Source organism: Megalobrama amblycephala, linkage group LG12 (genome assembly GCF_018812025.1).
Source record: "Megalobrama amblycephala isolate DHTTF-2021 linkage group LG12, ASM1881202v1, whole genome shotgun sequence".
Taxonomy (NCBI): domain Eukaryota; kingdom Metazoa; phylum Chordata; class Actinopteri; order Cypriniformes; family Xenocyprididae; genus Megalobrama; species Megalobrama amblycephala.
Window position 1 is genome coordinate 18622616 of NC_063055.1, and position 124900 is coordinate 18747515.

Here is a 124900-nt window from a genome sequence, read left to right on the forward strand (position 1 = left end):
CTCCCATAAATTTTGTGTCTGAAAGGGAAACTTCTACAAATGCATATGCAACAAGGTCAGCTGCAAAAATAACTGTGTCCCACGCCTTTTCAGCGTTAATTTTTCACTGCGTGTCTTTAGTAAATCATGACAGTAGTTTTTTAACGGCAAAAGAGGTTTTGCGCTAGTAAATAAGCTGTTAGATAGATAGATAGATTTACTATCTATCTATCTATCTATCTATCTATCGCAGTGGGACCTATTTTCTAAAGAAACGCACTGGCCCTTTAAGCTGCACTTGACGTCTAGCGACTATCACTTTGCCAGCAGCAGCAGCAGTCAGTCAGTCAGTCAGTCAGTCAGTCACACGGACTCAAGTCATCTCTGATCCGCAGAGATTCTCGTTCAGTCCCTTCGTGTATTTACAGCCACTACTGCGAAAAACAACTACACAAAATGGATACGAACTGCTCTTCTCGAATAACAGCCGTTTGGAGATAAGAGGGCGGAAACGCGAGTAAAACAGACGGCGGAGAAAGAAAAACAGACGAGGAGCGCGAGAAGGCCGAACCATTGAGGGAGCGCGAGAGCAGCTTAGTTTCTCACGCGACAGAAGCGCGGCGCTCAAGTGGTTTTTGGGCTCAAAGCAACGAGGACGAAAACACGCCCGTAGCAACCAGTACATGTGGATTAACGTTATTCGTGGAAATTTCTTTATTTCTTTCTCCACAGAAACTACATAAACGTCCGGTAGCGACAGACCTTCACCTTCCGCGGAGTGGTAAGTTACTACAAGGCGTTTTGCCCACGAGTCTGTCAGCAGTTGATCAGTTTTTAGGGTGCCGAGAGTTCTCAGATCCGTTTGACGGAGAAACGGGGTCTGTCGGCGGCAAACGGCCGTTATTCCTTCACTGAACATCTACTGGATTGAATGAGTGTCCCTGCGCAAGGCGGAAATCAACCCCTCCGTGAAGACTGGCCGGCTAGTTAGCATAGCTAGCAGTGTTTATGATTTAACGTTAGACGGAATGTCGTTAATATTCACTCGGCAGGTTACGTTATGTATTCAGTTAGCATTCTAGCATTATATACAATGTTTTGAAAAGCACACTGTCGCCGTTGAGCGGTTATTTGGTTTAAGCTAGTGGAGTTAGCTCGGTTTATGTGGTCTTGTATTGAATGCTTAGCTAGTTCTGTGGTAACGCCGCCGGGTGCAAGCAGAGAATGAGGCGTATATTTTCAGTCTGGGAATGTTTCTTCGGTGTTTATCAGATTAAATGAGTGGTATTTAGGATTTCTTGTCAACAGCTGATTATTGAACGTGTCTAGGTGCTGCAACATGGTCCTGGTTTAGAAAGAATAGCGCCATAATGTTGTTTCTTAAAGAGCGAAATCATTTTGTTAGTTGAATCTTCTACTGGTGTAGTAAATAATTCTAGGTTAGATCGACACTTATCTTATGAAATATAAATAATGAACATACGATTAATGGCAGTAAATATATTTATGCTTTTCATGGGACTGGCCTTCGTAGACTTAAGCAATATGTGGTTTATTGAGCCCATATTTAGAGCTGGAGCTCGTGCAGTGACGTACTGAACTGCGACTTATTTGTGTAGCACTTCACAAATCTACACTGCCTCTCTGTTCCATTGTTTTCATGCGAAGCGGAGACTTTGGTTTCCTTCATTGTACTGTAAATATTACTCAAAGTGTTGAAGACTTGCATAAACAAGGTGGGATAACATCCCCGCCCCCTTCACAAAGCTCTCTAACACCTTCATAGCCCGCTGATGATGAGGCTGGAGCTACACTCGCTCACTTTCCATGTCTCGGATGTTGTGATTAAGGGTCAATAAATCATAGTGGATACCAAATGCTTGTCAACAGCTGTTGATTTGCACATGAAAGGCAGTGGAATGTGAAAAATGGAGGCCACACAGCTTAAGTGTATTAGTGTAATTGGACATGGGCCAGCGGAGGGCTTTTTTTCTCTTGAGCAGCACTCTTTCCCACTGTACATTAGAAGAGAACAAAGCACAGTGTCATAAGTGGACCAGCGAGATGCCTGAACCCAAAACATAACTGGCCTCAGACAACCTCTTTGCTCTGCAGGGCCGCCAGAACTCATGGCCAGAAAACAACAGATTTGTTTTGGACTCACATCAACTCCAGTTCCACCCCTCTGCGTTGAGTATTGAGTAATGATATTCTTCCTCCCTCTCCTCACTGCTCCATGCAGATTAGTGATAAGCATTGAAAAGAAATGAGTTTGCCTTTTAACCATTGTCTGGTGAAATGTGGAGCTAGTTTACCACTTTATCTCTGTCTGTTTTTGAAATGCTTTGCACAAACTCTAATACATGGTGCACAGCAGTTTTGCAGCTGCAAGCTTTATTAAAGCAGGCCTTTTTGTTAATTCATTTCAGATGCCTTGTTTCTCCTTATATGAACTGTGGAACATGCTCAAGTAGTATTCAGGGACAAGATAAGGAGTTGATATGACCGTTCTTCATTTTTATAAATGAGAAGCTAGAGTAGAACATCGGAAGAAATTAACCATATGCAAAATGCTTTCTGTGTAAGCAGACTTCTTGGCTTCCCATTAAGCCGTTACTCTTTGTATCGACTGTGGTGGACCACTTTGCTGAGTTGGCTGTGTTGTAAAGGGTGGGTTTTGACCCTGTTGCAGTGCTGCTTCTATAAGTCTCCAGAAGATCTGCTCCTGCAATCACTGTGCATTGAAAAAACACACTGTTTGTCTTATTCATTAAAGGTGTTCATCATCATCAGCCATGTCCGTGTAGACTATATTTTAGGGATGCACCGTTATGAAAATTTTGGCAGATAAATCTAAAAAGCCTGATTACAAAAACAAAAGTCTAACCATTAAAAGCCTTGGCCCAAGCACACAATTATAATGTTCTCATTACAATTTTATGTAGTCTATATGACAGACTTGCGCTGTATGTTGCTCTTAACTGTATTTTCCTTTTTGAAGTGATTTTAATCACATTTCATGCAATTCAAAACCATACTGGTGGACAGTGTGCATCTGAAGCGTCTCAGCTGAAGGAAATAATCCATTATTTATCAGCTTTAATATATTTGCCAAATTTTCTTATTAGGCTGAAAACGATAACATTCAGTGCTGCCCACAGGTTTGAAATATACTTGCGGTGGTAGCCGGGCGAAAAATCCTCCTATTACCCACGGCACAAAAATGGTCTACTACATGTGACAAACAAATAATGTGTGATTGTTTTTTTTTTTTAACAGTATTTTTATTTATTGAAATTAATTTTAGGCCATTAAGTAGACATTGTAATAATTCATCAACTTGAGTTCATTAGCAATCGCTTGGCATAAATCTGCGCTTTTCATTGATTGAGAATCACTTTGAAGCAGACTGAAGCGCTGTTGCGCGAGCTTGTAGAACAGTAAACAGTTCTGACGCACACGTAACGAGCAGGTATGAAATGACTAGTTTATCGATCGCGGATGGTTTCATTATCTTGCACGGATATAAAAGTATAAGTGGATAAAAATAATAAAAACAAAAATGCGTCTCCAAATATACTTGGGCGGCCAACCGGCCGTTATTATACGTGGGCGGCACGCCCAAGTAAAGTCTATGTGTGGGAAGCACTGACATTAAAAATTAACATATATTGGCCAATAACGATATATATTGTGCATCCCTACTATATTTACACATTATTAATGTTTATATATTAAACACTAACATTCAAAAGTTTGGGGTCATTAAGTTTTTTTTATAATATATATATATATATATATATATATATATATATATATATATATATATATGCATGCATGCATATGCTCGCTAAGGCTGCATTTATTTGATTCAAAATACAGTAAAACAGTAATATTGTAAAACATTATTACTATTACTGTTACTAAATATACAGTAAAGGCATTGTTGAATTTTCAGCATCATTACTCCAGTCTTTAGTGTCACACGATCCTTTAGAAATCATTTTAATATGCTGATTTGGTGCTCAAGAAACATTTCTTATTATTATCAATGTTAAAAATGGTTGTGTGCTGCTTAATATTTTTGTGGAAAGTTGAAACAGTGATATATTTTTCAAGAGTCTTTGTTGAATAGAAAGAAGAGCATTTGGTTGAATTAGAAATCTTTTGTAACAAAAATTTGTCACTTTTTATAAATTGCAGAATAAAACTATTGATTTCACATTTTAGTTAATTAGCATCAGTTTGATGCTTTAAAGAGCACTTTACTATGATTATCCTCTAAATATTGTTTTCACTACTTTCATGGAGCATTTTTACAGGTCTTTTGGGTCCATGAAATGCCCTGTTAGAAGAAAAAGCATTCTCCTATCGCCCACCTTTGTGTTCAGTTCTGTTGCCTGCTATCAGCATCAGTTGTGTCATATCAGGCACAGTTAGATAAGACAGAATTGCTGGAGTTCCCCCAGTGGTGGAGTGATAGCAGCATGACGTAACCACTAGTGTGCTGTATGTGTAATGTTGACACTGCTGTGTTTGTTAGCTCAGTGAGGCAACAATACCCCATATCTGCTGTTGATGGCACCAAATCTGGAGAGACGTTTATGGAGATCAGTCATATATATATAGGGTCAAAATATTTTTAGATTTAACCTTTTGACTTACATTGAGTGAGATAAAGTCATTGTTCTGCTATTTGGAGTCATAAAAGTAAAAAAATGGTTAAATAAAAATTATAGTTTTTAGGGGTGTAACGATACACAAAACCGACGGTTTTATATTAGTGAATATATTTAGTGAAAGAGTTAATTTCTCACCTGAGGTAAATGCTATGTGACAGTGTTTACAGGCTGTTTTATTGACGTCTTTCTGCAGTTGAAACACTGAGCGATTACACAAGATATTATACTTTTCAGTAAGTTGTACTGTATCTTTCAACATACATTCTGTAACTAGTATTAAAGAGGAAGAGATGATCGCGTTCACTCGTGCTCTGCGCTGCAGCTTGAACTTAGGCGCCTGTACATTGTTCTGTCATGGCACATTAAATTGTTTGTTTGTTTTTAGACAAAATGTACTATTGCAGAATAATGTCTTAATGTATGACTTGATTCGATCAGAATTGAGCCTGACTGATCCCATTAGCTAAGGCCGAGTTTTGGACTAACTCCCATGGCATCTGTCCTGCACTAGTGCTGGTCAGTGTGAGTGTTGTAAACATGTGCCCATGGCCAAGTGTTTGATTGCTAAAAAAAGACCAGAGTAAATAGGCTGCAAATACCATTAAGACTATTTGACTAATGGCTACATGCCAAAGGTCGGGGAGCCTTTGTTTTTACTGCAAGGAATGTGAATGTTAGCGTTGTTGTTAGTGGGTGGTGTTTTGAACCATTTGAATGCATTATAACAAGGCCATTTGAACTTAAGTGTCTGGTGGAGCATGGAGTGGAGAGCACAGAGGCCTTCTGGGTGTTTTAGAAGAAGTCCTTGATCTGACATCAGTTTTGTATTTGGTCAGAATGGAGTACTAGTGCTGAGTGCCCTATTAAAGTTCGGTAAATGCACTGTCTGGAGGCCCTAACTGTCAACCACTCCCTGCAGCCCTTCACAGGGATTGGGCAAACAGCCACTGCTCACCTCTCCTCTACTCTCAGACGCCTCCCGTTTTATCTCTACAATCAGTTCCTCTTTCATTGTTACACAATGGTGACTTGCTACACAGAACCACAACTTAAAATAACAGCAAAGTCTTTTAGATTTTTTTACCACTGATTATGACCCGCACATACTTGAATATAAGCAAATGTATGCATGCTTCTTCCGTCGATCAGATAATTTTATTCAAGCACTGCTGACAGATTTACCCTGTTTAATTTGACTGTAGAAGGTGATTATCACACGAAACCATCATATTCATATCAGCACAGCAGCATTTTGTGAGTATTTCCTGCTTAGCAAAATAGAACAGTTACAACTTCCTTTTTTTCCCTACTGCTTTATTTGCTTGTGCTGTTTGAGTAGCGAGCAATCTTAGAATACATTCCGATCACTTCTCACCTCAAATGTTTAATCAGTCTATTTAAACAGATTCTTTAAGGAAGTGAATGTACTTGGTGCAGCTGTAGCATTAAACTAGCTGCATGCACTCGTGTTTGGGTGCACATTCAGCGTTTGTGCTCTTTGTAAGAGTTCTGTAGTTGTCAGCAGTGGTGTCAAGTGCAAGTGGTCTCACAGTGGTGGCGGTCTGTGGAGAAAGTCAGTGTCTGTCTACACAACCACATCAATAGCAGCTGCTACTTCTCTGACATTTTTAGTAATCTGGAGAGCAGCCAGCAAGAGGGACTAAAAATGTAGGTGTGCGTGTCTGTATGCGTTCATGTGACACTGGGTGTCAAGTACAGCATGTATTCAGATAGTGATTGTGGTGTCGAGTGCTGGGGATGGACTGTATTGAGTGATAGAATGTATTCGTGTGTTCTCCTGAGCCACATGAGCCCTGCGCGTTCCTGGCATTGAGTTGACTGCAGGCATTGTATGAATGCAGGCTCTTTCTGTTGGAGAATAACAGGATTGTTGATGGCAAAATTGAAGGAGCAGTTGAAGGTTCTGCTGAAAGTATCTATTTTGTAATGTTTTGTGACAGAAGTCACATTATGTTGGAGATCCGTCCTGTACTGAAGGTTCTTATCACTAAATGTTAGCAATCCAACAAGAGATTTGACAAATAAAGCCCTTGAATCATGAAGTACAATGCCAAAAATGTTTGTTTGCAGAAATGTTTTTAGTGGCTGATATTTAATTGATATACATAGAAACGTTACGCTGATATTAAACATTTTTACACAAGTTTTCTCAATAATATTTAAAAACAAAGTTGTGCATTATCCATTTGTCAAGGCTGTTGGTTGAGGTTGAAACTGAAAGTCACTATGAAACCAAAAATTAACAGTTCTTATTTTTTTTATGGAATATTGCAGAATTTGTTATAAATGATTTATCTGTGCATGTCATTATTTTTTTAAAACTTCATGCACCCTCATAATCTTTAATCAAAATAATTTGCCCTTCCTCTTGAAGTGATATCTCTTGACAGTTTACTGGCGTGAGGGCGGGACAACCTGTCAAACATTAATAATCCAATCAATTCTCTGTGGACAAAATTAGAAATGCACGGAAATTTCGGCCGCCGAAAATTATCGACCTGAAAGAGAAAACTGACTGAAAATATGAGCCGAAAATATAAGCCTCCCCTCTACGCTGTGCTCGTGCATATATATATATATATATATATATATATATATATATATATATATATATATATATATATATATATATATATATATATATATATATATATATATATATATATATATATATATATATATATATATATATTGGATAATTGATCAAAAAATAAATCTGTTAAATCTGATTCTGTTGCATAGAAATGAATAATATATTGATATTTAATATTAATATATTTCCTGTCAAATGTTAGTGTTACTTTCAGTAAAAGTGTGGTTGTTTTATTTGATTGGCTTTTATTTTTAAAATTCAGTATCATAAAAATGATTGAATTTCATTAAAACGTATAATATAAATACAATTATACAAAAAAGGCAAATTTAAAATAATAAATAATTAAGAAGTATTTTCGGTTTTGGATTTCGGCCAAGTGCATCCAGAAGTTTCGGTTTCGGCCCAGAGTTTATTTCGCTGCATCCCTAGACAAAATTAATCAATCATAATTTTTTTTTTTTTTTTTTGAAATGCCATTTTACTCAGATATAGTTCACAATAGGGAAAAGACTATCACAATCTCTTTTTCCTTTATGACTCGAAACAAGAGATGCTTCAGTTAATCAGCCAAGTGAGACCAATTATGCTAATAATTTCAAAATTACACAATTTTGGCTAATATATGTTTAGGCCCATCACTAATTATGTACACTTTTGGTAAAAGTAATCAGCAAATGCCCTGATGGCTGTGATAGGAAGTTATCATTGAAGACAGAAAAAATCAGTGAATAAAATCTATGGAATGCTTTCTGAAGTTTGCAAGCAAGGCTTTATCACCCGGTCTGTTTGAGTGGATCTTTTTACCAGTCTCTGTGTATCTAATGTCTGTGTTTTGAGTTTAGCTCAGCTGCTCTCTGGATTCTCATCCGACCTGCACTTCGAACTGAATATCAGGGTAGAGTAAAGGCTGTGTGTGGGCTGACTGTCATGCATCTGATGTGTTTTCTTCATTACCTTACATTATCCTCAGCAGCAGTTGTGAGGGTGTAGTGTATTGGTGGTGACTCTCTCTGCCTCAGGGTTTTGTACTCACTGGCCCATTATGAAACAAGCAACTGCTTATGAAACAGGATGCGAGGGCTGGACAGATTTTGCGTAGCAGAGCATATAGCAGCTGTGTGTGTAAGAACTGGCGAAATTGACAGATGTGTGTGAAGATGGAATGGAAACAGACTGCACCTTCCTGCTATCAACCACTTACTGCTGACTTCAAGGATCTTCTTTCTCCATGCAAGTCACTCCTCTGAATATGAATGCCAGCTTTAGGATTTCTTTGCATAAGATGAGCTAGGGAATATTGAGTGTGTTGAATGAGCCCAGTGATGTAAAATTGTATCCATGAACAAAAAGCTTGTTTACCTGATATAAACAAAAACTACTGTTTCTAATACCGTAAGTAGCTTATGCTATTCAAATGAACAAAATCATGGGGGTCAGTTAAAAATCAAGAGAGGTAGGAAAATAATCAAGTTGAGATGGAGAAGGATAGCCAAAGGCAAGAAAGTGGAAATTGCCTGTTGGAAAAATCCCTCTGACACATCCTATGTCCCATTGTTTTCTTTGCAAGCCTGTAGGATGTCCAGAGTGGCCTGTTTAGAGCTATGAGCTGGACACAGCTCTGCATTTGAGATTTAAATATGTCTTTACCAGCATCCCTTTAAATCTCCAAGTGCTTGTTCTTAAGCTGTAATAAATTCTTTAGCCCTCATGTCATTTAGCTTGAATACTCCTCAGGTCTCTGTTCTTTACCTGATGTCTTTATATGAGGGCTGTATCTTGTGGATTTTGTATGGTAGTTGGATCCACTATGAGTTTGCTATGTGTGTGAGTGAGTTTCTGGCAACATAATAAAGTATTGACTCATGTGGAAGAGTGCCCAAGACTTTACTGGAAGAGAAGCTGTGCTTTCTATCAGTGTCTGTTGATCTAATAACAGTAACAGTCTACGGTGAGCAGAGGTTGACTGATTTATCTATGTTAATCAGCACCGACAATGGCATTCAGTTATCTGAGAATATGAACACTGATAATAGATGTTATCCCCCCCCCCCCCCCCCCCCCCCCAGTGTAACGTGTGACTACATTCTGCAAGGTATGTTTGGATTTCTATCCATCTGGTCAGGTTGATGCATTTAGCAAGATTTGTTTCATTACCTGTTTGTGAGGAGCACAGACTTTTCAAAAATAAGTATTTGGTGTATGTCAAGCTAAATAGTCATTAGTGTAAATATTTTCTTTTTGGGTTGCGTTTTGTTTATTTATTTGATTTATGATGTTTTAAAATTTCAGTTTAGTTTTTTTTTGTTATAAAGATATTTCAATTTCACAAAAGAAATAATAAAAAGACATACTCTCATTTATAATTTGTCTTAAATCTCATTTTGTTAAAAAAAATAAATAAATAAAATTTGTGAGAAAATCGTATTGCGAAACCAGTATTGTGAATCGTATCAAATCGTGAGTTGAGTGAATCGTTACATCCCTACTTGGTAGTGTTATTTTCGTTAACGAAATCTATGACACAAAATGTTTGTTAATGAGCTTTTTACCCATGACTAAGGTGAGACGACAATAAGTTCATTAAACGATAACTGACTATATCAACATGCAGTATCATTGGTGAAAAAAGACGAGACTAAAATGTAAAAAAGGAGACATAATATTACAGACTGCAGGACAAGCCTCTACTACGAGCTTTCATGTTTGTTTTTCTGTTAAACGGATTCATTTTCTGCCCAGTTTTACTTAATCTTTGCAATCTGGAAACCATGTGCATGCGCTCTCTCTATACTGTGGAAGAAGGGCTGATGATCTGAAAACATTGACAAACAAGCAAGCTGGAGTTCAGCGATCTCCATTGAGATATTCTGCTTAAATGAAAGTGTCATTCAGTCAGTCCCTGTTCTGTCACGACTCACGAGCCGCTTGGGCTGTTTGCTGCGGCTAAATCTGCGATCAAAGCTTCTCCGTGATGAACTGTAATAAATCCAAATATGGATTTTGACTGTATTGTTTGCGATTGTGGTTTCGGATTTAGGGCCCTATAATTTCCGCGATCAAGGAATCGCGGACGGAATCGCGGAATCCATTCTTAAAAACGGAATTTAGCTACTATATAACGCGGAATGTCACGGAATTTGTCAAATTTTTGATGAATGAATTAAAAGCAGGTCAGTACACTTAAATTAAATTACGATATAGACTAGTGTCTGTGAATATTAAACCGCAAAAAGACCATTTAAGCACGAATCCTGCATGCCTGTGTAACTCTAAAATGAATGATGCGGAAGCGCAGTTTCATTTACCTCACACCACCTCACACACACTCGCGCGGGGGGCGCACGCACGCTGAAGCACATGCGACGCTCGCGGTGTTTTCGTCCTCTGTCGCCTCACTATATGAACGCACGAATTCAGAGCTGCTCAAAGCTCTAGGCAAACCGTCAAAATAAAAGTTCGATTTAACTTGACAGAAACATATTACTGTTGTACAGTAGAATTTAGATAAATTAATTTAACAATAAATTATTAAAATATATTTTTAAACAATAATCTCAGTGTGTCTTCCATGTTTTAATTTTAACAGTAAAGCTCTGTTGTGCAGCACATTGTGTTTGACAAAAAAGTTTAATTTCATGATTGAAAGATAAATTAAATGGTGTTCGTTCATTTGATTGCCAGAAAAATTTAAATACACAACAGAACTTCTGAAGAAAAAAAAATTCATAAAAATATATTTTTTAATTAATAAATATTGTTGTTTTTAAGAATTCAATTAATTAGACATGCTTTTTGATTATTAAAATGGAATTAAACCATTAAAATGGAATCCATATAAAAATATGATTTGAGGGGAAAGAACAAAACGTTTATCATAGGGCCCTAAAAAAATTACATTTTTTTTTTTGTTAAACTTTTATTAAATTGTTGGTAAATTGGACAAGATTCATTATTTCAATTAATTTTTGATTACTAAAATGTAATTTAACCATTAAAATGGAGTCAAAAAATAAATAAAACGGAAAAAAACAGAATCCAGAAAAATTAAAACAGAAAAAACGGAATTTGGGAAAAATAAAACGGATTTCATAGGGCCCTATGGATTAAATTCTTTTATGCAACCTCTGTGTGAAAATACAAAGTCTTTTTTGCTGTTTTAATAATATTGTATTGTTGCAACATATTTTCTATTTTAATATATTGTAAAATGTAATTTACTCCCATGATGTAAAGCTGAAATTTCAGCTCATTTTTTTGCTCAAGAAACATTTCTTATTATCATCAATGTTGAAAACAGTTGTGAAATCTTGTGTAACTGTAACATAATAAACATCTTTACTGTCACTTTCAGTCAATTGTATGCATCTTTGCTGAATATAAGTATCAATTTCTTGCCAAACTTTTGAATGTAATATATAATATATTCAATAATATTTTTAAAAATGCTAAACAGCCGATTAGTTGGAATTTGGACATTTGGGAAATGTGCAGGGCTCGACATTAAGGACTGCCCGATGGCCCGGGGCCAGTGTGAACGATGCTCGGGACAGTTGACAACTGTCACTTGCCCGATCGGGCCATTGTTGTAGGGGTGTGCGTTATATTCAATTTAATTCAATTCAAATTTATTTGTATAGCGCTTTTCACGATACATATCATTTCAAAGCAGCTTTACAGAAAATGGATGTCAACATTACAATTTAAAGAATGTAGTTAGCAAATAATATACTTTAGGTAATTAATTACAATCACTGTTAGCAGTTTAACTGAAGGTAGAAGCAAAGAGCTCCTGGAAAATGAATTACATTAACAATAAATTAGGATATAGAGATTGTGCAATGTGAATGTTGATCCAGATGATTGCGTCTTCTGAAGTCCTCGCAGGAACTGGCGCCGTCTCTTCACAGGTGATGGTTGTCTGAGGTCTTCTTAAGAGGCTGGATCCAAACTGAAGCTGAAGTCCTCTCTAGTCACCTCAGGGCGGGTGTCCCGAGGTAAAACAGAAAAGCAAAAGGAGAATAATTAGCGTAGCTGCTGTTCATAACTTTAAGCAAAGATAGTCATGTGCAGTTGATCTGGTATGAGATGCATTATGTGAATGCTTGGCTAAAGAGATGAGTCTTTAATCTAGATTTAAACTGGGTGAGCGAGTCTGAGCTCCTAACATTATCAGGAAGGCTATTCCAGAGTTTCGGAGCCAAATGTGAAAACGCTCTCCCTCCTTTAGTGGACTTAGCTATCCTAGGTACAACCAGAAGTCCAGAGTTTTGTGACCTTAGAGAGCGTGAAGGATTGTAGGGCGATAGAAGATCGGTTAAGTACATATATCGTCTATGATATCGTAATTGTTGATTTAACAATCTGACATAATCGAGTATGTCCCCTACTTTACAAAAACCAACCAAACAAACACACACATTGAGTGCACACATGCACTACATGACGCAGTCTAGTAGGTTAGACTTGTGCGTGTGATTTAGTCTATTAAAATGCATTTAGAATAACCCCAAAATTAAAGATAAAAATGCCCCTGTATGTCTTTTATATGTGTATAATTTAATATAGTTAACCAATATTACACGAAGAGCACCATTTTTCTCCAAATATCAGCATGATTACAAATGTGATATTGATTTTATACAATATACAGTTTAATAAACAAGCAGTTTATATTAATTGACTTACATTTTAGACACCAAATCGCCCGTTTCGCTCAATGTATCAGCTGTTTGAATGAATCGAATCTCAATGACTCGCTTATTAACAGTGATTCGCTGCCCCCTACTGGCGGGTTTAATTTCACATTTTAAAGTATCTTTTCATTTTATAAATAATTTCAAATAATAGTATTTAATGTTTTATATTTTCTACATTGCAAAACTATATTTATGCATCTGTAACTACTCTTGACTGAATAACTTTAATAAAGTTTAATCTATAGTTAATTATATAGTTATACATTAGATTACAATTTCTGTACCTGAAAATCTCCTGTTTAAGCCTACATAAAAATCTGAAAAGCACTGTTTATTTCATTTGTTTATTCTGTTGTATTTATTTGTGCTATTACTTGTAATTAGATTATTTGTTCCTATTTAATTACTTACTGTTTACTTGTTTAAAAATATTTAAAATTTAAGTGAATTAACCTAATAACTTTTGGTGTCGTTACATGTATCAAAAACAATAACTAGGCTTATTTTATAGGCCTTTGTTCTTTTCTTTTACTTTATTATTATTTTTTTATTTTTTTATTTTGGGGCCAGCAAAAATTTTGGCAGGGCAAGTAAAAATTTGAACCACTGGGCCGACCGGGCCAGCAGAAAAAATCCTTAGCGTTGAGCCCTGATGTGTAAGGGTTTACGTTTGAAAGGGCTTCACGGAGTATCATATGAAGTGTGTTAGATTGTAGACGGATGTTATCGGTCTTCAGATCATTGTTATGTTAAGCACTGATGATGTCATGCTAACAGAATGCCAAAGGGTTGTTTGGGTGCACCTGTATAAACAGCACAAGAGCAAAGCAACTATCACTGAGCATCTCTCACTATGTGTGTTACAGATCTCTCTCTATCTTCATCTCTTTTCAAATTTCTTCACCATGCATTAACTAACTAATGTACAACTTTCGATACACTTTGAAAAGCACAGGTTGTATTAGTAAATGTTGAAATTAGCATTTAAGATTAGTAAATCCTATAGAAGTTGTATTAATTGTTAGCTCATGTTCACTAATGTTAACAAATGAAACCTTTAGTTTGAAGCATTAATAAAAGCTGTTTTTGATTTATGCCTGAAAGAGGAAATCTTTGCAGAAAATGTGATCACATAAGCATTAATTTAGCTGACTGCAACAAACTTGCATTTCAGCACACATTTTTAGATAGCCCAGGATACGATGAACGGCGAAGAGAGAAGAAGAAATAGGGGTCAGTGAGTTCAGACACACACATGCACTCAGCAAGTGTCAAGCAGAGGTGTAAGAAAAGAAGAGGGGGAGTGGAGAGATTGTGAGCTCTTGAGTTACCCTCAGCAACCATGACCCTTGGTTTCGTTTCTGCACAAAAGAAGACGGCCTTAGAGACAAAGGCACTTAGAGAATTGAGACTTTCCCAGTTCCAAAAGCCCCTCTCCCTAGCCTCTCTCTAATATCCATTCATAGCTTTACTGTAAAGTCTTCGTCTGTGACGTCTCTCTCTCCAGACTGTGGAGGATGTGAGCCTTGGCTCAGGGGGAAATTCCAGACTGCTAAGAAGAGGCTTGCAGGTTATTGATGGTGGAATCTCATTTTCTGCTCGGCCGCTGCTGAAAAATGGTTGTCTGAAGCAGCTTTGGCAGACAAAAGGGTAGCTCTGCCGACAGCCAGCGGGAGTGTGTTTGGGGTTTGGAGTGCTAGAAGAGAGGCTACTGGTGTTCCCCTGCTAACTGTGTGTGTTTTGTTTTGATGAGAGGAAACGGGTGGAGATGTTTATCAACCGCATACACGCGCGCACACACACGCACACCTGATGCAACTCTCATTCATCCTGTGGGAGGTTTTGAGATGTGTGCATGGTTGTTTGTTTTGTGTTCAGTGACTTTTAATCTGCACCTGAGACTATTTATGTACGTATTGTATTTATGTGGTTTTTGAGGGCAGTGTGAACACTCATCCACACATTCTTACTTAGGATGTTTATTTTTTTTTATTTTATTTTTTTTTTCCTGACCATTAACTAACGCTTGTTAACCGACAAGATTGTTAAATTAGAATTAAATTCGAATAGATCAGTCTGTGACCCATTTAAAATGTCAACATTTGTTTCCATTGGTTTAGTTTTACATGTGCAAATAGCAACATAAAGAACAGAACATAATTCACACATCACACACATTCAGCACTTCTATGAATGGAGAAAAACAGAAAAAAAATAAAAAATTATATATAATTAATAGAATAGGCCCAATCCATATATATATATATATATATATATATATATATATATATATATATATATATATATATATATATATATATATATATATATATATATATATATATATATATAAAACTGCTACTACTAGTATATGCTGAGTTTCAGTTCATTTATATGACACGTTTCGCAAACCAGTTCAGGGAAAGAAACTGAGACGGCAGAAAGTGGCATCTATTTATTTATTTATTTATTTATTTAACATAAACAAATTTTACAAAAGCACAATGTTTTGTTTTAATCATGTTAAAAGAAAAATTAAAAGTAAACCCTTTACAGTTTTGTCTTATTCTTATCTGTATGACCATAATTAGAGTATTTTAAGTCATTTCCACTGTTATAAGGATAAAAAATCAAGTGATTGCACAGGCGCCTTGCACACAACATACAAATTCTAACATTGCTAACTTGACATCGCAGCCTGTTATCAAAATAAAAACCAAACAAACATAAAAATTTACATTGCCAGGGCTCGACAAAAAGGACTGCCCAAACTGTCACTTGCCCGATCGGGCCAGTGCTGTGTCGTCATGAAAGTTTGTCATTTGCATGTATGTTTAAGCCTTGCCAATTTAAATATTCACTATTTTGAAAATAAAAATATTAAATGCAATTAGTTAAGTATTAATGCTATTAATATTAGTATTGCATTTACACTGCAAGACTTAATGCACAGATCTATTTTGACATTTTTTTTTTTTTGTCCCTTCTATTGCTATGGTAACAATTTCAGTATTTTCAGATTTAGTCTCACATTTTAATTAAGGGGTGGGAACCTTTTTGGAATCTCACAATTTGATTCAAATCGGTTCTTGGGGTCATGATTCGCTTAATTTCGATTCTCGATTATTTATTAATAAATTATTACTTTTTTGTTGCTTTGTGTTTATTTTATGAAATCTTGCCAAGGCCTGTCGTGTTCCAAAAAGTTTGAATAAATTGCTGGAAAAAGCCAAGCTACCATCACATTATCTAGGTCAACTTCAGTAAAAATGGACTGGTGCATTTAAATAATTCATTTTTGTTTTAGTGTGACTGATCTCTATTTTTAAAGTGCATGCGAACATAAGTTAGATGGACTTGTTTGGCCACTGCATCATGTCTTGCTATTTTTGTATTTCAGTGTCTTGGTTTAAAGCAGTTTAGTTTCTTGACACCCTCTCTATAATAGTGTTGAATGAGCACGTGATTAACTGTTTAATGTTTTATTTTTGTGGTGCGAATGAAGCGTTCTCAGTTACTGCCATTTGTACAACATTCCTAGTCATGAGACTGTGTTTCGTGTTTCACACTGTGACAAGTGTTTGTGTGTGTGCATGCATACACAAGATTCTAGCATCACTTTGTTTTCAGGCTGTCTACATCCTGTGTTACCTCTATAGTTGTGAAGTTGTGTACGCTCTACCCTGCCATCACAGACACGTGGAAGCACCTTGTGGTTCATTATGTGACCTTGATCAAAACAGTCATGGTTTTGCTCTCTCACACAGAAAGACACTGATCGTGAATGATGCAGGCAGAAAGGATTAGCGTAGATTATCCTGCACATTATTAGGAAGTCATTCACTCTGCCGTTATGCAACACAAATTCTTCTCTCTTTGTGTGTGCTTGTTAAAGGGACCAGGTTGTATGCATGCTTATGAGCGTATAGTAACTGTGGTTGTTCCTTGTAGGTCTGTTATAGATTATTTGTTTATATGATTATTTGTATATCATTAGTTCATACGTGCTGTTTGGGGATCTTCTGTGTGGTTCTTCATGTTGCTTTTTGTCAAAACACGAGTGCTGAAAATGGTCTAGGCGTTGATGTACAGGTGGGTGGGGGTTGTGTCCGTGCTCGTGTGTTTTGAGAGGTGGGGGATGGGTGAGATGTCTATGTATTTGAGAGCAGAGTGGAAATACTGTCAGGATGTCGGGTTGCAATGTAAACCAATGTGCCGTAAATGTGTGTAGTTAGTGTTACTGGACACTGAAACAGTAGGAAATGATGGTACTTCCCGGTTTGGACTTCAAAAATCAGGACTCACTGTTAGCATGCCATTTTTTTTTTTTATTATCTTTTATTTATTTTTGGTCAAACTTGACAACCTCTGCATACAGTTCATTGGCCTTTTCCCATTTGGCATCCATTCAGAAACTCCTTAAATATGAATTATGGTAGTGTGGTTTATCAGCAGTGTTGGAAGGCAGATGGCTGATGAAGGTGAATATGATTAGCATTCATCGCTCTGAATGTAATTTTGCACAGAGCTGTAAGCATTTGACTCGAGTCCAGATCTGTAAATATGGGTGCGAGAATGCGGACAGTAGTAGACAGTTTTAACTGTGTTAAGAGGGGGAGGGTGTTTTTATTCACAGCCCGTCACAGAGGTCAGACAGCTGCCCTGCACTGTGACCCGAAATAAGCTACAGGGGCCACTGGCTGAAAGAACAATGGAAAGGTCAGATGAGAGGGGAAAGAGGGAGGAAAGGAGAGAGAGGGGGTGGTACAGAGGAGAGAACAGAAAGAGGCACTGAAAGGGGAAATACAGTCTGTCTTGTCTGTCTGTCACACACACACACACACACACACACACACACACACACACACACACACACACACACACACACACACACACACACACACACACACACACACACACACACACACACAGGACAGGTCTTTACCAGCAGGCCCACTGTAGACACAATAACCTCATCTGCTCGCAGTCACTGAGTGCATGTAAGCAGTAGTGATATTAAAAGCTTTGCTGGATGCAGGTGAAGGTGCATCCTAACAGCTGTCATGTCATTCATCCTGCTTGACGAGTGTGTATGTGTTTGAGCACCAAAAATACTGCTCCTGTTTAAAGGCTTGTTCCACAAAATTCACACACCAAAGGCTTGTTAATGCAAAAGCTTGCATCTTACTAGTTAATGTGTAATGTAAATAAAACATCAACCTGCATGAGGAATAAAAATGCTTTGTCAATTGCATTTTTGATTTTAACATCTTGTAAATAGGTCTTTAGAACAGGAAGGAGGCTGTTTGTTTTCCTCTGTCAAAAATGGTCTTCAGTGGTGGTGGACGAATGCAGTCATCCACACACAGTGCAAACTACCCTACCCATGTAGGGTAATAATATTAACTTATCCTATTTATTCATGAAATAAAAAATAATAACTGTCAGGACAGATCATAAAACAAAGTGCTTAGAACTATTTTATATTTAAAAATCTGTACATTTATATGGAAAAGACACTGAGTAACTGATTTGAAAAGTTAGTAATAAAAATGGTCCACGAGAAATATTAATTTTCTCATAGATTCTCATTCCCAGTAATAATAATATGAAGTAAATAAATGAGTAAATAAACAAGTACATAAACAAATTAATGATCAAATAATTAATTGCATTAACTAATGATAATATTGTGTATCGGCAATCTCACAGGCTGATGATAGGGTAATATGACTATGGAGCATATCAACCAACACCAGTCCCTTGCTATGGTTATCACTGTCATTCAGATTCAGTTGCGCATTTAAAGGTGCCCTAGAATTAAAAATTTAATTTATCTTGGCATAGTTGAATAACAAGAGTTCAGTACATGGAAAAGACATACAGTGAGTCTCAAACTCCATTGTTTCCTCCTCCTTATATAAATCTCATTTGTTTAAAAGACCTCCGAAGAACAGGCAAATCTCAACATAACACGACTGTTACGTAACAGTCGGGATCATTAATATGTACGCCCCCAATATTTGCATATGCCAGCTCATGTTCAAAGCATTACACAAGGGCAGCCAGAATTAACGTCTGGATGTGTACAGCTGAATCATCAGACTAGGTAAGCAAGCAAGAACAATAGCGAAAAATGGCAGATGGAGCAATAATAACTGACATGATCCATGATATCATGATATTTTTAGTGATATTTGTAAACTGTCTTTCTAAATGTTTCGTTAGCATGTTGCTAATGTACTGTTAAATGTGGTTGAAGTTACCATCGTTTCTTACTGTATTCACAGAGACAAGAGCCGTCGTTATTTTCATTTTTAAACACTTGCAGTCTGTATAATTCATAAACACAACTTCATTCTTTATAAATCTCTCCAACAGTGTAGCATTAGCCGTTAGCCATGGAGCACAGCCTCAAACTCATTCAGAATCAAATGTAAACATCCAAATAAATACAATACTCACATAATCCAATGTATGCATGCAGCATGCATGACGAACACTTTGTAAAGATCCATTTTGAGGGTTATATTAGCTGTGTGAACTTTTTTTTATGCTGTTAAAGGCAAGCGTGAGCTCCGTGGGTGGGGGAGCTCACGTGGGTGAATCGGCTCATATTTAATGATGCCCCAAAATAGGCAGTTAAAAAAATTAATTAAAAAAAATCTATGGGGTATTTTGAGCTGAAACTTCACAGACACATTCAGGTAGGGCTGCACGATTAATCGCATGCTTTTGTCATGCGTGTCTCGTCAGTAAAGCCGGTTCTGTGATTAGCAGTAAATGTCCATCACCTGCTTTCAAATGGAGTGGCACTTAATATACAGAGCCGTAGTTCGCGGACAAGCTACGCAATATCGCGTTCGTAATCGAAAGCGATTCATCTGCGATTATGAACACGATATTGCGTAGCTTGTCCGCGAACTACGGCTCTGTATATTAAGTGCCGCTCCATTTGAAAGCAGGTGATGGACATTTACCGCTAATCACAGAACCGGCTTTACTGATGAGACACGCATGACAATCTCGTGCAATTAATCGTGCAGCCCTACATTCAGGGGACACCTTAGACTTATATTGCATCTTGTAAAAAAAAATGATGGCACCTTTAAATATGGTTGTCAATCCAGAAACTTTGCAATGTGTAGTCAGCAGCTTGAAAAATATATATTTGTATACAGAAAGCGAGCAAAGATCGCTGCTATCACTGAAGCTGTCAATTACAACGCAAAGTACACAAAGCAGCTCTTTTGCGAAAACTCCAATTATAACCAATGAAGCTGTCTACGCTGTGCTTTGAACAAACAATAATGGGAGTTTTTTATTTGCAGAATGGCAAAATATTTTCTATGCTGGAAAAACCCTGAAAAAACATTAAAAATGTTCAAAGTTTTGGGTTAGAAATGAATACTTTTATTATGCATCAAATTGATCAAAAGGGAGAGTAAAATGTCATGTCATGTCATGTCTGGGGCTCCGTATCAAAGAATTCTGAAAAATGTATAACTTTTTCCACAAAAATACTGGGCAGCACAACTGTTTTTGTGAAAGTTGTAATTGATGATAACAATAAATCTTTCCTGAACACAAAATCATAGAGGTGTGATAAAATATCAGTATACTTGAATATCGCGATATGTTTGCCGATACTGTATCAATTCTCAAAAAAACTGTATTGATATTTAATTATTTGTTTACATCCAAGATTTTTGGCCGTGGCTTTGTGTTGGATACAAACCTGACTGCTAGATAGCTGTTTTTGTTCTGAAAGCTTTACTTGGTGCGGACATTATTCCACCAACCAACCTCTAATGTTACTTGTTCCTGATTCAGTTTTTCCATCCCAGAACTGGAAAGGTCCATTCGGCAGAAAGGCTAAATGAGAAAAATCCAGATAATCTGTGAAGAGTTGCTTTATTTGGAAGGAGATTGATCCGTACTGACAGAATGAGAAGTAAGAGCTTTGTCTCAGTATAAGACATTCCTTTTCCACCAGAGGATGATATACAGCCTGTCTTCAGAGGACAGAAATTAGATTGACAACATTTCTACAGTCTAAATGTGGTGCACTAATTAATACACAACATGCTTCACAGAGAGTGTCAGATTCAAACTAAAAGCCAGACTGAACATTCGAGCTTAAACACTGAAGGTGGGAAATTAGAGGTGATAATGACAGTGCTGATTGAAGTGGCATTTTGTGCTGTGGGATTATGGGAGATGTTGTGGCGTAGACATCGGTGATGCAGATGGATGGGAACATGCACACTGCCATCCCATCTCACGCTGTCTCTGACATTACGGGGCCAGCAGGAGGGACCTGATCCCAGCTCATCAGCTGATGCCTTTCTTCCAGCACTTACACCTCACATTTATTACGTCCATCATGACACAGAAGAACTGGGCTCGGCTTTTGTGAGTCAATAAAATGCAAGGTGTCAACCTAAAATGTGTGTTTGAATGATAGAAATACACAGTGGTTAGTGGTAAGGCAGTTAGCACTGGTTCTTTCCAGTTCTTTCAAGCTGAGTGTTTATCAGCAGAACGAGAGGCGGAAAAAGGTAGGAAGAGAGATGTAACACGAGCGAGGTGGAGAGAAAATAAGGGAGAGCGATCATACAAAAGCCAGCCACTCCTAGAAAGGGAGAATAAAGAGTTGGGAATGAGTGAGTGCTGTGATTGAAAGAGGGAGAACGAGAGAAAAGAGAGAGAGAGAGGGGTAAGTGAGTTCATTCGTGCTGTTGGCAGGCGGCCATGAGTTTGCCTGTGGGTGTCTGTATCCGTGCCAGGGCATGTGTTTCCCCTTCTGTCTGAGGGCCTAGTCTCTGTTTCTCATACAGATATCTCCTCTTTTCTTTCTCATTCCACAGGAATACTTTCCAGGTCTTTTGCTGTTCCTCACTCTTTTTTTCACTCTTCCTCTTTCTTGTTATCTTTCACTTTCTCTCCCAGTCTCTCTCTCTCCCCCTCTCTTTATTTTTGTTGTAGCAGTTGTGGTTTTTTCCTTCACAAAGCTAGATGATGCCAGAGAACAGTGGTAAGTTTGTTTCCAGATTTCCACAGTTCATACTGTGCCAGTAGATCAGCCAAACCGGACACATGTGCACTTCACACCCAGTGTCTTCCTTTTTAAATAAATCTTTTAAATCTTTGGGAGGCTGGTTTTTGAAGCCTGTCAACAGACACATGATTAAGCCCATAATGCAAAACTGATGCTGATTGTAAATAATTACAAAAACAAAGCTAATTGTACCACCTCAGTGTGATTTTATTGAACGTTTGTTCTGATATGAGAATTGACCGTTCACAAAGACCCGTCCCCTTTAGTTACCGTTGTTACATCCGACAAGCCATGCCGATCTCACACCACACATCATGTTCTCACGCAGTGAAAAGTACATCACGGAGCAAGGAGGACACTGACAACACATCGACAGACAAGATAGAGCAGGTTACTTTTGATTTGAAATAGTCTCAAATTTCAAATTTTGTCTTTTTTTTTTTTTTTTTTTTAAGAAATTTAAAAAACAAATACCATTTTGTGGCTCTTTAATGTGTCGTGACAGATCGCTGTATTGCCTCAGTTCAAGTGGCTCGTGAACTGGTCATCTCTTCCTACTAGTTAATTTATAGCATCAAATAAACATGAATGAACATCAAAAGCAATGTTGTTTCAACCGCGGAAAGATGTCGGTACACACCATTTTTCAAGTTCAAGTCCACCTTCGTTAATCTGCTAACTCCCCTTATGATTGGTTAGATCGCCTGTCAATCAAACACCCAGCAAAGGTCAATTAGCATCTTCTGTCATGACCTTCTGTCATTACATGTTTATATATATTTAAAAAAATTAACATTTCACTACTGCATTGTTTTTACTGTATTTTTGATCAAATAAATGCAGCCTGGTTGAACTTAAAAGCCGTCTTTTAAAAACGTTAAAAAATATTTCTGATCTCCAAAATTTGAACAGTAGTGTATCTCTTTTGTTTGGATACAGTAAATGACAAGTTGAAATTGTTATATGTGGTTATCTTCAGCATCACAACTCGTGCAAAACAGATTTAACCCCGAGTTTTCATTTAAGAAGTGGTCTTATGGCAAAAACAAGGAACACATATCAGACTTGTGTTTTTTATGTGTGATTGATTTGACACTGCATGTGGCTTCATGTGTTAGTCTACAATGTGCCTTCAGGATGACAAAGACTTTTTGTTTCTCCTCAGAGCTCCAAACATTCCTGGACTATTGAATCTCCTCCCCCAGCACACATACACCCAGCACAGTAAAGCACGGCCAAGCGTTCTGCTCTTTCCATGTAAATCATTCAGTGACAGACAGGAAGGAAGAGGGACGATAGTGTGCCTCGCTTTGCGTAGTAAAAGAGCCACAGGGGTTTAGAGTAGAGGACCTGACTTTGTTTTAATGTCAAAGAATTTGACAACACTTGAGGACCTTGTTTTAAGTTTTAATGTACAGAGTAGACAAGGGCTGCATGATATATCGAAATTGCGATGTGCACATCCACGATAGTCACATGGCAGGATGTAAAAGCAAGTATAGAGATCATTAATCTGTACGGACCAGACACCACGTTTCAAAACACACATGATTCTCGGATTAATTGCAAAGTTTGACCATCATACAATGAAAGGTTATCATTTGAATGTGTTTTAGGTCCTGTCAGTTTAAACATCCAAGCGATTTTATACCATTTGAGCTGTTTTCTGTGCTCACACGCACATAGAGCAATGCAAATGCACGTGAACACCGAATGCTGTTCTCTTCAACGTCTATTTGTGCCTGAACAGACATGCAAAAAAAATAAAAAATCGTCAAAATGCACGTAAACATTGAGTGTTCTCCTAAACACAGTTGCTTATGGCTTAGGTGAACAACTAAGAAAGAAAAAACTAAAGTGTGTAACAACATTTTGGATCCACGCATTTGGTCTTAAAGTGACAGCAGCCTATTATTCCTGCTGCGTTTTGCATCATGAATGTTTATCAAACAAAAGACAAAGAGAAATATAACATTTGTAGCTTTAACACAGATTAATTATATTTAATTTATACAGTGAAGACTATGCAGTGTTATTTTTACATTTGGTTATTTAATTTGTACCTGAATACTGTTAGACTTACCTGAAAAATATAAAGCACAACTTATTTACTTATTTCTTTTGTGTCTTTATTCTATTATATTCATAAATGCTTCTAATTTGTTCATTATTTTCTATTTGGGCTGGGCGATATATCGCATGAGATTGTCACGCGCATTTCGTCAGTAAAGCCGGTTCCCTGATTACCGCTAAATCGCCATCACCTGCTTTCAAATGGAGCGGCATTTAACAGACAGAGCCGTAGATCACTGAAAAGCCACGCAATATCGCGTTCATTATCAAAGGCGATTCATCTGCGATATGAATGCGATATTGCGTGGCTTTTCAGTGATCTACGGTTCTGTCTATTAAATGCCGCTCCATTTGAAAGCAGGTGATGGCGATTTAGCGGTAATCAGGGAACCGGCTTTTCTGACGAAATGCGCGTGACAATCTCATGCGATATATTGTGCATCTGGTGAATCTTTTTCATATCGCAATATATGTATATCAAAGAAAAACAAAATATTGCAATATTGTGCAGCCTTAGAGTAGACACACAACTGTTCTGTCTATAGAGATGGACTTCTCTCACATGGTAATTTGTGTGTCTATGAGAGAGAGGTCATGGGGCCCCTTGAGATGGCAGTGGGTTTTGTATGTCTATTGAGCAGGAGGGCTAATGACACACAGCAATCACAGGGGGAAAAGCCCATTCAGAGAAGTGTGTCTGTTTGCATTTGTTTAATAGTGTGATAGCACTACCTCCAGTTTTTCTGAAGCCACAGAGAGTGAAGGGCTGTTCTTTAACTTTTAACTGGAACAGCCTGGGTTTGTAAATGTCATTCTATTGGACGCCCAGTGGTAAAATAGGTTGGAGGTAACTGCATGGCTGATCTACCAACTTTTTACCCACAACTGATCACCACAGATCTGTATGTCACCACGGTTCCCAAGATACTTGTCTTCACGTGGGCTGTCTCTTTCTTTTACTTCAGAGGAGACATCAAGTAATCAGTTTATTATTTTTGCGATTAATCGAGTAATCAGATCATTTAATTTATTTTTATTATTTTTTTGTGGTAATAAAAATATACCTAAGCTAACATAGAGTTTAAAATGACTTGTATAGTTGTTTTGTTCAAATAAAGTATCAAAAGCAAGTAATCATATGGTTTTTTTTTTTTAGAACAACAGTTAAAATACATAATATTAGGGGTGTAACAATATATCGCAGTACGATATTTCACGATGCAAAAATGTTACGATATGTATCGCAGAGTGATGGCGATACTTTTACGATATGACAGCAGTGTAATCTTATTGGTTGAGCTGCCGACGTGACCTACTCTGCAACATGGAGGTGGCAGTAGGGCTGGGCGATATATCGCATGCGATTGTCATCACAAGCTACGCAATATCGCGTTCATATCGAAGGCGATTCATCTGCGAAAATGAATGCGATATTGCGTGGCTTGTCAGTGAACTACGGCTCTGTCTATTAAATGCCGCTCCATTTGAAAGCAGGTGATGGCGATTTCGCGGTAATCAGGGAACCGGCTTTACTGACGAAATGCGCGTGACAATCGCATGCGATATATCGCCCAGCCCTAGGTGGCAGTGAGAGAAGCCGGGTTGTCACCACATATTAAGGGTGTGTCTCAATCAGCTCTCTAGTTCAGTAAGTGTTTCGCGCACTTTTTCAAAATATCGTGATACGTATCGTATCTTGTACTCAGTATCGAGATACGTACCGTATCGTGACCTGAGCCTATCGTTACACCCCTACATAATATAATATAAAAATCAACTTATGTACATTAAGTATTATAACAAATGCTTGCAGTGTGCGCCAATGGCATGGTGATTGTTGTTGTCCCACTTTGCAGCAGATCAAATCCTTGTTTAATATTGGCCAAACAACTTTTAATTTAATTCAGATGTTCACTTAATCTTTAATATTTGGCCACTTTACGATAGAAATGCTACAGCCACTGTAATTTCTTGAACAAAAATATGTGGACATCAAAACGTGCAATAATATTAAAATGTTTACATTATAATCTCTTTTTTTAATAGATACAATTTAGAATTACACTTTATATATTAATGTTGTTAGGTTGTTAGGTTAATGTTGTTAATGTTGTTAATACCATCTCTATTCTTGTGTTACCTGTTGAAGACATCTTTAGTGAAACCCAAATGAAAGGGGCAATGGTCTACTATTTTACTTCAGCTTTCTGAGCTGTAGGAACACCATCATACCACAAGTGGGCCTGTATTTGAACAAAACAAGCCACACTACTTGGCTTCTTGTTACAAAGCAACCCTGCGGGTAACATCTGTTTGCGATGGTCCTTGTAAGGTCACTGCTTTAACATTATGTGAACCCATCCTTTAGGTCTCACTTGCTTGTGACGTTTTTGCATGAGCATTGTATTCATGTCCGTTGAATTCATGGGCATTGCATGGTTTGTTTGGGATTCATCCATGCTGGGTTGGCACTCTCAACACCTGGTGCTTTGCTTTTCTTGTCTCCAGTTCACGCTGTGGTGAAAAGTGTTGATGAGCTCCTTTTGGAAACTGGGCTTGTGAAAACACCACCTCTGATTGACACTGTCAGACTTTTAAGACTTCAGTGTGTTCTTGGCTCTCCACTCTCTCCTGTCTGACAGTTAAGTGATGCTTTGAGAACACAAAGAAACTGGTAGATTAAATGGATTTTAATGGAAACATAGAGGTAAATGTAAAGTTCTTTGCTGCAGTTTTATTCTAGTTCAGCTGATATTTTCTCAGCCATCGCAATAGATGTTGTAAAACTGCTCATGGTCTTGTGAGTTAAGCATATATTTTACAGTAAGCCCTTTTGCCTGATTTCACAAAGTAGATGAATATTAAATGATCCAGGCATTGTTTAATTTGATTTGTCTTTCCTCATTCAAGTAGGCTGTAGAGCTGTATAGAAAATAGCCAGTCAGGGATGTTACCAAGATAGTCGCTAAACTGACTTGCCTTAAAGGGACTTCGAATATTAACTTAGTTTAGCCATACTGTGTATTTTTGTTGTACCTGTGAAAAAGGGAGTTTCAGCATGCAGCACAGCACACCATCTGCCCTAATGAGGATAAAAAGAGATGAGAGGGGGGTACAGAGTGATCCATTCATTCACACAGTTTGCCTACTTGTATCCGGCCAGCAGCAGGTGTTGCTCTCTCTCTTGTGATCAGACTCGCAGTTGTTCTCTCTGGGCTTTCTTAAATTAGGTCCAATTAGATATTTTGTGATTTTTAGATTGTGTTAATAAATTTTATTATTATTATTATTATTATTATTATTATTATTATTAACAATTAATCTACAATGTTTTCTCTCTTGTTCCTTCCAGGTCGGTGACTGCCAGGACTCAACACCCCATGATGCACAGCGTTTGTGACAAGACCACACCCACTTTTAGAGTGTAGAGGAAGTTGCATCGTCAGCATGTCCTCGCACCCTCAGTCAGTGCCTCAGGGTCGGAGGGCAGTGGATGCTCGTCACCTTCCTAGTCCTGCCACCCTTCCTCTGCAGCTGAGAGCCCATACGGTACTGCACTTACTGGCTACAAAAACCGAATTATTTATCATTAACAAGTCACCTGTTACTTTGACCAATGAGCTAAAAAGTGTTACACTAACTGTTATACAGTATGTAATAGTAATCTGTGTCTGTGGCTGTTATACACACTACTAAGCATTCACACACTCTTACGACATACAGATAGATCTGAACATTGACTTGACTGGTTTGGTTTATCTTGAGAAAGGTAAGAATTATCTCGCATAGGATGTGTCCTGTTAATCATGTGAGATTTGACCCTCAGCCATCATCTTCATCCAGCAGAGATTACCATTTGCTCTTATTAAACACACCTGAAGATCTAGATCAGTGGGACTCAGCCCTAGCCAGCCAAGTGAAACACTTCCTCATCCAAACCTTTGTTCATGTTGGAATATATCTGACATAAAGCAGATGTTGTTTTCTTATACCATTTGACTCCAAAAAATGGGTCATTCTTAATATTAGTCATAATAAAATTTAGCCTAAACTAGCAATATAACTAGTAACTGTGTAACACTTCAGAGTTTGAGACTCTTAATTAGTTAATAAATTTATTCAAATTGATGGATTAGTTTTCTGAGTAGGTGCATGACTGATATGACGTGAGCAATTTCACGCAAAAAGTAAGACTTTAAGCTGCAACTAAAGGGCTGTATGATATCTGTAAGCTTTGGGTTGAGTGTCAGGGACTTAGTATAATTGTTCTCAGAATTTAGCACTGATCTGGGATTTTTTTTCCATTTTTTTCATGTCGTAAGGAGCATGATTTAATCTGGAAACATTGCATTTAATATAGAATAGAATCATCTAACTGGTAACACTTTACAATACGGTTCATTAGTTGAACATTAGTTAATGTATTAACTAACATGAACAACATGAGCAATACATTTGTTACTGTATTTTCTAATCTTCGTTAATGTTAGTTAATGAAAATACAGTTGTTCATTGTTTGTTCATGTTAGTTCACAGTGCATTAACTAATGTTAACAAGATTTGAATAATGTATTAGGAAATGTTGAAATTAACATTAACAAAGATTAATAAATGCTGCATAAGTGGTTCATTATTAGTTCATGTTAACTTATGTTAACTAATGAACCTTATTGTAAAGTGTTAACATATAACTTATACTTCAGCCAGCACATTCTTCATACAATTTCATTTTCTGAGTATTTGAAATGTGTCATGTTTATTTTAGGATGTCGGTGGACTGGTGGACTACCACCCTCATGCTCGGGACTACGGTTCCCATCTGCCCCATGGATCCCTGTCCCAGCCTCACCGCCGCAGACCATCCCTTTTGTCTGAATTTCAGCCAGGCAGTGAAAGGTACACACAAACAAACAAACACTTTGTGGCAGCCACAGTTGCCTTGCACTGAGATTTTATCTATTCAGTCTTGTCCATTTATGTCCTTCTGGCTAGTTGCACATTCTGGCCACAATCTATTTTTAGAGCCCTTCAAAATTGTGGCCGAAGACTGTGACCACAATGACCAACATAGAGGGGACTTTCACTTTTGTTCAAGATGCTGCTTTAGGGAAGCATTTATTAGTCCTGGACATAAAGTCCTGTTTTGTCACTGTCCATGTCAGTTTTACTCTGCTTCCTTGGCTCAAGGAGGTGACTGAAGCAGTCTACTGCTCTTATGTAATGCTTATGCAATGACACTGTAGAATGTCACCTTCGATATGAGGGGGATGAATTTTCTTCTAGCGTGGTCTCTGAAGTGGTACTCCAGTGGGAATGTCTGTGCAATCCTTTAGTGTCTTTACCAGTACCTATCTATCAAAGGAAAGAGCCATATTAGTTGTTTGTTTATTTAGTCTACATCTGTGTTGCCATAAAGATTCTAAAATCAATCGTTTTTTAACCTTTCACTTACTGAAAGGCAACATGAAATGAAAATGTACCCTATTTTCTAAATGGACAGTGCTGGGGAAAGTTACTTTTAAAAGTAATGCGTTACAGTATTACATTACTCCCTAAAAAAAGTAACTAAAATAACGTTTTAATAACTCCCTAATAAATAACTCCCTAATAAAAGTAACAACAAAAAAGTTCTATTTTTGGCAAATGTAAAGGCCCTTTCACACCAAAAGTGAAATGAATAAGCCTCAGGCTGAAAGAAGTAATGCGTTACTTTACTATAGGCATGTGACGGTATCAAAGCTTTTATCACAGTATACAGTATTATCACAATATTGAAATAAGTTTCCAAAGAAGTGTTGTCATAGTATAACAGGTTTAAGAACTCTTTTTCTTATAACAAAAAGAACTCTGAATATTTAAATACAATAAAGCAAAACACAAAAAATGTATAAAGTAAAATGTTTCAAACAGATTAAACTGCAAAAGAATTATAAAGAACAACAGGTAGCACTTTACAATAAGGTCTCATTATTTAACGTTAGTTAATGCATTAACTAAGATTAAGAATGAGCAATAGCTACATTTGTTACAGAAGGTATTATTTTTTGTTAATGTTAGTTAAGAAACACAACTGATCATTGTTAGTTTTATCTCAGGTCCATTGAATAAGTTCTTTATGATTTTAGTAGTGTTATTAAACATGAACTTAGAAATGAACATTAACTAAGATTAATAAATGCTTTATACATATTTTTCATTGTCAGTTTTGTAATAATGAATTAACATGTTAACTAATGAAGCCTAATGTAACTAAGTTTTACTGAACAGTAACAAATAGCCTAATCAGATCTTTTTTAATCATTATAGGGCATGTTGTAGTCCACATTAAAATATAAAAATGTTTAAGTTTGAAAATAAATAACCTATTAAGTCTTTAAGTATTAGGTATTTGGTGCTGTGATGAACAACATTGCGAATTCAAAAAAACTGAATGGCTATTTGAAGCATTTAAAGTAGCGCAGCAGCTTTGTTTCTGGGGTAACCGCTGCATTTCTGCTGTCAGAAAGTTAAGGTGCACTTTCATTCAGCGCGTCTCCTTCACTCATTCCGGCATGTGCTTCTCATGCACGTTGGGCTTGTTTACATCTGAGTGCGTGTGTCCTTTTGACGCAGCATACAGCGGTGTTGTGCATTTTATACAGTTGATGGGAAACGTATTCTTAAAACATATTTTATAAAAATGTGAATATTTCATAATAAATAATTATTCACGGTATTTTGAAGTGCCCACGATAACAATATCGTGCATATTCACTATCGTGATATATCGTATTACCAAATATTGGCACGTCTACTTTACTAGTTACTTGAAAAAGTAATCTGATTACGGAACTCAAGTTATTTGTAATGCGTTACCCCCAACACTGTAAATTGATGTTACTGATCGACAGCCTTCCATCTGGTGATGTATGCTGGGCTTCTCCAATCATTTAATCCAAGTTGGCAATCAGATCTTTCTCCATCCAATCAACAGCTGATGCATAAAAACAAATCCCCGCCCTACTATTTTTTTTTTTTTCTCTCTTTTGATATTCTGTTTCACTCAGATGTATGTCACAATATGGAAGAGAAGATCTCCCGCTAATTCTGTAATATTGCAACTACGGTCAGCAAGAGTGTAAATGGCCAGGAGATCACAACCTCTTTGTTTAAGTGCTGTTATTGTGTGGTTCATACTGTCCTTACTATAATGCAGTGATATCAGTGTGTGCGCTCTAGGTTAAAAATATCATGTTTTTCCTGTCCTGCATATTGTGATTCTTTTTTGCCATATAAGAAGCACAGTGTTGAATATGTATGTGGGTGTATTGGGAATAGCGGTGTTTCTTCTCAGTCTGAATGCTGAATATGGTGTGGGGGGGGGGTGTGTGTGTCTGTGTGTGTGTGTGAGAGCTGAGCTGAGCTGTATAATCAGAGCCTGGTACCGTGTTCTCACAGGAGATGGACTAATACCCCCTGAGATACCGGGAGCTGCTTGTAGGATGGATTAACTTGAATGCTAAAGTGTTTGTGTGTGGGTAAGATGTGTATGTCTGCACTTTAGGCTGCACAATATGAAGCAAAGGATCGAATGCATCTGGATCAATTGTATGCTTGTTTTTTTTTTGGTCTAGTTTTGGCTGTGTAAATTCTGGTCTGCCTTTGGTGTTTTAAAGATGTAAGCCTTTTGTGTTGTTGTGTGATGACATGAGTGATAGGGGTTGAAAAGGTGTTTTGTGGTCTAATCACCTTTTATCCTCTGCAGAGTAAGAGATAATAAGGGATAGAGGGAGATCAAAGCAAGATGGATGGAAAGGAAAAGGGTTAGGAAGTGTGTGAGTGAAAGACTGAGAGTTAGATGGAATGATGGCAGTAGAGGGAGAAGAGGAGAGACAGAGAGCATGGCAGCAGTACAAGGGCAAAGGTCCTCTACAATAGCTCAAACACTCAGCACGCATGAACTGTCCTCAATTCAGAATGAGGTCAGGGGCCAGTTAAACCTCTCTCTGTTGCTCTCTCTCTCTCGTTGTGTGTGTGTGTGTGACTGTGTATGACAAATCCTGCCTGCAGATCAGATTATCTTGCCCACTCACAGAAAGAGAGTGAGTGCATGGATGAAAGCTGCAGTATGATGTGATTATGTAAGTGCCAAGCACCTATTGAAATTGGGCTTTGATGTGATTCTGTCAATTTTTTTTTCTTCTGTTTCCCTGGAATTATGATATTTTAATTCAAAATCTATTTGTGATTTGTGAAAGACACTAAAACAGTTCTCTTGTGTGTCTGCATCAGTCATTTCATGTGATCTGTTGATTCAATAAATCACCTAGATCAAAATCTAAAATTCTTTAATTTGGCTGCAAAAACAGCACATGTCTCTTAAATGTTTTATTTTGAGATCTAGTGGTTCCCAAATGCTTTTTAGGTACAGTCACATTAGTGAAATTCCGCAGGAGAAAAGGTCCATTATCCATAATTGTCTTAGTATGAATAATGTATGAAGCACAGCTCATAAAGAAGTCACTTTCAAACCAAGCAACTTTCTGTTAGTCATTGCAATGAATCCACAAGACCAACTTGAATCCTTCGCAAAATTTGCATGGGGAAATCTTTTGCCCTTATGCAAAGTTCCCGATTGTATGGATTCCTAATGAAAAGACTGGAATTTGCTAATGAAAATTTGTCAAACAATGGTAAATGTTTACCTTTAGTCTGTTAAACAGGTAGGATAATAAATGTTGGCAGGATATTAAATGTTAGGATTTTGCATGATGTAAATGTATGATTTTAATTTAAAGGGTTAGTTCACCCAAAAATGAAATTTGCCATTAATTACTCACCCTCATATCGTTCCACACCAGTAAGACCTTTGTCCATCTTTGGAACACAAATTAAGATATTTTGATGAAATCTGAGAGGTTTTTTTATCCTTTATTGAAAGCAATGAAATTACTACATTCAATGTCCAGAAAAATAGTAAAAACATTGTTAAAATAGTCAACGTGACTTTAGTGGTTCAACCTTAATGTTATGAAACGACGAGAATACTTTTTTGTGTGCAGAAACAAAATAAAAATAACGACTTTATTCAACAATTTTTCCTCTTCTCTGTCAGTCTCTTACGCATTTGTCGCAGGGCTGCATTTCCGTGTTTACATGGTGCCATCTCATTATTGGCTGGCTCCTGTGTCAGCATCACACGCATGCCTCATGCTGCTCACGTGAACAGGCATCGGCCAATACTTAGCCGCCGTTCGGACGTAGAACCTGGAAGTGTTTCAACGAAAATAGCATAGCAGAAATGACAGGGGAGAGACTAATTTGTTGAATAAAGTCTTTTTTTTTTTTTTTTGACCACAAAAAGTATTCTCGTTGCTTCATAACCATAGACTGTAAAAAAATATAAAAAAATATGGACGTAGTGTCCGTGACGTCACCCATAGAGTTCTGAACAGCAGTTTTGACACGCAAATGAGGCCGCTGCCATCTTAGCAGCGCGTCACTCCCGGATAACTGAAAATGGGCAAAGAGGCGGGACAAAGTTGGAGCCCATGCGGCTTGTTGCTGAAACCACGCCCGCCCTAGCTATCTATCTTAGATACTATCTAAAATATTAATAAAGATAACAATATCATTAGAAAGTACTAAAGGTTTACTGTCAATCTACGGTGTTTTGTAAGATAACGTTATAGAATTAATTTGTGTGGGGTGTGCAAATAACACAAAAAATCAACTGGGACTTCATACCTTTAATGAAATGGAGATCGCGAGATGAATCCAATCCGTTGCACTTGGGTAAAATGTCCATTTCAAAACATAAAAAACTACTTTTTGTTCATGAAAGCGTTAAATCCATGAAATCTTTATATGTTATCCATCGTTTGCATTACATATCTCAAGAAAGGATGCAATCTGAGCATCGTTTATAATGTAAAACTCTATACGTACATATATAGGTACCAGATATCTGTATAACTCTCAAATGTTCTCTCAAACTAATAAGCACGTGTCCAAAGTATAATTTTTCAAAATAGTGCAGCAGTTTTAGTTGTATCCAAGCAGTGCTGTCGGAGTTGTACCTGTATATCCTCCTGGTATTGTCACTGTAGTAAATCTCAGGAACAAAACTTTTAGCCAGTGCTTTTAGACGATCCAACAACGTGTGTTCCGCATGCGAGCACATGTACACAGACTGACATCTGTCTCGAGTATGCAGCAAGCCATATATTGTATAAAATAATCCAGAAAAAAAAGCACAAATACGACTGAGATGCCAAATTCAGTGGCTGAAATTAGCTGCTGAGGTGACATGACGGCTCACAGACAGCAGCGCAATCTACCTGTCACTCAAGTGACCACGCCCTTAATTATGCAGAACTTTAAGGCTTAATATAATTTAAACGGATGAGTTATAAAAAAATTCACCCCCCTCAGAGTTGTCATGGAGGGCAAATTTAGCAGTATAGACCAAAACACAATTTGAACCAGAGTGTAAACATGTTTTTTTCTGCTGTAAACTTGGCTGTTTTAACATTATGGTCAATGAGATTCTGCTCCCTTTTGCATCCTGTCCCTAGCGGCCAGTCGATGAATCGCAGTTTAAGTTACTTCCGTATTGGCTTCATGAGAAACTGGGGGAGGTTGCCGCTTGTTCATAACATTAAGGTTGACCACAATAGTCACCTTGACTATTTTAACAATGTTTTTACGTGCAAAACACTAGATTTAAATAACAAACTTCTTTTGGTTGATTTATAAGCCTTTTAAAATAGTGAGGACAATGTCTTCACTAGTGGGTTGTGAAAGTATTTCACAATATAAGTGAGGACATTTGGTCCTCACAAGTATAGTCAAAACAAGTATACACACACACACACACACACACACATACACAAGGTCGCACAGTCACTTGGCTGGAGCTGAATTTACGAATGACACACACACACACAAACAGTTTAGTCTAGGGCTGCACGATATACCAACATTAAATAGAAATCACGATTTTCAAATCGCAAAGGCTGCGATTTAATTATATAAATATATGCGCTGCGTGTTTTAAAATGAAGCAGGTCTCGGAGTGACTCATTATAAAGTGGCTCAGTGTACATTATTAATGAGAAGAAACTCATTCACTCCAATTACTGCGCTGATTTTTTGCATGATATTGCATGACACTGGAGAATTCAAATGTCATGAAAAGCTGTTTTTGGTGTGTTCATTCATCTCTGTCGTCTGTTCAACTTAGCACTGTTGTCTTTCAGAGACATAGTCGTAAGAGTGTGTTGTTTGCATTTGGCTACCTAACAACACATAAAGAAAATATGTCTATAAAAAGCATTTCACATGTACACACACATGGAACAGGTTTAATAAGTTTAACAACACTTGCAGTGTGGATTTGGAGGGTCTTGAGATTATACTTGTCTAGGTGGGTCCTAGAATGGAAAAGTTTGGGAACCCTAACCCTAGACCAATGTTAATATTGAAAATGGTCAAATATCATCTGAGAACAGGCCTTGCTTGGTTAGTTACATCTTATGCAGAAATTTTAGAAATTTAAATTTTTAGAAATTTTAAGCAAACAATTTTAAGTTTGCTTGTTGTTTATTTACTCATTTATTTAACAATTCACTTAATCAGTGTCCATCATTTTGCGAGCAACTGGTGATAAAGAAAAATGCCACGTCAACGAGCCAGTGGATATCACTCAAACAATGTGCAAACTTTGTGTGAGAGTTATGCGGGTGAAGAAGTCTCAAACTCCAGTCAGTTAGGCCTATTCGCTACAGAAACTGAAAGTAAAAACGGACTGAGCATCCGACGCGGCGGGTATTCTCTTTGAGACGATGAGAGATGAATCTAGTTTATTTTCTTAATATTTCACTTGTGGCCCACAGTGGGGAAAAAATAGTATTTTTCATGAATCGAGAAGTATTTTGTGTTAAACAAGTTGTTCTTTAAATGAGTAAGCTATCTAACTAATATTTTATTGTCCTCGCAGCACATCGGTTATGTTGTGATGCGCTATGAAATCGTGGGGCAAATTAATTGCTATATTAATTTAATAATAAAAGTAGCATGATAATAAGAAAAATAATTTAATAGCCCTGCATGCCCGTCCGCTATATGCCACTGTGAAGGGATAAACGGCGTTTGGGCATGGCATCAAATCGATTAACTGTTTTATCCAAATCCACATGCATGGACTGTTCAGTGTTCAGTACTGCAATGTCCGAGTCTCTCCTGTCTCATGATGTTTCTCATGTGTTTTCAGTCGGCGCAAGAAGAAACGTTTACTAGACTGTGGACGAGCTTTGACTCTCTGTGCAGCCACATTTTTATGACCATGGATGGTGCGCGTATGCATGCGCCGAACGCTTCTTTCCACACTCATCTTTGAAAGGCTTGTGTGCTCATGGGCAAAGGAGTATCTTTGAAAGGCTCGTGCGCTCGGGGCAAAGGAGTATCTTTGAATGTAGCGATGTGCACAAATAGTCAAATATTCGAATATTCGTTCTGTAATTAATATTCGAAAAATAAAAATATTATTCGAATTTTACTATGTTGCTTTGCTGGCCATAAATGCAGTGAATCCATGATAAATCCTAAGCACTAAAACTCGCAGTTATAATTAAATGCACCGGGTGGCGCTGTGGAGCGTGTTTAACAAGTTTATTTTATTTGATAGTCACATAATGTTGTCATCTACCTCGCGCGGTTTGGAATTACTTAGATGAAAATGATCTTACAAAATGGAATTACTTTTGATCAAATTAATTAATGAAACCGAGTTATCATAATATCAACACCATAATGAGAAAGCACATGAAATCTAAATACCCATCGAGTGAGGAAAGACAGCTGTCCATCACTGCATTCATGACAGGTAAGCGCAGCTGTAAGTTATCCCCGAGTGAGCCAAGATGATCACTTATCTGATAGCAAAATGATTTTGAGACACATGCTTCCTTTAAGTTTCGTCGAGGGAGATATATTTACGAACAGAAAACAACGTGCTGCTGTTAGAAACTTAGCTTAGCACACAGTTATGTAGGTTATTATTATCTTTGTGTCTCTGCAACGTCTGTCAGCACGGCTCGTTTTCTCACCCGAGCATGTGGATATTATTGTTTTTCTCAACATGAACATGTGAAACAATATAAACGCGATAACCATATACTGACTCGAGTGTATTATGTACGTTTTGTACGATAACTGGCGCTGTCTGATTTATTAGTATTTTTCCCGCTCGTGCTGCTTGAGCTTAAATGCTTTTGTTCTTAATATTTTCTGTTTACACGTATTGTTTAATGCTTTGAACTAAAAGAAAACCTTAAGATATAATGTAAGCTTGTTGTGTATATTGCCTAATCGTAAGCTTGTTCAGAAATGGTTACAAAATATTGATGAATATAAAACAATAACGTCTTTCTCCTTTAACCTCATTTAAATACATGAATATTCGAATATTCGTTTTTTACGAGCCCAAATATTCGAATACAATATTTTGGAAAAATGCCCATCCCTATTTGAAAGGCTCGCGCACACAGGGGGCAAAGGAGTATCTTTTGAAAAATATTGGAATTGAAGTATACCCGGAATTGGAATTGATATAATCATTATTACATCAAATTGTTGAATTTATATATATAAATTCAACAATTTGATGTAATAATGATTATTCACACGCCAGTGCAAGTTCAATCAAAACCAATTCCAATGTGACTGATTGCAGGCGTAGATTGAGCAGTTGTGTGTGATTACATAATAAGGAACATTGTCTGATGTCTTTTCCTATCCTGAATTCAAATGCTCTGAAAGCGTTTTGATTTGCCTGTATTATTCACATATCATTATAATGTTCCTGCTCTCTGTTTCATTGTCTGTGTGGTGGTACCAGCACACATGCATTTACGTCAGCTTTTGTTTGCATTAATCACTCTCTGTGCTGGAGTCTGTGTGTACTGTTTATTTAAGCTGGGTAGACCATGTAATTGATACGAGGGATACACCCATTCTTGTTCTCAGTGGTGTACAATCCACTCATTTAGACACACCCATTTATACACAAGCGCTAAATTTTTAAACCTCAGCGATGTCGTCTAGTTTGTCTTAAGAATCTTAATGACCTGATTTCACCTCTAATTGTTTTTTACTGTATTTAAATGCAAAGTATGTGCTGTATATTGTTTATATGACATGTTTTACAAATGTAAAACAGACACAGCGTGCAGTATGTGTGATCTGTGGGGAAACTAATGGGGATGTGTAGATGTGGGGTATTGAGTGCATATGTGTGTATTTAGTGTGCTCATATGTGTCTGATCTCTGGCTTTGGCACAAGAACGGAAAGTCTTTTGAAACGGTGTGTGTGTACATGTGGTTTCAGTGTGATGTATGCTATTGCCGTTCAGGGTTATTGAGTTCATGTGTGTATATGTGTTGCTCTTGATCAGTCTGAGCTACAGGAAGGCCTGTGAACCACCTGATCACACAAAGTACAGCAGCTCACCCCATTCGGGCCTCAATCAAAACACGTACATGTAGGGCTGCATGATTAATCAAAATAAAACATAATAAAAAGTTTGGCTCAATTATAATGTGCATTTGGGAATGCAAGATCTTTCAAAACAATGAGACAAAAGCTCTGCTCCCTGCAGTCCCCTGCCCAAATATAATGCTTGATGGTTTAAAAAAAAAGAAATTAAGATATCCATAAATTACATTAATGTAATTTTACAGTTGTACTGTTCTCTCAGTGGGGTTCTGGTCAATTATTACTTTTTTTTTCTTTTTTTTTTTGAGGGTGAAATATTACATTACTAATGCCTTGTTTTATTTGAATAATAATTATAATAATATTCTTTTTATAATCAAATTATATAATCACACAATTTTGGGCCAAATTGTGCAACCCTAAAAATAAGCATAGTAAACCTATGAAAGAAACCTAAAAAGAAAATGCTCAATTATTATTTTGTCCCCAGATAGTGCAGACACAGACAAAATTTAATCTGTGATGAAGCATTGGCATCAAATCACACTCAAATAAGTTGCTGCATTTTAGAATCGCATATAACACAGGAAGGACAGATGTTTGGTTGACATTGAGAACAAGAAACATAGTGTATGTGTGATTGATGTGAATAATGTATTTGTGTGAGGGTCAAGCACCTCTCTTTTCCTCTTATATTGCACACTTAGTCCACTACCATCAAGGTCAGTTCACTCCTCGCACTCACGTGTGAAAAGGCTCACTCCTGTACCAAGCACCACAAGGCACTGTTGCTTCCAGCACTCAAACATTGCCATGGTTATGATCATCTTTGGTCTGGGCGGCCTGTACTTAGCCGATGATTTGTGAAATAATTGCAAAGATCATGACCTGTTCTGACTGCTCTTGTATTACTTGTTGTTTCATTGGACCCATCCCTAATGGATGTGTAGCGCTGGTGTTATGCTAGCATGTCTATGGGTCATACAGTACATTTATATTGTTTTTTTTTTATTTTATTGTTTTTTTATATATTTTATTGAAGAATGTTTATTTTCCCACAATTGATCCTTCGCCGGGAATTTGATTGACAAGTGATCTAACCAATCATAACGTAGAATCCGCCATTTTGTCTAACAAAGCAGTCAGGAGATAGAAGATTAACCTCGGTGGACTTGAACTTGAAAAATGGTGTTTACTGACGTCTTTCCACGTTTGAAACAACATTCCTTCTCATCTTAATTCATGTTTATTTGATGCTATAAATTAACTAGTAGGAAGAGATGATTGGTTCACGAGCCGCTTAAGCTGAGGCTCTACAACAATCTGTCACGACACATTAAATGATCAGTCCGCTTTCAGATACAATTTTCCTGATAATTTACTCAAACCAATGTCATCCAAGATGTTCATGTCTTTCTTTCTTCAGTTGAAAAGAAATTAAGGTTTTTGATGAAAACATTCCAGGATTATTCACCTTATCGTGGACTTCAGTGGCCTCCAAACGGTTGAAAAATTAGTTTCAGTGCAGCTTCAAAGGGCTTTAAATGATACCAGACAAGGAATAAGGGTCTTATCTAGCGAAACGATCGGTCATTTTAAAAAAAAAATACAACTGTATATGCTTTATAAACACAAATGATCGCCTTGCACATGCTTCCACTTTCCGTATTCTTCAAAAAGCTTACAGTGTGTTTCCTACACCTTCCCTATTCTTAAGGGAAAAAACGGAACTGGCGCCACGTTCGTTCTGTAAGTAGAATATAGATTAATTTCTTTTCGACTGAAGAAAGAAAGACATGAACATCTTGGATGACGTGGCGGTGAGTAAATTATCAGGAAGATTTTATTTGAAAGTGAACTAATCCTTTAAAGATCCACAAAACGGTATTTATTGTTCGAATTTGTTAAAAACCCGACACACCCGAAGCACGCGCACAGAAAGCTGCCTCTCTCAGATAGCATGTGGAATATTCACGTAAACATAATTATGGCTTAAATTAACATAAACATTTGGGTTAAAACAGGTTGTTTGTCAGTATATTGGATCTGTGCATTCGGTCTTAAAGGGACAGCAGCATAATAAACTGCTGTGTCTGTCTCATTAATGTTAATCAAACAACAGAAGACCAAGAGAAAATCACTTACTTTTCACTGAATCATTGTATCCTTAATAAGAATATTTTATTCATACAGTGAAGACTATGCAGTGTTTTAGTTATACACTCGAAAAACGTGTTTTAAAAAAAAGTTTATTTAATTTGTCAATTTGTTAGTTTTGTAATTTGCATCTTTGTTCTTATTTGTAATAACAAAATTAATTAATTATTGAGATATCGGCATCGTGAAATAAAATTTCTCGTACCGTGAAATAAGATTTTGGTCATATCAAGTCTTGCCCTCCTTATGAATATGAAGTGGAAGTGTCTTGTATTACTGGAATCATATTCACCCATCTGAGGTCTGCTGTGTTCTGATGATGTTAAATGTCAACTTTAGTGTATGTGAAAAGATCTGCTTCGTTAACCTTTTCATCCTGACATTCTTTTGGAATAAGGCTAATGTGTATATCACCCATAATTCACTTCTCCTCCTGCTCTTTTCTCCATCTACAGAGGTCAAGAGCCCCACATCCGATATGAACACATTTACCTGCAGGATCCTAACAGCCAATCAGAAGTGGAGTACTCTGAGATGAAGCGCCCTCGCTTGGAAATCGGGACGGAGTCTCTTATTCGTCACTCGGCCCATCGTCAGCCCCTCACTGTGGGTGCAGCTGAGGAAATGGCAAAGGTCAGCAAATCTAATTTCCAGATTGATGTTAATACCCACATACATGCCATATTAGTAACTATTGCTAATTACTGGATACGGCAACCTTTTTCTTGGAATCAAGATGCCAGTGAATTGCCAGTTACAGTCTGCAACAACTAAAAAGTTTTAAAGGTGAAAATCAAGTTTTTAATGTTGTTTATATGTCTATGTGGTGTTTTTAATATGTTTTAAGACAAACCATGTGCAAATTCATGTCAACACCATTGCTGAGTATTTTCTCCTTAAAACTGCAGTGGAAAAAAAAGACGGTCTCAACCCGCAGTTTGAAATTGCTGGTGTCTGTGATGTCACAAACTACCTTGTAACCAATCACGTCAACATGCTGGTGGGCGTTATAGCATATCATTAATGGCAAACTAGCAGGGGAGTCTCGAGAGAAGGCAGGTTATCCCGGTATATTTTTCTGTTGATACGAAAAATCGTGTAGATTTAGCAATATGGCGGGTGTATGATGTATATTACGATGTTATAATGAACTATATGTCTTTCTCCACCGACGTTCTGAGTTGTTCAAAGTGTTTGTAAAGATACTGATTGTTAGAAGGCAGCTGTCCGACTCATATTAATCATATTAATTATCGTTATGTGTCCAATGTTGTAAAGAGTGATACCATTGTGCAGTGTTTACCTTAGTAAGTTGACCAAGTGGATCTCTGAGCTGGCGTGAGTGAGTGGAGGCGGGGCTACTTTGCATATTCTTTGATCTGCGTATATTAAATGAGGCAAGGGTGTAGAGTTACATTCAAGCTATTTTAAGGTATGAAGATTTTTTTTTTTCACAGGAAAAAAAACTTTTAAATGTGTCATTTTGGTGATCAAAGATGATTTTTAAGGGATAAAATTTTCGACTACAGGGTGACTAACTTTTTGTCTCAAATCCACACTACTATTACTACACTACTACAAAAGTTTGGGGTCAGTAAGATATTTTTCTTTAAAAAAACAAAACTTCAATGATGCATTAAATTGATCAAAGGGGACAGTAAAGACATTGTCTTTGTATTAACCTGATTGCCTTTGTATTTCGCTTCAACAATGAAACCATATGCAAATGTATATACTTATGCAGTGGTTTTGTGTTCGTTTGTGTGATTGGCAGCAAGCAGAATCTGTCCGTCTCTAGCACACGTGTCATCACACACGCGATAAAAAACAAAAAAACAAAACTAAATTTAGAATCACGATGCATACGAGAATTTTTATGTACTCCTAATAAGAAGCTTTAAAGTTAATATTCTGGCTCTGAATCCTCAGGCTTGTGCATTGTGATTTATTGTGGGATTAGGCTAGAAAGGATTCTGCATGCTGTACATAGATTAATTTGACTGTAGATAATAGTGATAACAAGTCTGTTCAGCAGATTATCACCCTACTCCATATTTATTGGCCTCGTAAATCAGCCTGTCCTTTTCCGTTGGCCCGAGTTTTTATCACCCGGTCAGCACTGCCATTTACCACCACATAAGCCTGCTAAAACAGGCATGTGTGTCTAGATGCTGTTTTGGTTGTGTGTGTCTAAAAGACTGCATCTTAGAAAGTTATGTCAGTAATAGCAGAACCTCTGACTTTGCAGCTGTGGCTTTATTTGTTAGGTTGTGAGGGAATGAATGTATATGCGGTGTAACGGTAAACAGCACAGGCAGATGTTTGGAATAACTCTGCAACTTCTTAGGAACTCTTTTTTTTCTAGGTCAGGGGCTCTGTGAAGGGTGTGTGTGTAGGTGGGGTATATGCAGCCTCTCTATAACAACGCACTGCTGCCTCACACCACGTGAGATTCATATTTGGTGCTTTACAACTGTAGGTTTCACCAGACTGTATCAGGTTTTGTCAAGTGTGCATCACATAGCCAATACTGAGAGTGTTTACTGACTGCTTGAGAGACTCGCACTGTTCTCTTCCTCACAGGAACAACAAGACCCAGGAGATGAGTCAAATTGTGCGGGAAGAGACATGATGCTGTTGGCAAAAGTTTTAAAGCATTTGCGGTATAATCTTGGCTATAGGAACAGTCTCATCTTGTGGATAGTATAGCTGATTGTCAGTATATTCTTGACAGAAGAACACAAAAATATCTCTGTATTCTATTGGTAAGCTCTGTGCTTAATAGACCACAACAGTAGTTGAGCACCAGAAGTGAAAATAATTAAAATCTCCAAAGAGAAATTGATTTTTGCAAGTCTTACAAATCTTAAATGATAAAATATGCTTTTGTAGAAGCTGTAAGGAAGGGTGATTTCAACTAAAAAGTGGAAAGACAGTCTTTCTCTTCTGGGAAAATGGACCAAAAATGTGTTGTTGTTTTTTTTTTTTTTTTTTTCTCAATTGTTGACTTATTCTCCATGAAGAAGCATTTGTATACATATTTTTTGTTTGTTTGCATACAAATGGTTCAACTTTTAAAAACAAAACATTTGGAGAACCCATGCTTTCTCTTCCATTCCATTATGCTCAATCCAGGGTCTGGATTCCTGAAAATCTTATTTAAAAAAAAAAAAAAAAAGTGAAAGAAGTTAAGAAGTGTCTTAGTATAAATTCTAAGAAGTGTGTAACAATGTTCCTTTGTGAATTCATAATTTTTTTTTTTTTTTTTTTGGTACATGTTTTCTTAAGAACATCTTTTTTTTTTTTTTTTTCTTGAGAGGAAAATGACAGGTTTTTTTTGTGCTGCTTGCAGTACGGATGTGCACGAATAGTCAAATATTCGATCTAATTATTATTGGAAAAATAAAAATACTATTTAAATTTTACCACATTGCTTTGCTGGCCGTAAATGCAGTGAATCCATGATAAATCCCAAGCTCAAACTAAAACTCTTTTATAATTGAATGTACTTGGTGGCGCTGTGGAGCGTGTTAACAAGATGATTGTGTTTGATCACATAATGTCATCATCTGCCTCACGAACTTTGGAATTACTTAAATGAAAATTATCTCATTAAATGATCATACAAAATGGAATTACTTTTGATCAAATGAATTAATGAAATTGAGTTATAATATCACCACTACTATGAGAAATCACATGAAATTTAGACACCAATCAAATGAGGAAAGACAGCTGTCCATCACTACATTCACGAATGCAGGTAAGCGCAGCTGTACCCCGAGGCCCAGAGGAAATGATCTTGAGGAATATGCTAAGTTTCGTCGAGGGAGACAGGTTTAAGAACAAAAAAACGCAAAGCGCTGTATAAAACTTTGCTTAGCACATCGTTATCTTTGTGTCTCTACAAACGTCTGTCAGCGGAGTGCGTTTTCTCACCCGAGCATGGATATTATTGTTTTTCTCAACATGGATATGTGAAACAATATAAAAACGATAACCATATGCTGACTCGAGTGTATGTACATTCTGGACGATCTTTGGCGCAGTCTGTTTTATTAGCGTTTTTTTTGTTGTTCCCCATTCACGCTTAAATGCTTTTGTTCTCTTTTGTTTTTAACTAAAAGAAAACCTTAAGATATAATGTAAGCTTTTTGTATATATTGCCTAATTGTAAGCTTATTCAGGAATGGTGAAAACTTGATGAATAATAAAAAAAATACTTCTTTCTCATTAAACATCATTTAAATAAAAAAAAAAAAAATGATTATGAGCCCAAATATTCGAATACAATATTTTTGAAAGATGCAGATTACCATAATAGTTAAGCACACAGCCTCACACACTATTTGTTTGTGACAGTAATCAAATGTAAAACATTGCATATAATCTTCACTGTATAAATTAAATAAAGATTAATCATTATTAAAGTTACAAAAGCTATTCAGTTAAGAGCAGTGAGTGACTTCCTTGACTTTTGTTGTTTGATTAACATTAAAAACACAGACAGGAGGAATATTAGGCTGCTGTCACTTTAAGACATAATGCACTGATACGTTACACATGCATTCTTTCTCGGCTGTTACATTCACTCAAGACATAACCAGCTGGGTTTATGATGAGGATACTTACCAAAATGGCATTTTGACATTTTTGTATGTAGACTATTTGACCGTTTAGGCGCGAATCCGAAGCCCACAGTATACTTTGCTTTTATGTGCGTTCCGCTCCGTCTCTGACTGTGCAGACAGAAAGCCGCCTAGGGAACAGTGTCTCTTTTGCGGCTTAATGCTCTTTTAATTACACTGTTTAATATCAGGCACATCCCGCAGTTTAGCAACAGTAGACTGCATTTTACAACACATTTTGGCTGATTTGGATGTTAAGTTTGGCTTAAGGAGGAACGAAAGCGCACCGCAATGTGGCAGCGGCACAATAATCGGTTTAGCTCGATAATTCTGTTTTCATAATCGTTGGAAGCCCAAAATCGAAAATCAATTATGATTAATCTCACAGACCTACCCCTTAATGTGCATCTGAGTTTGTGTTTGTGTGTGTGCAGCAGGATTAAGGTCACTGTGATCATACCTCCTGCTTGTGGCATGATGTAAAGGGCAGAATGATTACACCCTCAGAGCAAGCCTGTGTGAGTTGTGCTCTAAGGTCAGTGTGATCACGCTCCCCATCCAGAGTTGTTATGACTTCCCCCTAAAGCTTTTGTGTATTTTTAGCAGCCATGACAATATGGGGCTTGCAGGCAGAACTCTCTCTCTCTGTGTGTGTGTGTGTGTGTGTGTGTGTAGGTGGAAGCCATTGTGCAACAGTGATTAATTAGTAATGGAGCTGACCTAGATGTGACGGTTGAGCGATTGAGGATATTTACATGAGGATTTGAAGCATATTTGGGTGAGACAGAAGCAGTGGGAGTTTTGAAAGGACACTCAAGTCAAAGTGGACAGAGGAGATCTCTCCCTCTCTTTATGTAAGAGCTGTCATACTGAATGACACTCATGAAACCGAGCGAGTGGAACTGAAAGCTCAGGGAGGGGAAGAGTCTCTCTCACATACACTATTGTGGGCCGTATTTGCCATTTACAGCATACCTGCAGCAGTCTGACAGGTGTGAACCAGCACATCTGTGTCTAATGGCTTGTTACAGCTCAGGGTGTCAGATGACTCGTGTTATCCTGACAGCCCATGATTCATAAATGTGTTATTGAGTCAGAGCTCAGAACTGGATTTTACATGTTCTTCACATCTCTTTAGAGTGACTAATGCTGATCTGTGCTGGGATGAACAATCGATTCTGAAGTGCCACATGATCCTAGGGTATTCTGGGTGGTTGCTTGGTAGTTGCCTTCTGGGCCAAGCCAAGTGCCCACCTTCAAGTCTTTAAATATGGCTTAAATCCAGTGTAAATCTATGGGGTATTGCATTGTTGTAGTGTCTTCCTGATCACTAAAACCACATGGATACTGCCAGTGGCTTTGCTGCATGTTACCAGTTGCTGTACTGCTTAGTCGTTAGTAGGGTTGTCACGATACCATAAAAATGTCTTACGATACTATACCAGCTGAAGTATCACGAATATAGAAATTTGAATATAGAAATAAAAATGTTGGCGGAAAAAAATGATAGAATAGACCTACTTTTAGATGGGAGACTAAAGTCGCCAGTAGGTGGCAGCAAGTGTTAATGATTAAGTCAATGAATCATTCAACCGATTCGTTCAAAACGGCTGATTCATTCAGGAACGAAGCAAATGACTGTCTTAATGAATGGATTAGTGAGTCAGTGACTCACCCAATTTGTTCAAAAACAGATTCATTTAGAAACGAAACAAAAACAGCGCTCTTGCTCGTGTCACGAACTATCAGGAGCATTTTTGCCAGCCTATCTTGAAATATCTAACCCTGACTGGAGAGCAGTATGTATATTAAAACATATAATACATTTATAATTATAAAATCACGATTGATATGATTGATAAGAACCGAGTGCAAACCCGCTATAGCTTATTGATGAATGGAATTGCATTTGTCTGAATCGTGTTTGCAAAGATGTTTCTATAAACAAACAATTTCATCTTTTCCAGAAGTGGTCAAATGAGCAATGGAAAAACTGTGAGAATTCATTCTTATATAAAGATTTTATGATGTTAATTGAGTGAATTTCAGACCCTTTCTCCAGATAAAATGCACTGCGAACAACAACGTGCAAGTGCAGCTTTATCTCATTGCAAAATTAACTGAAGCATCAGGAAACAATAAAGCGCTGATTCTACAGAGCATTTACTACACAGGGCACAGCAGACAGTCAATGACAGTCTCTTGTAATGTTTTTGCAGGCACACGTTCAATTAAAGTGTACCTGCCGCACATACAACATTCCTTATGGTACTGAAGATACTACTGTTTAAAAAATACAATGGCATCGCCAGTATTTTGAAGCTTTAGTATCGCGATACTACCGTAGTACCGGTACACCGTGCAACCCTAGTTATTAGTAGTCATTCCTAGTCCTGGTTGCCCTAGTAATGCCTTTTAATTTTCAAGCTGTGCGATTTGAGATATCATTCATGTCTGTAACGTGAAACGTTGCATGAAATGGGTCTGGAACAGAATGAAATGCGAATACACACACGTACGTGCTGGTATGTCCACAGTGGTGGGTTGTTTTGCCACAGCTGTTGTCATGGCAGCTGAGAGCTTTCATGTTGAAAGATCAAGTGGAAATGTCACCACAACACACTGTCCAGTCATCCCATAATCAGACACGCAGTCAAAACATCACTGCTTTCGATATTAGTTCAGCAAGAGTCATATCGTGATTGAGATTTTTAAAAAATATCAAAAACATTATTTTGTATTTTGAAAAAGAGTTCTTTGAATACACACTACCATTCAAAATTGAAGTCAATAATTATTTTTTGAGTCTCCCGTTCACCTAGAGCCCTATAAAATCTTCTTTTTTTTTTCTTTCCAAAATTGAGTTTTCCAATTGAATTTTGTCATTCCATTCAATAATAACATGTTAATAATAAGCAAAAGGACTATCTAATCAATTGAATCAATAAAAGTCTTTTTGAATCAATAAAAGTCTTTGAATCAATAAAAGTTTTTTTTTTTTTTTCCAGGAATTCTGTTGTCTGTTTTAAAACCTAATACTCACAATCCAGAAATAGTAGTAATCAGATAAATGTATAAAACTTTAACAATTTAATTCATCTTTTTAAAAAATTTAATCAAATTAAATTTGGAAGAAATATTTGACATTCTGTGATATTCCTTAAATTTTTTAATAAACTGTATTATTATTACTTTGAGAAGTACATTTTAAAAAATAAGTAAAATTTACTTAATTTTTCTTTTGCAAGTTACATGCATATTTCTAAAGTAAATTTCAAATATGGAATTAAGTAACTCTACTTAACTAAGTTAAGTAAAATTAACAAAGAAAATAAGTAATTTTAACTTGGCCTGTAAAAGATTGAGTAGTTTCTACTTGGTTAAAGTTTCTTTTGCAATACATTTTACTCAAACAATATAACACTGAATTAAACTATGCTTTTAAAGTGAATGCTTTACTTAGAAACATCTAAGTAAATAATTCAATAGATATCGTGTAGACACCATATCTACATATTAGAAGTAACATGGCACCTGAACACAGAGACCTCAATACTTGGTGCACAATACACAATGACGGTAACATTCAATGGATCATTTTTGAGGGTGAATGTGGCATTTTGAGTAGAAAATTAACTCCAAATGTCACAAAATGGAAATTTACTAAATATAACCACAAAAGCAATGATAAAAGTGTAAAAATAGCTGGAAAACACCAGGATCAGAAAAGTTGATTTAAAAAAAAGTTTTATAAAAGTTAATTTTATAATGTTGATATTTACACTTTAATTTCTACAAGCTTAAATTGAGTACTACTATAGAATTTACTTTTTTTTTTTTTATTCTTTTAAATTCTACTTTTTCATGAAAAAATTACATGTTTTTTCTGTAGTATTTACTTCACCATAAAATCATTTTTTACAGTGTTTTACAATAGTGAGATATTTTTATTTCTGTAAGAACTTTAAAATGTAAAAATGTAATTTATTCCTGTGATGGTAAAGCTGAATTTTCAGCATCGTTACTCCAGTCTCCGTGTCACATGATCCTTCAGAAATGATTCTAATATACTGATTTGGAGCTCAAGAAACAGTTGTGCTGCTTAATATTTTTGTGAAAACTGTGATAGATTTTTTTTTTTTTTTCAGGATTCTTTGAATAGAAAGTTTAAAAGAACAGCATTTTTTTGAAATAAAAATCTTTTGTAACATTATTAATATCTTTGCTGTTACTTTTGATCAATTTAATACATCCTTGCTGAATTAAAAAACACTTTCAGTATCAGTTAAAATCTTCTAAGTGGTAATTAAATGTAACAAATCATGTAAAAGTTTAAAAAGATGTAAAAATGGTCTTTTATTGGAAAATTCAACTTTTAATTAAACTTTAATAATTGCCACAATCTTTTAAACAAATTGAAACTACTTTTTATAAAAATCACCTGTCACGTTTATAATAAATATTATATCAGCATATGAGAGTCAAATTGGATGACTACAGGGACTCATCTCAAGATCTCTCATTTAGCATTCTACTGCCAAAATTACATCTATATCCAAAATTATGGTGAAAAAAAGATCAGTCAGAAATAGAAAATTATTGAAAATATTCAAATCTAAAATGTCAGAATAAGAATGCGTAGTTCATGCATAAAAAAATTCACTAACCTGGTGAAGTTTTTCAATTGGATTGGCGCTTATTCTCTTTAGAAGGCAGTGTGAAGTATATCACTCAGTTCTGTGATTGAATTATAGTGAGTGAAGAACAAATTTATACTCTCGTATTCAGATATCGATGTTTTGAAATTCAAATGTGGATTTGAAAACAGATGGATCGTAAGGTAATAAATATTTATTTCTTAGCCAATAAGTATTCAGTAAAGTGATTGATGTGTTATGTCGATTGTTTTTAATTTTAATATTTCAGCTGACAGCCAGCCTAAGTTTTTGACGGACGTGATAACGTGCGCAAGAGGTGAACTATGTTTGATTTTTAGGCATTTATAAAACGTGCTGAAGATGTTTGAAATGATTTTTGTGTAGTTCATTATACTTATTTTATGGAATTATTTATGGAAGTTTATTTTGTGGCTTAAATAAATTACATATTACTCAGAGACTGACATGTTGAAGATATTTTTATTGTCTCTTGTAACAAAAATGCAGATCCTGTTGTAAATAATAGTGAAAAATCACTTTTTTAAACTGTTGTTCCGTTATTTACCCCTTAGCAAAGTTTTGACTCTTATACATGCTCTAAGGACTGTGATGTCTCTTTCCTTCCGCCTGTATGACAGATTGGATGATTGATAAATGAATCAGGCTCACTGCACAGCACTTCAAAGAGAAATAAATCGGGATAAAACGCTTTACACATCCTTGTCCCACATTAACTCTGCAAAAGGAGTTTCACTCAGTCTGTTTCTCTGTGTTTGTTTGTGTGTGTGTACTTGTACAACTGTCTTTGAGAACCGGTTTGAGTTTTAGGCCATCTGAGTACAAAGAGAAAAAAGTGAAGACATTTTGTCTGGGTCTCACTTTCTGAGACTCCTTTAAAGGCTTATCCTTTTAGGGATAAGGTTATAATTGGGGTGCGTGTTGAGCACTTAGTTGTGATGGGTAGGGCTAGGGTAAGGAGCTAGAGATTAGGGCTGGACGATTAATCGAAAAGTAATCAAAAAACGAAATTCAGAACCTCTAACCGACGTAATTTTCCCATGTCGGTTATTTCGTTTTTTTAATCCCGTTAATACTTCCCTCCTTAAAAACATATTACAGCGCATATTACAGAGCTTTCTGTCCATCCATTGAAAATGTTTGTACGGTAGACTGTCCATGTCCATAAAGGTAATAAAAGCATCATCAAAGTAGTCCATGTGACATCAGTGGGTTAGTTAGAAGTTTTTGAAGCATCTAAAATACATTTTGGTCCAAAAATAACAAAAACTACGACTTTATTCAGCATTGTATTCTCTTCCGGGTCTGTTGTTCATCCGGGTTCATGACTCGGGTTCAGTGAACCGCAGCGCACTGCTGACGTAAGACGCTGCTGACGTGTTATCTGGTGCGCCAGAGTTTCGTTTACAGTCTGAGGGAGACGCACGCTGTATTCAAGCTATTTTTTTAAAATGGTGCGTAAGTGTGCATGTCGCGGATGTCCTAATCGGCAAAAACAACGACGTAAAAGTGCATTACCAACGCCGACAGATGATATATATATATATATATATATATATATATATATATATATATATATATATATATATATATATATATATATATATTCAGTGGAATCAATTCAATGGAAAGGATTCCAGAAGAGAATACAATGCTGAATAAAGTCGCATTTTTTATTATTTTTGGACCAAAATCTATATAAGATGCTTCAAAAACTTCTAACTAACCCACTGATGTCACATGGACTACTTTGATGATGTTTTTATTACCTTTATGGACATGGACAGTATACTGCACATACATTTTCAATGGAGGGACAGAAAGCTCTCTGACTAAATCTAAAATATCTTAAACTGTGTTCCGAAGATGAACCGAGGTCTTACGGGTTTGGAACGACATGAGGGTGAGTCATTAATGACATAATTTTCATTTTTGGGTGAACTAACCCTTTAAGGTTTGCCAGTTTGGACATTCAAGTGATTTTAGACGATTGGATATGTATTATTATATCGAGCTACCATGCTCGCACAGCTGCATTGTGGCACGAACACTCATTCAAACAGTAGCAGTACAAAACGTGAATATTTCGCACACTGAGAGGAGCAGAAACTAGTTGTCAGCGCTGTTCTGTGATTTATCACTAAAGTAGCTTAGAAACTCAAAAGTTATTATAGCATATATTTTTCTACTTTTGAAGTAACTATTTGCAACCCACAGCTTCACAATTAATAGACACGGTATGACTAATTCACACACGCAATCACTCTCATTACGTACTGGTACTGTGCTAATTTATATTTATCTGATTTACAACAAGCTAAGATCTGTAAGAAATGTTACGAACAATAGATAAAATATCTGCTGAAACTGAGCTATGTCATGTCAGATCACTCTTTCAATAGGAAAAAATATCCCACCTTTAATAGTCAAGCATATTTACAGTACAAACCGTGTAAGTGAACTTTGAGGGCAAAAAATGAAAACAGAAACAAAATTAATCATAATTGAGGTAAAATGTTCAGTTAATTGAGGTTTTGATTTTAGGCCATAATCGTCCAGCCCTACTAGAGATTGCATTATGTCAAATCAATGAATGTCCTCAAAAAGATAGATGTACAAGTGTGTGTGTGTGTGTGTGTGTGTGTTGGTACCTGTTTGTGTGAAGGTTACTGCAGTGCATATCCATTTCTGAGCACTCAGGTTTATGTTTATATAAAGCAGCTTGGGGTTTTTAATTCTTATACACACATTTCACTTTTCATTCTACACTCTGTGTGTGTGTGTGTGTGTGTGTGTGTGTGTGTGTGTGTGTGTGTGTGTGTGTGTGTGTGTGTGTGTGAGAGAGAGAGTATACAGCTTTGAATCCTAAAGTGACTCTGTCAAATCTTCTTTCAAGTGTTAAATCCTGCCTGAAGTTTGGAATGCCCCTAGGAATGTGTTTTGAACATTAGCAAGGCTCTCAGGGTGTCCTTGGGCATTTGGGCTTTCTCTCTCTTTCCATGGACATCCTGGAATTAGATATTTTAGCCACACATTTAAATGTTGAGGGGTTTCATAAAGATGAGATTAATTATGGAACATGGCAATTGCATTGTCTATTGTCTCGTAAATAATAAAACCATTTAATTATTTGTTTGTTTGTTTAAATAAATCTTATTTTCTTATTTTAAAACACATGGGGTGTTCATAATCTTTCATGTGAGCCAGATGTCAACAAAGTCTTGTTAAAAAATGTTGTTTGTTATTTTTTGTTATTGTATTTTTTTAGTCTCATTTTTGTTTGGTGATTCTGTCCACGCAGTCCAGGCATTTGCCTTGAGGGCTGCTCTGCCTGTGTGATCTTTAAAGGGTGGTGAGAGAGAGAACAGCAGGCACTCTCCCTGATCACTCCTCTTATATAACATTCTCTTCATGTCAGAGGATGAACCCAGAGGCTCTTTACCACACTTTAAATTAGCTGATTTTCCAATAGTCTCAACCACTGATCTGCTGCGTGTACATTCACCATTTTCTTATGAGAGTTTCTAAACAGTCTCCAAGCGGTTCTCTGATGTAACCTCATTTATTTTTAGAGAAGAATGAGTGCATTGTATCTATTTCCAAGAACCCAAAATGTAAAAAACAAAAACAAAAAATAAAACAAAAAGAATCTTGAAATGCTGAATTGTATTAATTTGTGGTGCTTGCCAAGGCATGCATCACTATTGCTATTGCTCATGCTTGAGGTTAGGGGTATATTCAAATCCCCAAACCTTTGTATGAAACCTTGACATGTAACGCATCCCACCCTGTTGGTGCTAAGGACATGAGAGAGTTCTCAAATGGTGTAGTTTGTTTTTACACTTCTAGTTTGGTTCTTTTGGTCCAGACAAAAAAGAAAATGATACATTTAGTCCTGGTTCGCTTAGCATTTACAATGCCATTTTTAAGACCAAACCTAAAGATACAGAACTTACCGCAGATCTGCGGCAAAGAGATAGTGTTTTTGATGCCTGTATCGAGCTTTGATGGGCAACATAGAGACAGAGCGACACGCGTCATAATCTGAAGACCACGCCCACCGGGGGGGAAAACAATCCAACCGTCTCCATTGACTTTGTATTGCGTGAGGCTGCCTCTTTGTCTTTTCTGACTTATTACAAAAAACAGAACAATGTCTAAAAGCTGCTGTGTGACAAGGTGCACAGCTAACAAGCTAAAAAACCCAGAAATAAGTTTTTATAAGCTGTCGATCCCAAAAAATGAATGTTTAAGGACATAAAAGTGGATACAGGCAGTGAGACAGAGCTCAAATGGTCATAATTACTTTAAGAAATACACTGGAGGGGGTCGTAATCGGCGACAACATATGCTAAACAAACCAACAAAAACAAACCATTCATTATTTTTTACCATGTCAAAGAATTATTTCACCTGTCGCCGATTACGTTCCCCTCCAATGCATTTCTTATAGTAATATGACCCGTTGCTCTCTGTCTCACTGCCTGTATCCACTTGTATGTCCTTAAACATTCGTTTTTGGGGGTCGACAGCTTATAAAAACTTATTTCTGGGTTTTTTAAGTTTGTTAGCTGTACACCTTGTCACACAGCAGCTTTTAGACATTGTTCTGTTTTTTGTAATAAGTCAGAAAAGACAAGGAGGCAGCCTCACGCAATACAAACTCAATGGAGACGGTTGGATTGTTTTCCCCCCCGGTGGGCGTGGCTTTCAGATTAACATAAATGCGCTCTGTCTCTATAGCTCCTACGGTAAGACGAAACGGGTAGAATGTTTGAGAATTCTGTCCATTTTAGGGTCGCAACTCGTGACATCACGTCCTGATTTTGGTTCAATACCAAATCAGTATATTAGAGTGATTTTTGAAGGATCATGTGACACCAAAGACTAGAGTAATGGCTGCTGAAAATTACATTAAATTACATTTTAAATTATATTAAAATCGAAAACTAAAATGCCAAATTTGTGAGCAAACTGACTTCTTTCAAAAACATTAAACAATCTTTTATGTGAACGTTTATATATATATATATATATATATATATATATATATATATATATATATATATATATATATATATATATATATATATATACCTCGTACTATGTGCTAAAACCCTGAGCACTTTAGCAACCATTTAGTCAGGCACAGCAACCAACCAGAACACCCTTTGCTACTAAAATATCAGCTTGCCAACAACCCCTCTGAACACTTTAGCACCTGCATGGAAATGATTTTTCTTGAGAAAATGTTGGAGTCTATTTGATAATTAATATTAATAATTACCATTTATCATCCTAGATGGGATTGTAGTGATTCCAACCAGAATGGGTAAATGTCTTTCTGATTCTTGTTAATCAGAGGAAAAATAATTGAAACCCACAGCTTTGACAAACACCACAAAGCATCTACAAGGTCTGAATGAGTACAATGATGTTTTTATGCAGGAGCACAACAGCAGCAGTTCCATTGGAAAGATTGAGCCCATCTCTCCTGTGAGCCCGGTGCCCATGGAGGCCGACCTGGACCTGGTTCCCACCCGCCTCTCCAAAGAGGAGCTAATCCAGAACATGGACCGCGTGGACCGGGAGATCACCATGGTGGAGCAGCAGATCTGCAAATTGCGTAAAAAACAGGTAAGCTTCAACCCATCTATTTTGAAGCTGTTTAGACAAGCAACTCTATGGACCCTCAAATAAATGTCCCCTCCAAGCACATTCTGTCCATTTATTTGCATAAAGGATCCTAAAATGCATTTTTGAATGCAACTTTTCTTATTTCTGGAAAAGTTGGCCTTCTAAAATAAGCATCAGGAAAGCGTTGCAAAGCTTTTTATTTAGAAGAAAACAAGGATTTCTTTCTAAGTACAGCTTTCAGAGTAATAAGCATAAGTAGATACTTTTCATCCACAGTGCAGTTAGTGTTATGTAATCTGGACGCTTTGAGTCTAGTAGCAGTAGTAGATGAGTGTGTGTGTGCGGAGCAGAGTTGTGATTATTGTGTGGTTATTGCCACAGCAGGCCACACGGCTACAAACACACTTCCTCTGTTTCCTCTCGGTCTCCTTCCTTCCTTTTTCTCTCCCTCTCTAGCTCTCTTTCTCTCTCTTGGCAGTGCCATTACTCAGTGGTCTACTTCAAACATTAATGCAGCAGTATAATTTTAGGTCACTTATTTCAGCGGAATAATTGCATCAAGTATATTCAACTATTATATGTTTTAATTTGCACAAGAGTTAATGTATGTATAATAAGGCAATCTTTAAAGGTCGCATTAGATTTTCTTTCTCGGACATTTCTAGTCATTTTTTATCAGGGCCTTTGCAGAAATATATAAGCAGACCCTGTCTTCTTGTAAAACAGACCCCCCCATTCACTTGAGGTTTTGGACCGTGTCCAAACGGCTTCTCAATAAATCGAAGCCACCTGCGCTCCATGGGCTAGTCCATTGTGGGGGTGATGGAGGATTGGAGAGGGAGTGAAACGGCTTCTAGCCTGAGTGGTTGTATAAGTACAGTCACGCTACTAAGAAAAATGAACCTCTCCTCATCTGCCCCTCAACCCCATACTGTTTTCTTCTGAAAGATTTGGCATCTTTTTTCAGTGAGGTAACGGACCCCGTCCATCTCTCTCCTCTCCCCTCAGGTTTCCTCCAAGCATTAAAACATCTGGGGCAATTAAATGGTGCAGTAAACTTTAACGTAAAGCGAGGGAGTGATGGAGAGAAAAGAGAAGTGAGAATATCAGATTACCGTGTGTTTGTCTGTCTGTGAGCACGACGGGACGGCTCGTTTATTTTCTTTAACTCGGCGCACACACACAGCGTCTTGATCCTGCGCTAGAGCTGATCCATATGAGTTTGGGCTTATGTTTGCAAGGAGGCCCATTTCAGGATTTCATTGCTGCCAGGGCCTCAGCCTGTGTGTGTGCATCTGTGTATAAGCTGTGAAATTTTTGTTGATCATTAATGTTTGACTACTAAGTTGTCTCGCTGACTCTCTTAGCTAAAGAGTTGGTGTTATTAAGCCAATCAGAAAGCTTTTCTGCCATTTCTTCTTATGAGGATGTAGTGTTAAATTAGCACACATAATGTTGGATCCTTGTTGTGTCTGACTGCTTATTTTAAAGGTTACATTTGTCCTCTTTCACAAGTATAAATAAGAGTTTCAGTTTAGTTATTTTTAGAGATGCACTGATGTCAAAAGGGTGCGGAAAAACGTGTCAGCCTGCAACTCATGGTGTGTGTAAAGAAACTGTATCTTGTGTTGAATTTAGGGCAACTTAATGTGACAATAAAACAGTTAAAAAAAAATAGCTACAAAAAAGCAGGCTCTATCTGACCCTATGCCGGTTTTTGCCCTACACCGAACATTATTTGTAACGTGCCTCCCATCCAATAATTGCAAAGAGCTTTGTGCTTTGTTACTTCTAATAAGAAACAAATTCTGTACATTTTATTATGAAATTTAAACAATAAATGGCGTTTTGACGCTCTTAAATGCAATGTGACAGATCACCTCAATTCCCCTTCACCCTCATGTCGTTCCAAACCCATAAGACCTTCATTTTCGTAACACAAATTAAGATATTTTTGATAAAATCCGATGGCTCAGTAAGGCCTGCATCACCAGCAATAACATTCCCTTTTCAAATGCCTAGAAAGCTACTAAAAACATATTTAAAACCGTTCATGTGACTACAGTGGTTTAACCTTAATATTATAAAGCAACGAAAATACTTTTTTGTGCTCCAAAAATAACAAAATAGCGACTTTATTCCACAATACCTAGTGATGGGTGATTTCAAAACACTGCTTCATGAAGCTTCAAAGCTTTGCTAATCATTTGTTTTGAATCAGTGGTTCAGAGAGCCAAAATCACATGATTTCAGTAAACGAGGCTTTGTTACGTCATAAGTGTTTTGAAACTTCAATAGTTCACGTGACTTTGGCAATTTGATACGCACTCCGAACCACTGATTCGAAACAAAAGATTCAGAAAGATTTGAAGCTTATTTTTGGAGCACAGAAAGTATTCTCGTCGCTTTATAATATTAAGGTTGAACCACTGTAGTCACATGAATGGTTTTAAATATGTTTTTAGTAGTTTTCTGTGCATTGAAAAAGGGAGTGTTATTGCTGGCGATGCAGGCTTCACTGAACCATCGGATTTGATCAAAAATATCTTAATTTGTGTTCCGAAAATGGACGAAGGTCTTACGGGTTTGGAACGACATGAGGGCGAGTAATTAATGACAGAATCTTCATTTTTGGGTGAACTAACCCTTGAATATCAGAGGGTATGTTGAAAGATATAGTACAATTTACTGAAACCCATATCATGTCTCATGTAATAATTCTATGTGTTTTAACTGCGGAAAGATGCCAATAAAACAGCTTGTGAACAATGTCACTTGACGTTGCATTCAGGAAAGTTATCTGATGAACACTAGAGAGGAGCTTATTTACTCTTAATTAGATATGCATGTTTGAATAAATTTGCCATGAAGACAAGTGCTTATGAAAACTACCTTATGTGCATCTGAGTTGTATACAAACATTTCAGTTTTTATTTGAGTGCAATTATTATATCTGAAAATAAATAGCAGTTGAATATAATATTATCTGATTTTCTGAATAATCGGCTATCGGGCGGAGATATTTAGTATCGGTGCATCTCTAGTTATTTTATTTTGTAATCGTTGTCGCTGTTGTTTTATGGCAGTCAGGGTTGTAGTTGGGAAGATCTTTCATGCTCTGTATTTTCTTTTAGCAACAACTGGAGGAAGAGGCTGCGAAACCCCAGGAGCCAGAGCGCACCATCTCACCTCCACCAAGTGAAGCCAAACACCGCAGCCTTGTCCAGATCATCTATGATGAAAACAGGGTGAGATGAAAAAACAATACACCAGATTGTTGTCGTCCCACAAGGCATCCTGGTGCCATCACTTCCCTAGGTAAATGGTGCACACATACACTGCTGTCCATGTGATGAAAAATAAAACGGTACTCATCCGATTCAGGCGACCTTCCACTACTTCAAGGTGCAGTTACGATGCTCTCATGTCCCATTGTAGGCTCTTTTGACGGTGGACAGGGGTCATCACAGACACCCTGATTGGTTTGTGGCTACTTAGCCACACTGTGTGTTGTGACACAATCCTCCCATAACCATCATTAATTTTTTGTGTGACTTATGCCACAGTAGACCTTTATATGTTGGCTCGGACCAGATGGGAAAGCCTTCGTTGCCCTTGTGCATTGAGTCTTGGGTGTCCAACACCTTGTTGCTGGTTTGTGATTTGTTAACTCCTCAAACTCCCCTGCTGCCAGGAGTAACCCACAAGCCTTGCCGTTTCAGAGATATTCTGACCTAGTCACCTTGCCATAACAATTTGTCCCTTGTCAAAATCGCTCGTCTTTATTCCTGCCCATTTCTGCTGCATCCAACATGTTGATTACAAGAACTGATTGTTTGCTTACCATCTAATCTATCTAGACCTTAAAACGAGGAGATAATCAACGATATTCCCTTCACCTTTGACTGGTCGTATGGTTTTGGCTCATCAGTGTGTGTATGTGTGTGTATATATATGTGTATATGAAATATGTATATGTGTATGTAAATAAATTAAATTAGACAAGTACACACACATATTAAACAAATGAACTTTAGTTGTTCAAAAAAAAAAAATCTCAACAGACGCAGGTAAGTCAAATAGCTGTGACAGATCTTAATGAGAGAAACGAGCTGTTAAATGTTTAGTGAGGTGCTGCAGTTGATTGGTGGTGAACTCAGCCCCGCCACCACCATATGACTAACAGACACACAGTCCATTATGCTGAATCACACCACTTCTGTAGCTCTAGAGACTCTCTCAAACAGAACCATTGGCTACGTATTAATTCTCACACCGTGCACTACAATTCCTTTGCTGTTAATGGCATAGTACATACTTGTTAATTTGTATAAAGGCAGTAAACCAGAATTGGCATATACCACCTTATTATACATTTATGTATTGATGCGACAGACCCCCCTCTACTGCATTTTGACAAAATTTTGACATTATTCCTTGCCTCTACTTGTCTACAGTAAATTACTGAAAAAGTCCAATATAGCATTCCATCTTGGCTCCTTTGAAATACTTTGAGGCACTATCATTCAGGGTGCACTACTCTTACACTTGCATATTATATACTAAAAATTGGGATGCAGCTGTGGAGAGAGGCACAGTATCCTGCATACACAGCATTGATGTGTCTGTGGTGCTAGTGCTCCCTCTAGTGGGGAGAGACTAGAGTATTAAAGCAGAGTTTCAAACCAGAGGTAGGGAGTATGAATGTCATATAAATGATATGAAATATTTATTTGCGTCTTTTTATGATAAATTTACTTCAAGTACTTGAAGTTAATACTTGAAGTCAGTATTATATTCAAGTTTACAGCGTATATGTTAGGAATGGAGTTTTGGCTGTGACGATTGCCAACATTTGTTTATAAAGGCACAACAAACATGATGACAGTTATCTAGAATTTGGACCATCTGAGAGTCCACTGTGCATGTAGCACATTTTATTTGTTAGTGTGATGGTGATTGCATCAAACCAACCAGAAAAAATCCTGAGGTTTGAGTGGTCGGATTACTGGCTATCTTTTTCAATGCCTCTGGGAGTTCATTTTTAGCACTAAATTTCAGTACACCCTGCTGAAAGCTCCATCATAATTTGATCTGCCATCAGCCTCAAGTGTATCCAGGTCTGTACTTTGGTTTCCTCTGTCAGGTGTTTCTAGCTTCTGTCCCGCTGTGATCTTTTAATCACACCCTCCATCTCTTAATCCATTAAGGTCTCTCATGCTGCGATACTTCTGAAGAGCGCTCACTCCTTCCTGCTCTCTTTCTGGAAGCACTCGATGCTCTCTGAAATCCATGGGATACAATACAGAAGCTATTTATTTTTTTAAAGTGCCAGTATCACGCTGATTCACTGTGGGAGAGGAAATTGTCTTATTAAAGGTGCCATGTTCTACAGTACCTGTTTGTTGTTTACCTTTGAAGTTCACTTACAATGTTAGTCAAGATTCCAGCAGGGAAACAGGTTTTGTATCCTTTCTCCCTTGGAAATAAAAGAGCTGATTTGTCTACAGTACCTTTTAATTCTGTTATGATTGTCTAACCTATTTGCATTGGACAAATCAATACAAATCAAAACAGATAATAAATTAAAAGCTTGCTCTAACAGTAAACAGGTATTCATTAAGCTACAAATATTTCATAGAGTATGCAAAACATATTTTTTGAGCATTGATTTTGACCAATGAAATACATTTGGTAAAATATATAAAAAATAATTTATTTTATTATGTAACTTTAATAATTATAATGTATATAAAATAAATAATATATAATAATAATGTGTAGTTCATGTGTCAGGGCAGCTGAAGTTGCTGTATTCTGAATACGTTATGTAAATGTGGGTGGTCATAATTGTATGTGCTCGTGGTTGACGTCATAATCACAGCGATGACTCAGTAATAACTCAGTTTAGTTTTATAATGAGTGTACCTGGTATAGTGAAAGAGCAATTATTAGATTGACAATTAAAAATATGAGCATTTCATCTGGTGATCAGATCTGCTGAATGAAAAAGATGATTTCAGAGTGTGAGCTGCTCTTAGTCTGGCCATAAACAAGAATATATCGCACACACTAGGAAAATGAAGCAAGCATCAATGGCTAGTAGAGAGTGCCCTATTTATCCAATCTCAGTAATGGAATAAAATCACCCCATTATTTTTAGACAGTGCATTAGTACCTGTGTGTGACTATTCTTAAAGTTTTCAGTTTTGTTTGCAAGAGAGAAAGATAATGTAGTTTAGATAATTTAAGGCTTTCATTTTGTATGTTTGTGTGGAAGAGACACAGGCCACACAAAACTGCCAGCAATCTGCTGCTTTTGTCACCATGTCCCTATTAGGTCTCCATTTTTGTTTTCTCTTTCTCTTTCTCTCTTGCTTTCTCTCTGCATTTGCTCAGGACAGCACAGAATGTAATAGATTCTTCTTTCTTTATTGCATCTAATTGGATTACCTCCCCAGCCATCTCTTCAACCCCCCCCACCCTCTCTCTCTTTCTCTTTCACAAAGAGAGAGGGGAGAGAGGTAGATGGCAGAGGGCAACGAGTGTCTTCTGTTGCGAGCTCTATTAATAGTGCATCCCTTATACACTCGCTTGTTTCTGTGTGCGCTAGAGAGAGTGTAAGGTGTGTTGCTGTGGTGATGTGCTGCTGACATGTGCGCCTTGTGTGCTTTTTGAGCAGAAAAAGGCAGAGGAGGCTCACCGGATCCTAGAGGGACTTGGACCTCGAGTAGAGCTGGTAAGTCCACATTTCTCTCCTCATTTCCTTTTTTCACATATCGTCCCTCTTTTTTCCCCCATCAATCTTCTCTATTAAAAATAGCTTAAGATGTCAGCTGATCCCAATATATTTGTTTATAGCACTTGCACAGTATAGTTTGGGGTCAGGAGAGAGATGGGGTCAGGTGTCACATTAGCCAGTTATGTCAGAGTTGACTTTGACAGTGTCTTCAGTTTGTCATCATGCTCTGTGTCAAGATACATCAAGACCATTTTCATGTTTTTTTTCTTTCATAGTTTTTCAATGACCTGATTTCCTAATTCATTCAAAAAAAAAAAAAAATTTTTTTTTTTTTTTTGACCTATACATTTGAGGTGTATGAAAACCGACTGCTGTAACATGACCTCCAGAGTGTGAAATATGAACTCCTTCAGCCTGCGAGTCTCTGTGTGTGACCACATATACTGCTGCCTATTTGTTTACAACATGGCTGTTGACCTCGTGCAGAAGCGTTTGGCACGATGCCACTCAGCATCCATTACATTAGAAACCAAACAGGAAGTGACCACCAATGCCTTGATAGAGCAGCTTTTCTGGTGCCAACCATTTCATCAAATGATCTGGATTTCTGTGACAGAGAGGAGACCTACTGCCAGAAAAACTCTTCACTTGACATCTCAAACGAGTGTGTGATGATGATTTTAGAACACCGGTTTCAGATGTGGTGTTGGAGAGGACAATCGTCTTTGTGTTTCTGGGCTTGACTGAAAAATGGGACGGTAGAAAAAGAGAAGTTCTCCCAGAGCTGGGCTGCCTTGATGTGACCGCTGTGTGTGTTTGTGTGTGAAACTGAACTCTACTGCTTTCATCTGTCTCCCTACAGCCTTTGTACAACCAGCCGTCTGATACCAAACAGTACCATGAGAACATCAAGATGTGAGTTTGCCTCTCTCTCTCTGTCTCTCTCTCTCTTTCCTTCAAAACTCAAACAACTGTGTCCACTGAGAGATAAAGAAATAGGTAGCTTAACCAATTACAAACATGCCTATATGCCATCTCATTTGCTGCAGTGTTTATTATGATTGAGGGATGAAACTAGCATTGTTTACACACAGGTGTAAAGCCCAAATAATATTCTAATATTGTAGTTCCTGAGGCCCTGTTTACACCTGGTATTAAGATGCGTTTTGGTTGATCGGATCACAAATGGAATAAATACAGGTGTAAATGGGGTCTAAAACTTTTTGAGCTTGTCCACTTTTGACCACTTCCAGAGGTAGTCGGAAACGCATTTGACCGGATTGTTTCGTAGTGTAGATGCTCATGTGGTCGAATGTGTTTGAATAGCTACAAAAGACCTCCTACTCTCCAACTACTGACTTAATGCGTAAACATTATGGGAAGCGCGCTAGTCAGATGGGATTTAAACTTTGTCGGCTGAAGAGACCCAAGTTTGGTTTGAAGATGAAAAACATAGCTCAGTGTTCTCTCACCATTCTTTATTTCTAACAATAGTCTAATTTAATAGTCTTGCGGCTGTCAGAGCAGAAACAAAAGCTACATGCTTTCTGTATGTTTTTCCATCGTCTCCGGTCGCGTTCATATGTAAATTGTGTGAGCTTATTTTGTTCATTAGATTGAAACATCTGAAAAATACCCACACATTTACCCACCCATAGACCCTCCCCTCAAATAAATTTTTGAACTGTTTTTTCACTGAGCTCAAAAATGTGTATATATATATGTGTGTGTGCAAAAACAGATAACTCCGTTTTTATTAATTCTCACAAAACGTTTTTTTTTTTTATTATTGTGCATTCCAAGTAATATCAATCAAAGTGCAGTTGGGTTGTTTTGATTAAGTAATAATAACTCTAAAAAATACAGGTAACTTACAAAATTAAAGTTAATTGAAAGTGTTTTTATATATATATATATATATATATATATATATATATATATATATATATATATATATATATATATATATATATATATATATATATATATATATATATATATATGTATATATATATATATATATACACACACTAAAAGTTTGTTTCTTAGCAAAAGCAGTTAACTCCAATAGTCATTTTTGGCAAAAGCAGACAACTCCACAGTTCCGTTAAACAAAATCAAGTAATTGCTTTGTAATTGCATTTAAAACACAATCAAACACACGCGCACACACACTAATTTACAGATCGGCACACACAGACACGCACGCACACAAACTCAAAAGGACAACCAAGGGTTCACCATGATAGAAGTGTATGGTGTACAAAGGACTTGCAGGAGTCGAAATTATAAATCCTCGATCACTTTTTTTCCTCTTTGACGAAACTTCCCTCAGCTAGCATATGTTTTTGAAGTGACTAGAAGCCTTGTCACCTGACCTGAATACTGTGCGCTGATTCGCTAAAACGGACTTATCAGTTTCTGTACACAAACAACAAGGGTGCTTGTCGGTTTCTGCTGTGACAAAAGATGGTTTCTGACAAAACGGATTTATGGTTCTGAACGTGCTATATGTGGAGAATAACGCACAGCAGTTCCTTTTTCATTCATAATATATATATATATATATATATATCACATCACTTATTTATTGTGGCTAACAAATCCCCTACTTCCAATCTTTCTTTGATCCTTCTGAAATATTTTGGCTTATTGGGCCTTTTAATATTCAGACAGACAAATGTGTGCTTGAGAAAGAGAGAGAATGTATATTTCAGGTGTTCTTTGGTCACACACAGTTGAAGGTTTTGTTCTCAGACGTCCTTTATCGACAATAATGTATGAAATATTTCTCATAGCAATAGTGAGAAATATTTGTGTAAGAAAAGATATGTGTATAGATTAGGGCTGCACGATATTGAAGAAAAATGCATTATGCAATAACTATAATGTGATATTCAGTATGCAATACGATAATGCTTTAAGTGTGTAACATAAATTTAAATGATATTTAAATATATTTAAGAACTAAAAAAAAAATTATATAACCAACATGCATGTTTCACATTCTTTTTGTGAGAAGAAAGCATGCCTACAACTTCTGAAAGTAAACAGCAGCGTTTTACTGTAGCATTACAAAAAGTGTCATTTTAACATCAGTGTAAACCAGGGGGTTTAGGGTTTCAGGTAGGCCTACATTACATTTATTTAACAACATAAATTGAATAATGAAATGTAAAAATATAACACTGCTTAGTCTTAAATGTCTAAATATACACTGATTCTTATTAAAGTTACAAAAGTTATTCTGTCAAGAGCAGTGAGTGATTTTCAATTTGTCTTTTGTTTGATTAACATTAGGCACACAGTTGGAAGCAGGTTTATTAGGTGCTGTCACTTTAAAAGCTGCACGGATCCAACATATTGTTACACGCGTGCTTTTTTTCTCAACTGTTCAGACCACTTAAGACATAATTGACTCTGTTTATCTGAATACTCACCTAAACGGGCATTTTGACATAAATTTGTGTGTATTTGGCCATATAAGCTGCGGAAGAGAACTGAATTCGGGATCACGCGCTGTCCGAGAGGCAGCTTTCTGTGCGCGTGAGTACTTCACTTATTGCATTAACCATGTCACACGTATTAATATTAACCATGTCACACGTATGTAGCAGTCATGTGTCCAGTCTACCCTCTGCTGTCTACATTGACCTAAAACTTGGACTTTTGTAATCTTCTGGAGAATTAAAATCATGCAGTTACTGCAAGCCGTAGCGATACGCATATCGCGATATGTACATTTTGCGATTTTTAATAATTTTGATATATCGTGCAGCCCTAGTGTAGATCATAGGCGTTGAGCTGCATTCTAGTTTCCAGTGTATCACATACAGCAGCTAATCCTCCAGCCATCTGCTGTGTAATGCAGTGCCGCCTCTGCACCTACACAATTAATCTCACTCGCACAAGTACATGCATTAAACAACAGTTTAAAGAGAACTAAGTGCACCAGTAGTACATGTCAAATACACATGATGCCAGTCTGAGAGACATCTGAAACCAGGCGCGCACGCACCCTCATGTCGGACTCATTAATGCTGGATGAGATTAGATTAATGATCGTGACCTCTGCCGTGTGAGAGGTTGGCGACCAGGAATTAATCGGTAAGGAGTGAGAGAATTAAGGCTGATTACTAATCTGACCTGCATTGCTAGCTAACCAACTCTTTCTCAAACACACAAATAAACAGATAGGCATTAAATGTAAAAGTTTGGGCTCGGTATATAATATTGATGAGACGCATTTCTGCTGAAGTTTAGAAATGGCAGTTTTTGTTATGTTTAATGTTTTATTTTTCCCCTTTACAGAAATCAGGCAATGAGGAAAAAGCTCATTCTGTATTTCAAAAGAAGAAATCATGCTCGGAAGCAGTGGGTAAGCGATAGCACTCAAACACACACAGACACACACACAGTAGGATGGCATTGTTGGAGCTCCCTATAGCTGAATATTAGGCATATTTGTTTATTCATTACCAGGGCAACCAACATAGCTATCCATAAAGGTGGTTGAAGTGACCGTGTCATTGAAGTTATTGAAGGATGGGGTGGTTAAAACTATATTGGACCTGTTATTTGTCAGCAATAAGTTTCATTTTAATGTTTCCTCTCTTGATGACTCTACTGCAGTATAGTCTAGCTAGACTTTGATTTACATTCTGACTTGTGCGCTCAGGAACAGAAGTTCTGTCAGCGCTACGACCAGCTAATGGAGGCCTGGGAGAAGAAAGTCGAGCGCATTGAGAATAACCCACGCCGCAGAGCCAAAGAGAGCAAAGTGCGGGAGTACTATGAAAAGCAGTTTCCTGAGATCCGTAAACAGAGAGAGATGCAGGAGCGCATGCAGAAGTGAGTGGTCATATGCCATCTTGAGCTTCGGAGAGTTTGGAGTCATGTGTGTTTTCATAAGCTCATGCTGATAGAAATGTGTTAACGGCTGTATTTTCTCTACAGTAGAGTGGCTCAGCGAGGTGGAGGTCTGGCTTCTGCGGCCCGCAGCGAACATGAGGTTTCTGAGATCATCGATGGCATTTCAGAGCAAGAGGTAAGAGTGCAACTTTAATAAACACAGTGTTTCCTGCACTGCTTTTCAGTGTCAAATCTATAGCACCACAGCTGTAGAATATATTTTACTATACTTGATAGCGTGCAGTCTGAATTTGATGAGATAAAACACTCTGTATTGAATGATTTTTTTGCAGTTTTTGTTAAAAAAAAATGTATTTAAATAATAATCAATATATCAAATCTTATACCATTCAAAAGTTTATAAACAGTAATTTAAAAAAAAAAAAAAAACTTTTATTTACCAAAGATGCATTTAATTGATCAAAAGTGACAGTAAAGATTTCTATTTCAAATAAATGCTGTTCTTTTGAACTTTCAGGAATCATCATCCTTGGTGAGCATAAGAGACTTCTTTCAAAAACATAAACTTTTGAACGAAAACAAACTTTTGAACGGTAGTGTATGTATGTTTCCTAAACAGTATTGTATACACTCAGGCGCTGCAAAAACGATTCTATAGGAAATGCTGTTGCACACAACAGATAAGCATACTCTTGGAAATCAAATGTTTGTGTGCCTGTCTGGAAAGTGCACAAATATCAAAGTGACTTTACAACTCAAGGGGTTTTGTGGCTGATGCACTTCCTAAACTCAGACACAGATTCAGTGTCCACTCATTTTTGCAGAATGTTTCTGACTATTCTTTTAAAATGTCTGTTTCTCGGTTCTTTTTACATATTTATTTTTGTTTGCCTTTCTTTCTCTTTCTGCAGAACTCAGAGAAGCAGATGCGTCAGTTAGCCGTCATTCCTCCCATGTTGTTTGATGCCGAACAGCAGAGGATAAAGTTCATCAACATGAACGGGCTGATGGATGATCCCATGAAGGTCTACAAAGATAGACAGGTCATGAACATGTGGAGCGAACAGGAGAAGGACACTTTTCGTGAGAAGTATGTTCTGCACTCATGTGCATGTTGATTTTGCATGAAGGAATGTGGAGTTACGAAATCTGTACTAAAATGTATCAGCATGTGGTTTAGCATCTCTCCCCTGGCTTTCAAGATCTCAGCAGTTTTTGTGCATGTGGTCATGTTTGTTAGTTGTGCAGCACTAGGTGAAAAGTGAACAACTGAAATCTAAAGCTCTGTGCTGATGCTAAAGTAAGCACAACTACTTGAGCATACGTGTCTCCAGTCTTCTACAGGCCAACTGAAATAAACATGCAATAGAGTTTCAGAGTGACCATGAGCTGTCCTTAATTTAAAAAGCTTAAAAAAGGACAAAGAAGTGCTATAAAAGCACTATAAGAGATCTAGAATGTGGTCATAGAAAATAAGGCATTAATATTCAGGGCTCCAGACTGCACCTAAAAAGGTCAAACAAACATGTAAATTGCACATAAGGCAGGTTTTGCATTAACTTCTAAATCTAATTGTAAAGTTATTTTTCTACTCCAATTCATTTTTGAAATATAATCATTTACACAGTTACTGTCATAACTTGTTTTCATGGCAAATTTATTTAAACGTATATTAAATGATTAATAATAAGTAATATTACTAAAATAAGATATTACTAACATGTAAAGTAAATATAATAAATATACAGTCAAATCAAAATTTATTCAGACACCTTGAACATTTAATTCATTAATACAGTTTATTCACTATAGTTTTAAAAAATAGTACTAATATATGATAAGATCTCCAAGTGAAACTGTGTCAGAAAAAAATAATCTTAATTATGTCAGATAACACTTGGTCAAAACTTGGTCAGGTCAAGGTGTCTGAATAATTTTTGGTTCCAATTTTTTTTTATCAATTATACTGGTAGTCCACTGTATGACGAATTTTTGGGTAATATGTCACAGTTTACTTTATTTTGCTATCCTCACTTACATAAATGAACTATAGTGTCCTGCACCCACTAGTAAAAATATATCAAAAATGTCTGAATAAGTTTTGGTTTGACTGTATAAGCTAGCTAATATAGTGCATATATTTAGTGAAATGCTCTCCTCTAGAGTTCATTTCTCTAGTGAACTAACATGCTGTAGACACTATATGACTTGCCTTTGGTAAATGTAATGCTAAGTGCGATATTTTTCTCAAGCTGTTTTATTGACGTCTTTTTTCCACAGTTGAAACACTGGTTGAGAGATTACACACACATATCTAGATATCTAGATCTGTTGTTCTTCTTCTGTGCTTTTTCTTGTTGTGGCGGTTAGCAAACAGTGTTCCATTACCCCGTGCGCCCCCTTCTGGATTGGAGTGCAGATCGCCTGTGACTGATTGTATTCGTTGTCTAACTGAATGAACCGTACTGTTCGGTTCAGGATGAATACATGTACCATTACACCCCTAGCCGATATGCTAGTAAAATACATGCTAATAAGCAACCAGTTAAAGGTAGGCCGTTTTTCAAAAAAAAACCGCTGTTGGACATTGTTGATATTTGAAATCAACCTAAACAAACCCACCCCTCTCTTCATTGCTCCGCCTCCTAAACTCACCCTCCAGTCCTAACTACCCTGCTCTGAGTCGGTCTTGAACCCCAGCCCGTTCGCTGCTGGCAGGTGAGGCAGGTGCACTATCAATGACGCTGAACACCGCATTCTCTAATTGTTGTCAGTGTGCCGTCATCTGTTCACTGTTACACATGCAATGCGAGAGTGTATGTCTGTTTATCACAGCTGACGCACAACAAAATAATGCTTCATGAAAAATAAAGCGCAGATGATGAACGAACAACACGCACAAAAAATGAACATACAGTACACAAGAGTTTGTTGTTAGTCGCCAACAGCACAGCAGCTCCAGACAATCAATTTCACTCAAACCCAGTGTTACTCACATGTGAAGCGGGATCAAAGCAGCCTCCACATCTGTTTTTCAGACCTTCCCACTTAGCTCTCTCCAGCGCTGGAAAGCTTTTCTAATATTAACGCAGGTCCTAAAGCGCTTGCCCAGTCATAAAACTTCATTCCAGTGATATTCTTTTGAGCTCTTTTGAATTGTCTCATCTCTCTTTCTGCATCTCTCTTTTTGTTTTTCTTCAAATCTCCCTCTTGCTCGTTCTCTCTCCTCGATCGTCATATGCCCCTAATGCTGATTGGTTACACGTTTGTTGTTGATGTCGGCCCGACTAACTTCCAAACAGTGTTTTTGAAAAATGACTTACCCCACCTTTAGTGGTGAATATGTGTACCTAATCTAAAGTCTAAAGTTTTTGTTTTTGTAAAAAAATTAATGTCAGTGCATCACTACCAATCTGCAACAAATATGCAGAGGTCAGCAGCAGAAAGAAGTGAGAGAGAGATCTTGTCTAGTCTGTTTCTTAAGCATGACTTTTACTGAGTGAATGAGGAAACTTACCAGGCAAATCAACCTTGTTACCCCCTTTCCACCAGCACGAACCGGGTGCTAGTTCAGAGCTAGTGCTAGTGCCAGTTCGGAGTTGGTTCAACTGACGAGCCTTCTAAGAACCAGTTTGCCTTTCCACGGGCTAGAGAGCAGCACAGAGCCAGGTCACTTACGTCACTGTATACGTCTCATATTTCACAGCATATTTGAGATGCATCGGCTTCTCGCAGAGCGATCGGCGCATGACATCAAAGCTCCACGAGAACGATCCGAAAGCACAAGGAGTCGTATGCTCTACAAACGCTCCCGCGGATCCGCGGCACACGCCGAATCGGTCCGCGCTGCTCCGATGCATCTCGAACAAGCCTTCTATCAACAATCGCGGATGTTTCACTACTGTTACTGCCCATGGCTTTGCGAACCTACATCGGCATCCAAACACGGCTCGCCGTAATTTGTATATAGACGGAGATTACAATCGAGCTGCTATTAGCTCGATTAGCTGCTATTTCAAACATGGGGGTCACAAGTTTCTTGTTGGTCACGGTAACCCCGCCCCCAGCTCCTGACGCAAGCGGTTCTTACTTCTAGCCCAGCAATGTTTTGGTGCTACTTACGAACCACTTTTCCTGGTTCGGAGCTGGTGCTTTGTGTGTCGAAAGACAAAGAACTGATTTGAAACTATGCTCTGGCTCCGAACCAGCACTCAAACTGCCTTGGTGGAAAAGGGGTATGTGTCATGCCACTCTAAAGAAATCACCTTGACGAAAGTCATTGAAATAATTAAATGGTTAAATACAGCATTTGAGGGTTGTCGTGTTTGCTCTGTATCACAGCTCTTCCTCTCCCTCACTGCAGGTTTATCCAGCACCCAAAAAACTTTGGCCTGATAGCCTCCTTTCTGGAGAGAAAGGTACACCTGCGTCTTTATTAATACCATCCTCTTCATCTCACTGTTTGCACTGCAGGCTGTCTGCACTGCATGAATATGATCAGAGAGTATGAGCAGAGCGAGTAAGGTTTGAAGTGTTGTGTGTGTTCGCCCACAGACTGTGGCTGAGTGTGTCCTGTTCTACTATTTGACTAAGAAGAATGAGAACTACAAGAACATCGTTCGCAGGAACTATCGTCGCCGAGGCAGGAGCCAGGTGAGCCTGAGACTACATCTCCCATCCTGCCCTTTGACAATTTAATGCTGTTTCATTCAAAGTTGTATAAAGAAGCAAACCACCAATGCTAGCATTTGTTTTGAGGTTGATTATCAACAGAAAAGATTATTATTTTATACATTGCAAACAGGTTTATTATTGTGTAATGTTACAACTTTGAAACATTGATGTGATTAAAGCGCTGCCATTTTGCATGACGTCAAATACCAACATCTTTGCAAAATCAATTGTGGACTTCTGTGAAGGTGTTCAAATTAACAGTCCCACATCAAGTGGTGTCCTCTTGCACTTTTCAAGTAGAAAAAGCTGGAATTACGACTTTCCAAATTTAATGGAACGCAGAATAAACACTGAAAACCTCAAGGATGTTGTCTAGGCCATTATGCTATATTAAATAATATAAACATTGTTTATTCGCTTGTGGTTCTGTCCACTTCGCATTTACCTCATGATTATAGTGTTTATAGTGGTGGTGTGATTTTGGTGTCTTTTTAATGAGTGTGCGTTATTAAAAATAAATCGGCATGACTCTAATGAGGATCACAGGCGCACACCTCAAAGTGAGCTCAAACCATGTGAAGTAATTATCCAGCTCTGTGCCCTGTTGGAGTCTGCCGTGATTCTCTCCTGATCTAAAACACACTCATTATTTCTGTATGCGTGTGTGAGAGAGAGTCACTGCTCCGTTGCGTCGTGAATGTATGAATGTTTGTGTTTTGGTTTAAAGAGAGAGAGCAGCAGATGAAATTGTTAGAAAGAGAGCTCTGTGTGTGTGTTGCCTGCAATAATAGCTGGCTCAATAAAATCTGATAGAATAATGAGCCCACAGCCCAAACACATTTGTTTTACTGGTCTTCAGCTGCTGTAGCGGTTCTGCTCAGGTCATTAAATATCGGCTGATCTTAATGGGCTCGAATTAAAACGCTCTCAGCCAGTGCCACAAACACAGAAAGCGAGGGATACAGCGAGATGAGCCTGATGGGTGAGAGAGAGCATAAACAAAAGGGAGACTGGGAAACAGAAAGCAAGTTACAGTATGGCTGAGTGCATCTGTATATGTGTGTTTAACTGTGCATGAATAACTGAGTGTTTGTGCATGCAGCAGTGTAATGAGGGATGTGGGCAGCAGACGTGACATCTAATCGTACTGAAAACGCCCATTCAGTTTTTTTTCTCTTATATTGCTCAAAATTAGTTATTCAGATAAGTAAAATGTAAAAAATATATTGTGGTGTGACTATACCCATCAGGTGAAATCTGGAAATGTATCAACTTCTTATCAATTTGAAGTTTGATGTCAATAATTATAAAATCTACAAATTAATATATTTAAACATTTATATTAATGTATTTAAGAGAAATAATATATAATATTAATAACTTATTAATTATTGAGTCCTGTGAAATGGAATGCAAAACAAAATCCATTTTTTATACAGGTAATCTCTTGGAGTTCATTAAAGATGTTGCTAATCAGGACCACAAAAGGAAATAAATAAGACTTGAAATTGGAGATGCACCGATACTAAATTTCTCTACCGATAGCCGATTATTCAGAATGATATCTGCCTATACGATAATGATACTGATAGTTTGGGTGTTCTGCCTTTTTATACATTCTTAAATGAATGATAATTGCATTATAATTAATAATTAATCATTATATTCTTAATTATTATATTTTAAAAGAAATGCAAATGAAAACGTTATTCTCTCCTTGTTTCAGAGTAACTGGTATCAGTTATAATCAAACACATTACTCAAATTAATATTAACACATTAACTAAATTCTGAAGATTAAATTAATATTTCTTAACTTTCTGAATGTTATTAATTCATACAATTACTATTAATATTGAACATCAATCTGGTTTCTTGGCATTTTCTTTACACAAAGCACAAATTCAGTGCATTTTCCTGCCCTCTTTTGATTGACAGGATATATCTGCCCTGACTATCGCTGTTTTTAAACTGTTGGCCGATAGTGTGAAAATTTGCTTTTATTATTGGCCGATATATCGGTGCATCTCTACTTGAAATGTCCTGTGGTGTGACAAGCTAAACTCCATCTAAAACTGCTTTAAACTGTTTCTCGAATTGTGCTATTATTGTGCATGCTGTTTTCATGACTTATTTAATTCAGAGAATACATGGAATATATTGTAAAAACAAATTTGTCACACCACAGGATCAGTGAAATCAAGTAATGAAATAGTCAAAATCTGGAGAAAAACACAAAAATTCCCTTAAATCGAGATTTTCCGGATGCGTCATGATTCTCTTTCGAATAGATTCTGAGCTTAGTTTTTAACAGCAGAGCAGATGGAAACAGCTGTTCTCTGCTTGCTTCCAATTCCTTAAATATACCACTTAAACCTTCTATGAAATAATCATTCTTAAAGTTAGAAAAGGTTGAAGCGAATTACAATGGTGTTTGCAGTGGGCTGTTCACATTAATCTCACATCATAAAAGCATTCTGAGGTGCAAGTGTATAGCCGAATGCACAAGCGCTCTTCTTTGTGAGCATGTGGTTAAAACCTAGCATAGAGCGCCATCTGCTGTTTGAAAACTAAGCTCAGAATCAATTCAAGAGAGAATCACTATACATTCGGAAAAATCGCAGAATCGATCCACGAATCGTGATGCTTCGATTTATTATCCCAGCCCTAAAAAACATACATGTTAAAACAAAATCATGTTGGAAAAAACATTATATTCATGTCTATTTGCAGCTACCTGTGTGTGTGTTTGTGTGTGCGTAAGGTTATTTGAGGTGCTGTTTGTCAAGCTGAAAATCCATGAGGCAAGATCAGAGCACGGAGACATTGAGATTCCTGCACTCTTTCACTCATTGATCTCTCTGTCCTCGGTCCCCTCAGATTCTGTCTCTGTCCCCTCCCTCTTCATCTTTCTGTGTCCATTTTTTCCTTTCGTACAAGCCGTAGTGGAGCATACTCTCTCTTTCCTGACAAAAATAGATGGTTTATGGTGCCTCATAACTCAAAATGGAATTCTTATGTGAAGGAAAAAAACGGATACATTAGAAGTGAGACCTGGGTGATAGGAGCGCCACTTCTTCCTATGGGTGTTTTTTCTTTTTCTTTTTTTTTTCCAATAAAGAACGTCCTTGTTCTAGACAGCTTTTTGGGCATCATAGATAGTTGAGCTTGAATGGACATTTTCTATTTAATCAGGAGCTTATGTTCATTTATGCCCACAAAAGGGAGAGTTTTTTTTTTTATTTGCTGTGTTTTGGCTTTGCTAACAGAATAACCAACAGGCACAGCAACAGGTGAACCGCAACAACCAGGAGGAGAAAGAAGAAAAAGAGAAAGAGAAGGAGGCAGAGCGTGAGGAGGAAAAAGCAGAGGGAGATGAAAAAGAGGATGGCATTAAGTGAGTGTCTTTCTTTCTTTTAATCACTTTTTTTCTTATCTCACATCAGGTCGTCAGCTGTTTTTTTTCCTTGTGTTTCCTTTCATCAAATCCTTTGAACCTGTGGCCTTACAGCTTGTTTTTCTCTGTGATTCAGCTTAAACAGAGAAGGCACAGTTATATAACCCGCAGGTGGAAAAAGCATTCTGCTGACTTGCCATTCAACGCCGGTGCTAAAGTCCTCTGATTCAGAGCTCTTTTGAGGCGTTTGCGTGTTACAGACTCTAGGTTAGAACTGTGGTCTTGATTCCAAAATACAGTAGTTAATACCAGTGAAATGTTTTTGATTCAGTTTCAATACCACTTTTAAATCTTCCTAATTTAATTTAATTTAATTTCAAGTAAACGTTGCTTCAAGATTTTCAAGTAATTAATCAAGTAAACTGTCAGCAATTTGTTAAAAAACAAAAGTAAAATATATGTATTAAAATCCATTTAAATGTATTAAATGTTAGAGTAATAAATAATAATAATAATAATAATAAAAAAGACCAGTGAGTGGGTTTAATTTTTCTTGTCAAGGCTTCTTGTCCTGGTCTTTTTCAATATTCATGGTTGTTTTATTAATAGTAACGATGTAATAGACTGGTACTTTTGGTATTCCTATTCCAAACAGCATTCTAGTTTCCACAGAACAATGGCTATGTACAGATGCAGGTTCTGTATCATTTCAGCCTAATTTTGTAAGCTGTTAGTTTCTGAGTTCACTCACAGGTGCACACTATATTAAAATACTCCAGGGAAGTACAGGTAACAGTGTATTATTCTAAACTAAACCTGTGAAGTCAGCAGTACTGTAGGGTGTGATTAGAGCACATTAGCACTGGCCCGAATACACAGCCTTCAGTATGCGCCCCAGCACGCCAGCTATACATTAAAGGAGTACATTAAGCCGAGTCTGTGCATTTCTCTGACTTTTCCCTCATGATTCTCAACCTGCGGGCACAGCTGCTGCTCCTATATTTAGTACTGTGTCTGCAAGATGGATAATGTGCATGTAAGATAAATGAGGGTCTGCACTTGCTAGTGAGCCAAAATTTGCATAGTGTGTACATATGTGGGTTTTTTTTTTCTGTGTATGTATGCATGTCATTTTCCTATTAGGGATGCTCAGAATTTAGACTGATAATCATAACTGCTAATTATTTATTTATATGTATATAAATGTACTTGTGAAAAAGAATTTTACTTGCCTGACAAGTAGCCTATTTTTTATTTTTTGAAATTATATTTTTGAAATTTTTATGGCTTTATTAATAGGAATGTGTAGAGATCATAAAGGAAAGCACTGAGTAGAGAGAGAGAGATAGGAATGGGATTGGCAAAGGAGCCAGGAATCGGTCACCGGAGGTGCAGTTGCACTATAACAGCAATTAAATTAATCACCCAGCAAAATGATAAAAAAAAATAAAAAATGCTAAGTAAATGAAAGTTATCAAAATCTTGAAAAAAATAAGCAGTATTCGCTGTAGTAACTAACGGTACTGACAGTAACTTGCAATTGAGCAGGTGAGCCATTGATGCTAATACGCTGTAGTTATTATAGTATTAGGGGCGGGGCCATGCTCCAGTTCATCATCGGGCTTTAGCCTTGCCCAAAAAATCCTGAACACAGAATTGGTGAAAAACTGTTTAACGGTCTAAATCCCTATTTGGACGGTAATTGTTTCTCAGGGGTACGTAAGGTATTTTCACCATTTACAGGGGTAGTCTGTGATTTTTATTGCCGTCCTAATCCACAATGTCAGTGTTTTTGTCCGACCACCTGGGCAAAAATTCCCGGCCGAATTACCTACTGTTTTTTGACAAACACCAAAGTCGTGTGGTAATTTAACTGCCGTCCGAATCCACATATCTGTGTTTACAAGAAGAAATCAATACAAAATGCACGGTTTAAATCCTGTTTGGTCACTGTGGATACATTTATTTCGGAAATGTTGAAAAGTATTTACAAGAACAATAGTAGGCCTATTTCATCACCACTCCACCACAGTGGTGTGAAGATGTTAAGAACAAAAAGGGAAAAGAGAAATAAAGCACAAATGGACAGTTATTCTGGCAACAACAGGTGTGCAATACCAATAAAATTACATTAAAAATATAAACCATGCAGCTTCATTTAGCGTACCTTATGTACTGTAAATAAGAGGCTGCATATAGTGCGTCTATCTTCCTATTTTTAAACAGGAGATTTAAATAATCAAATAATAAATTGGATAATATTATTACTATATTAAATAAGAATATATTCTCATTATTCTGACCGTGTGAGCAGCGCACGCGCGCTCCGGCAATACTCGCTCCTCCGCCATCTGAATGCATAAGTTTTATCACTGAGGTGTGATGCAAATTTATTTTTACAAGTGTCCACATGAGAAACCATTACCATCTGAATAGGGCTTAACTCCACAATTCAGCACTACATAGTTCAGTCTTTGTAATGAAATCAATGTAATCAATGTAAGTGGGCAAATATGCTAATTTAAGTAAGAGCTGATAGAACACTGATGATAATATTGCTTCAGAATAAATGAGATTTATACCACATAACAAAAAAATCATTTTTTACTTGGACAAGTGAATGACTGAGCACATAACAAGGCTTAATGTTGAGCCCTGTATGTATATGTATATGTGTATATATATATATATATATATATATATATATATATATATATATATATATATATATATATAATTTATTTTTATTTGTTGTATATAATATATTTATATTTAAATAATAAATTTTCAGCAAGCAGAAAAAAGATTAATAAATTAAAGCAAGCAGATTATAAAATGTATGTTTGTTAAGGATTTGTTTTCCTGTTCTTGCAGAGATGACACCTCTGGTGAGGATGGGGAGGAGAAAGAGCCTCCTGTAGCCGTTAAAGGCCGTCGAACCGCAAACAGCCGCGGACACCGGAAAGGACGAGTCACTCGCTCTATGACCAACGAGCAGGAAGAGAACACTTCACCTCTCAGCAGTGAGCTAGGTTAGCACACACTCTCACATACCGTTGACTTTTTCAGTGGGTCTCTGAGGTCACATGTTCAAATGAGTTAATTGTTTTGCTCTGCAAATTAACCGTGCCCTACCTTGTATTGTATAACATGGTCCCATTTCAGTTTTATAACTTCACTTTTCTATTTTCCTCAAAATGTGAGGACATTTAAACAGCAATATTAACAGAACAATAATGATCCTAATAATAAAATGCTGTATAAATTCTTAGATGGTTGAGTAGAAACCATCTGTCCCCTGATTGTCTCAAAGCTCCCTGGTTTTAAGATGAGAAGGCATTTCAATTTTAAAAATGCACTTTTTTCATGATGTTTAGAGCTCAGTGTTGAACTTTCGCTGATGGTACTTCATTTAAAAATGTTAAAAAGGTGCCCTATACTTCAGAGCGAGGGTCTAAACAGGGCCTGTTACAACTGTTGGCCTTTGCTAATGTCCATCACAAGAGCTTGAGTATTTTCATAGGTCGGTTCACCTTGAGTTTCTGCCTTTTGAATATTCATGCTTTTAGTCATTTTAAGTATCAATAGGAATTCCCCAATCTTGATTTTATTTTTTTAGATTTGTTACATTTTAATGTTGATTGAAGTATATAGTTTTGTAGTTTTTAATCTCTACCCATTAAATTAGATAGTAGCTGCACTTAGAAAATAGCTGCTCGGGTTGTTACCAAGATGGTTGCTTACATGCCTTATATACACTTTGGTATTAACTCACGTTATGTGTCATTCTCTTATTTGTATTTTAGCAAACCTGGAGATGAATGAAAGCTCTCGCTGGACAGAAGAGGAGATGGAGACGGCAAAGAAAGGTCAGGACCCATGTTGTGTGTTTGTGTATTTAGTCACTACTGTGTTTATTGAATAAACAGCATGCCCACTGGATGGAGCCATTTGTGCACATACAAGTAAGTTAAAAAAGGTCATAATGGGCTTTCTGTTTGTTTTCATAGAATGTTGACAGTTAGGATTTCCCTGTGTCAAATTAACTAGATGTAACTCTGCCTGATAAGACCTGCAACACTCAGCCTAGCAACTCCACAAACATTTACATGAGCATTAGATCACACGCTGTGCCCTTGGCCTCATTTCATACACATGCACTCAGTGATACACATAATAATGTCTAAATGTGGGTGCTGTGTCTTTATTTGACAGCTGGTTATTCAGATCTGGTGCGATCAGAAATGTGTCATTTACTCGTGGTTTAATAACAAGAGCTTCGTTAATGGACCTTGAAACGTCTTCATGAGGGATTGTATTTAAGGAAAAAGGACAGAAAGCTTGAGTAAAGAGCAAAGGTCTAATCTTCTCTCTTGTACGTGTTTGGACTGTAATGTAGACTGTTGGTGTGCTAAACGTCCGCTCCGCTGACCTACTTCAGACGAGCTACTTCCACGTCACTCTGTTAACGACTCTGTGTTTCTCTGGCACCGGCACATATCTGATCCATCGGGCCACCTGCCTTACACTGCTCTGGCTTACAGGAACTGTAACTTAATAACACTTCATTAATGATAAAGTCCCCTGAGGCAAATCAGATTTGTTGTTTACAATCACCAGAACTTGCCCTTGCGTCCATGCCAACAAGTGTTATTTTATGTTTTAATATTTGATGTAATGTAGAGTCTGAATCTGATTTATATATAGATCTTCACATTTATTTGCAGAACGTTCTTCTATTTATACTTAATTTTTATACATTTAAATGTAAGAACCCTATTTATTCATTCATTTAAATGAGTAAATATTATTTTATTTACTCGTTCATTCCTTAATTTATGTATTTATGAATTTATTCATTCTAATTAGGGCCCGAGCAGCGATGGTCTGAGGACCCTATTGTAATTGCTCGGTCAATTCTTCTTCTTCTCCGAAATATATAGCACTTTTGAGGGCCTAAACGTGCTCCAAAACTCATGAAACTTTGCACACGTGTCAGAAGTGGTGAAAAATTACGTCTGATATGGGTTTCAGAATTAGGTGTGGAAAAATGGATTGATAGCACCACCTACAAAATTTTGCGCTACGTTTCACGTAGAAGTATGAAATTCAGTAGACGCATGTAACAGCCCAATACCTACAAAAAAAGTCCCTGGGTGTAAAATCTGAAAACCCAACAGCAAGTAAGATATTTTGAATTTTCTCTGCAAAATGTTTGCAGTTTTTGCCCTTTCCAGACGTTGTATTTTAACAAACTCCTCCTAGAGATTTTATCAGATAAACATCATATTTGGTCAGTATAATCTAAAGGCCTTTGCAACGTGAAATTGCGAAGATCTTGAATTTTCGTTGAATGGTGTGTCCGTGGCGGCCTGACAAAGTTCGATGTTTCGCCATGAAACAGGAAGTTGTTGTAACTCAGGCATACAATGTCCAATCTGCCCCGAACTTCACATGTTTTATTTGAGTCCTGGCCAGAATACATCTACATGCCAATATTCAGTTAGTCATAGCACCACCTGTTGGCAACAGGAAATGGCATGCTTTACACTTTATTCACTCCCTGAAACACATTTAAATATGCCATGAAGTACCAAACATGCCAGAAACACGTCAAATCATGCAACACTTGGCTAAGTGCTAATGTTTGCGATTAACGCCATGAAACAGGAAGTTGTTCTAACACAGGCATACAATGTCCAATCTGCCCCAAACTTCACAAGAGTCCTGCCTTGAACACATCTACATGACAATATTCAGTTATAGTTATAGCGCCACCCACTGGCAACAGGAAGTGATGTGTTTAACACTGTGATGCACTACTAGTAACAATTTAGTTATAGTCATGTGCCACTAGCTGGTAGCGTGGGAAATACAAATGACTGATGTAGTCCTCCTATATTTATATACTTAAATGCATATTGCCCACCGCGCTTTGTTTTCCTAAAGTCACCGGTTGGCGGTGACATGGGTGCGACGGCTCTTTCATCGCTGTTTGCAGCTTTAATATTTAAATGATTTTGTTCAAGAACAATGATTTTTTTTTCTTAGGAATGCACAATATATCGGCCGCCATATCGGTATCTGTCAATATGTTCATTTTTAATATTATCATTATTTATAAATTTATAAATACATTAAAGCAGATAAATAATCGATTATTTCCTTAAGCTGATACAGATGCACACTGGTTGCCATGACGGTTTTGAATTGCTTGAAATATGATTGGAATCACTTTGCAAGGGAAAATACAGATAAGTGCAACACGTACAGTGCAAGTGAAAAAGAATGTTGTGAATTCTTTGTACTCCCATGTTTTAGAGCATTGTGGGATTCACAACGGAGTTACACCTTAATGACTAAGTTCGCTTGTGCATTTGCAAACCCAGCCTTTTGTTTTGTGCAATTATAAGTTGAAAATCATGTTTTTTGTGTGTGTGTGTGTATATATATATATATATATATATATATATATATATATATATATATATATATATATATATATATATATAATGATTTATCGCATATATGATGTGCTTGGTTAAGAATTAACGCCGGTGATCATCTAGCTCTTCAGCTTCAGCACATGCAGCTCAAACAGCAATGCATTTCATTAATAACTAATGATTGGGACTGTCAAATACATAACATTATAAAGAAAACGCTATAGTAATAAAACATTGTGAATAGTTTGGGTTTAGTTGCCGTCTTTCATTGCATTGTTTCATGAAGAGCGCATCCACAACAGGAGTTACACATTCTGAGTAGCACGTAACTTAGTTCACTTGTGCATTTGCGTCATTTTGTACAGATGTAAGTTGTAATATTATGTTTATGTTGTATAAAAATATGATTAATCTCATATAGGATGTGTTTGGTTGAGTTAATTGGCCTGCTAACAAGCGCTTTAGTTTCCCAGTGTTCATTCAGCTCTTCAGCTTCAGCACATGCAGCTCAAAAAGCAATGATTCTTTTTCAAAAACATTGATGCATTATCAATGACAAGTGGCTCTTTTATTTTTTTTTTTTCGTATCATTTTCATCAGCAATATGGTTTAATTAGTAGCGGCTCCTTGGTCTTAACGCTAATTTATTATAAACTTTTTGTAAGCTTTCTATATTCTAATCGCTAAACACATCAGACACACTTTTGGCAGAGTTCTAGTGTCCTTGTGTTATTCAGCCTGAGGGTGGCGCTCTGATGATGATTGACAGACTTTAGTACACATGACAAATGCATAGAATGCCATCTTAGAATTGCCTTAATGTAGTATTTATTACCTCTGAATGTTGTTTTAGAATGTTGCAAGTTGTATAGGAATTCCAATGAGGAAAACAAGTTAATACTTTAGTGTAGGGAACATGTATTCACTATTAACTATGACTTTTCCCTCAATAAACTCCTAATTTAATGCATATTAATAGTTAATAAGTTAGTTGTTAAGTTTAGGTATTGGGTAGGATTAGGGTTGGGAATCGTGAAAAATTTTCTGGTTTCCGATTCCGGTTCTGCCTAATGATTCCGTTTCTGGTTCCGGTTCCATTAAAATAATTAAACAACTAATAAAAAATTGTTGTCAGGGAAAAATTCACAATACTTGACTCAAACTGTCCTTTTTGTGTTTATTATTCTTGTAAAATGAATTTAACAGACTTTTAATCTCAACAAATTCACTAACACTTTACAGTAAGGTTCATTAGTTAACATAATTTAACTACATTAATGAACTAATAGTGAACTGCATTTCTACAGCATTTATTAATCTTTGTTTATGTTAATTTCAACATTTACTAATACATTATTAAAATCAAGAGTTGTATTTGTTAACATTAGTTAATGCACTGTAAAGTAACATGAACAAACTATGAACAGCTGGATTTCAATTAACTAACATTAACAAAGATTAACAAATTCAGTAACAAATGCATTACTCATGGTTAGTTCATAAAGGAACGTTATTGTAAAGTGTTACTACAAATTAGATAAGATGCTTGAACACACATGTAAGATCCAGACAGGTGAAACCTAATATTTTTGTAAGTTGGATTCATAAAGACTTGTTACTGAAAGAATGATTCATTGATAGACACATTTTTAATAGTAAATGTGTTGCCTCCTAGTGGCGTAACAATGCAATCGATACAGTCGTCACTTTCAGAACAGAAGATAATTTATTATAGCCTACAAAAACATCATCGTTTCTATCTGAATAATAAACTTTTGTATACTTCTGTTATAACTGGAATATTTGTCACACAGAAATAATGATACTGTGCATTTGAAAAGATTGTTTGTGAAGCTGTTTATATCTACACATGACAACTCTCTTCAGATCAACGGCAGCGTGAACGCAGACTTGAATGTTGATCACTTCGTGATTTTATTTTTTGTCAAATGTTTAATATATATGGGCAAATCGTTGTCATTTAGGAAACAGATCACGTGGGTGATGAAATCGAGAATGCAACCTTTTAAAGATTAATCATGCAGCTTTGGGCACCTCTCGACTCTCTCTCTCTCTGCATTGAAATCTGACGTAGGCCTATATGAGTAGCGTGAAGGCTTTTCAGTATATTTGTTGCATTGGTATAATATTCATGAGGTGAGGCGTCTCTATTAAAGGATGCGCTCCCCGCACTTCGCCCACCCATCACACCAGAACCATTTTCTGAACCGAAACTTAGAAATCTTGCACGGTTCCGGTTCTTTTAAAAAAACACTACCTGTTCTCGGTTCCCAACCCTAGGTAGGATTAAGATTGTAAAATAAGGTCATGCAGAATAAGGCATTAATATGTGCTTAATAATTACTAATAAACAGCCAATATTCTAGTAATATGCATGCTAAAAAGCAACTAGTTAAAAGATCCTAATATAAAGTGTCACCGAAAAAAAAAAAAAGTCATGTCTATTCTCAGAGCAAACATAAAACAAACACAACGAAACTACTGTATATAAAGGCTATTCTCATGAGCACATTTAAACTAAAGGATTTATACCTTCATTAATTTTGATACGCTACTCTACATAGGAAAAAGAGACATGCCAACTAGTTACTGACCTGATGCAGACACATATCTTGGTGTGATTTACGTAAGGTAACATAAAAATATGCAAGGGAGTCTGAAATCTGCCCCAGTGGCTCTCTATGAGAGTGTGCTGCAGTTCCATTTTTCACCACAGATTTACATTGGAAATTTGTGGGGTGCTGTAGAGCTGGGGAGGGCTCAGAGACCAGCTGCCATACTTAGTATCATGATACATGCCTGTTGAAGCCATGCGCTAAATTTTATATATATTCTGTTCACTTTACAACTTAAAATAGTCTTGAAAATCTGGAATATATTTGTTGCAGAATGCTGAACACATTTACCTGCCCTTACAGATGAGCGGCTGGGTTTAATTGACCCTTCGCCAGGAGTTTGATTGACAGGCTATCTAACCAATCATAACGCCGAATCCACCATTTTGTCCGACAAAGCAGTCAGGGGTGTTAGCAGATTAAAATAGGTGGACTTGAAATTGAAAAAAGGTGTGTACTGACATCTTTCCGCGATTAAAACAATATTCCTTAATTTCCTTATGATGTTCATTCATGTTTATTTGATGCTATAAATGAACTAGTAGGAAGAGATGATCGGTTCCGCGATGTATTTTTCACTGTGTGAGAACATGATGTGTGGCGACATAGCAACAGTAACTAAAGTGGGCGGGTCTTTGCGAACGGTTAATTAAAATCATTTCATTGTTGTCCGTGCGGAGGGTGTTCCATTTTATTTATCCATGGCACATGCATTTTAATTCTTGATACGCAAGTACTGTCCAGTGACTTGTTTGCATTATTTAGGCATTATTTTATTTATTTGCAAGGAAAACCTTTTTTTTTTTTTTTTGTTTTTGTAATCAGGCTCTCAAAAATGTAGATTTAGATTTATTGGCCAATATTTATATATAAAGAATTATTGGTATCGGCCAAATTTTTCACATTGGTGCATCCCTAATTTATTTAATTACAAATTCATTTATTTATGTATGTGTGTATATATTATTTTATATATTTGAATAATTTTGGTGTAAGAACCCTATTTTTATTTACTTACAGATTAATTTATATCTTTATTTATATTTATTTATTCATTCATTATTTTTTCCCAACTTTTTTTGCATTTTTATTTTAAATGGGTTCCATGTGTCTCTCATAGTCACATAGTGCACAGTCAAAGTAAAGCCTAGACCCACCAGAGCGCTGCTCACATTGACCTCAGTGTACCCGCTTTATCTTCTAGTCTTACTATAACTCTGTCTCCAAATATCATGCCACCCCTCATCCCTTAACTCTTTAATGCCAGCCAGATACTCAGTTTGTCCTTTATAAAGCAGCTTACAGCTCTCTATGCTAATGTGTTTATCTGTGATCATTTTTAAAGTGAGAGAAACAACAGTAATATATGTTAATGGCACCTGGCTGTCTCGCTACATTCCTGCACAGAGAGAGAGAGCAGCTCTGCTCTGTGACTAATGCGCACTGGCACGGCCTTTTAAAGGCAGGGTGGCCTCGTTTGTGTGCATGTCTCTGAGTAAATGAGGGGAAGTGAGTGTGTATGTGGCTGTGGGGGCACTTCATGGCAGGATAGAGGCCTATGTGACATATAACCCAGAGCTATATCCTGTCTTTTTTTTAGATGCTTTTCTTTAGAGACATTAGCTGCAGACTGATGTATGTACTGTGTATGGTTATGAACATCATCTTGGCTCTAGTAAATGCTGGTAAATGTGTGACATTGTACTAGTGTTTTTGTGCGTAAACAAAACTTGCAGCTTTGAGAGTAACAGCTGTATTTAAATCAACAGGAATGAGTCGCTCCAGTTGTCACTCCTGTAAGTAACTAAAGTCAGTGTGAACAGAACAGGATTCAGCTCGAGAAGTGACAACTGAATTTAGCTGCAGTGTGTATACTTTTCTAACGGTCTGATTTTCTGTCATTCTTCATTTCTTTTTCTGTTTCTGTCTCTCTCGTCTCTTTCTCTCTCTCACTCACTCACTTTGTCTTTCTGTCTTTATTTTTTTCTGTTTTTTCTTTTTTTGTCTGCGTGGCTCTATTTTTTCTGTTTTTCTTTATTTGTTTATCTGTCTCTCTGTGTTTATTCCTGTCTGTCTTATGCTAGGTTTGTCTTTTTATCCATCTGTCTTTCTGTTTTCTTTCTGCCTGTCTCTCATTCTGTTTTGCTGTCTTTGTTTTTCTTCTCGTCTCGTCTTCTCTTGTCTCTCTCAATTCATTTCAAAATTGCTTTATTGGCATGACTGTAAATAATACAATATTGCCAAAGCATATATAAAACAATAATAAAAACATCTGTATAATAGAAGAAAATATTATAACGCTATCAGATATTATAACATAACTTAAACTTAAATTAACAGTGTAACAAATTATAACATGTCTGAACATTTGATACTTCTCTCTCTCTCTCTCTCTCTCTCTCTATATATATATATATATATATATATATATATATATATATATATATATATATATATATATATATATATATATATATGTCTTTCTCTGTGTCTTGATTTCTGTCTCTGCCTTTTGTTTTTTCTGTCTTTCTGTCTTTCAGTTTCTTTCTTTCTGTAGCTTTGAGTGAGTGGTTAGATTCAGTTGTTGGAGTGCAGAGAGAGAGGAAGTGGCTGAATTGTGGGTTGGCACGAATTAGAGGATTTGGCAAGCCTCCCTGTTTCTCTCTCTCTCACACACACACTGTTGTTAAGGACTGTGTGTAGAGGTCACATTGAAGAAGAAAAGCAGGTCAGTTAGGAGGAATTACTTTCCCTCTGCTTTCTCATGATATCAACATCAAACCTCTCACATCTCTCTCCCTTTCTCTCTATTTCGGCCACAGTCTCTTGCTTTTATTGTCTGTTTGCTTTAGTGTTTGAGTGTAGATGCGTTTTGGCGCAGATAATATGCATTAGAGAGCATAGAAGAGACAGAATGATAGAAGAGATCAGATGAGGTTGTGGAGGGAGGGAGGAAGGGAGGGGAGAGAGAGAGAGAGAGAGAGAGAGAGGGAGTGAGGACAGGCATTAGGGAGGTGGAGTCACTGCATCTCAGCTTCACTTTGCTGTTAAAGTCCAGCCAAGCGGCAGCCAGTGAAGAGGAGTGGAAAAAAACTGTGGCCTTGAGACAGAAAGAGAGAGAGGGTTGGCGAGAGAAAGCATGTGAGTTTGATAAATAGACAGAGAGAGAGAAAGAGAGAGAGAGAGAGAGAGAGAGAGAGAGAGAAAAAGAGAAGAGCTGCTGCGTTTAGAGAGAGTCAGAGAAACGACAGCACAACTATCAGAGGAGGAATGGGGAGCTCATTTCCCTCCCAAACACCACTCCCTTTTTCTCTCTAATTCTTGCTCTTCCTCATACTGTGCTGGAGCTCCAAGAACCTCTGCTGTTCATTTCTGTGGAGATTATGTGGGCGAAGATGAAAAGACAGATGGAGCGATAGAGAAGAGTGGACCAGTGGGCCGCATATTTTCTTTATGCAACTCCCTGATTGGACGATCCACAGTGGGCCAATGCTGAGGATTTTGATTGGATGCAGCTTTGGCACATGCTCTTGAATTACCAAAGCTGATTGGACAGCGTCATCTTATTGGAGTACTCTCACATTTGACTGTGCATTAAACAAAATGCAGTGTTTTGAAATCGAAGATGGATGAAAACTGCATTTCAGGAAGTTAATTGGGCTATCACTGGATTTAACTGCAACTTTGCCATTTGTTGGATTGGGCAATAATGGAGTTTCCTTGACTTTTGACCTGCTATGTAGAAGTACTTCTGGGTGATTGTGTGTGTAAGAATTGCTAAGCAGGCTTTATTTAAGCAGTCTTTGCACTGCAGTGTCAGTGGGTTTTTGCCATGTTACATAGATTAGGATGTGCGTGCGTTTCTTACAAACAACTGGAAGTTTGATGAATAAACAGTGACAGAAACAAGGATCAGAGATGGTGAGGATAACAAATCAGACTTCAAATGATTTCTTGCTTTGCTTGTTTGTATGTCACCAAGGGCATTTTTTATTGAGTTCAATGCACTTACACTCTTTATTTTATCTCTTCATCTCATTTTCTCTCCCTCCCTGTCCAAGCACAGTTGACTGCCTTATAGCTTTGATGTGGAGGGCAGCAGGGCTTTATTGTGGTCACTAGCGATGTAAATCAAAGCAACTATTTAGACTGGACAAGATATGTTCCTAATGTGAAGCTAACCAACACACAACGACTTGGCTGATGTCTGCTGAGCGTTAGTGTGGTGTTAAATGATTGAGAACAGTTCATGTCAGACTGCTGCCCCACTTTCCTTCTTGAGACGGCAAGCGGCAGCACATGATCTTTGACCTTTTATTGAGGTTTTTCTTAATGACGACGCAAGGGCGGGTGGATGGGAACACTTGAGGCTTCTGTAACCGGCACACAGGGATCTTGTTTGTTTAATGTTGAAAGATTTTGGTCTGTTAGTTGGTGTGCAATATAAATCTTATATAAACTGTAACAGCCTTGGTTCTGCCCTATTTTGAGTGAATGAAACTTAGTGGGACACCAGGTAGGGGAAAAAATATGAGACCTACACATACACTACTGTTCAAAAGTTTGGGGTCAGTGTTTTTTTTTTTTTTTTTTTTTTTTTTTTTTATGTTTTTGAAAGAAGTCTCTTATGATAACCAAGGCTGCATTTATTTGAATAGGCTGCATTTTTTATTTGAATATATTTTAAAACAAAATTTATTCCTGTGATGACAAAGCTGAATTTTCAGCATCATTACATGATGTTGCTTTGGTACACAAGAAATATATTTTTTTTATATAAAGATTTTGTAACATTATAAATGCTTTTACTGTCACTTTAGATCAGTTTAATGCATCCTTGCATAATAAAAGTATTAATTTCTTGGAAAAAAAAATCTTTCTGATCATAGTCTACAACTGTAGTGTAATTACTAAATTTGCCAGTTATTTTACACAGTTTTATTCAAAATCACAAAAAAAGGAAACTTTTAAACAAAGACATGTTTAAAATCCATTGTATACTGTATAAACTGTTTACTGGTCGATTACCAGGTCTCATTTGTTTTTTTCTGTTCCTCATTTCCTGTTCTATGCATTAATAAAAGTGAGAAATGATTTAGGTGCATCATGCTGACGATGACACGGTGTCTCATGCATAGAAATGACTACGATGATAACGCTATCACTCATAGCTCTGTTTCCTGTTTTTGTATTAGTAAAGTGAGAATGTTCCTTCTCTTACATTCACTCCATAGGTCTGCTCCAGTATGGCCGAAACTGGTCCGCCATTGCCAAGATGGTGGGCTCCAAAACAGTCTCCCAGTGCAAGAACTTCTACTTCAACTACAAGAAGAGACAGAAACTGGATGAGATTCTGCAGCAGCATAAAATAAAATCGGTCAGTTCCTTTCACAGACACGTTTCTTAGAGAGCGTCGGATTAATTATTTATAATTGTCAGTAGTATTGGTTTCATGTTTGTTTTGTGCTTGTGTTTTTTTGTAGGAGAGAGAGCGTAAAGCCAGGCGTAAAGGTAAAGCTCTTCAGAACGAGGAGGCCAGCGCTCCATCTGCTGCGGAGGAAGAGGAGATGGAGGGATCGGGAGTCAGCGGCAATGAAGAAGAGGCTCAAGAGGATGGAGAGGGTACGTACACACACACAAACACTTGAGACTCGCACAGCCACATCGTCATGCAGTAACTTTTAAAAAGATTAATGTCCAATCAAACACAGTCATTTGTTGCACATTACTCACTGACTGTGTAATGGAAGCAATGAAACTCAATGTTAACATCTGAGAAACAAATTAGCAGTTTGGTAATTGTTATCAAACATAGCTATGAAACGAGTCAGGATGAAACCAAACACCTCTGAGGTTTTGCGGTTGCCAGGAAATCCCACAGCAGCTCGAATCAAACAGCAGAGTGCTTTTCTCAGAATATCAGGGACACGTGGTTGAGACTCACCTATGACCTCGCCCCTGACCTACTTTTGTCAAGTTCTGAGAAAGAGGCGACACTCTGCGCAAACATAAATTGCTTTTCCAGGAGAGCTGAGTTTTGTGAAGTGACTAGAGCTGTGGTTATCACTGTCTGGGTGTCAAAGTGTGTGTCGTGCTGTGGACGTAGTTTTGGAGCTGTACTTCCACAAGTCCACCAGGCAGCTATAAAATGAACGTTTGTGCTGTGTGTTTGGCAATCAGGTGTGGCTTGCCGATAAATGGCTTTCGTAAGCTCTCATAAAGCCACATTTATCAGGTCAGAGCTTGTGAAAGAAAGCCAGCAAGGGAAGTGCTTATTATGTTATGGTTATTGTGTAATTACATCCAGCTGGGAGAGCACACTCAACGGCTGGGGTTAGTTATGCCAGTGGGAAAATGAGGCTTATCATAATCCCCTGCTGTGTATTTATTAGTTATGTTTACTTTTTGATTTGACAAAGGACATGTTAGATTTAGATAAGAGTCATTCTTCCGGATCTTTTGTGTCCTTGGATGATTTTAAAAATGTTTTTAAAAGCAATCATTCAGTTTTAAAAGATATGTTATATTAACTTTTGCTTCTTATTGTGTCTGTTTAATGACTTTTTCCATTTTTTTAAGATAGTTGTTTCATATTGTTAAATGGTACATTTGTTAGAATTTCACTATTTTGGACTTTTTAACTTTATTTTTATTATTTAAATATACGCGAATGACTTGAGTGCTTGAAAACAAAATCCACTAGTTAGTGCGCACGCATTGAATGCGTCTTTCTGCACTCATGGACAAAAAGGAGAATACTTTGAAAGGTTCAATACTCAGCTGTGCGCAAAACAAAGCGATGTTGCTGTTTGAGCATGAACAACGTCTGTAAAGTTACGACACTCAAAGTTCAATGCAAAGGGAGATATTTTCTTTTAAAGAATTCTCTGTTTAAGGACTACAACAAATGGCTGGTAGGGACTACACTGAGCTTCTTCCCAGGTTAGTGACATCACTAACCCTAAAATTTACATAAACCCTTATTATACACGCAGCAAAGGGGGTGAGGCCATGTTGGGCTACTTTAGAGAAGAGGAAGTAGTTGTTGTAGTAGAGTGTTGTTACCATGTTACCACAACCTGTAAGTTTGTTTTATTCTTTGTTGATGTGTGTTCCGTTAATAGTTTCTATAGTTATTTTTATGTTGTAGCAAAGACGTAAACAAAGGGCAACGCTGTTTGGCTCCTCTAGCCAGTTACCCAATCGCTAATTCAAATTTATTCGACAAACATCTTTTTAATCCCACCAGCGAACTTTGTGATCATTGTGAATTATTCTTTGATTAAAGCTTTTATGTTGTGTTTACCCATATGTTCATTTGGCTACTGGCACGCTAAACATGGTTTTGTGTAAACATGGTTCTTTACTGTAGTAAAGGCATGATTAGTCTTCATAATGGGCTCATAGTTCTAGCGACAGATATGTGGCTACACTCGTTCTATAAAGACAAAACTAACGGTTCTATATAATCAGTAGCGATCACTATAGATCCACAGTCTGTAATCAAATAATCCCTTTGAGTAATCATTTGTTAGAACGATTTAGTTCTTTTTTTTTTGCGTGTATGAAGCTTTGTTTCTGTGGTCTTCTGATTAATATCCAGTAATTCAGTGTTTATTTTTTATAAAAATAGTGCGTGAGTATTAAGTACTACGTTTTGTTAATAGACAAACACTTGATAGTTACTGTTAGAAATTAAAGTTACTCTACAAAAATGCTACAACGCAATCATGTATTATGCTGTACTAAAGCTTTATTAAGGATAAAACCATATATTAAAAGCTAACAAACAGCAGTAGTATTTACAAATTATGCTTTAAGAGGCGTGCTTGCACAGATTCTGCTCGATCCTCTTCAATATTCTCTGGGTCTGATTCGGATTCAAATTCAAAAGGCAGTAGTGATGCCATTGTTTACAATACACCGGAGCACATGCAAGAACCAGGAACTCAACAGAGCGTTTTTATGAGAAGGGAAACAGTAGTGTAGAATAAAGGTAAAATATGTGAAAAATGTGTGAAGCATGAACACGTTACAGACAGTGCACCCCATAAACACAATCAAGCCTTCAAAAATAGCTTATCAACCACCCCTTTAATACACTATAGGAGGCTGTACTGTACCAACTAGGATACTAAATGCCGCTAGGTGTATCAAATTGTGATTTGCACTACTGTCTGTTCAAAATAAATGAAAAGATACCTAGCATTGTGGATTTGTTACTTTGTCCAATAACACTTTAGTTTACGGTCTAATTCTCATTATTAACTAGTGTCTTATTAGCATGCATATTACTAGGATATTGGCTGTTTATTAGTAGCACATATTAATGCCTTATTCTACACCATATTCTACATCCCCTAATCCTACTCAATCCTTAAACTGAACAACTACCTTACTAACTATTATTTACTAACTAACTGAACTAACTATTACTTACTAGGCAGTAATTAGGAGTTTATTGAGGCAAAAGTTATAGTTTGTTAGCTAATAGTGAGAATTGGACCCTAAACTAAAGTGTGACGATTTTTCCTATTGTACTGAAATTGTACCAAAAATAAAAATATAAAATATATTACATCTCATCTCCAAGAATCACTGTCCCAATACTGCTGTCATTTCCATCATGCAAAACATTATTGAGAACAATCAAGTGTTTTTAAAACTTTGTTTGGTTATTATGGAAATGAGAAGTGAGAGGAGAGCACGCTTCTGCCAGGGCAGCAGAGTGATGATCAGAAGTCAGTCATTCATTTTACAATTTTACAACATGATCTGAGTGTAGGTTTATTCAGTGTCATTACCAAAACCCTAAACATAGCGGTCAGAAAATTGTATTAAAAGTTAATTGACAGCTTAGCTAACGTGTTAAAGGTTTATCCAGCTATTTCTCCAAAAAGTGAAATGGCATTACCATCCTACACAATATCAATATTGTATACAATCACACATAAAGAAATTAATACTTTTTATTCAGCAAGGTTGCATTAAATTGATCAGAAGTGACAGTAAAGACATTTATAATGGTGCAAAAGATTTATATTTCAAATGAATGGTGTTCTTTTCATCATTTCCACAAAAAGACTTAAGACATAAAACATAAAAACAAATCTTACTACACTAAACATTTGAACAGTATTGTGTTTTACCGATAAGGCTCAAGCCCATAATTAGATCTTTATTTAAGGTCATGGGATAAATGTTTTAATGTAATTTTCAAGCGGTCAGAAGTGCTACTAATCACCCATAAAAACAGCTTTACCAAGCAAACCACACACAAAAGATCAGCTGGCATCCATGTCCTGCCCTCTTACAATTCTTCCCATCACCTTTTTTTTTCAGGTGGAGCCAATAACAGCTCAGACACCGAGAGCCTCCCTTCCCCACGCTCCTCTGATGACAGCAAGGTCAAAGAAGAGGGCTCGGCGCGGCCCAAAACTGCACCCAACACCACTTCCTCCTCATCCTCCATGGACAAGGACATGGCAGCTGTGGAGACAGGGCCGGATGAGAAGCCAAAAGTGGAGAGGGGAGAAGGGGAGCAGGGAGGAGTGAAGCAGGAAGTGAAGACCGAACCAGGCGAGGGTGGTAAGGAGGTGGCAGGAGAGGATAAGAAGCCTCCTGTCCTGGAAGTGGAGGAAGGCAAGAAAGAGGTCAAGAAGAAAGAGCACGGAGGAAAGAGCGGAACTCACGACAGCGACTCCAGCGCCACATGCAGCGCCGATGAGGTGGAGGAGACTGAAAGCTCAGAGAAGAACAGGTGAGAGTGTGCGTGTGTGTGTGTGTGTGTGTTTGACAATGAGGGTTGATTGGTTGCTTGGGTGGGGTCTGATGTGTTTTGTGGTTAAGAAGGCTGGGATTGTTGATTTGTCCTGCAGGACTCTATTTTTTCCATGACAGCAAACACTGTATATGTTGGCCGAGTCAGGGGAAACATTACCCTGTGAGCTTGCCAAACATAACAGAGTGAGAATTGTGTGTGTGTCTGTCTGGCTGTCTTTTGTGTATTTTGCATTTTACATTTCCATACGATTGCATGTGGAAAGTCTATATTTGTTTATGTGTGGTGGGATGATGATGATTAAGTGTGTGTGTTTGTGGTTTTTTGGCATTAATGGGCTGTTTACGAAGACAGTAAATAAGAGAGAATGAGGCTCTGACCATATTAAGCAATAACACTTCTCTGCTCTTCTCACTCTCAACACAATGACGTCTCCTAGGCCGAGTTTGTTGAGTTTCGCCCATGATGGAGTGATCTCTTCTGCAGTTCAGAAACCGCTGGACCTCAAACAGCTCAAGCAGAGAGCGGCCGCCATACCTCCCATAGTGAGTATGCCAATATTCATCTGCTTTACATCCTGCTGTCATGTTCAGTCAATTGTGGTTTGAATTTCATGAGGTTTTTGTGTTAACAACTACCATATCTGGCCAGATTAGCATTACACAGATTAGCATCTTCTCTCCATGTTGCCATGGTTACTAAGGCTGTTTTTAATCCCATGAGATGCTAGTTTTCCACCTCTGCTCTTAGCTATTCAGACACTCGTGATGAGCTAACAGCCGGCTGAACGGACTGAGCTCTGGCGAGAGGAGACATGTGGAAAATGATATGCGCTGTTTTAAGAGGAGCTTGTAATTTCCCTCTCTTCTTTATTAGTCTGTTTTTTTTTTTTGTTTTTTTTTTTTAAGGGACATATTTCCCTTGAGTGCGAACTGACATTATCAAGTATGTTTGCAAAAACAAAATCATACCTTGATAGTGAACACTTTTGCTGTGTGATGTAGCCTATTATAATTCAGTTAGTATGGACCATAAATGCCCCTGTATGAGTTTTTGTCTTGTAATTTTATCATATTATGTAGTTAAGCAATATCTCAGTAGCAAATATTTGTTTGGTTAGGGTTAGCTAACCCTAACCCACAATTGCAAATGCGATATTGACTTTATAGTTCAATATACAAGTTAATATTGTGAGTTACATTTTAGATGCAATATTTTCTGTTTTGCTCCATTTCGCCAACGAAAATAGTTCCAAACAAAGCCACAGCAGAATCATGCCACATCTCTGAGCAACACACATTGGTGTTTTGTTACTAAATCAATCCACTGTTTTTTAATTGGGTGAGTTAATGATTCAATCACCCATTTATAATAACAATCACCTGCTTCATTCCTGAATTGATCAGCCATTTGAATCAATCGGTTGAATGAATGACTCAATGAGTCACCCATTAAGACAGTGACTTGCCGCCACCTACTGTGTTGACCTGAAAAAGGTAAAAACACCCCTGGAAGTCAATTTAAGGGGGCAAATATTGTCCCCTTGAAAATTTGAATTTCTGTCACTGCTGTGAACTGATCACCAAAGAAAATTAAGAAAATGAAAAGCTTTGAGAGTCAGCTATCCACGACTGGCCTAAACTAATCAAGGTGCCAGAGCAAAAACGCACACAGCTAATTATTTTTTTAGACAAAATCACAGAAACTATCGAGATGATATTATTTTTTGTCACTATTGCACACACCTAGCGGTCATGTTCATGTGCTTTGTTCATAGTTATAATGTTGCAAACGTGGTGTTTTTTTTAATGACATCAGACAACTCCTCTTCCTGTTAATTGTGTTTTTCATGATGTGGCACTTTTAAGTAGAATAGGACCATGCACATGTAATGTGTAATGGTTTATAAGAAGCATACAATAAGCAGTTTGTGTCTGTTTGTGTGTGTAGATGCCAGAGGTGTCGGTAGCAGGACGCGATAACCGGCCTGGGTTACTAGGGAAGCAGCAGGCTATGCCCCATGCTCTTGCATTGTACCAGCAGCAGATTACCATGGCACATGAATCCTCCCAAGAGGCCAAACAGCAGCAGCCACAGCCAACCAAATCTCAGCATTATCCAGGGGGCGGGGACTCCAGCAGCCCACGGGTCAGGACTCGCAGCCCTGGTGTCTCTGACAGAGAGAGAGAGGGTAAGCTGCTCTCTGTTCCTTATCCCACATTATCCTTTCATCCGTTTCTTCAGTCAGCTTCCCTCCTCAGCTTTCTTAACCACCATTGTTTTCCTCAGTTGTGTCTACCCCACAAGTTAAGCAAGTTCTGATGTGTGTGTGTCTGTGCACATGTGAGCGAGGGTTGTTGTATTTTTGAGTGATGTGAAGTGTTGGTTGTAAATATAGTAAAAAAAAAAAAAGATGGTGTATTCACTCAAGAACCAACCACCTAGTAAGACAGGTAGTGAGCAACCACCAACAGCAGTTCACATTTTTACCTGACACGTGCAGATCCGAAATCAATGCTGCCTTAGTAACATGTTGATATGCACATTTAACATTGTTTGGCAAATATTCTCAAAATCCAGTCATTTCAAAAGGAATCCATGCTATGTGGAATTTCACATCAGAGCAAAAGATTTCTCTGTGCAGATTTTGCATCCAGTTCAAGTTGGTCACCTGGTATTGCCGCCTTAACCATAAGAACGATGCTTGGTTTAAAGGTCCCGTTCTTCGTGATCCCATGTTTCAAACTTTAGTTAGTGTGTAATGTTGTTGTTGGAGTATAAATAAAATCTGTAAAATTTTAAAGCTCAAAGTTCAATGCCAAGCGAGATATTTTATTTAACAGAAGTCGCCTACATCGAACGGCCAGTTTGGACTACATCCCTCTACTTCCTTTAATGACGTCACTAAAACAGTTTTTTGACTAACCTCCGCCCACAGGAATACACAAGAGTTGCGTTTGTAGAGTGTGTTTGTCGCCATGTCGTCGAAACGCTGTTATTTTCATCCCGCAGTCCAATCACCGGGTCTGATTCTGGCTCAAATTGATAGGGTAAAATTAAAGACATGTTTACAATAACACTGAGCGCATGCATCTCCACGTTATGGTAAGAGGCGTGACCTTTCCGGGCAAGGTTCGCTAAGCTGCTGTCGAATCACAACACAGGAACCGCTGGCACAATCAGAACTCGTTACGCATTTCTGAAGGAGGGACTTCATAGAACAAGGAAGTCATCAGCTCGTTTTTATGACAGTGGAAACAGCGGTATACAGATAAGTAAATTATGTGAAAAATACTGTTTTTTTTACACGCGAAACATGAACACATGTTATATTGCACACTATAAACACAATCAAAGCTTCAAAAAACCACGAAAAATGGGACCTTTAAAAGTGTGAACTGTGCTTCATACATCACTACACTATTGACTATAGACCATCTTTTTTTCCTGCAAAATGACCACACCTATACATAGAAATCTTGTTTAGTTTCAATAAAATCTTGTAAATGCATAAATAAGGAATTTGCTTAAGATCTAAACCATTTAAACTAAACCATTGAAACTAAGCTGAAATTTAAAACCAAAATATTTTTAAAATGTTTAAACCCATAATAACAATGCTAGTCTTTACTCTCTGAACACAAATTAGGGATGCGCAATATGGTATGAGCTGAGAGAAGTGATTCTTATTTTTTTTATAATATCAGGAATTATTTCATATTTATTGCACTGCTCTTTGGCAAACTTCAGTCTGAAAGGTCAGTTGCAGCATTCTGCTGTCAAATATGTTTTTGTATAATGACCACTAAAGTGTATGATTTCCATAGCTGTGCTAGTTTGTATGTCTCTTGTATCACTCTGTGGCCTCTTTTAAAGAAAAAAAAAAGTTTCAACCCAAGTCAATATTTCATGTTCTATTACTGTTATTTAAAAATGTACAGTCAGCAGGTCATTTTTGCAAAATAAACCTTTTATTTTGCAGTAATTTCAGACTGTCTGCGCTTTATCCTTTTCTTAAACTCTTCTGTATATTCTTTATTTAAATTAAATGAAGAATGCAGATAAATTGGTGTAGATTTTTAGTATCCACCATAACAGGATATGTCATTGTAAGCCTGTTTTTTCAAAGTTTCATGTCGGTGATTAAACACTGAATGAAAGACAAGCCCTTTAAAAAGAAATTAAATGGATGAGGACAGGGAGAGAAAGTCAACTTTTTCTGGAAAGGGTGGGATCTCTTAATCTCAGTATCACTACATGCCATGAATAGGAGTCCTCAACGGGGAAATTTCATTTCATTAAGCAAACATTTTTGTGGTGTTATTTAATGTGGCCACTCAGCACTAAATTAAGTCACAAAACTGCTCCTTTTGAGTACTTGGAGAGAAAGAGAGTCTTGGGTCATGGCCATGTGATGAGCTGCAGTGTGTCTGTCCCTGCAGAGCTGGAGTGGAACGAGAGATGGCTTCAGGCTCTGCTACATGGATTACGTAGGTTTACACACCACACGCGCATACTCACATACTGTTAGATCAGACTCTAATCAAGCGTGTTGATTTCTGGGAGTGTGAATGATTCGCAGATGTGTTTGCATGCCGCTACGCTTGCAGATTCCAGCTTACAGTGTTGATGAGCCTTATGATGAGTGGAATAACTGAATAACTGCTGTCCGTGTGTTTTCACACTGGAGATTGCTGCTTTTGTTGCAGGGGTTGTGATGATTTGAGCTTTGTCATTTTCACCTTCGCCAAAAAAGAGTGACATAGACTGCTATCCAGTAATCATCCATTTGACAGTCATCTTTGTACGTTTTTGTCCATGTGTGCAGATAAATCCAGGGCGTTCTCTCCTCTTGCGGACGGTAAAAAGATTCCCGGGGCTGATGACATTCGGGCTGTAGGTCTAGGCCGGCCAGTGATGTCACCGTACCAGCTCTCGCCAAGAGACATGGCCAAATTCAGCCACGAACAGCTGCTACACTACAATCCCTGTAAGACAATACTGCCCTGTCTAAAGTCCAAAAAATATGATTGATTGATTTATTTATTTATATCAGATAACATAATATTAATTAAAATATATTAATAAAAAAATCAACATTTAATGTTTTGCTATATTTTTTTTTTTACAAAGGCTACATTTAATTTACCATCATGCTAATGTTACATTTTAAAATTAATATATTATTTTGAAATCTGTGGTTCAGAGAAATGTCCAATCGGAAGATGAGCAAGGTGAAGAGAGTATTTTGAAAGCCTATGTCATATCAAACTAGTTTATAACAATTAAGCTTGCTTATAGACTTGTTATACTACTGGTTATGAGGGACAATATGGTATGAAATTTTATATTGGATTAAAGGAGAAACATTATGGATGAAACTTACTTGATACTTGAACAGTTGCTATATAAACATCCTAATGAAGAGAATACGCTTGAATAATGTATAGTTGTCAGTACACGTCAAGCTTTTCTTTCAATTTTGCCAACATTTATTTGAGGAAATCTGTTTATTATCTATTAGGTTTGAACTTATTGGTCCTGCGCTGCTAATTGACTTAAATATATACATCTATAATGGATAACGTTGCTTAAGTGAACATTTCCATTCAAATGTTAATGAAATTAGTCATTGCGTGCACACATCCCTAATATATAAATGTTTTAATCACTCTCTTTCAGCATTGGCTCCCTCTCTACAGCCACAGGAGAGAATGGCTGCAGTGCGGCCTCTACATATCCCAGAACCCCCTCCTCTCATCTCCTCTGCCAAACCTGGTGGCTCTATCACGCAGGTAAGAGCAGCACTCACAGTAACAAATGTTCTTTTGATGTGGTATTGCTGGGACCAATCATCAATATTATGTACAGTACATTCAAAGTACATGTGTTTTAATATGGCATTTTAATATGTACATGCATAATTAAATTACGCTGGTGTTGTTGTTGTTTTGTATTGCAGGGTACTCCAGTGCAATTGCACAACCCATCTCATGGCTCCGACCACGGGAAAATCCCAGCACCAGGATCCTTGGCTCTCTCCTGGATGGACCAGAGGAAAATGGGTGAGTGTGAGTGTGAGTGCGAGCGATCATACGTCAGCTATCCGTTTTCCATATCCAACTTCTCTTTCTGTCTCCTCAGGAGGGTTTCCAGTGGTTAAACAAGAGCAGTTGTCTCCACGTAGCGCTGCCTCCTCTCAGGCTGAGAATCTCTCCACACAGGACAGTGCTGCATCGCGGGGTGAGTTTGGGACAAATCATCAATTCAGTCTTAATTCAAAGAGATTAAAATGCAGAAATAGGGCTAATACCATGAATAGATTGAAAACAGTATTAACTCTCTCTCACAGGCCCCATGCCAGCTGTTCAGGGTGGCAGCATCACAAAGGGCATCCCTGGCACACGTGTGCACCAAGAAACTCCCATATCATATAGAGGAGGTTCGATCACTCAGGTAGGAAGCTTTCCTCCCTATAAAGGCCATTTTAGTCCTTTTTTTAGTAAAAACAAGAAAATCCCACACACTATCAACTTGCAAAACAGTAAAAAAGTTCTTTATTATAGCAACGTTTCGATCATATCATACGATCGAAACGTTGCTAATAAAGAACTTCATATGATCGAAACGTTGCTAATAAAGAACTTTTTTACTGTTTTGCAAGTTGATAGTGTGCGGGATTTTCTTGTTTTTTCGTATTTTGACTATACCAGTCTTTTTTCCTACACACCTATCTATGACCTACAGGTGTGCGACACTAATTGATCAGTCCTTTTTTTAGTGAAAGAGAAGTGACACTGAAAATGAATTTTTTTCAAAATCTGTTTTTGCTGCTGCAACTTTTCATTGACTGATCAAAAATGTATTCACAACCAGTTGAATGAAATTTTACACATATTACAGTGAGCACTCAGCTCAGATAAATGGCTCTTCAACAAACAAATGAACAGGCAGTTTACGTCATAGCCATACCACATATTATGACATAACTGTTAATCAGTTGCCCTAACAGCAGGTACACAGCGTCCAATCCTGTTCTCCCCTTTTATTAGTGTCTACACGTCTCATCGCAGCCTGATGTTACTGATCACTCAAACACACACACTCAGTGTGCCAACTGAGCTTCTGTGACACACAATACATGCTCAAACAAATCAGAATGTTGTTCAAGTTCGAGGTCAAGTCTGCGTGCAGAGATAAGCTCTGTTTAACTCTGACATTTGGAAGAGTTATTGGCAGATTTATTGGGAGATAAGGAGCCATTGTCTACCTGATAGAGGTAGTTATATGCAGCTGTATGAAACAAGGTATTGTAACTAGTATGCATGAAGGTGAAACATTATCCAGACCTCCAATCAAAGATAGAACCTTTAAAAATAATTTGTCCTGCTGTGATTTCTTGCAACAAACTTGAAAATTTGTCAGCCTCTTTTTTTTTTTTAAGCACATTTTAACATACATTGTTCAGTATTATAACCTAAACATTTAATTATGAAATATCAGCGACACAAAGAGCTTGCTACTTTGAATTCTCTGATCTCACAACGCAAGGGTCAAACCAGGCCAGACTTGAGGAAGTCTCTATGTGCGTTTTAGTCTTTTACCTGCTGTCTGTACATATTATAATTAGAGAGAGTATTTTAACAAGTATTTATACTTATTACATGGTGTAAATTTAAAGTCATCATCAAACTAAAATTGACCACAGTTGCTATCTTAGTTAATTTCCCTCATTTTATGGTAAACAGTTCATCATTGCATGTCAAAAGTAAAGTAAAAGTGATGAAAAGTTTTCATATTTTATTGAAAGACTTTGTGCCTCTGAAACCTTTTTTCTGCTGATTGTTGTCCCCCCGTGTGGGCATTAAAGTCACTGTGAAATAAAATTGGACACTTTTTATGAAATATTTCAGTGTTTATTAATGAAATTTTTAAATAAAATTCATGTGTCCTCATCAGGGCTTGACATTAACACCCTCCAACTCGCCAAATGCGGGTAAATTTCAGCCTAGACTAATCAAAGGTAGCCAAGCTCGTCATAGCAAAAAAATACAATCCAATCATAATTCGTTATCGATTAACTTGAAGGCGGGGTAGGTGGAATCGTGCTGAATGACACACAACAGAAGCACTCTCTCACCGTCGCACGCACGATCAGATCTTCTTGCGCCTGAATAGTCAAATACACGCAAACACAGATGTCAAAATGTCCATCATGTGGAGTATCTTACGTGAATAAATTGATTTTATGACAAATTTAAACAAAGCATTTTTTTTTATCTCTTTCAGGGCACTCCTGCAGATGTTTTGTATAAGGGCACAATAACCCGTCTAATCACTGAGGACAGCCCCAGCAGGGAGAGAAGCAGAGAAGACACTCCTTCCAAGGGGCGTGTAGTCTATGAGTGCGACGGTGCACACATCCTTTCCTTTGACCGTAAGTGTACACAAATATGCTCACAACTTATAAAGAATAAGCGATAAAGACAGAACTAGTCTCTTACTTTTGTGAGTTTTTGATCACACAGGGGGTCCAAATTCTAAGGAAGAGGGTCGTGGGGACATGGCTGGGATGAAGAGATCCTATGAGATGATGGAGGTTGGCATTTCTCGTGGGCCACCCATCAGAGAGTCGCTATCTGCCACTGAAGGTAAGCATAAGACGCTCTTTTTTTAAAAAAAGAAAAAAAAAAAAACAGATATGAAATTTCACCGTTTCTCGTTTTTCCAGTTTACATTCCTTCACCTGCCTTTTCTCTCTTCCGCAGGCTTGATCAGTCGAGCAATGCCTCATGAGCGTGATAGTCCTCATTTACACCACATCCGTGGATCCATATCCCAAGGTCAGCATGATCTCAGAAACACAGGCCACAGCCTTGACTGACCACCTTTAGCTTGTGGTGTTCATTGTCTTACTTCTCTTTCTCTCTCAGGAATCCCACGGGATGACTGTCAGCGTCGGGAGGTTAAACAGATGAAAAGAGAGGGCTCTCCATCACCCCGTGGCCCTGGTCATCCCTCTGATTCTCTTAAACCACGCTCTCATGAGAGTATGGTGCCCACAGTCAAAGAGGCAGGACGCTCCATCCACCTGATCCCTCCTGAGGGGGTCGTGATAGGCAAGCCCAAAGAGGGCTCAATCACGCAGGTGACATATAATTCTGACTTTTTTCTTTTGCTTGTTGTGGTGGAAAATCTCACAAATGAATTTAAATATGGAAAAATTTTGAAAGTATGACACTTTCATTGCCATGTTTATATCATATTAGGTTTGGATTAATGCGGGATGTTTGGCTTTGGTATCTTGGTATTGATAATTTGATACGTTGGCGAAAAATTAAACCGCCTTTGGCAGCTAATGAAATTAAACCAAGGCTTTAAATACGGATAGCTGTAAAAAAATTATAATGAACCAAAGGCTCACTCAGTGTGTCTTCTACAGGGCACCCCTCTGAAACAAGAGCCCATTGGTTCATCCAAGCGGCATGACGTACGCTCCATCATCGCCAGCTCTCCTCGACCTTACTCCGGACTGGCCCCTCATCTAGAACTCAGAACTGAGCACAGAGGGTCTGACAGGGCCCGCTATGAGGAGGTGGGGAGCAAATCCCGACCCAGCGCTGTGGTCAGCGCCCCCAGCTCTCTGTCCCGTGCCTCCCCACTGGCGATGAGTGGAGAGCAGAGCAGCAGACCCCACCACAGTCCAGTGGGCTATGAAGATCACAAAAGATCTGGCTATCCTCCACCCTCTCACAGAGCCTCTCCATTGTCCAGCAGAGAAACCTCACAGCGTGCACATGAAGGTATCATGATCTACCAGTCAATAGCATTCAGTAGCTGGTGTGAGTTTTATGAGGTTTTAAAAATTGTTCCTCTGTGTGTTAGGCTCTAGTAAGGCCCAGCAGCAGGAGAGAAAGGCCACTCCCACCCCTCGAGACTCGAGCTCTACTAAGTCTCCACTAACGGTGGGTGAGCACACTGCGTCTTTGGCCTATGAGAGGATCCTGCAGGGGCTGGGAACAGAGATGTACCACCGTGGCCAGATACCTCTATCATTTGACCCTGCAACTCTGCCCAGGGGCATCCCAATTGACCCAGGTATTGCACACATTTGCAATTTAGTACAAACTACAAACGACAGCGAATTTTAAAAGGCCTGTAAAATGTTTGTTAAATCTTGAAATTAATGAGAAACTTTAATGAAAACAAAATTACAGAATTTACCTTTTATTTTATATGATTTATTTCACTTTTATATGATTAATTTCACTTTTATTATTTTTTTATTTTCAAATTAAATTATTTTGAAATTACATAAACTACTATTTAGAAGTTTAGGATTAGTACGTTTATTTTTTTTATTTTGAGAAATTAATGCTTTTATCCAGCAAACATTTAATTTGATCAAGTGACCGTTTTTTTTTTTTTTACTTTCTATTAAAGAATCCTGAAAAATGTATTGCAAAACTGTTAAAGGATTAGTCCACTTTTAAATACACTTTTCCTGATAAATTTACTCACCCCCATGTCATCCAAGATGTCTTTTTTTCGTCAGTCGAAAAGAAATGAAGTTTTTTGAGGAAAACATTCCAGGATTATTCTCCTTACAGTGGATTTCAATGGCTACCAACAGATTGAAGGTCAAAATTACAGTTTCAGTGCAGCTTCAAGGGCTTTAAACGATACCAGATGAGTAATAAGGGTCTTATCTAGCGAATCGATCGGTCATTTTCGAAAAAAATACAACCGTTTATGCTTTATAAACAAAATATCGCATTGAACGTACTTTCCGCTTCCGCATTCTTCATAACGCTTACGCTGAATGTTCTACGCCTTCCCTATTTACTTACGGAACGAACACGGCGGCAGTTTCGTTTTTTTCCGTAACTTGAATAGGGAAGGCGTAGGAAATTCAGCGTAAGCGTTATGAAGAATGCGGAAGCGGAAAGTACGTTCAAGGCGATATTTTGTTTATAAAGCATAAACGGTTGTATTTTTTTCGAAAATGACCGATCGATTCGCGAGATAAGACCCTTATTACTCATCTGGTATCGTTTAAAGCCCTTGAAGCTGCACTGAAACTGTAATTTTGACCTTCAATCTGTTGGTAGCCATTGAAATCCACTGTAAGGAGAAAAATCCTGGAATGTTTTCCTCAAAAACCTTCATTTCTTTTCGACTGACGAAAGAAAGACATGAACATCTTGGATGACATGGGGGTGAGTAAATTTATCAGGAAAAATGTATTTAAAAGTGGACTAATCCTTTAAGCAGCACAAATGTTTTCAACATTAATAATTTAGCAGCACAAATGTTTTCAACATCAATAATTTAAAAAAAAAAAGAAGGAAAAAAACATGTTTCTTGAGCACCAAAACAAACAGTAGAATGAATTCTGAAAGATCATGTGACACTAAAGACTCAAGTAATGGCTGCTGAAAATGTAGCTTTGCCATCACAGGAATAAAATGAAAATGTGTTAAAATAGAAGTTATATTGAATTATAATTTTACAATATTGCTGTTTTTACTGTATTTTTGATCAAATAAATGCAACCTTAGTGAGCAAAAAAGACTTTAACAAAATATCTTACCGACCCCAAGCTTATGAATGATAGTGTATTTGAAATTAATTTAAATATATCATTGGTGTATCCAAAAGGTCAACGTTTGATGGTTTTCTTTATTCACATTATTCATTTATGATTTGTTCCTTATCAATTTTATGATCTTTAAATTCATGTATTCCTACTTCATATGTTAACCTTCATCATATATTCAAGTATTTATTCATTATTGTCACTCATTTGTTTCTTTTACTCTGTTTTATTTTATTCATGTTGTGTTATCCAAGAATATGCTGATTGTACTCACGTTCATGTATGTTAAGAGATATATCTTAGGTACTTTGGTGTTTTGCCAGATATTGGAAGCGTTCCAACTACTGTCTGAGTGATGATGTTTCTCAGAATTGGTAATTCACAGTAGTTCATCTGCTTTTCCAGAAACAGTGTTTGCACAACGTAAGATATGGTATTTAAAAGTGCTAGTTTCGCTTACTGTGTTCTAAAGGTGACAAAACCACACCTCGTATATTTATTTACGTCTCTCTTTTAAATGATAACATTTGATTGGTCACGCCAACCAACCGTTATATATCCCACTGTGATGTAATGAACCATTCTGTTTGACCTTTTCTTATCAGACCAAAACACAATTTAGGGGGCATGTACGTTTCCTGCATATACATATATATGTTTATTGCTCTTGGTTCCTTCCTTTATTCTTCCTCTTTTAGCTCTCAGCTACAAGGGCCCTTCTTTTGTGTTCTCTTGTACGACAACATTATTTATTATGTAACGTATTGTCTGTTTGACTTTTTTTTATTTTCTCCACATCAGCGTATTACCTGCCCCGTCACCTGGCCCCCGCTCCAGGCTACCCTCACCCCTATCCACCCTATCTGATCAGAGGTTTCCCTGAAACAGCAGCCTTGGAGAACAGACAAACTCTCTTCAACGACTACATTACCTCCCAGCAGATGCACCAATGGCCCGCCGCTGCTGCCATGGCTGCCCAGAGACCTGACCTGCTCAGAGGTCTCACCCCTCGAGAACAGTCCCTTAACTTAGCCTACTCACCCACACCTAGAGGTGAGGGGTCCTCAAAGGGGCCATAGCTTTTGTCCTTCACGAGTCTTCTAAAGAAATCAAGCACAATTTAAGTAGTTAATTCACTGAGAATTACATGAGGGTTAGTAAACGATGGGGAATTCTCACTTTTTTGAAGAACTGTCAGTGACCTGGTGGAAGCTTTTATTTAGCTGAATACAGAAATTGGCACTGATATGTAAATATAGGCAATCATATTAAATATTACATTATATTAACATATGAAAGTCAGAGGCACATTCTTTATTTTTCTGTTCATTTGCAGGAACATCTGCATCTCCCATGGATCGTATCACAGGATACATCCCAGGAACCTCTCCAGGTTTCCCCAGCGGAGCCTACAACACCTCTCCAATCTCTCCAGGTACAGAGCAGTACACTTACTCAAACACTCCACATGGTGATTTAAAAACAAATTTTTGGTATAAGTGCTATTCACTTTATATTTTATTCTCTCTTAACAGTGGGAGCCTCTCACATGAGCAAGATCCAAGGCAGTTCGACGTCCTCAGAGAGAGAAAGAGAACGAGAGAGGGAGAGGGAGAGAGAAAGAGAGCGCGAAAGAGAGAGGGATCGCGAGAGAGAGCGAGAGAGGGACAGGGAGCGAGAACGAGAGAGAGAACGTGAAAAAGATCGGGACAGGGAAAGGGAAAGAGACAAGTCTCTCGGTCATGGTAACGTGGAGCATGCCCCTATATGGAGACCAGGTGAGCACCCTTACCGCCTTTTTGTATTGTCTACATTTGAGGGCATATAGTATTACTTATATAGTATAAATTGGCAGATTTAATAGTTAATTTGATAAATCATTAATTGATTTACAGCTTTTTTTACTACTGTTTATATATACTGTTCATATAGTATTTATTAATATTTTTAAATTGCATTTATTTTTACATTTTCAGGGTTTTTAAAAAAATTTTTTTTAGTAATTTTATGTACTTTTGTCTTTTTTATTAGCTTTTGGAGGTTTTTATTTCTGTATAGCATTAATTTAATTTATTTAAAATATTATTTATTTCAGTAATTTTGAAAGTTTTTCATCTAATATATTTTTTTTCAGCGTTAGTGTGCATTAGACAATATTCAGTATGCAAACCATTATTGCTAAACGTCCAAACATTGTGTCCAAACAGGAGCACCAGAACAAATGGGCGGCAGCAGCAGTTCTCGTCCACCTTCTCATCCATACAGTCACCAGTCGTCCCCGCTCTCCCCTCGTCCCCAGGACAACCTGCAGCAGAGACCCAGTGTCCTGCACAACACCAGCTCTAAGAGCCTTACCAACTCTGAGCACAACAGTCCCTCTGTGCTGCGGTGAGTCTCCACCCCTCATGCTGCAAATGGTCAATCTAATAAGATAAATGTGATGAAGCTGGCTTAAATTTGTTTATCTTTACCTTTCTTCAGGCAACCAGGTTCTGCTCGCTACCCGGGCTTCAGTGGGCACCTCCAGAGGTCTGGTTTACCCAGCGAGGGTTACTCATCCGGTACGGACCCAAACTCTAAAGACTCAAGCAGAGATGGGGGCAAAAGCCATGGGCGAGGAGGTCTGCCCAAACATCAGGACCTTTCATCCTCTTCCAAGTCTGACCCCAAGTTGGCAAGTCCTGGTGGGGCATACCCGTACAGCCAGGCCTCTGGTGCCCACCTCGGGCTGTCCACGAGTCGAGGGCACCCCATGCTGGCTCCCGAAAGCAACAGCGGCAGCAGTTCCATCCCGTCCCGCGGTGGGGACGGCGTCAGCAGCGCGTCAAGTAGGGAAAAGACTCAAAACAAAGTGATGTCCATACAGGAACACGAACTTCGAGCACTCGGTAAGACCACCATGACAGCGGCCAACTTCATAAACGCGATAATCATGCATCAAATTTCTTGTGATGCGGCGATGCCAGAGACTGGTGCGCTCGCGACCAACGGCACCTGTGATGGTAAGACGCTCTGGGACCTTTGGGCCGTTAACGCCACCTTCCCTCCCCTTCCCATCCTTCCTATTCTCTACCAATCCACTCAAAACCTTTCCATCCCTCCACCATTCCTCTACCCCTCCTGCGCCCCCTGCCCCATCCCCGCCCCCTTACGTCTGTGGCCTAGTGCACGCTTGTGGTGGTTGGCATTGATCAGAATCAACCCAATTTCCATTATTCTTTTGGTTTGGTTCATTTTGTTTACTTTGAATATGCTTCTACCCTTTGCTTATTATTTATTTTTTTGGCATCTGAAGCATTGCTTAAAGACCACCAAAGGTTTTCCTCCCCGTTTTGTATTACCTAAACTCATTGGACCTTTTGCTAAATTATAATTTTCAAGGGGAGATTCTGCACGTTTCGGTCCAAACTTCCACAGTTTAAAATATTGAAGCACATTAAACGATTCGAGCTTCTGCTCGGAAACGGCCACAGGCGTATATCTTAGTGAACTGATAATTCACTCTATGCCCTAACGGTCCAGAATCACGTGTCTGGAGACGAGCTTTTCTAGACCAGAGAGAGATCCTGAGGTGAACTTTAAGAGCTCATTCATTCAACAGTGATGTGGTTGCTCATTGTTTCATAACTTCCTTATCGGTTTGCCTCTTGTGTTCCCCCATTCTTCTTCTTTTTTTTCCATTTGGGGAACATTTCATAGCTCTTCGTGTTTGCTTCCTGTTTCATTTCCTGTTTTGGAGGGAGGGCACTCTGGCACTATGACAGTTTGATAGCTGCATGAAGCAAACAATTACACAAGTTATAGAGAAAGAGGGTCAAGATGGATCTGGAGCTGAAAGAATTTCAAGGTGTTTGGTTCCTAACGGTTGTTGAACATCTGTATTCTTCTGCCATGCAGAACGTGTTACTAAAATACATTTAACTGAATCTACAGCAGAAATTGTTTTGTTGTGAGCTTGCAGTCTGAAATGAATGTGAAAGACTCAGACAATACTACTGAGTCCTTGGCTGTTGCACACAAGCCAGTGTAGATTGATTTACATATTAATGACTCTTTTGAGCTAGGTTTTTTTTAATGAATCAGGCAAAATCCTCAAATCTATTGAACGCATGAGTCATGTTATTGATTTTAGTAAACACTGTTCAAAAGTTTGGGGTCAGTAAGATTTAAAAAAAAAAAAAAAAAAAATTCTGGATTTACTTTTATTCAGTGAGGATGCAATAAATTGATCAAAAGTGACAGTAAAGACATTTATAATGTTATAAGAATCATGGTTTCAACAAAAATTTTAATAAGAACTTTCTCTTGAGAACTAAGCACCCAACTTTTGAACGGTAGTGTATATTGTTATGATCATATTCATGAAAGGGGCTTCCGCAAAAATACTAAAAGAATCGCTAAGTACCTTAATTCTGATTCCACGTAATGATTCCACATTCATTAATTCTTTATGATTTACATCAGTACATTTAACCGATGTTGTCCTTGGATTTTCAGTCAGATCAAATGACCAATAAAGGTCTATCCTTTGTTCTGTTGTAAAGATAAGCCTGCGCAGTGTGGAGAAAATGAAACAATACAAATGTACAGCTGCAGGAAAAAGGAAAATGTCTTTGACTCTTACTCCTGGTAATCAAGCAGATGTATCCACCTCTCCTACCTTCACAGCTCATTTGACACATATTTTGCTTGTTTTATCGTTGTGTTTTTGTTCTAAGCATTTCTTGAGCATTCAGTCGGCACAGTGCTCTGCTACAGTCAGATGGCTCCATAATGTTGGCTTGATCTCTGAACACACATGTGAGCAAGTCATTGAGTAATCCCAGAGCCTGTATGTGACCGCACCGCTTTCACACCCGTCTCTGCTCTTACCTTCAGAGTACTCCAGAGCTTCTGCCACACCATACTCAACTGCACTTTCATGTCTTCTTCTCCACCTCTGTGTGTGTGTGCTTCCCTGTCCTCTCTGTAGCTCATCAAAAGGCACTGGAACAGCTGTACGGGTCTGAGGACAGACTTTCTCCAGGTCAGCAGCCATCCTCTGCCGTCAAAGGCTCTCAGAGAGTGGTCACCCTCGCCCAGCACATCAGTGTAAGTGTCTGTCAGATCGAGACGTTTCTTTGTTGAAAGTGGCTCATTCCATTAGATTTCAGAGTCAGAACCAGGGTCAGAAATTAACTGGGGCTTGGGGCAAAAATGTCTTGAAAATGGCTGAAAAATACAAGATAAGGCAAAAAATGCCCCTGCACAATTTAACTGAATCTATTTATGTTGCCATTAAAGTGAAATGTGAACATGCGTAAGTGTCAACTTGCAACATTACATTTAGATCTGTGCACATTGCATCAGATTTCTTTCTACACATTTTTTGCAGGGTTGAGCATTATAAGCAATCACACACATTTCTGTTGATCGTGTGAATTCAATGGCCAGTCAGAGTTGTTTAGGATAGTCACCACTGAAAGTTTTGGGAGTTTTGTTCAGTGCGCACACTCACTGACTGAATTCTACACTCTCGCAAATTCTCTCAGTGAGTATGAGATTCGTTATGCAGTGTTCCTGTTTTTCAATTTTCTCATTTATATGTAGGTCATGTACATTATGCAATTGTTGTGTAAATATATGTATGCCACCTTTGAGCAGTATCAAACAGCATGTTGATAAAATTTTACTGGTAACAGTCTATAGTATTAAGTTATTGTATTATAGTATATGTTACATATAGTACAATGTATATAGTATAGTATGCTATAGTATTATAATATTGGTTAAATTTAGGTATTTGACATAAAAGTCAACACAGATACAATTAATAAGGTAATTATAAAAAATGCCCATGCCTCTGGAAATAAATTCCAGTGGGCAGATATTAACTTAAGAAAAGTTCATTCCTGACCCTGGTCAGAAGCATCTGTTTATAGGTTTTAAACAGTATCACATGAGCAAGGGTGTTGTTCTTCTGAATAGATATGTATACTTGTTCCCTTCATGCTCATCATCAAATGGAGGTTTTCTCTTTACAGGAGGTGATCACTAAAGACTACACGCGCCAGTCACAGCAAGGTCAGATGGGAGGTCAATCATCTCTGCAGCCTGTGTTTGGGTATCACAACTCCCCTGTGCTGGATCTCACCCGTCCACCCAGCACTCCCCAAGCCCAGACACCGACCGAACCCAACGCCCGCTACACCCCAGAAGGCACTGCTGCGGAGAGGGAGAGAGGGAGAGACAGGTCTCCTCCTCAGAGTAAGGCGTCTCCAGTGAGTCTGGCTGCTGATGGGATTGAACCGGTTTCACCACCAGGGGTTTCGGAGCCTGAGATGCCAGGAGCCGCCTACCCCAATGAACAAGCAGAGCAAGGGTATATAACATACAAATGCATTCACACAACAGGGATAGAAATCAGACTCATTACCATGAATCGGTTCTTTATAACAGTTGAACAACAATTTAGAGGTTCTCAGTTCACTGTCTGGTTCTATCCAGTTCTTGAAAGAATCATTAAAAATATTTGACTCAGTTGAAGGTTTCATGAATTAGACATCAAATAAACAGACTCTTTCATCCTATATCTTCATTAATTGTTCTCTACTTTTGTCTTAGTATGGGATCTCGTTCTCCGGCCAGTAGCTCTCAACCACCAGCCTTCTTCAGTAAACTGACTGAGAGCAACTCCGCCATTGTCAAGAGCAAGAAGGAAATGATTAAAAAGATGGTGGTTGGAGCAGAGGCTGAATTCAGTAAGTTTATGTGACTCAGTCTGTTATTTATTTATTTTTATTTTTTTATGCAGAGAAAAAAACTGGCATTGATGTGCATGTTTATGTTTCTGGCTAAAAGGTCTCAAACTTCTCTTTTTCTGTTTCCCTTTTAGACCAGGGCCAACCTGGGACAGAAATCTTCAACATGCCTGCCTCTACAAATGCAGGTGAGCAATTCCGCCTTTTAAACTGCTTTCCTGTGTCTCAAGAAAAGCTTGACATAGAACAGCACTTCACACAGTCCTGTTCCTTTAACACAACCACTGTAACATCTCTTTATAGGACCTGTGAGTGTGCGCAGTCACCCGGCACCAGAGGCCAGTGGTAATACTATAGGTCTGGAGGCCATCATCAGGAAAGCCCTCATGGGTAAATATGATGAACAGATGGACGATCGCTCGCAGTCCAACTCCGTCAACTCGATGAGTGCTGGCGGACCAGCTGCTGTCGTGCCGCCAGCTTCAGCGGATGGGCGTTCTGAAGACCCCTACTCCCTGCCAGGTGCGCCAAATAAACCCTTGATAATTCACCTACCTTCATAGCAGCATGTGTCAGGTTTTGACACCTTTTTTTGGACCAAATGTCCCCAAAAAGATAATAAATTATTAACGGCACATTATTTCAGGACAAACCTGTATTTAATGCAGTTGTTGTAGTTTTTTTTTTTTTTTTTTTTTTGAGGTACAGGGCATGTCATCTAACCTATCCATTTTGGCACCTGCATTGCTGGAAAAACTTGGCATAAAGCGTTATCACAAATGGCAGTGTAAGATTTAATATTTGTTTGTCCGAATGCGTCTGATTTGTGCCCTGTGTTTGGGTTCAGGTAAATCCAAAGGGGGGCGCTCTAATGGTCGGAAGACTAAGTCTCCTGGTCCTGGTCTGTCTGGAGGTGAGAGACCTTCATCTGTGTCCTCTGTCCACTCTGAGGGAGACTGTAACCGTCACACCCCACTCACCAACAGAGTGTGGGAGGACAGGCCCTCATCTACAGGTATGCACAGTCCAGGCGAGAAACTAATTAAATATTGGCAACAATGCTTCTGGACTAGTATTTCTAATTTATATATATATATATATATATATATATATATATATATATATATATATATATATATATATATATATATATATATAGGTTAATTTGTTTAACCCTGTAAAACCCAAATATAGAAAAAATTTTGACCTCAGATATTGTTTTAGGAGGCCTCTGATGTAGAAATTAAAGATTTTTCAAATTGTTTACATTTTAGTAAGTTTTTAGGGAAATGTTAGGGCCTAGTTAGGAGCAGAATTTCTGTATTTGTACTCACTTTATCTGAACAGATACAGAGCATTTAAGCATTCATTTGCAGGGTTGATTGCTTACTTTGCCCTATAACAGTATATATCATGAGTAATAATCACACAACAATCATTTTTTATGAATAAGCATTTATTAATAAAAATATTGAAAAAATTTGTATTTATAAAACTTTTTCTTCTATCACTTTCAGTGTAGTTTGAATGAAGTCTTGCAGTGATAGTCCCTAAGACATTTCTTTTCATCTGAGAAGCACAGGCAAACATTGCACTTGCTACACAGTGTATTTGTGTGTATCCATTATTGCAGTGTCTGCAGCCTTTACTGGGAAATGTGCAATCATGTATTTGCATACATCTAGTGGGGAATGGTCCGATGACATCTTGGCATTCTAAAATCAAAAATAAATAAGTGAATAATACATATGGGTCTTATATTATAGATAAATTGAAAGAATAGACAGGGTGGTAGACCACGTGTCGAGGGTAGAGATCTAAGTATTATCCATCAAAGTATTATCATTTCAATGCAAATGCTAATCAGAATTCCACTACTACATTCAAACAATACTGTCAGTCTGGAACATTTGCTCTCTACTTATCATACTAAAAGAACACATGCATCCCCCCAGAGAACTTACAGGTTCATATTCAAGACCATTCACACCTGTCCCAGAACAATGCAACAGGCATCCCCCCAAAAAATCCAGAACATTCAGAGCCTGTTTTTCTATCTCCTAATGCTATAAACTGCTACTTGAGCAACACTCTTAAAAAAATCTCAGGATCATTTAGAAGTTAAAAAAATACAAAGATACAGGGAGTTTGATACTGCTCTAGATGATGGAGTTTCAGATTCCACATACAATGTATTCCTGTGTTTAATTATGGTATAAGCTAAACTAAGTACTAACTTAGTTACAATGAATCATCTAACAGTTTAAATTTCAATTTGTGACCATGTGAGAAGTGCAGTGTCCTTATGTAATGTGTAAGGAGCACAGGCTATTTTGACTACCACTCTGGCCCAATGTTGTAGAATTACAACATGGACTTAACAAACTCTAAATCAAATTTGATGATTGTTTTCCAAAATAACTAAATATGTATGTGTTCTAGACATTGTAATAAACACAAAAAAAAATATGTAAGGAATTTTACTTACTTGAATCTTGACGACATCCAGTCATGCATAAAAAGGAGATGAGCTCAATGCGAAGTTTGCAGGTAGAGTGAGTTCATGGCCAGATGATTGGACCTATAAACATTTCTTCTATCTAGTAGCAACCGATTAACTATGTAAATGTGGTCTTGAGAAAAAAAACATTTGCAGGCATATATATATATTTTTTTTTTTTTAATTTTTTTTTTTTTTAATGTAATTCTGAAACAGTGGGCTTTACAGGGTTAATGCAAATTTAGAGATTTTTAAACTTTAGAGTGGTTTAAACTTTTTCTACTCTGATCGAGCGGACATGTAAACACTTGTTTTGGGTGCAAAAAGAGGTGTTTTTACTGCTTTTACTGCTTAAGCAGCACAGCAAAAGACGTAGGAGAATAGTATGCACAAATAGGGCCCTATGAAATCCGTTTTTTTTTTTTTTTTTTTTTCCCTAGATTCCGTTTTAATTTTTCTGGATTCTGTTTTTTTCCATTTTATTTATTTTTTGACTCCATTTTAATGGTTAAATTAAATTTTAGTAATCAAAAAGCATGTCTAATTAATTGAAATGATGAATCTTGTCCAATTTACCAACAATTTAATACAAGTTTAACAAAAAAATTACATTTTTTTAGGGCCCTATGATAAATGTTTTATTCTTTCCCATCAAATTGTATTTTTTTTTACCAAATTCTGTTTTCTGGATTCCATTTATTGGTTTAATTCCATTTTAATAATCCAAAAGCATGTCTAATTAATTGAATTCTTAAAAACAACAATATTTATTAATTAATTAATTGAATTCTTAAAAACAACAATATTTATTAATTAATTAATTTATTAATTAATTTTTTTTTCAGAAGTTCTGTTGTGTATTTAAATTTTTCTGGCAATCAAATGAACGCATACCATTTAATTTATCTTTTAATCATGAAATTAAACTTTTTTTGTCAAACACAATGTGCTGCACAACAGAGCTTTACTGTTAAAAATAAAACATGGAAGAAACACTGAGATTATTGTTTAAAAATATATTTTAATAATTTATTGTTAAATTAATTTATCTAAATTCTACTGTACAACAGTAATATGTTTCTGTCAAGTTAAATTGAACTTTTATTTTGACGGTTTGCCTAGAGCTTTGAGTTTCTCTGTGACGGTAGTTTTCTCAAACGAAGCAGCTAAATGCTGATAAAGTGACTTTCAGAGCAGCTCTGGAGATGAATTTGTGTGTTCATATAGTGAGGCGACAGAGGACGAAAACACCGCGAGCGTTGCATGTGCTTCAGCGTGCGTGCGCCCCCGCGCGAGTGTGTGTGAGGTAAATGAAATTGCGCTTCCGCATCATTCATTTCAGAGTTACACAGGCATGCAGGATTCATGTTTAAATAGTCTTTTTGCGGTTTAATATTCACAGACACTAGTCTATATCGCGATTTAATTGAAGTGTACTGACCTGCTTTTAATTTGACAAATTCCGTGACATTCCGCGTTATATAGTAAATTCCGTTTTAATGAATGGGTTCCGCGATCGCGGATATTATAGGGCCCTACACAAACAGCGGGAAACTGTATATTCATTCAGTGTGTGCATGCCAAAAAATCAATTCTGATTTGAAGCTTGTGACACAAACGTGCACATTAACCTGATCACTACGTTCAGATTCATCAATCCGAATAAATTCTTTCCGATTGAAACAGAAGGTGTCCATGTAAACGTAGCTATTTATAATATTACAAGAAATGTTTCGTTAGCACCAAATCAGCATATTAGAATGGTTTCTGAAGGATCATGTGACACTGAAGACTGGAGTAATGATGCTGAAAATTCAGCTTCGACATAACAGGAATAAATTACATTTTAAAATGCATTCAAATAAAAAAGTTATTTTAAATTGTAACAATATTTTACAATAATACTGTTTTTAATGTATTTTTGATCAAATAAATGCAGCCTTTGTGAGCATAAGAGACTTCTTTCAAAAACATTAAAAAAATCTTGCCTACCCCAGACTTTTGAATGGTAATGTCTATGTATTTATTCATCCGTATTTGCTGATGTTTTTTTCTGGTTCCTTCTCTCAGGCCCCACTCCATTCCCCTGTAACCCCCTGACCATGCAGATGCGTCTCCCCAGCGGGATCATGCCAGGACCTTCACCTTCCCCTACACATCCAGGCTCTTCGGCTCCCACACAGGGCCAGACTCAACCCCGCACTTGGGAGGAAGAACCCAAACCTCTGCTGTGCTCTCAATACGAGACCCTGTCAGACAGCGAGTGAACACAACTCATGCCGCGTACACTAGGACTGAACGTTTGCTGCTTTATGAACAGAAACTTGTTACTGTAAACAGGGATGTTCGTGAACACACACGTACTCATGTCCACTCTGACACACACTTATGGGAACATGCATCCATCTGCGCTCATGCCCTCTGATACCTCTACACACATATTCATGCATACAGAGACACACATCCCGTTATCAATCCATAGCACTCAAGCCGTTAGTGAAAGAGCATTACATGGCCACGTGTGTTGATGTGTCCGTGTATGCGCACACATGTATTAGCGTGTGCCGTCACTCCAGGACTACTCGTTGGAAAAATCACTTTTTACTTTTTTTTTTTTTTTTTTTTTTTGGTGTGTGTGTGTGTATATATACACACACACACACACACACTTTGTGTAGTTTTGCTGGCCTTATAAGAGTTGACTCATGGACTCGTCTGTTTTGTTGACACATTTTGGAGCATTCCTCATTAGACTGCTCAGGACACATACTCTTATACTGTAATACAACTGCAAACTGTTTTTTTTTTTTTTTTTGTGTGTGTGTGTGTGTGTGTGTGTGTGGCATAATGCAAAGGCTGGATGAATCCTCTGCAGAAACACATACGTCCTCTTAGTTCTCATATGCATCTGTAGCCCTTCATTATGGTTTCTGGGAGTGTTCATGTGTTGCAAACATGACTCTGTAATTTTTTTGTAACTGATTTGATGCTGTTGGGCCATCCGATTGTGTGTGATGAAACAAGACCTTCAGAGAGGCAGATTAGCTGATCCCTGTGCTAAACCGTGCTGGTTTTGAAGCAAATTTCATCCTGTAACATTCTGTCCTTACCTTGCTATTTCAGAGAGTTTACATGGGCGACCATATCATTGGTTTACAGGGTACACATAATGTTCATTTTTTTTTTTTTTTTACATTAAACCTTCATTTTTTACTTTAGTTTTGACACTCAGAAATGACTCTAGCTGACCAACAATTTTCTTTTCTGTCATCTCTGTGATAGCTGATGGGAGACGTTTCGTTTAGTTTTGAACTATTTTGGATTGGTTTTTTTATGTAAATGAAACTTGATTGCATGTTTTTTTTGTAATGAGTTAAGCACTTAGTCAGCAAACGGTTCCTGTTGGTGTCCTTCAACAAATGCCGACCCGAATGCAACTTTTTACACAGCATTTAATTTAGTTAATTTCTTATACAGTATTTTGTTGATTTGTTTCTTCACCTACCCTGTCAAGTGTTCCACTCTCCAGCGACAATCACTGGCAGAGAGTTGAGCGAGTGGACGCGTCTTTAGAGGATGCTGCTTTATCAGGTCTGAATGTCCCAACAAACCTGATGTTTTTCACGTCAACTATTTGTTCAAGAGTTAAAGCCATGCTGTCTGGCCAGTCCTTTGACATGACACTCACTGAGAGCTGCTTTACTTTCGCTCTTTGTGCTTGAACGAAGGGTTCGGGTTGTTTTTTTTCCCCCCGTGGGCTCATATGAGATGATATATCCTGCGTAATAGAATAAAGAGGTGAGCAGACGCCACACCTCATATAACCTGTAGTCCTTCACTCTGTACAGTTTTAAAGATAATTCTAGTGTTAAGTGCCATGTATTTGACATACATTTCTGAAGTTAAAACTACCAAGTGACTACGCACAACAGTTTTTTTTTTTTTCTTTCTTTCTTTTTTTATTGTTTGCTCCTTGTTATGCCAGGGTTGTACAATTTGTCACACAGGCACAATTTAAAATCGTGAAGGAGACATTGACTGTGTCAGTCTCTCTAAACGCCTCTTTTTCGGACCACCTCAGTGGTGGGGTTACTAATTGTTTTGCATGCATATTAGATATAATGAAATGTTTTAATTCATATTGTTTGACTTTTATTTGTCACATGGTTTTACTATGAAAGGTATCTTTAACAGTTCAAACTGCAATATTCATTGTAACCGCCAGACTTGGGGATATTTTTGGAAGCCAATTAAAAGATGAAACTTAAAGTTCAGCAGTGGGTTTTATCCGGTTTGAGGGCTTTTGTTGTTGCTTTGGTGGTCAAGGACAGTTTTAGTGCACTACCTAGTGTGGTTTTGTAAAATGGGCTTTATCTTCAGTCACTTCAATCCCAAATACACTCTCATCAAGGTCCCCAAACGGGGTCTGCGAACAGTAGCTATTCTTTTTTTTAACCTTAACATCCACACAAACATCCCAGAATGCTCTGATTTTGAGATTCAGTCTCTGACATATCACTCCAGACAGTATTGTATTTAGTGGACAAGTCACTCTAAAGTTCAGTGTTTTCTTGTATAGCGAGCCCTTTTTTCCTCTATATTGACTGTTTGTTTGACCTTTTGCTGAGGACAGTATTGCACTTTCCTTAGACGAGGCGCTGTTTTATTTGTAACCAATAAACGTAAACGAAGCTGAGAGATTAAAACGAATGAAGGGGAGCGAGATGGGAAAACAGCGGTAATAGTCGCCCCTCTTTAGAATGGAAAGGTTAAGTGGGTATTTGGGTGGCATCTGTTTTTGTACAACCATTTTGTGCATATTCCTTTTCTTTTTTTTGTATTAAGACCCACTGTATTATAGCGAGGAGTGTAAATAGACCTAAAAGGATGTAAATATTTATGTGATTTGCTGCAAGATTGATATTCACACTGTTGTATTTCAACATGGCCACCAGCAAGCTTTGTGGATAGCAGTGTAAAAATTAAACCGGAAAAAAAAAACAGACACTGCCTTAATGTTTAAATAAAAAGCTTATTGCCATCGATTTGTTTGCTGTCTTTTTCTTTTGTGGGGGGAGTTTTGCAACCTGTGATTTCCAGGTATGGACCTTTCTTAATGTCCCCCTGTGGTGAAAATTAAGTTTTTAAATGTTTATATGTCTGTGTGGTATTTTTAACATGCTTTAAGACAAACCATGTGCAAATTCATAAGTTGCACCTATTGCTGAGTATTTTCCTCCTAAAAACCGCAGTGTATCAAAGACGGTCTCAAGTTCACAGTCTGAAACCGCCCGTTTCCTACCATAACAAACATGTAACCCATCTCGTCAACGTGTGGGTGGGGCTTGTCTCCACTGACTTGCTATGATGTTCAAAGTGTTTCTAAGAATGCAGATTTTTAGAAGGTAACTGACTCTGAAATGGCAAACGGGAACATGGTTTGTGCAACATTATTAGCAGTTTGATAACACAGTCAAGCCAAAGGCTAATCATATCAATTACCATACATAAAATACATTACCATTCTGATATATTGACTTGTAGATGAGCCTGTTTAACTCTTCCAGAAACTGATTCAGAAGAGGTTCAAACATAAATGGCTGAATTAAACTAATATTTCCACTTGCCATTGTGTAGCATTTACTACAGTTGACAAGTGGATCAGGTTGCCCGAGCTGGTGTGATTGAGTGGAGATATAGGGACTAATTCACATTTTCATTGATGCATGTATATACCTAAATGCATAGATATATACACTAGATGTTGCCTTGGCTACGGCAGTTCATTGGAACAAATGCGTCAATAGAGCCTCCATCTTGGAACAGGGGAGCCCCTCCTCTTTAATGCATCAGCGTCAATGTAGGCAAAGGTCTAACGGAAATAAAATCACCATAAATCGTCATGAATGCGATTTATTTATTTATTTTTTTTATTTTTTTTGGTTCATTCCAATGGTCAGACATGTATTTATCATTGAGTCCAGAGAAAATTTAAGGTTTTGATATTAAGATAATCTACTTTTTAAAAATATAATGCATAGTGCTAGTAGGCCTAAGTTTATTAGTCACATTCTTCCACTTGAATAAACTTCGAATGAGCTATCGCTACTTACATATAATTATTAAAGAATAAAACAGAAAAACAACATGAAAATCACCACAGTGGTACTTGGGAACATGTATAACAAGAATCAGGTGAAGTTTGCAGTAAACAGTTTCATTTTATTTATTTTTTATGAATTTTAAAAATATTTCTACCGACACTTAACACCTACCACGCAACCTCAATAGACGCGCAATACATTTTAAGCATAGATGGCGTGACCACATAGGCTACAGGCGCATATAGCGGTGACAGGTCGAGTGGCAGCTGCCACGCAAAGATTTTACCCCTACTGCGGTTTTCCTAACTGTCAAAAACTAATGGTTAACTAGCATGGATTAGCTGCGGTCATTAACCAAGGACTGAAACAAACCAACGTAACCAGAAGTATAATTTCGTAACATTCAATATCATAAAACACATTCTCACTTGTGAAATGTAATCCCTTGCTGTCTGGTTTTTAGATTTCTTTCGTTTGAACATCCATATGCAGCACAAACGTCCGGCATCGTCCATGAATTCAAAGTACAGGCGGAGATAGCAGCGTTACCTAGCTACTTCCTATGACAAGACCCCTGTTCCAAGATGGCGGCGGTTTTGACGCATGCTTAGAACCCCAAGGCGACATCTAGTGTATATATCTATGTACTAAATGAACCAAGGGTGTACTGTAGAGTTAGAGGATGGGCAACTTTGGTCCTGGAGGGCTACTGTCCTGCAAAGTTTAGCTTCAATCCTAATCAAACACAGCTAAAGAAGATAATTTCTTCAGGATTACTAGGCTGCATTTAACTCCACTTTCAGATATAAACTCGTGAAACACTAAACACTACCCCTTGGGGGAATCCCTGCTGCCATTTTGAAGTGCATTCAACTTCGTCAAGTGGGCAAGGGAAGTTAATTTGGACAGACCTTCAACCCCTCGATTTTGACAGAGGGAGCGAGTCTACTTAATAGCTTCATCCCAATTCACAGTGACATTCTATCCAGATCTGTTCATGTCCTCAGACTCGGAATTATGTTTCCATGTCAACAGTATCAACACCGAAATGAATCTGCAGCAGTCAGGTACAATCTCTCTAAGGTGTTTACATTCATTATTATTGTAATGTTATGTGCTTTGAGACATGAGGCAGTTTAACGCCGTGACGCTTTGCCGAGATCAGCTGTGTGTGTGCCTTCATGTGTTTTAAAGGAGGCTTGGCTTTGAGACATTCTGAAGGGTGGGTGGGATGTTATGATTTGAAAGCTAGCTCGCTGTTGCTAGCCTCTCAGAAAATGTCCTATTACACCTTTAAGCTGACTGTTACATTTTATTGTGTTATCATTTCCGTTTGTGTATTTTTTATTTTTTTTTATATTTTCTCCAACAGCCCAAGCATACAGGCCTATAGAATGGTGTGTAAAACAAATTCATAAGGAAAAATCTGTAAATAATAAATCAGCTCCATATCGGATTCCAAGTGATCAAGTGCATAGTGCATTCCATTTACACATTGCAAGGGTTCCGCAAGTAGCGGGCACTCATGCAACATAAGCAGTGAGCTAGATGCACAAGATGGCTCCTGTGAGTTTTGGTGATGCGAGTGTGTGCATATTTACTTCCACTCAACTCTTCCGGGTTTAGCGACATTCGCTTACTGTAATGAGATACTACTTGTATATGAAACTTGGCTATATATAAGGAATTGCCATGCGCAAAAGACAGGCAAGTCAGTGGAAGCTTTTGTGATTGAATTGAATGAGTTGTCAGAGCATTGAGAATTCGGAGCACAGAGAGACGAACACGTTCGCGACAGACTAGTTATTGGAATAGCACACCTTGGAGTGCCACAAAGACTTCAGATGGAAAGTGAATTGACACTCGAAAGCAGAGCAGATGGCATGACGGGCAGAGCTTATAAAGACAAAATTCGGCAGTAGCGATGTCTGCTGAAGCGGGTGCATTGTAACAGCGGCCTAGAGGAGCTAAACACCATAATGCTGGTAAGAGAAAAAACAAGAGGGGACAGCAAGGGGATAATCAGACAGAAGAGAAACTGTGTTTAAGTTGCAATAGATGTCATAGGCCACGCAAATGCCCCACATAATGGCGTAAATGTAAACTCAGACACTTTGCTGCAGCCTTCCAAAGCAAAGGCTGAGAGAGCAGTACATGTGCAATACAGACAAAATGATGACTGTGAGGCATACTTTCTTGGCGGCATTAAGAAAAATGATTCAGAGTCTGAATGGCTTGTGAGTCTTCCAGTGTGTGGTAAAACTGTAACCTTTAAAATCAACACAGGGGTTGACATCACGATTGTGTTCAGTGACACTTACCAAGGTCTCCCACAGTGCCCTCTGTTGATCAAAACACAATACAGCTTAACAGTCCAGGTGGCAATGTGAAAACAATAGGAATTTTTTTTCTGACAAAGAAATACAGCTTTTCACCAGTTTTGGAATTATGTAGTCGATGGACAATATACAAACAACCTTCTTAGTAGAAGTACAGCTCATGCTATGAGACTAGTAGCCAGAGAAGACCACATTCATACAGAAGTGTTTGGAGAAATTGGCTGTCTGAACTGCAAGCTGATAAAAACTGAACTGAAGCCAAGCGCACAACCTTACAGTTTAGCTACACCGTGGAGGGTGCCTTTTCCATAAATGCAGAAATTTGACAAAGAGCTACAGCAGATGCAGTCCAAACAAAAAATATGTGAAGTCACACAGCCCACTAACTGGTGTGCTCCAATGGTCCCAGTAGCCAAGAAAAATGAGAAAGTAAGGATATGTGTAGACTTGAAGCACCTCAACAAAGCTGTAAAGAGAGAAAAATTCATGCTGCCTACTCTGGAGGATGTCGCAATAAAGCTGACAGGGGCTAAAGTTTTCTCAACTCTTGATGCATCATCGGGATTCTGGCAAATACCACTGGACTACAGTATCACTAACATTCATCACTCAAAAGGCAGATTTTGTTTCCAGAGACTTTCTTTTGGGATCACATCGGTTCCTGAGATCTTCCAGAGAAAAATGACAAAGCTAGTGGTGGGACATGAGGGCTGTGTGGTGGTCATGCATGATGTTATGGTGTATAGCAGAGATCAAGAGACACACGATAAGAATCTAGAGGCAGTTTTGCAGGCAATCCAGGAGTCAAATGCCATTTCAGTAAGACAGAACTCCATTTCTTCAGGCACATCATCAGTGGAGATGGAGTCAAACCTGATTTGGACAAAGCGAAGGTGATTACAGACCTACCATGCCCCAAAGACATCACTCAACTCTGACAAGTGCTAGGTATGGCAAATTTCCTCTGAAATTTTCAATTTGACTTGTCCACGGTGCTATACCTACTCAAACTGCTCAAGAAAGATTCTGCATGGCTGTAGGACACACAACAGCAGCAGGCCTTTAACAACATAAAGACAATGCTTTCTTCGGCTCCAGCTTTAGCCTTCTACAACATCACAAAGCCTACCATTGTGTCAACGGATGCAAGCAGTTTCGGGCTGGCTGCCACTCTGCTACTTGTGGTGACAAGACACTTCCTGTAGCTTTCTGCTCCAGAACCCTATCAAGTGTTGAGTTGAAATACTCTCAAATCGAGAAAGAATGCCTGGGTGCAGTTTGGACATGTGAGCGACTAGCCTGTTATTTGGTGGTTCTTGGTGAGTTTACACTGCAAATGGACCATAAGCCCCTGGTCCCCCTGATTAACATTTCTGATCTGGACAAAA

The 124900-nt window shown here is 37.6% G+C and overlaps 1 protein-coding gene across 6 annotated transcripts; it reads left to right on the plus strand.

Moving 5' to 3' along the window:
* Positions 1–294: 294 nt before the first annotated feature.
* On the plus strand, positions 295–120114 carry ncor2 (nuclear receptor corepressor 2). 6 transcript variants are annotated; one of them, XM_048209406.1, is made up of 47 exons: positions 295–760; positions 27461–27657; positions 28874–29004; positions 41197–41374; positions 55494–55682; positions 58817–58930; positions 62365–62421; positions 63287–63339; positions 66736–66802; positions 67103–67275; positions 67381–67471; positions 67814–67828; positions 68208–68386; positions 71660–71714; positions 71851–71949; positions 75240–75367; positions 78242–78399; positions 79174–79236; positions 89684–89826; positions 89933–90071; positions 93792–94209; positions 94670–94775; positions 96181–96421; positions 98673–98720; positions 99059–99220; positions 99913–100025; positions 100193–100295; positions 100375–100473; positions 100583–100686; positions 102520–102667; positions 102759–102881; positions 102999–103073; positions 103164–103378; positions 103673–104033; positions 104116–104328; positions 106631–106882; positions 107166–107264; positions 107365–107607; positions 108037–108217; positions 108311–108831; positions 110802–110920; positions 111853–112190; positions 112433–112569; positions 112704–112757; positions 112873–113091; positions 113417–113584; positions 117140–120114. In XM_048209406.1, the coding sequence occupies exons 2-47, from the start codon at positions 27556–27558 to the stop codon at positions 117334–117336; spliced, it is 7191 nt and encodes a 2396-aa protein (XP_048065363.1). In that variant the 5' UTR covers positions 295–760; positions 27461–27555; the 3' UTR covers positions 117337–120114. The 6 variants fall into 6 exon arrangements, with proteins under 6 accessions (XP_048065363.1, XP_048065366.1, XP_048065365.1 ...); XM_048209410.1 differs by having other exon boundaries at positions 296–760; positions 108311–108717; XM_048209409.1 differs by lacking the exon at positions 98673–98720.
* Positions 120115–124900: the final 4786 nt, after the last annotated feature.

Bases quoted from the DNA above. Each gene is read 5' to 3' on its own strand.
- ncor2 (XM_048209406.1), top strand. From the start codon at position 27,556: ATGTCCTCGCACCCTCAGTCAGTGCCTCAGGGTCGGAGGGCAGTGGAT. The intron at 103,074-103,163 runs GTCAGCATGATC...TTTCTCTCTCAG, and splicing joins CCGTGGATCCATATCCCAAG to GAATCCCACGGGATGACTGT. The intron at 104,034-104,115 runs GTATCATGATCT...TCTGTGTGTTAG, and splicing joins CTCACAGCGTGCACATGAAG to GCTCTAGTAAGGCCCAGCAG.